Here is a 144,179-nt window from a genome sequence, read left to right as displayed (position 1 = left end):
GAACTATAGTCACTGCGATGTTGCCTGAGCCTCAAAACGCAACCTTAAACACAGAAACAGAGGAGGTGGAGATTACTGTTTTAACGTCCCGTCGACAACGATGTCATTAGAGACGGATCACAAGCTCGGATTAGGGAAGGATGGGGAAGGAAATCGGCCGTGCCCTTCCTAAGGAACCATCCCGGCATTTGCCTGAAGCGATTTAGGGAAATCATTGAAAACCTAAATCAGGATGGCCGGGCGCGGGATTGCACCATCGTCCTCCCGAATGCACACACAAACAGGTGTTACTTATGTGAAGAACGCCGTTCTTGGAGTCCAGAAATTAAATATACTTTCTAATTGTGTCATCTTGCAGCGGATTATATCGTACGAGTCTTCGATGTGGAAAACGAATGTTAAGTGAATTTAGCGAGGTAACGCCGACCTACACCCGGAAGTAAATGCACTATCAGAGTGTTGACAAATACTTGCTACGACGCTGCCATTTCTCGGCTCTCTGACGAGGCAGCTCTTCAGCGAAATGCTTGCCGTGATTCTCCGATACGGTTCTTCAGAGTGGAGACGCGCGCGCACGTTTGGTTTTTATGCGGCGTTCTCCCCTGGTGGTTTCTGACGTCGCCTTGTGGGCTATGTATACATATGAGACATTCAATTATCATTAATCCAGAATGATACAAGTTTCAGCTTCCGGCGTGGAAGAAGGCTGTTGACGCCGACATTATATCATTTCAACGTAGGGAAAGCAAAACGGATCATTCAATGCTTCTCATTCAACATAAAGCATGTGAGATAAATTTCCGTAACGTTCATAATCATCTAAAAATACAAACGAAGTAAAAATACACCGGAATCTTATTCGAATTGAATATAATATAAGATACCAAACGCTTTGCACCTCGATGTCGAATTTGTCCACTTGCAATCGTTTGCAGCATGCACATAGATTGTCACGATTACCACGAGAATGAAGAAATATGTTGGTAAGGATGGAAGCAAGAAGAGACGCAGTCAACAAATATTCTATTCCTCATGGCATTCATTTCATTTGACACGTAAGAAGAGGTAAAGCGGGAATTTACTTTCGTTAACACGAAAGATATGCCGCACATATTGATAACGAGGAAGTCTGCGTCTTCATACGTTTCCTCCTTCAAATCTGTATGCTCTATTATATACTAAGTAGCCCGATCATTGTTTCAGTAATGTGACCCTCTTGTTTGACCCCGTAACGATGAACAGATTCCAAATGCATGTCTCTGCGTGAAAGTAGCTGTTCGAACCCTTCCTGGGTTGTTTTTTGTGTTTTATTGCTTGGAATTCCTGAAGCAGACCACTGTGCCTTCCCCCCTCGTGGGTTAGGTCTCAAAACTAAACCGCTTTGTGTCCAATGGCATAATTTATTCATACAGCATCAGCATAAGACTCTTGCGAGTGAGAGAATGACAATAACAATCGTAACAAGAACAAGCAAATAATGAATGATGTTTATTCCAACGCAGAAAGAGAATGGCTTTAAATATAAAAATCTATATCTATATCCATATCTATTGATCTTTGAGTTGGCACAATGAAAATATATTCTTAGCATTTAGTTACTGAATTTAGTTCTGGATGTTTGCAGAGAAAAGGAAAAGTCGGTACTTCTCGCTAGTGTAATATAATGTGAACCAGCAACTACCCTTTCCTTAGAACACGACTCAAGCAGGTCCTCAAGTAGGCACTGCTGCACTCTGTTCCCTGACATTGCTCTGATGACGGTTAATGCAGATAGTTCCGATTATGAAATACAAAACGTATTGCAGGTTAGTTCCTAGGATAGTAACATTAAATTTGCGTTGTAGACGGCACATGAACGTGACGACTATCCATATTACTCATCAATATAAAAAGACAATATTTTGGGAATTTAACAGGATTACTCAAAATGAATTCTGAAATTGGGTGACTGACCGCACAGGTGCTAAACGTCGTCAAGAGTATACGATGTCCTAATCGCATTAGGAATATGAAGATCGTCTTCGACAGCTCGCAACTTTCACATTGCTATCCCCACCCTACTCCAGACAGCTCTCGGTGGAGTTGCACTACGTTGCCGATGTTATGGAAGGCCTTCAAACCGACAACAGACCACATATTGAAAAATACAAGCGAATTCTCTTGCAGCGTAAGCTCATTGTAACTAATCTAAAAATTATTGGAGAGGAACATTGTCCTATTCAAAAAAGTAAAATGTTACACACTGTTGACGTCAAACGGACATTATCTATGTCCTGTCTTGTGTCCTACTCATCTATAATATCAAGTGTACTATGAAAATGATTATATATAATGGATTATAAGGTAATGCATTGATACCAGATGGTGGGGGCCGGCCGATGTGGCCGTGCGGTTCTAGGCGCTTCAGTCTGGAACCGCGTGACCGCTACGGTCGCAGGTTCGAATCCTGTCTCGGGCATGGATGTGTGTGATGTCCTTAGGTTAGTTAGGTTTAAGTAGTTCTAAGTTCTAGGGGACTGATGACCTTAGAAGTTAAGTCCCATGGTGCTCAGAGCCATTTGAACTATTTACCACAAAATGACATTAAAAATTTAAGTTATTCACGAGCAGCTAGTTGAGAATATGTATGAACATTAAATGACACGACGAACTGTCATGTTCTGCATATGGATTCAAACCCAGCTCATGCAGACTAAGCAAAGATTTCGTGACTGACGGAAACTAACAGTCATTCCTGATTAGGCATACAGAGAGTGATATACCTCGATTTTAGACAGTATCAGTTAGCAAATATCAACTTTAAATTGCATAACGCAAACATTTTTAACAGACGCGAATTCCTACCCGGCATCTATTGTCCCTGTTAACGAACTACGAGAGATGTTAAATATTGCTTCTTCACAAGTAACTTACTTGAAATGCCGTGAGGTAAAGCTGTGTGTTGGACACGGATTCGAACCCGGAACCTAATCGGATTGCTATCGAAGCACAGTCAAATGTGACATATCGGAATTTCGCGGCAGTAACTAGATGTTATAACTGAAATGACGAGACGAAAAATTAATTTTTTCCTTCCCAGGACTCCAACCCGGCACCTATCGCTGTTATATTCTAGAGAAAACTAACGTTAAATATGGGTTTGTTGCACCAGCAGTGACATGTGAGCATGTTTGAACTGAAATAATATGACGAAGAGTTCAGCGCTCACTGGGAATAGAGCCCCACACATATCGTTGTTGACTACACACAAAGAGACGTCAGCTACCGAATTTTTCTCCACCAGCTGCTCAGAATAGCATCTTGAACTTACAATCATCTCGCAAATAGTTCTGTGTCGCACTGGGAGTTAAAAACGTCAGATATCGTTAGTGTGACAGCGAATGAAAATACATTAAAAATCAAAATTATTATCCACCAGCAGACAGGTGTTCTCATGCTAGAGCTTGATAATACATAATTAAATCTTTAGTGCCGGGCCAGGATTCGATCCCATTCACGCATAATATGTGAAGGTGTTGAGGAATCTGCAGTTTTGAACAAACAACAAATTGTAGCCGAGCTGTATTGCCACGAAGGGATCAAATTCCGCGTTAAGGGCGGTCTGAGTTGCATTCCCAGTTCAGAACCAATTTTATCGACATACAGAAGCTCAAATAAAAGATGGAATAAGTGTCCTGTGACCATACATAGCGTTTGTGTCGTCACTTGAAATAAATAACTAGTATAAGAAAGGTTACTGGTGGTAGAGTTTCTACATGTCGCCACTCCAGACTTTATTGTGGTTCAACCTACCGTCTACTTGGTAAAGAAGGAATATCATCTTTAATGTGAATTTTCTGACCACGCAGCCATTATATCTCCTTCACTTGGTGTAGCCAGGAGAGAATGGAATCTGTCTCTCCCTATCTAAAACCATTGACAGAAGTGGGAATCGAACCCAGACCATAGGTATAACAACCTACCATCCGTCCAACAGACCACGAAATCCTCTTCTCTGCGAGTCATTTTTCTATCGTAACGCAGTTGCGCCACACTGGATGAGAATTCTGACACACAAGCTCCCTGTAGTAATTTGCAGCATGTTCAGTAAATTCATTTACTTGGTTGACCGAATCACCATGAACTAGCTGCCTCGGCTACCCAGTGCATACATTCGACTATTTTGTAATCACAGAAATAAAATCACGTTACTGCCACCTACACACAACTGCCAACATTGTAGGATGCAGAAGTTTAAATAAGAAGTGTTCCTTTTCACTTGAGCTATTCTATTGCGCTATCTGTTACTAGAAAACGTCGTTCAGTCCAAAAGAAAAGCTGTAACTGTTTGTCTCTCAGAAATCAAGGCATGGCCATATGCATAATCTCACAGTGCTGTGGAATCCAAAAGTTCTGGAGGAATAGTTGCCGAGCTCTGGAGCTGTTGTAGTTCCGTGTCAGCTTGTAGCATAGATAAGATGTCGCGAGTTCGAATACATTCAGTGCTACATTTTTTAAAACGCAATTCTGCTCTCTGCTGAAGTTATCAATCTAATGGAACTTTGAACAAATTCCCTTCACTTCTCAACCCAAAGTAGTCGCATGTGGAAAAAGGACTAACTACTGTGACATTTTGTCCTATTCAGGTTTAATAGACAGCAGGCAGCAGATGCATCTCGAAGATGTGCAGGGAGAGCGCATCGTGCCATAATATGTCAGAAAAGTATTTTCTACATTAGCCGTCGTGTGGTAGTGATATTTTATTCTTCTTCAAACTTTGATTGACAGCTTTAACTCAGAACAAATTTTCTACATGCATGTAATCAATAAACTGCATGTGCATTGTCAGACTGTCATAGGTAACATCAGAGAATTCGCATATATCGTTGATGATTAATTTCTCTCTCATGTTTACTATTGTTTTAACAACACTAAAGGAAACCTTACGAAAATTGTGCACTGTATTATAAGAAATGAAATAAAACTAACGATGATAACCTTACGACGAAAGTATCTGTACACAAGCATGCCTCTATCGACACGAATTAGTAAAATACTACTCACTTAGATTTTGATAGGGTCTGTGTTTAATTGGTATGCTGTGTCATACTCAAGAGGTATGCAAATGTGGCATTTCATAAATATAGTTACGTATTCCTAGAAACCCAAAATTCGCTTGTCAGCAGCGGAAAGAGGCGATACCTGTTGTGCAGCATTGTAAGTTTTTCAACATTGCACTATGAGCTGAAAGCATTTTCTTGCGATTTCCGTATTGATGTTTGATCTGACTGCTTGTAGCTCTTTCACAGATTGGATAAAAACGTTTCAGTCAGTGAGACTGGAACTGCGAACCGTAACAGACGCTGTTTCACATGTCAGCACGTTACCACAGAGCTGGCGAGGGGGTATGGGTCTCAGTTTCCTATTACGACGGCAATAGTAACTAGAACTCGTAAACCGCTATTTAAAGGTCGAGATTAGTTGCGATTTCCACCTGCAACGACTTTCTTGGGCTGAAAACCGTAAATTTTCAATCTTTTGTTACCCTTCAAGCTATAATAACTCAGATTATTCAATGGAAATGACAGGTAAAATCAAGTGAACTTTGAGGCTTAATTCCGTGCACACCAGGAAGTAACTCGTCGATCACAGAGTTGCCAAACATACGTTGCCTTGTTGCCAAATCTCAGTTACAGTACCAGCAGGAAGAAGACGAACCGATGTGATCCTACAGCGGTCTGGGAAGTGACCATAGCTGGTGTCTCCAAGTCGCGGCTGCTACGGCCTGGAATACGTAATGCGTCTGATTCGCTTTCTGTAACTAGGTTTAGGGACTGGAGCGTAGTTACTAATAATACTCAGAACTGACTGCAAACTGAGCATCATAAATCAGTAACTCTCATTGTTGTTTTTATATTTCTTTCGTAAGTGCACTCAAAACTAAGAAAGTCATTCACAGGCGTTTTCCTGCCTCGCCGATAGTCGAGCAGAACATACAAATAAAAATAAAAAAGAATGTGTGTGTGTGTGTGTGTGTGTGTGTGTGTGTGTGTGTGTGTGTGTGTGAGAGAGAGAGAGAGAGAGAGAGAGAAATAAAAAGCAATGAGAGAGTGTGTAAAAAATTGTTGTAAAGAAATTGAATCATGGTATTTAAAGAAATCTTTCATTAAAATGACACGTTCCACATCATTACGAAATGTCGTATTCATGATCTATGGAACAAGAGTTAATCTAATGTAATGTAATCTAATCTAATCACATCATATTGATTATTAGCCATGAAGAGTCATGAACTACCGAAAGTTTTGCCAATACCAGTAACCAAATCTAAACTTGAAAATAAAAGACGACAATTTTTGTAATAAACCGTGACTCCTATCAAGACCCTTTCATCCCTGTTATCTAACCACGAAAGATGTCTGATATACCTCCATTCTGAAGTAACAAAGTGTGCATGCATTTAAAGATGAAGTGCATGATGTGAAGTTCTGTGACGGAGATACGAACCCAACACGTAATCCGATTGTTAACTAAGAAAAATCAAATGTTACGTATCGGTTTTTCTTACGAGCCGCTAGGTGTCTGAATCTAAAATAAGGATACAAACTTTTGTGCCTAAGCGACAATCGAACTGCACACCTACCGCGCATCCACGAATATAGCTTAAGTATCAGTTGCTTACTCATGAACAGTAAGATGTGTGCGTGTTTGACCAGAAATAACGACACCTGTTGCGATTGTTGGCAACACATGAACAGACATTGAAATTGCGCGTTAATTTTCACTAGCAGGTGGGTGTGCACTTGATAAAGCTAGAAATGAAATTATGAATATTTTTGTACTGGATCAGGTTTCAGACCCACATACTTACCTTTGGAAGAGAGCTAGAGAAGATTGCAGTCTTGGGAAAAGGAACGAAATGACTGAACTATACTGTTCCGAGAGATTCAGATCCTCGAAAGAGGAGATACGAATTCGAATCACAGTCCAGCACCAAATTTTTAAACGTCTCTAGTTCAATCAAGTACAAGTAAAATAAGAGCCCTGTCCCTTTAAATGGCTATCGGTTCATCAAATAAAATAAAATTTTCTAATGTAAGTAAGTTTACTGGCGACTGTATTTCTGTTTACCATGACTTCCGCTTTGTCATTTCCCAACGAAAACTGGCTCTGCTCAGTTGGTTATGAAGGAACGTGATGTTTAATGCGGATTCTGGATTATAACGTCTTTCTCTTGAGGTTACCAGAGGTAAAATAAATCTGTTTGTGCCTCTTAAAAGTAAATGCCTGAACCCACGCATTGCACCTGTGATAGCTCGTTCCACCAGACCATTGTGGCCACATTACCCAGCCCCAGGAGTGTGCTGTAACGGATGATGTGCTTAGCTTACAAAATTAGTCACGGTGGAAAAAATGCGAGTCTATTAAATGGTCAAGTAGAAGCAAGCTTCTGACGCAGAGATTATGCTATTCTCATGCCAGCAGGATATAAAGACTCTTCTAGGCATCATAGGCTGGATGTGAAGCCATTTCGATTTTTCACAAATTCAGCAAATTTCTTAGTTCGAGAAAATCCACTGTGAAGTGTGAAGTTGCCGGATAATTCGATTATTACTGTTATTATTAATATCATTTTATTCATACTGCTGCTGTAACACAAGTGCTTGAACATCATTTAGTATCTTTTGGTCACTATAGAAGTAGTTTCCCAAGAACAGGTTCTTTCCCTGTCTACGGAATCCTTTTCATGTTAATATCAAACACCAGCAATTACTCGTAGATTACATTAAAACTAAAGTAATTGACGAAGACGTTACTTGGTAACAAAAACGCACTGCCTTTCTTCATTTACTTTCGCCTAGAAGTGGCTATCGAGTACTGACAAACCAAAAGGCAAGAGATCTTACTGCCTTCCGATATACGTTGCTGTTAGTTCTTCCACATGATTTGGTCGACATGACCTGTTTCAAGTAGTGTATGACAGACAGTGTTTTAGAAAATCTATTGTTTCCCTTTGCAATAAACAGAAGTATTTTCATTCTAAGCTGTCCAAGTACAAAATTTTCGCAATATTAGTGCACATTTAATATTCGCTTCTATAATGTATAAAAGTATTTCACAGTCGCAAAACTCGCATCCGAAACGTTGACCTTACACTTAGTCGCTGACCATAAATTCTAGCTCAGAGTGACACCAGTTTAAATAACCTAATGTAGCGAAGACTGTTTGCCAGTGCTCTTTCTCACCGGAAAATACGCAATTGACTCATTTGGCTCCATAAGTACACTGTAACAGTAATTTCTGTGTGAAATTTGTCAATAAGCTTTCGCCTTCCAACCGGCAAAATACGGAAGAGTACAGCCGGTAAACAAATCACAAATCACGATTTAGTGCCGTTAAGACGATTTCTTTAAACATTGTCGAAGCTGAGGGAATTTATTTTCTGCTTAAATCGTCTTAAGCAGCAACGTTCACAGATATCTCAAATAGGAAAAAGCTGAATATCCAGGTACGAAGGTTGTAAAACAAACTTCCCACAGTTTGTGTCAGGTTGATCTTTTCGTCTGATAACACTGCTTAAGTATTTTGTCTAAGAGGTATCACAAGTAGTATCCCTGTAGCTGTGGGAATCATTGGTTGAAAACGAGTTTAACACCAATGGGTACAGTGCTGCTATATTTTCAAAATTATTATCAACTTAAGTCTGAGTTCGTCCACAAACTGAGGCGTATTTATAATATTGAAGCTAGACTGTGTATCCTTGTCTTTCTTGAGTGGTCACTGGAAGGCGTTTACACACACGTATACAATACTATGAATACTTCGAACGCTATGGTTAACGTTGCTCTCATAAACTACTTTTTTTTTAAATTCTTCTGGGTCTTAAGCGAGCAATATGTGTTGTAGATACAGTCTCAGACCAAAAAATTGACCGCCGAGTCGTTCACGTAAGGTGGACAATACAGTCATGCTCCTCTCAGAATTCTATGTCTGGCAATATGCTCGATCTAGCAACATGTAGACTGCGGCACTTCCCAGAGGAAGTCTTGACACCAGTCTTAGTACATTACTCTAGACTACGACCGTAGTCTTGAGGTTAAACGCGAGACCAGCTAATATGATATTGTAGATTCGCTTGAATTACACTCATAGCTACAGCACCGAGAGGAAAGGGGCGATAAAAATTCTGTCGATATGTGCTTTCGGTCGCCAGACGTCATATTAGCTGGTCTCGCGTTTTACCTCAAGACTACGGTCGTGTTCCATCAGCGGTACGAATAAAATGATATTAATAATAACAGTAATAATCGAATTATCCGGCAACTTCACACTTCACAGTGGATTTTCTCGAACTAAGAAATTTGCTGAATTTGTGAAAAATCGAAATGGCTTCACATCCAGCCTATGATGCCTAGAAGAGTCTTTACATCCTGCTGACATGAGAATAGCATAATCTCTGCGTCAGAAGCTTGCTTCTACTTGACCATTTAATAGACTCGCATTTTTTCCACCGTGACTAATTTTGTAAGCTAAGCACATCATCCGTTACAGCACACTCCTGGGGCTGGGTAATGTGGCCACAATGGTCTGGTGGAACGAGCTATCACAGGTGCAATGCGTGGGTTCAGGCATTTACTTTTAAGAGGCACAAACAGATTTATTTTACCTCTGGTAACCTCAAGAGAAAGACGTTATAATCCAGAATCCGCATTAAACATCACGTTCCTTCATAACCAACTGAGCAGAGCCAGTTTTCGTTGGGGAAATGACAAAGCGGAAGTCATGGTAAACAGAAATACAGTCGCCAGTAAACTTACTTACATTAGAAAATTTTATTTTATTTGATGAACCGATAGCCATTTAAAGGGACAGGGCTCTTATTTTACTTGTACTTGATTGAACTAGAGACGTTTAAAAATTTGGTGCTGGACTGTGATTCGAATTCGTATCTCCTCTTTCGAGGATCTGAATCTCTCGGAACAGTATAGTTCAGTCATTTCGTTCCTTTTCCCAAGACTGCAATCTTCTCTAGCTCTCTTCCAAAGGTAAGTATGTGGGTCTGAAACCTGATCCAGTACAAAAATATTCATAATTTCATTTCTAGCTTTATCAAGTGCACACCCACCTGCTAGTGAAAATTAACGCGCAATTTCAATGTCTGTTCATGTGTTGCCAACAATCGCAACAGGTGTCGTTATTTCTGGTCAAACACGCACACATCTTACTGTTCATGAGTAAGCAACTGATACTTAAGCTATATTCGTGGATGCGCGGTAGGTGTGCAGTTCGATTGTCGCTTAGGCACAAAAGTTTGTATCCTTATTTTAGATTCAGACACCTAGCGGCTCGTAAGAAAAACCGATACGTAACATTTGATTTTTCTTAGTTAACAATCGGATTACGTGTTGGGTTCGTATCTCCGTCACAGAACTTCACATCATGCACTTCATCTTTAAATGCATGCACACTTTGTTACTTCAGAATGGAGGTATATCAGACATCTTTCGTGGTTAGATAACAGGGATGAAAGGGTCTTGATAGGAGTCACGGTTTATTACAAAAATTGTCGTCTTTTATTTTCAAGTTTAGATTTGGTTACTGGTATTGGCAAAACTTTCGGTAGTTCATGACTCTTCATGGCTAATAATCAATATGATGTGATTAGATTAGATTACATTACATTAGATTAACTCTTGTTCCATAGATCATGAATACGACATTTCGTAATGATGTGGAACGTGTCATTTTAATGAAAGATTTCTTTAAATACCATGATTCAATTTCTTTACAACAATTTTTTACACACTCTCTCATTGCTTTTTATTTCTCTCTCTCTCTCTCTCTCTCTCTCTCTCTCTCACACACACACACACACACACACACACACACACACACACACATTCTTTTTTATTTTTATTTGTATGTTCTGCTCGACTATCGGCGAGGCAGGAAAACGCCTGTGAATGACTTTCTTAGTTTTGAGTGCACTTACGAAAGAAATATAAAAACAACAATGAGAGTTACTGATTTATGATGCTCAGTTTGCAGTCAGTTCTGAGTATTATTAGTAACTACGCTCCAGTCCCTAAACCTAGTTACAGAAAGCGAATCAGACGCATTACGTATTCCAGGCCGTAGCAGCCGCGACTTAGAGACACCAGCTATGGTCACTTCCCAGACCGCTGTAGGATCACATCGGTTCGTCTTCTTCCTGCTGGTACTGTAACTGAGATTTGGCAACAAGGCAACGTATGTTTGGCAACTCTGTGATCGACGAGTTACTTCCTGGTGTGCACGGAATTAAGCCTCAAAGTTCACTTGATTTTACCTGTCATTTCCATTGAATAATCTGAGTTATTATAGCTTGAAGGGTAACAAAAGATTGAAAATTTACGGTTTTCAGCCCAAGAAAGTCGTTGCAGGTGGAAATCGCAACTAATCTCGACCTTTAAATAGCGGTTTACGAGTTCTAGTTACTATTGCCGTCGTAATAGGAAACTGAGACCCATACCCCCTCGCCAGCTCTGTGGTAACGTGCTGACATGTGAAACAGCGTCTGTTACGGTTCGCAGTTCCAGTCTCACTGACTGAAACGTTTTTATCCAATCTGTGAAAGAGCTACAAGCAGTCAGATCAAACATCAATACGGAAATCGCAAGAAAATGCTTTCAGCTCATAGTGCAATGTTGAAAAACTTACAATGCTGCACAACAGGTATCGCCTCTTTCCGCTGCTGACAAGCGAATTTTGGGTTTCTAGGAATACGTAACTATATTTATGAAATGCCACATTTGCATACCTCTTGAGTATGACACAGCATACCAATTAAACACAGACCCTATCAAAATCTAAGTGAGTAGTATTTTACTAATTCGTGTCGATAGAGGCATGCTTGTGTACAGATACTTTCGTCGTAAGGTTATCATCGTTAGTTTTATTTCATTTCTTATAATACAGTGCACAATTTTCGTAAGGTTTCCTTTAGTGTTGTTAAAACAATAGTAAACATGAGAGAGAAATTAATCATCAACGATATATGCGAATTCTCTGATGTTACCTATGACAGTCTGACAATGCACATGCAGTTTATTGATTACATGCATGTAGAAAATTTGTTCTGAGTTAAAGCTGTCAATCAAAGTTTGAAGAAGAATAAAATATCACTACCACACGACGGCTAATGTAGAAAATACTTTTCTGACATATTATGGCACGATGCGCTCTCCCTGCACATCTTCGAGATGCATCTGCTGCCTGCTGTCTATTAAACCTGAATAGGACAAAATGTCACAGTAGTTAGTCCTTTTTCCACATGCGACTACTTTGGGTTGAGAAGTGAAGGGAATTTGTTCAAAGTTCCATTAGATTGATAACTTCAGCAGAGAGCAGAATTGCGTTTTAAAAAATGTAGCACTGAATGTATTCGAACTCGCGACATCTTATCTATGCTACAAGCTGACACGGAACTACAACAGCTCCAGAGCTCGGCAACTATTCCTCCAGAACTTTTGGATTCCACAGCACTGTGAGATTATGCATATGGCCAGGTCTTGACTTCTGAGAGACAAACAGTTACAGCTTTTCTTTTGGACTGAACGACGTTTTCTAGTAACAGATAGCGCAATAGAATAGCTCAAGTGAAAAGGAACACTTCTTATTTAAACTTCTGCATCCTACAATGTTGGCAGTTGTGTGTAGGTGGCAGTAACGTGATTTTATTTCTGTGATTACAAAATAGTCGAATGTATGCACTGGGTAGCCGAGGCAGCTAGTTCATGGTGATTCGGTCAACCAAGTAAATGAATTTACTGAACATGCTGCAAATTACTACAGGGAGCCTGTGTGTCAGAATTCTCATCCAGTGTGGCACAACTGCGTTACGATAGAAAAATGACTCGCAGAGAAGAGGATTTCGTGGTCTGTTGGACGGATGGTAGGTTGTTATACCTATGGTCTGGGTTCGATTCCCACTTCTGTCAATGATTTTAGATAGGGAGAGACAGATTCCATTCTCTCCTGGCTACACCAAGTGAAGGAGATATAATGGCTGCGTGGTCAGAAAATTCACATTAAAGATGATATTCCTTCTTTACCAAGTAGACGGTAGGTTGAACCACAATAAAGTCTGGAGTGGCGACATGTAGAAACTCTACCACCAGTAACCTTTCTTATACTAGTTATTTATTTCAAGTGACGACACAAACGCTATGTATGGTCACAGGACACTTATTCCATCTTTTATTTGAGCTTCTGTATGTCGATAAAATTGGTTCTGAACTGGGAATGCAACTCAGACCGCCCTTAACGCGGAATTTGATCCCTTCGTGGCAATACAGCTCGGCTACAATTTGTTGTTTGTTCAAAACTGCAGATTCCTCAACACCTTCACATATTATGCGTGAATGGGATCGAATCCTGGCCCGGCACTAAAGATTTAATTATGTATTATCAAGCTCTAGCATGAGAACACCTGTCTGCTGGTGGATAATAATTTTGATTTTTAATGTATTTTCATTCGCTGTCACACTAACGATATCTGACGTTTTTAACTCCCAGTGCGACACAGAACTATTTGCGAGATGATTGTAAGTTCAAGATGCTATTCTGAGCAGCTGGTGGAGAAAAATTCGGTAGCTGACGTCTCTTTGTGTGTAGTCAACAACGATATGTGTGGGGCTCTATTCCCAGTGAGCGCTGAACTCTTCGTCATATTATTTCAGTTCAAACATGCTCACATGTCACTGCTGGTGCAACAAACCCATATTTAACGTTAGTTTTCTCTAGAATATAACAGTGATAGGTGCCGGGTTGGAGTCCTGGGAAGGAAAAAATTAATTTTTCGTCTCGTCATTTCAGTTATAACATCTAGTTACTGCCGCGAAATTCCGATATGTCACATTTGACTGTGCTTCGATAGCAATCCGATTAGGTTCCGGGTTCGAATCCGTGTCCAACACACAGCTTTACCTCACGGCATTTCAAGTAAGTTACTTGTGAAGAAGCAATATTTAACATCTCTCGTAGTTCGTTAACAGGGACAATAGATGCCGGGTAGGAATTCGCGTCTGTTAAAAATGTTTGCGTTATGCAATTTAAAGTTGATATTTGCTAACTGATACTGTCTAAAATCGAGGTATATCACTCTCTGTATGCCTAATCAGGAATGACTGTTAGTTTCCGTCAGTCACGAAATCTTTGCTTAGTCTGCATGAGCTGGGTTTGAATCCATATGCAGAACATGACAGTTCGTCGTGTCATTTAATGTTCATACATATTCTCAACTAGCTGCTCGTGAATAACTTAAATTTTTAATGTCATTTTGTGGTAAATAGTTCAAATGGCTCTGAGCACCATGGGACTTAACTTCTAAGGTCATCAGTCCCCTAGAACTTAGAACTACTTAAACCTAACTAACCTAAGGACATCACACACATCCATGCCCGAGACAGGATTCGAACCTGCGACCGTAGCGGTCACGCGGTTCCAGACTGAAGCGCCTAGAACCGCACGGCCACATCGGCCGGCCCCCACCATCTGGTATCAATGCATTACCTTATAATCCATTATATATAATCATTTTCATAGTACACTTGATATTATAGATGAGTAGGACACAAGACAGGACATAGATAATGTCCGTTTGACGTCAACAGTGTGTAACATTTTACTTTTTTGAATAGGACAATGTTCCTCTCCAATAATTTTTAGATTAGTTACAATGAGCTTACGCTGCAAGAGAATTCGCTTGTATTTTTCAATATGTGGTCTGTTGTCGGTTTGAAGGCCTTCCATAACATCGGCAACGTAGTGCAACTCCACCGAGAGCTGTCTGGAGTAGGGTGGGGATAGCAATGTGAAAGTTGCGAGCTGTCGAAGACGATCTTCATATTCCTAATGCGATTAGGACATCGTATACTCTTGACGACGTTTAGCACCTGTGCGGTCAGTCACCCAATTTCAGAATTCATTTTGAGTAATCCTGTTAAATTCCCAAAATATTGTCTTTTTATATTGATGAGTAATATGGATAGTCGTCACGTTCATGTGCCGTCTACAACGCAAATTTAATGTTACTATCCTAGGAACTAACCTGCAATACGTTTTGTATTTCATAATCGGAACTATCTGCATTAACCGTCATCAGAGCAATGTCAGGGAACAGAGTGCAGCAGTGCCTACTTGAGGACCTGCTTGAGTCGTGTTCTAAGGAAAGGGTAGTTGCTGGTTCACATTATATTACACTAGCGAGAAGTACCGACTTTTCCTTTTCTCTGCAAACATCCAGAACTAAATTCAGTAACTAAATGCTAAGAATATATTTTCATTGTGCCAACTCAAAGATCAATAGATATGGATATAGATATAGATTTTTATATTTAAAGCCATTCTCTTTCTGCGTTGGAATAAACATCATTCATTATTTGCTTGTTCTTGTTACGATTGTTATTGTCATTCTCTCACTCGCAAGAGTCTTATGCTGATGCTGTATGAATAAATTATGCCATTGGACACAAAGCGGTTTAGTTTTGAGACCTAACCCACGAGGGGGGAAGGCACAGTGGTCTGCTTCAGGAATTCCAAGCAATAAAACACAAAAAACAACCCAGGAAGGGTTCGAACAGCTACTTTCACGCAGAGACATGCATTTGGAATCTGTTCATCGTTACGGGGTCAAACAAGAGGGTCACATTACTGAAACAATGATCGGGCTACTTAGTATATAATAGAGCATACAGATTTGAAGGAGGAAACGTATGAAGACGCAGACTTCCTCGTTATCAATATGTGCGGCATATCTTTCGTGTTAACGAAAGTAAATTCCCGCTTTACCTCTTCTTACGTGTCAAATGAAATGAATGCCATGAGGAATAGAATATTTGTTGACTGCGTCTCTTCTTGCTTCCATCCTTACCAACATATTTCTTCATTCTCGTGGTAATCGTGACAATCTATGTGCATGCTGCAAACGATTGCAAGTGGACAAATTCGACATCGAGGTGCAAAGCGTTTGGTATCTTATATTATATTCAATTCGAATAAGATTCCGGTGTATTTTTACTTCGTTTGTATTTTTAGATGATTATGAACGTTACGGAAATTTATCTCACATGCTTTATGTTGAATGAGAAGCATTGAATGATCCGTTTTGCTTTCCCTACGTTGAAATGATATAATGTCGGCGTCAACAGCCTTCTTCCACGCCGGAAGCTGAAACTTGTATCATTCTGGATTAATGATAATTGAATGTCTCATATGTATACATAGCCCACAAGGCGACGTCAGAAACCACCAGGGGAGAACGCCGCATAAAAACCAAACGTGCGCGCGCGTCTCCACTCTGAAGAACCGTATCGGAGAATCACGGCAAGCATTTCGCTGAAGAGCTGCCTCGTCAGAGAGCCGAGAAATGGCAGCGTCGTAGCAAGTATTTGTCAACACTCTGATAGTGCATTTACTTCCGGGTGTAGGTCGGCGTTACCTCGCTAAATTCACTTAACATTCGTTTTCCACATCGAAGACTCGTACGATATAATCCGCTGCAAGATGACACAATTAGAAAGTATATTTAATTTCTGGACTCCAAGAACGGCGTTCTTCACATAAGTAACACCTGTTTGTGTGTGCATTCGGGAGGACGATGGTGCAATCCCGCGCCCGGCCATCCTGATTTAGGTTTTCAATGATTTCCCTAAATCGCTTCAGGCAAATGCCGGGATGGTTCCTTAGGAAGGGCACGGCCGATTTCCTTCCCCATCCTTCCCTAATCCGAGCTTGTGATCCGTCTCTAATGACATCGTTGTCGACGGGACGTTAAAACAGTAATCTCCACCTCCTCTGTTTCTGTGTTTAAGGTTGCGTTTTGAGGCTCAGGCAACATCGCAGTGACTATAGTCCGCCTCTGGCCGCCAGTGTGTCGTTAGCTCAGAGGTTCCCTTGTGCGTTGCAGTGCTTGTACTATAAGTTCGAATCACGGTAGAAGCCGCTGACTAAAACATTTTATTTTCCATTTTAATTAATGGAGTTGCAAACTACTAGTAAACATTTCTTATGCGAAATCTGAAGAATGCCTTTAAACATCAATCTTCGTCCGATTTCGACTTAGTAAATTAAGTTAATATCATGGATTTCTGCTTTGCAAATTCCAAGGTGCTTCACTGTAAAATTGGTCCTGAAAAGATTCAAACCGACTGTCAACGATATAAATTTGAGCTTTGTTCGTCATATAGGTCTAACATGTCAGAAGGTTGTTTATGAAGTGCACATGTTCATTAATATAGTTCACATCTTCTAAATTTTTGCAATAGCATTTAACTGTAGACGTTTTCTAACACCGGCGTTAGCAATTCCTTTCCGTTCTCTGAAACCTTCAAAACGACAAATTTTTCTGGTTTAAATCTGATGACATTAACTATCACTTCCGATCAACAATAAATACTTCATGAACCCATACATGGAACTCCAAATGTGCAGTGTGCCTGCACTGCTACAGAGCATGCATTGCAAGGTATTCACACAGTTTATCGCATAGACTTACCATAAGGAATGAAACAAGAACTGTAATACATTTTACACCACAGACGCTCACTCTGGCTTGACGAAAACATCCAATCATTGACCAAAAGTTGCACAAATAATTAAGTTTGAAAGGAAAAGAAACGAGGTATGAAGCATTTATAAATTCATCGAATGTAGTGAGGTGGTTTAATTTCGTCCCAGTCTATAAAATTAATTTCGGGCCATACTCAGCTCTTGCCGATTACCCGCCTACTAATCAGGGCGTCTGTCTCCGTTGCTTTTGAGCGTGAATGGAAATTGTAGAAATTTTCTGTGGAGCAACATTTAATAATAAAGCGTTTTAAATCATCAAAAGCGATGAGCGGTAGCAGGCGCTTTCGATAAAGAACGGGGGAGTGCAGTGCCGCTGCTGTCGCCACGGCCGCTGCCAGTAGCCAGCAAATGGATCCCGTAGCTTTGCCGCATACGGCGTCCAGAGGAGGACAGTCTGCAGGAAATCTGCCGCAAAATCGTTACTAGATAAAATTTTGATATCGGTGTGTCACAAAGCGAAATAGATTGAATCTGCGCTACCATTACATTCACGTCTTCAGCATTCAGACAGAAGAGGCTATAAAAATATTTTATGCCAGCTGCTCTCGATCCACTGACATTATGAACAGAAACAACGCACGCTACCGCTAGACCACAGGCGTAATCAGCCTAGAGTCTCTCTATCTTGGGACAAGTTTTCCTCCAGGAAGTGCCGCAGTCTACAGTGTTGCCAGATTGTGCAGATAACCGGACTTAGAGAATTAGCGAGTTGGCCAGTTTCTTTGTCCCATGTCGCGATCGGCGCGGACTTAGCTTCTGAAGCGGCCGGCCGCCGGTCAAGTTTTATGTCAAAGAGTGTACGTACATATGTATGCTACTTAATTTACGTTTTTGTCACTGTACCTATAGGTCATAAACAGTTCTGGTGGTTGGTATTTCCTATTAAGTTGTAATGTTTTGAACTGTACTTACCGATTGCATGCACAATTCCCTAAATGTTACGCTGCTGTTGAATTTTGGTGTTGTTCTTCTTCTTATGAATGCCAATTTGCGGGTTATCCCCCCATTCCACAGCACTATGAACTGAACGCTTGTTTCAATGCAATGTTTTGGTTTCTGTTGCCGACTGTCAAATGTTTTTGCCACAGATCGAATGTTATTGCCAAACTTTCGAGTGTAATTATTGAAGTATCTTTGATCTGTTGATGTATGCGTTTTCATTTCCTTTATTAAGTGCAGTAGGGAGCCTGTGCTGATGTGTGTTTGTTCATTTATCACATGTTTGGTTTCTGCTATGGCTTTCTGGATGTGGAAGTTTTCTTGCATTTGTATAAAATGTTTGTTGTGGTTGCTTATTCTTATTATTTTTATTTCTTGTTCCATGTTTGTAGGATGATGGTTATGGTGTTTTAAATGTTCTGCAAATGTGGAATGGTTTGTTTCGTACTTCCAACATCTGATATGTTCTTTGTATCGTGTTTTAAAATTTCTGCATGTGATGCCTATATATACTGCATCACAACATCGACATTCAAGTTTATATATTCCTGATTGTTGGAATTTGTCCCTTTTGGTAGCTGGTTGGCTTAGTTGTGATTGGACGGTTTGCCCAGACTTATATGCCCTGTCTCTTTAGGATGTTTGCAACTCTGTGTGTTAGTTTATGTGTGTAGGTCATGGTGTACCATCTGGTTCTTTTCTGTGTGATCTTGTCATTACGTGTGATTGTTGACTGTGTTTGTAAGTTTTCAGCTTGTGAATTCTCTTGTATTCTGGAAATGTTGTGTTTGTTTCGTATTTGTGTTTTTATTTTTTGTACAGTGACCGAAATGTAAATTAAATAGCAAACATATGTACATATTCCAGGCCACTCATGATGCCTTGCAGAAAATAAAGGCGACCGCGTATGGCACTAAAATTGTGTTTTATTCAGTTGTTGTCGGACGGTCCATAAGGAAAAATTATCTATTTACCGTAACAAGGTACACTACTGGCCATTACAATTGCTACACCACGAAGATGACTTGCTACAGACGCGAAATTTAACCGACAGGAAGAAAATGCTGTGATATGCAAATGATTAGATTTTCAGAGCATTCACACAAGGTTGGCGCCGGTGGCGACACGTACAACGTGCTGACATAGGGAAAGTTTCCAACCGGTTTCTCATACACAAACAGCAGTTGACGGGCGTTGCCTGGTGAAACGTTGTTGTGATGCCTCGTGTAAGGAGGAGAAATGCGTACCATCACGTTTCCGACTTTGATAAAGGTCGAACTGTAGCCTATCGCGAGTGCGGTTTATCGTATCGCGACATTGCTGCTCGCGTTGGTCGAGATCCAATGACTGTTAGCAGAATATGGAATCGGTGGCTTCAGGACGGTAATACGGAACGCCGTGCTGTATCCCAATGGCCTCGTATCGGATGAATCCAGGTTGTGTTCACAGCATCATGATGGTCGCATCCGTGTTTGGCGACATCGTGGTGAACGCACATTGGAAGCGTGTATTCGTCATCGCCATAATGCCGTATCACACGACGTGATGGTATGGGGTGCCATTGGTTACACGTCTCGGTCACGTCTTGTTCGCAGTGACGGCACGTTACATTTCAGACGTGTTACTCCCCGTGGCTCTACCCTTCATTCGATCCCTGCGAAACCGTACATTTCGGCAGGATAATGCACGACCGCATGTTGCAGGTCCTGTACGGGCCTTTCTGGATACAGAAAATGTTCGACTACTGCCCCGGCCAGCACATTCTCCAGATCTCTCACCAACTGAAAACGTCTGGTCAATGGTGGCCGAGCGACTGGCTCGTCACAATTCGCGAGTCACTACTCTCAATGAACTGTGCTATGGTGTTGAAGCTGCATGGGCCGCTGTGCCTGTACACGCCATCCAAGCTCTGTTTGGCTCAATGTCCAGGCGTATCAAGGCCGTTATTACGGCCAGAGGTGGTTGTTCAGGGTACTGACTTCTCAGGTTCTATGCACCCAAATTGCGTGAAAACGTAATCACCTGTCAGTTCTAGTGTAATATATTTGTCCAATGAATCACCTGCATTTCTTCTTGGTGTAGCAGTTTTAATGGCCAGTAGTGTAGTACACCATGGCGTTAACTACGACGTCGACCAGTAGAGTTGAACCATGCGGGCATGCACCCCGTTCTAGTATGGAAGCGCAAGACCATCGGATTGAACGCGGATTATGTTGAAAAATAAGTTTTCGTAGCCAGAGGAGTTGGGAATAATATGGTCTACTGGAACCCAGAAGAAAGCAAGGCACTTTCATACAGACAATGTGCAGCGATACTTATTAAACGACCCTCGTACCCGTCAGAGTTGGCTTCTTATAGACGACATGTCCCAATCTTCACATATGCCTTGCTGCTCCTCTGCCCTGCAGTTGGCTACTGTGCCGGAAGGGGAGCAAGTGATTTAGAGTAATCTCTGCAGAGCCTGACAGGCATCTCCTGGTGGGACATTTTCGGGCTACCACTACCTATCCTCAGTGACGCGTGAGTCGCGATACCACATCAGCCCGGGTCCGCCGCGTCGTCTGCTGTCCACTGTGGAGCGGTCGTTTCGAGTGCTCCGGCCGGTCCCCGTAATTTGGGGAAATCCCCGCCGTCGACGCGGGCGCAGTGTTGTGTTTGGCGGGCTGCGAAGTCCCGCGCATTTAATATCTCGTTCCGCGGACCGCAGCCAAAATTAGCGGCGCACTCGCCGCGCCAGTAATTACGCCATGGCGGCCCCCGAGCCGTCGCGTCAGCAAATCCGCGCCACCGCGGGGGCGGCCGGCCGGGGCCTTTTGATTCGCGGCCGCTGCGCTCTGGAACTGTTAATGAGCGGGCCGACGCCGCGGCCCCGAATAATCGACCCGTCGCGCTGCCCGGCTGCGTCCGGCCGGAATAACGGGGCCGACTGAATAGCGGTCCACACACGTGGCCTGCACGCGTCACGGGCCGGACAGTCTTCCCAATCACCCGCGGCTCTCCCGTGCATAGCGTGCAGCGCTCCACTCTACGTCACGTCATCGAATACCTGTCGCCGTCTCGTTGTAGCGTATACACTGATGCGCCAAAAATCGTGGAATATCCGTATGAACGTGTACAGATGGCGGTAGTATCGTGTACACAAGGCATAAAAGTCTTCCGAAGTCAGAGTGATTTCAGGTGTGCCGCAGGGGAGGGTCGTAGGACTGTTGCCATTCACAATATACATAAATGACGTTGTGGATAACATTGGAAGTTCACTGAGGCTTTTTGCGGATGATGCTGTGGTACATCGAGAGGTTGTAACAATGGAAAATTGTACTGAAGTGCAGGACGATCTGCTGCGAATTGACGCATGGTGCAGGGAATGGCAGGTGAATCTCAATGTTGACAAGTGCAATGTGCTGCAAACACATAGAAAGAAAGATCCTTTATAATTTAGCTACAATATAGCAGGTCAGCAAATGGAAGCAGCTAATTCCATAAATTGTCTGGGAGTGGGCATTAGCAGCGATTGAAAATGGAATGACCATATAAAATTAATCGTCGATAAAGCAGATGCCAGACTGAGATTTACTGGAAGAATCCTAAGGAAATGCAGTCCGAAAACGGAGTGGGTTACAGTAAATTTTTGCCCACTGGTTGAATACTGCTCACCGGTGTGGGATCTGTACCAGATAGGGTTGACAGAAGAGAGAGAGAAGATCCAACGGAGAGCAGCGCGCTTCGTTACAGGATCATTTAGTAATCCCGAAAGCGTTACGGAGATGACAGATACATTCCAGTGGAAGACTCTGCAAGAGAGACGCTCAGTAGATCGGTACAGGCTTTTGTTAAAGTTTCGAGAACATACCTTCACCGAAGCGTCAAGCAGTATATTGCTCTCTCCTACGTATATCTCGCAAAGAGACTATGAGGATAAAAGCAGGGAGATTAGAGCCCACACAGAGGCATACCGACAATCCTTCTTTCCACGAACAATACGAGACTGGAATAGAAGGGAGAACCGATAGAGGTACTCTAGGTACCCTCCGCCAAACATCGTCAGATGGCTTGCGGAGTATGGATGTAGATGTAGAAGAGCAGTGCAATGGCGGAGCTGTTATCTGTAGTCAGGTGATCCACGTGAAAAGGTTTTCGACGTGATGATGGACGCACGATAGGAACAAAGGCACTTTGAACGCGGTATAGTACTTGAAGCTACACTCATTATCATACATTCAGGATAATTGCAGAATGTGGTGCTACACAAGGTGGCACTACACAAAACTAGCGCTAATAGCATAGGCCAGTGGTTCCCAACAGGTGGTCTGCGGACCCCCAGGGTTCCGCAAGCTATGCCAGAGGGGTCCGCAAGATGCTATTAGAATAAAAAATATATTAAATATATATTTCGTATGATAACAGATTTTTTGTTTTGGCCGCTTCCTGCATGAGCAGAGCTTCAGCGAACGCTAACTTCTGCGTCTAGCGTCTTCCTAGAGCCAACTGACACTAGCACACCCTAGCGCAAAACTAGAATTAGATAGAGGCAAAGAGTTCTCCTGTATGCCGTTAGACTGCGCGCGCTGCCTCTTTGCAGTTGCCAACTGACAGTCACTTTACACAGAAACTCGCATTTCAGACGACAATCGACCATTGTTAATTTATTGCCAGTGCTTTCACAGACCGTGTTGTTTACATATTCAGTGTTCTGTATTAAAAAGGTAGTGTTTGTAAAGCGTTGTTTTTCGCGGAAGCTACAGTTCGAGTAGTTAAAAACGGACCGTTTGTTAAAAAGTGGTTCTTTAAAACGAGAAAGGCCTACAGATGAAGAGGAAGGTAATGCATTTGATGTTCAAGCATGTAAGTCACTCAGTTTTAATTGTTTCCTGTCATTTTCAGTTCATATTCAATTTTTATTTTTTTAAGGACTTCGTTGTACAAAACGCCCGGATTTGAAGACAAAGATTTTGAGCAATAATCAAAACGTTAACAACAACAATGATGGCTAAACTGAAAAAGTTGTAAACTCAATATTTTTTCAATAATGAATATGTCAATTTTTTTCTAAGTACCAAAAATAGAAAACTTATAAAAAGACTCTTAATTTGGCCTTTTTATGTTCTTGATACTGTGATATGACAAGGTACCAATCATGCTCGATGAGGGGGTCCTCAAGAAAATTTTGTTGGGAACCCCTGGCATCGGCACACAGGGAACACACACGACATTGGTGACAAGTTGAGAAAACCGTCCCGAAACACATGTGCTACAAAACGCCACTGTTTCCTGCCCATGTACCCCGACATTAGCATGGGATATGATCACCATGCACACGTACACAGGTCACACAACGGGTTGGCATACTCTGGGTTAGGTGGTCGAGCAGTTGCTAGGGTCTAGCCTTCCATTCTTCCACCAGTCCCTTTCGGAGCTCCTGAAGTGTTGTAGGGGTTTGAAAACGTGCAGCGATACGTCGACCGAGAGCATCCCAGACGTGCTCGATGGGGTTTAGGTTTGGAGAACAGGCAGGCCACTCCATTCGCCTGATATCTTCTGACTCAAGATACTCCTCCACGATAGCAAATCGGTGGGGCCGTGCGTTATCATCCATCAGGAGGAAGGTGGGACCCACTGTTCCCCTGAAGAGGCGGACATACTGGTGCAAAATGACGTCCCGATACACCTGACCCGTTACAGTTCATCTCTAAAAGACATGAAGGGGTGCACGTGCTCCAATCATAATCACACCCCACACTATCGAACCACGACCTCCACACAGGTCCCTTTCGACGACATTAAGAAGTTTGTATCTGGTTCCTGGTTCACGCCAGATGAAACCCCGGCGAGAATCACTGTTCAGAGTATAAATGGACTCGTCTGTGAACATAAGCTGGGACCACTATTCCAATGACCGTGTACTGTGTTCTTGACACCAGGCTTTACGGGCCCTCCTGTGACCAGAGGTCAATGGAGTGCATCTTGCAGGTCTCTGAGCGAATAAACCGTGTCTGTTCAGTCGTCTGTAGACTGTGTGTCTGCGGACAACTGTTCCGGTGGCTGCGGTAAGGTCCAGAGCAAGGCTACCTGCAGTGCTCCGTGGCCGTCTGCGCGCACTAATGGTGAGATATCGGTCTTCTTGTGGTGTTTTACACTGTGGATGTCCCGTACTGTAGCGCCTGGACCCGTTTCCTGTCTGCTGGAATAGTTGCCATATTCTTGAGATCACACTATGTGACACAGGAAGGGCCCGATCTACGACCTGCCGTGTTTGACCAGCCTCCAGTCGTCCTAGTATTCTACCACTCATAACGTCATCAATATGTGTTCTCTGAGCCATTTTCAACACACAGCCACTATTAGCATGTCTGAAAACGTCTGCACACTTACTCGCTGCACCGTACTCTGACATGCACCAACACACCTCTGCGTATGTGGACTGCTGCCAGCGCCACCGTGCGACGACCGCAGGTCAAATGCACCACATGGTCATACCCTGAGGTGATTTAAAGCCTAAAACCGCCCACCAGAGCGTTGTTTCACCATGTATCAGCATTATCCTTAATTTATGAGCATGAGTGTATGTGCATGGGACATTCTATTTCGGAAATCGTTAGTTAGGGAATTCAATGTTCCGAGATACACAGTGTCAAGTGTGCAACATATTAAAGGCATTACATCTCACCACGGACAACGTAGTTGCCGACGGCCTTCACTTAACGACCAAGAGCAGCGGAGTTTGCATAGAGCTGCAGTGTGGGACGTTCGATGAAAGTATCCGTTAGGACAGGGCGGCAAAATTTCTCGTTAATGGGATATGGAAGCAGACGACAGACGCGAGTGATTTGGTTAACAGTACGACATCGTCTTTAGCACCTGTCTGCGTCGATTGGACACTAGACTACTGGAAAACCGTGGCTTGCTCAGATAAGTGTCGATTTGAGCTGGTAAGTGCTTGATCGCAGGGTTCGAGTGTGGCACAGATCCCACAAAGTCATGGAGCCAAGTTGTCAACAAGGCACTGTCCAGGATGTTGGTGGCTCCATAATGGTCTGGACTGTGATCTCTCATAGAACTGTGCCAGCGATTGACTCGAAACTATTATTTTCGGTTACTTGGAGACCATTTGTAGCAAACAAGAATGGAATTTTTATGCATGACAATGCGTCATGTCAGCACGCCACAATTGTATGCGATTGATTTGAAGAGCATTCTGGACAATTAGAGCGAATTATTTGGCGATCCAGATGGCCCGACATGATTCCCATCCAACAATGATGGACGGTACGTAATCGAGAGGTCGGTTTGTGCAAAGAATCCCGCACCGACAGCATTTTCGCAATTATGAACGGCTATAGAGGCAGCATGACACAATATTTCTGCAGGGGACTTCGAACGACTTGTTGACTCCACGCCACATAAATACGGTGCACTACACCAGGCAAAAGGATGTCAGATACGATGCCGGGAGGTATTCCTTGAGTTTTATCTCCCCATTATAGTTGAATTTATGTAAGGAAGTCACCCAGAGTTGTTTATGAAGTGGCTCACCCGGTTCGGTGCCGAGAAACTAAAATGGTACAAATGGCTCTGCGCACTATGGGAGTTCAAATCTGAGGTCATCAGTCCCCTAGAACTTAGAATTACTTAAACCTAACTAACCTAAGGACATCACACACATCCATGCCCGAGGCAGGATTCGAACCTGCGATCGTAGCGGTCGCGTGGTTCTAGACTATAGCGCCTAGAACCGCTCGGCCACCCAGGCCGGTGAGAAACTAAAGCACGAGTACACAATGAGAAACAAGTTAATTCAAACAAACTTCAGTCCTCCTACAGAACACATGAAGTACGACGGCTGTTATTTTTCAGCTTACGATCGATTGTGAAATTGAAACGACTGTGAAAATCCGGTGAAGCTTTGCGCAGATGTGTTGCGCAATTTCTGTACTACGCACGTCTACCACGTCACGTCGCACTTTTCTGTTCTGAACACACAGTGAGATATAAAGATGCCTAGAAGGTAGTGTCTCCCGCCCAGTGTGATGTCCTGATATGGAGTTTCGCTGATTTCTTTGGAGCCCACGTAGGGTGACACTCACGAGTTTCCTATTTCAAAACGATTGTCGGTGTTTCACTGTAGGGTCAATGAAGACCTTGCTGCAGCATTTCAGAACGGTACGATTGATCAGTCATACAGCTTGTACTTCGCTCCCTCTGATTTTCATCTCTGTTGACACGAAGACAGCATTACGGAACAGAAAACGAGCTGCATACACCAGTATAGGGAATTGGTGGAAACACAGGCAGCTGCCTTCTATAATGAGGATACTGGAAAATTGGTACCCCGCTACGAAAAAGTCTATGTCGGAGCAGCGACTATGTCGAGAAGTAGCTGCAAGTTGTGGCTAAATGTTGCAAGTAAATTTTTTTTTAATTTCACCATGGTTTTTATTTCACTACTACTTTGAAAGCAAAAATAAACCTATGTCTTTGAATTAACTGAGATGCATAAGTCCGATGGGCTGTCAACCACGGAAGACTGAATCACAGGTACTGGACTCAGAGTACTTGCTCACGAGGAACTGGTTGTATAAACACTGTTTCGGGCCAGAATAGTCCCAGAGGTCTGCACTGTACGGGCTAAGTCTGTGCATACCTCCATGACGCCTCCACGTAGCGTGCAGGATCCTAGGCAAGCAGTCAAACTGACGTCGAATGACGGGTTGTGGGACGATTCTAGGTGAGCTACTGACTGAGGAACTGCGGGAGTGATCGGCAAGAAACACACAGTGTGCGTCTGTGGAAAACCAGCTAGCCGTAGCCGCAGACTGGTCTTGTACTGTTGTGGTGCCAGGATACGGTGGGACCTATTTTCGAGCAGGTAATCCTGCCGAAGCCAGTAGGTCCGCACTGAGTGCGCCCCCTTGGAGCGATGCTGCTGCCGCCTGTTGGCGAAGTGTGCGCTCGGATCTGCTATTGCGGTATTCGCCTTTGTAGCCCCTGCGACTGTGGGACTAGGCCGCCCGTGGTGCAGCACTGTTATGCAGGAGGGCTATGAGCCCCTACACAGCAGTTTCATAGTGACCGTCAACAGACTGGGAAACGATGGGGTAACTGTTACAGGAACAAGTCTTAAGCCTTTTGTCGTGCTGATGACAGCGTACTCTTTACTGAAAAAACTCAAGGAAGAATGCAGGAACTTGTCTGTCATGGTTTCGTTATTCATGAAACCTCAACTAGATTGACTTTTCCAGATAAAATACTTTATAAAGTGCCTATGCCAGTTGAATTTCAGAAACATAAAGATGCCATGAAGCTTTACAACAAGCATGTGGCATCCTCAGACATAGAATGTTGTCACACGTTGCTTGGTGACAAAACTGTTACGAGCGGTACACACAGTTCATCAGAGAAAGAAGCAAAATGAACTTCTATTCAACCTTCCATAGCTATGACCTCAATTAGGGTACCCATTTTCTTTATTATCACACTCCTCATCATATTCACTGACCTATAAAGTGCTAATAGTTGTTTCTTTGGTTAGTTGTGCATTTATTTGATATCATATTCTAAAAAACAAACCAATTTGGAGGAAGATGGAGCACGTTGTGGTGTCACAGCCAGACACCACACTTGCTAGGTGGTAGCCTTTAAATCGGCCGCGGTCCGTTAGTATACGTCGGACCCGCGTGTCGCCCCTATCAGTGATTGCAGACCGAGCGCCGCCACACGGCAGGTCGCCCCAGTTGTACAGCCGACTTAGCGAGCAATGGTTCACTGACAAAATACGCTCTCATTTGCCGAGACGATAGTTAGCATAGCCTTCAGCTACGTTATTTGCTACGACCTAGCAAGGCGCCATTTATCCTTTGCTATGTATCTTATGAAGCATGTACCATCGGACCGATGTACACCAATTATGGATTAAAGTTAAGTATTCCAGCAGCAACGTACCTTATTGGCTATATTAATTACATTGTCCTGTTCCAGACCTCACGCCAGCCTGCGTGGGCTTAACGTGTGCCTTTCGGCATCCTCGCATAGTGACTTGGCTGTCTTGCCAAGTCACAACACGCGTCATATTTTTAAGATTCAATAAATATCACAATAAATCATAGTTTACTTATGTAATAAGATATTACGGTGTATTGGTAGAAAATGCAAGACGAATAAGAAAAATTTTCAAATTTGTGGACAGTTTTCTGTGTTACGCTCGAAATTAAGTAATCGTGACCTACCTGGTAGTTGCACCAATGCCTTCTAGTATGTAATGTACAGTCGTGAACTTATTTATCGCATCGCCAATTATTGCTTCATAATTTTGTCTTGTGCGGCTGTTTGTTTCACGGTATACCAGTTGTTGTTGTTGTGGTCTTCAGTCCTGAGACTGGTTTGATGCAGCTCTCCGTGCTACTCTATCCTGTGCAAGCTTCTTCATCTCCCAGTACATACTGTAACCTACATTCTTCTGTATCTGTTTAGTGTATTCATCTCTTGGTCTCCCTCTACGATTTTTACCCTCCACTCTGCTCTCCAATATTAAACTGGTGATCCCTTGCTGCCTTAGAACATGTCCTACCAACCGATCCCTTCTTCTAGTCAAGTTGTGCCACAAACTTCACTTCTCCCCAATCCTATTCAATACTTCCTCATTAGTTATGTGATCTACCCATCTAATCTTCAGCATTCTTCTGTAGCACCACATTTCGAAAGCTTCTATTCTCTTCTTGTCCAAACTGTTTATAGTCCATGTTTCACTTCCATACATGGCTACAGTCCATAGAAATACTTTCAGAAACGACTTCCTGACACTTAAATCTATACTCGATGTTAACAAATTTCTCTTGTTCAGAAACGCTTTCCTTGCCATTGCCAGTCTACATTTTATATCCTCTCTGCTTCGAACATCATCAGTTATTTTGCTCCCCAAGTAGCAAAACTCCTTTACTACTTTAAGGGTCTCACTTCCTAATCTAATACCCTCATCATACCAGTTAATTATTGCTAAATCATCGATTACTTACTCTTGCCTTTATTGTTCCACTTTGTGTCACATTGTTTCAAGCAATATCGAAATCTCTATTACCATCGTCGTCATTTGTAATGAAACAGTGTTCCTACAGTCATTTTGAGGCGACACATTGCAGTCAAAAGATGGGCAGTTCAGACAAAAAAGCTCCATTCTTACTTAAGCATAAGTTGGGCGCAGTGCAAGAGAGAGATCGTCTAAGATAGTTTTCAATCAATCTACATTACAAAGTTAATGAAAGGGAGAAGTTGAATGCTGACCGTGAGAAGGGAAGTAGTAGAAATATGGCGTCTACATCAAACAAGACAGGATATTGAAAAGGCCTTCTCTCATGAATCGACGCCGGTCGTCAGCTGAGCTAAAGCGAGACTGGAAAGCAATTTATGACCTCTCAGTTACTTGCAGAACTGTTAGGAACAGATTGCTGGATGCAGGGCACAGTGAATGCAAATATATTCATCAGCATCCACGAATGGAAGCCTATGACCACAAAAGGGGTCAGCTTTGAGATGTTTCCAGTTTCATTTTCCAAGACAATCCTACCCCTTGCCACACAGCTTTGGAGATAAATCCAGTGATCAAATGTTCCTATCAAGCACGAAGCAGATTATATTGCAACGCAACTGTTACGCATTTCTACATTTCTGGTAAAATCATTCCTTAGACGTAGTGGAGTTCAAACACTAGATTCGACTGGAAATAATCCCGATCTCAATCCCATTGAGAACTACTGGAAGATTATGGGAAATGGTGCCTCACAAAAGAAGCCACGGACTAGCCAGGAAGTGCTACAGACTCTTTTGCCTGTTTGTCAAATGAGCGACGAATACATTAAAAACTTAATTCACTCATTGCGTACATGATGCAAAGAGGCGATTAAGTCATAGGGAGGGCTGACTAAGATTTATACGGCAGCAATGCATTCAGAAGAGGTAGCTGTGTATGTACAAACACTTAAAACTATCAGAGTTATATCGTAAAATTAAAATTCAGCGAGTCTTCAGATATTAACACTCATATTAGGTTGGTGCATAAGTTGACAGCGTTTTTGTTTTGTATGTGTTATGCTAGAGCCAAAGTAGCCCCTGAGGGCCGGCAACCCATATTACACCACAGAGGACGAGGTTGTCTATGTCCAAAGCGTACCAAAAGCACCATGGTAAACAACGAGTGTTTACATACAAGATAATGGAGGTGCGAAAACTTGCATTTCATGGTCGAGCAACTGTTCATAAGCCACAAATGACGCCAGTAAAAGCCAAACGACGCCTCACCTAGTGTAAGGAACGTAAACGTTGGACGATTGAACAGTAGAAAAAGGTAGTGTGGAGTGATGAATTGCGGTACACAATGTGGCGATCAGACGACAGGGTGTGATGACGACGAATGTCCAGTGGACGTCATTTGCCAGCGTGTGTAGTGCCAACTGCAAAATTTGGATGAGGTGGTGGTGTTATGGTGTGGTCGTATTTTCATGGAGTGGGCTTGCACCCCTTGTTGTTTTCCGTGGCACTATCACAGCACAGGCCTAAATTGAAGTTTTAAGCACCTTCTTGCTTTCCACTGTTGAAAAGCAATTCGGGGACGGCCACTGCATCTTTCAACACCATCGAGCACCTGTTCATATTGCACGGCCTTTGGCGGAGTGGTTACATGACTATAACATCCCTGTAACGTACTGGCATGCGCAGAGTCTTGCCCTGAATCCTACAGAACACCTTTGGGACGTTTCGGAACGCCGACTTCGTGCCAGGCCTCACCGACCGACATCGACACCTCTCCTCAGTGCAGCACTCTGTGAAGAATGGGTTGCCTTCCAGCATTTGACTGAATGTCTGCCTGCGAGAATGGAAGCAGTCTTCATGGCTAAGGATGAGCCAAAACCATGTTGAGTTCCAGCGTTACTGATAGAGCGCGCCACGAACTTGTAAATCGATTCCAGCCAGGTGTCCGGATACTTTTGATCACATAGTGTATATTATTGATAACTAAAGTCTCTGCTACGTGTATCTATTGTGTTTAACCTACAGAAAAACGCTACGATCTTAGGCACCATCCCAATAATCCATGGCAGAAACCGACCTCGGGGAAGATCAGTTTGGATTCCGTAGAAATGTTGGAACACGTGAGGCAATACTGACCCTTCGACTTATCTTAGAAAATAGATTAACGAAAGGCAAACCTACGTTTCTAGCATTTTTGTAGACTTAGAGAAAGCTTTTGACAACGTTGACTGGAATACTCTCTTTCAAATTCTGAAGGTGGCAGGGGTAAAATACAGGGAGCGAAAGGCTATTTACAATTTGTACAGAAACCAGATGGCAGTTATAAGAGTCGAGGGGCATGAAAGGGAAGCAGAGGTTGGGAAGGGAGTGAGACAGGTTTGTAGCCTCTCCCCGATGTTATTTAATCTGTATATCGAGCAAGCACCAGAAGAAACAAAAGAAAAATTTGGTGTAGGAATTAAAATCCATGGAGAAGAAATAAAAACTTTGAGGTTCGCCGATGACATTGTATTTCTGTCAGAGACAGCAAAGGACTTGGAAGAGCAGTTGAACGGAATGGACAGTGTCTTGAAAGGAAGATATAAGATGAACATCAACAAAAGCAAAACGAGGATAATGGAATGTAGTCGAACTAAATCGGGTGATGCTGAGGGAATTAGATTAGGAAATGAGATGCTTAAAGTAGTAACGGAGTTTTGCTATTTGGGGAGCAAAATAACTGATGATGGAGGATATAAAATATAGACTGGCAATGGCAAGGAAAGCTTTTCTGAAGAAGAGAAATTTGTTAACACCGAGCATAGATTTAAGTGTCAGGAAACTGTTTCTGAAAGTATTTGTATGGAGTGTAGCCATGTATGGAAGTGAAACATGGACGATAAATAGTTTGGACAAGAATAGAATAGAAGCTTGCGAGATGTGGTGCTACAGAAGAATGCTGAAGATTAGATGGGTAGATCACATAACTAATGAGGAAGTATTGAATAGGATTGGGGAGAAGAGAAGTTTGTGGCACAACTTGACCAGACGAAGGGATCGGTTGGTAGGACATGTTCTGAGACATCAAGGGATCACCAATTTAGTATTGGAGGGCAGTGTGGAGGGTAAAAATCGTAGAGGGAGACCAAGAGATGAATACACTAAACAGATTCAGATGGATGCAGTAGGTTGCAGAAGGTACTGGGAGATGAAGAAGCTTGCACAGGATAGAATAGCATGGAGAGCTGCATCAAACCAGTCTCTGGACTGAAGACCCTAACAACAACAACAGTGTACATTATTGATAGCTAAAGTCTCTGCTACGTGTATCTATTGTGTTTAACTCACAGAAAAACGCTAGGATCTTAGGCAAAAAATGATAGAAATTGTTATTATGCTTACTTCCTAAAGAAACAGAGGGGAATCAAGCAAATTTAGCTAAGCTATTCAACAATACAAGAAAAGTACTGTATTATAGAAGGTGATGCAATAAATAATTCCACTACTGTAACCTTGATATCGCCACCACTCGAGGCGATGCCAACACACACCCTCTGAGACATTCCTGGCCGGAGCAGTTAGTGTGCAGGAGTTTGCAGACAAGTGGGACTGGTGTCGATAGCTTTCCTCTGGCAAATAGCGCCGCAACAATAGAGGTCCGATCGGGATTTCCCCGGCGCCCCCCCTCCATCGCGACGTAACGCGGCGGTGGCATTGGCGGCTCCATCGGAAGCCGGGGCTAATCGCGAGCTGTTATTGCCCTCGCACGCCTCCTAATTGCAGAGTCCCGATGCGATCCGCGGCGCAGTCGTGTGTGGCGACGGCCAATCAGGTCACAAGCGAAGCACCTGATGCCGCCCCTGCCACCCCCGCCTCCCCCACCGCCCCTCCGACCGCCTCCCTGACGCTGCTGCGTGGGCGCAAAACCGCAACACTGCTGAGTGGCAACCATCAAGTGCTGTCTGTCTGTGTAAGGACAGAAAACAACGCCGCATGTGTGAGACGCAAATTGGAGGGAGAGAACAGTAACTTCATTAGTTGCCCTTGTGGTCTTCATCCCAAAGACTCCTCTGCACGCCTGTCCATATTCGAATAACTGCAACTTACATCCATTTGAACCTGCATACTGTATCCGCTTCCAGTTCTCCTTCCACAGTTTTTACCCCCGACCCATCCTCCAACAACAAATTGTTGACCCTTTCATGTCTCGGAACAAATCCTATCAACCGCTCCGTTCTTTTAGTCAAGTTCCGACACAAATTTCTTTTCTCACCTATCCTGTTCAGTGCCTCTTCACGGCCTAACCAAATCTCCATCATTCTTGTGTAGCACCACATTTCAAAAGCTATTTTCTTTTTGCCTGAACTGTTTACCGTCCATGTTTCACTTCTACCCAAGGCCTTTTATATCTCATTACCCTTATTTTGCTTTCGTTGGTCTTCATCTTATACCCTCATTTCAACAACTGTCAGTTCCATTAAAATGCTCTTTCACAAAAATTAATGACACATAGAACACAGAACAAAATTATAAATGAAGAACAAAAAGGCAGTTGCAAAGGAGCACGAGGATGTAAAGAGCAACTGATAATAGATGAAGAGGTGACATATCAAACTAAAACTAAACAAAGGTCGCTACACTACGCATACATTGATTACCAAAAAGCGTTTGATAGTGTACCCCACTCATGATTACTACAAATATTGGAAATATACAAAGTAGATCCTAAATTGATACAATTCCTAAACATAGTAATTAAAAAATTGGAAAACCACACTTAATATACAAACAAATTCAAATAATATCATATCACAGCCAATACAGATTAAGCGTGGAATATACCAAGGAGACTCATTAAGTCCTTTCTGGTTCTGCCTTGCTCTGAACCCACTATCCAACATGCTGAACAAAACAAATTATGGATACAATATTACTGGAACATACCAACACAAAATCACACATTTGCTATACATGGATGATCTAAAACTACTGGAAGCAACAAATCAACAACTCAACCAATTACTAAAGATAACAGAAGTATTCAGCAATTATATAAATATGGCTTTTGGAACAGAAAAATGTAAGAAAAATAGCATAGTCAAGGGAAAACACACTAAACAAGAATATTACATACTGGATAACCACAGCGACTGCATAGAAGCGATGGAAAAAACAGATGCCTATAAATATCTAGGATACAGACAAAAAATAGGAATAGATAATACAAATATTAAAGAAGAACTAAAAGAAAAATATAGACAAAGACTAACAAAAATACTGAAAACAGAATTGACAGCAAGAAACAAGACAAAAGCTATAAATACTTATGCTATACAGATATTGACCTACTCATTTGGAGTAGTGAAATGGAGTAACACAGACCTAGAAACACTCAATACACTTACACGATCACAATGCCACAAATATAGAATACATCACACACATTCAGCAACAGAAAGATTCACATTAAGCAGAAAGGAAGGAGGAAGGGGATTCATTGACATAAAAAACCTATATTATGGACAGGTAGACAATTTAAGAAAATTCTTTCTGGAACGAGCAGAAACTAGCAAAATACACAAAGCAATCACTCATATAAATACATCGCCTACACCACTGAAATTTCATAACCACTTCTACAACCCTCTAGATCACATAACATCAACAGATACGAAGAAAGTAAATTGGAAAAAGAAAACACTACATGGCAAACACCCGTATCATCTAACACAGCCACACATCGATCAAGACGCATCCAACACATGGCTAAGAAAAGGCAATATATACAGTGAGACGAAAGGATTCATGATTGCAATACAGGATCAAACAATAAACACCAGATATTACAGCAAGCATATTATTAAAGATCCCAATACCACAACAGATAAATGATGCAGACTTTGCAAACAACAAATATAAACGGTAGATCACATCACAAGCGGATGTACAATACTAGCAAATACAGAATACCCCAGAAGACATGACAATGTAGCAAAAATAATACATCAACAACTTGCCATAAAACATAAACTAATAAAACAACACGTTCCCACATACAAGTATGCACCACAAAATGTACTGGAGAATGATGAATACAAATTATACTGGAACGGAACCATTATAACAGATAAAACAACACCACATAACAAACCTGACATCATACTCACCAATAAAAAGAAGAAATTAACACAACTAATCGATATATCCATACCCAATACAACAAATATACAGAAGAAAACAGGAGAAAAAATTGAAAAATACATCCAACTGGCTGAGGAAGTTAAGGACATGTGGCATCAGGATTAAGTTGACATTATACAAATTATACTATCAGCTACAGGAGTCATACCACACAATATCCACCAGTACATCAACGCAATACAGCTACATCCAAATGTATATATACAACTACAGAAATCTGTAATTATTGATGCATGTTCAGTTACCCGAAAGTTCCTAAATGCAGTGTAACGTATACCGTACATCAAAATATCCACAGGTGTACTGCCGGTCTACAGTGTCCAATGGGCACAATATTTCGGCGATCATACATGTCGCCATCATCAGGTGAACTGACGGACTGAGCTCCTGTGAACGTGCCGGTACAGAGATCCGTACGCTATGGCTGCTCAGGGGGAACTGGGTTCGGTCTCTTTTTTTTTATTGTGATTTCATTCCCCTGCCCCAAATGGGCAGGGGAGGGCTGTCAGCGACACAATCCGCCGCTCTTCAGCCGAGTGACACGACAACTAAAACAAGAATAAAATGATACATACATAAGGAGATAAAAAAGGGGAACATAAAACAGAGTAAGGGGAGAAAATGGAGGTAAAAATACACTGACATGTAGACGTTCATGGGTGGGTTCGGTCGCGGCTGCGGCCGATTTAAATGCCCTCCGCCCGCGGCTCATTCCCTCCGCCGTCCGCGCCCCGCGCCACGGTCGCGCGGTGGAACAGATTGCGACGGCGTCTGAGATAACGTCAGTGTGATGGCTCTGTCCGCCGTGGTCGTCACAACTATACTCCCTGAGGGGAGAAAATCTCCCACCCTAGCCGGTAATCGAACCCGGGCCCCCGTGCGCGGCTTTCCAACGCGCTGAGCGTTCAGCTATTGGGTCGGACATCTCCAGAGGTGCTCAAGACGCATGGTCTGCAAGATCACCTGGTAAGCATTAATGTGGATTTTGGCTCCGGAGAAATCTAAAAGAACGCGTTTACCAGGGACGCGTTCGGTCTCTACCTGACCTGAAGGACGGCATACAAAAACACTCTGCTCAGACCCACCTGAACTGCTGCGAGCAGCTGTTGCTCAAATGGCTCTAAGCACTATGGGACATCTCAGACGCCGTCGCAATCTGTTCCACCGCGCGACCGTGGCGCAGGGCGCGGACGGCTGAGGGAGTGCGCTGCGGGCGGAGGGTATTTAAATCGGCCGCCGCCGCGACCGAACCCAGTTCCCCCTGAGCAGCCATAGCGTACGGATCTCCGTACCGGCACATTCACAGGAGCTCAGTCCGTCAGTTCACTTGATGATGGCGACATGTATGATCGCCGAAATATTGTGCCCGTTGGACACTGTAGACCGGCAGTACACCCGTGGATATTTTGATTATCAAATACGCCGGGAGAAACTCAAGAATCACATATACCGTACAGTTAAAAGGAAGTCACGCTTGATCAAGGTCCGCGTCACTTTCCATTTTTAACCATAACGTCTGAGAAAGGAAAGATGATGATGATGATGATGATGATGATAATAATAATAATAATAATAATAATAATAATAATAATAATAATAATAATAATAATTTATGTCCTCTTCCATTTCTATAATATAAAGTGTTCAAAAATGGTTCAAATGGCTCGGGGCACATGGGACTTAACATCTTAGGTCATCAGTCGCCTAGAACTTAGAACTACTTAAACCTAACTAACCTAAGAACATCACACACATCCATGCCCGAGACAGGATTCGAATCTGCTACCGTAGCAGTCCCAGGGTTCCGGACTGCAGCGCCTAGAACCGCACGGCCACCGCGGGCGGCATAAAATGTTCAAGTGTGTGTGAATTCCTAAGGGACCAAACTGCTGAGGTCTTCGGTGCCTAGACATACACACTGCTTAAACTAACTTTTACTAAGACCAGCACACACACACCCATGCCCGAGAGGGGACTCGAACCTCCATGACATGCCGCCATTACACTAGGATCCTTGTTACTTGCAAACATGGGCTATCTTTCATCAGGAGTCTATACTCGACACCGTGTTGTCTCCAATCCAATCCGTGTTTGGAGTGGTGGGGCCTGAGGATGACGGTCATATGTCGCTGAAACTAGTCATGTGATAGAGTAAATACTTCCTCAAGATACTGCTGTGGCGACATTTTTTCTCATACAGTGTTCAGATAGTTTAAGTAGGTATGTTAAATGCTATGTATGAGGCGGAACTATAAGCCTCATCGAAGAAGGGTGACTTGGCTTAGTCACGCAATTTGACTGACCACGAGGTATGGCCATTAATGGCACGCATTGATCACGTATGCTGACGTGAGGATCAATGAACTATACTTGACGGGATGTATCTGGAACATCTTAGGTGATTAGAAATATAGTAGACAGGAATACAATTAAATACTTAGCTTTAATTCAGTGTCAGCGGTGAACGTCGATCTTGACTTTGGACTATAATATTTACAAGTTCAGCTGTGGACTGAACTGCGAACACTTCTTAACAATTCTGATTGCTTCACACTTATAGATGAGTTGTCAATGCATAAACTGTATGTGGCTCCTGGCTAGGTCGTAGCTACTGACATAGCTGAAGGCAATGCTAACTTGCGTCTCTGCAGTTGAGATCTCTGAAGCTATAACGAGTGAACCATTCCTATTAAAGTCGACCGTAGTAAGACTGGCCAGTGCGCTAGCTTGTCTCGTAAGACCAGCCGAGTGGCGGCGCTCGGTCTGCTAGCGTCGACAGTGGCGACTCGCGGGTCCGATGTGTACTGACGGACCGCGGCCGATTCGAAGCCTACAACCTAGCCAGTGTGGTGCCTTGCGGTGACACCACATTGGAAAAACTCCGACAGTACATACTGTACAGTTTATTTCCCAAAAATACAAATTCAGAAACCAGTTTTATTACACTGTGATGCACATGGCTTGAAAGCTACTTGCCGGCCGGTGCGGCCGAGCGGTTCTAGGCGCTTCAGTCTGGAACCGCGCGACCGCTACGGTCGCAGGTTCGTATCCGGCCTCGGGCATGGGTGTGTGTGAAGTCCTTAGGTTAGTTAGGTTTAAGTAGTTCTAAGTTCTAGATGACTGATGACCACAGAAGTGCTCAGAGAGAGGGAGAGAGAGAGAGAGAGAGAGTAGTGCTCAGAGCCATTGGAACCATTCGAAAGCTTCTTGAAAGCGCGTACTCTGCTCTTCAGCGTGGTACTTTCTTGCACCCCAAGAGTGAGTGGAAACGGGTGTTACACACGTGTCGTGGGTACGAGACTTGTGATGTGCATCCAGCCGCCTGGTACGACAGCTCTGGCGGCGGGGAGGGGGGCTGCTTTCGCGCTCGCTTCCCACAACGTCACGCTCCGCCCCCGCACGTCACTGGCGCGGAATTATGTACTAAAGCTAATTACCCCACTTAATGAAATGTTGCCGTTGGAAATTGCTCCCGGCACCGCCCAAGCGGGGCGCAGCGGTGCGCGGGGGTTGTCGGAACTGGGCCACCACGTGTCTGTCTGTCTGTGTCTGTCTGTCTGTGTCTGTGTGTGTGTGTGTGTGTGTGTGTATGTGTGTGTGTGTACGTCTACTAACTCTGTACACTATTTCTCTACCATCCACTTGCTTCGAATATGCCACTGACTGAACACGATAGGCAATTTTTGCCATGATGACCTTGCGTTGGTTTTTTTACATTAAAATTCTGATTGGTCTGACACTGCCCATCACGACTCTCTCTCTCTCTCTCTCTCTCTCTCTCTCTCTCTCTGTCTCCTGTGCCATCCCCTTCATCTCACAGTAGCACACGCACCCTGCATCCTCAAATGATCGTTACATTTACTCCAGTCTCTGTCTTCCCATGAAATTTTTACCCTCTACAGCTCCCAGAAGTACCAAGGAAATACTCCTAGATGTCTTAAGACATGTAATACCATTCTTTTCCCACTTCCAGTGATGTATTCCCTTCGTCTCCAATTCTGCGCAGAACCACCCCACATCTTATATTACCAGCGCTCATAATTTGCAGCTTCCTTTTGTGAAACACAATACCTGAACCATTTCGATTCTCTTCTTTTCCGATTTTCCCACAGTCCTCCACCCAGTGTTGGACTCCAAACGTATATTCCCAGAAATTTATTCCTCGAGCTGAGGCCTACATTTGATAAGTTCTCTTGAACAGAAATGCCTCCTTTTCCTTCGTCTGCCATATGTTATTTTGCACCCGACGTAACACAATTCCTTCACTTCGTCTACCTTACGGTCACCAATCCTGATGTTAACATTATAATTCGTTCCATCTCTCCTGCTCCTCATTTCTTTCGTGTTTCTTTGCTTTATCCTCATCTTACATTCTATGCTTATTAGAATGTTTGTTCACTTCAGCACCTACCGCGCTACCTCCTCACTTTCACAGCGGATAACACTGTAATCGGCGAATCATGTTATTCTTTCTCCAATTTAAACTCGCAGCAGGGGGTTTAGGGATTTTCACCTGCCTCGAAATGACTGGGTGTCTGTGTTGTCCTCATCCTTTCATCATCATTCATGCAAGTGGCAAGGTTGGACTGAGAAAAGGTTGGCAATTTGTACAGGTGCTGATAACCGCGCAGTTGAGCGCCCCACAATGCAACCATCACCATCATCATCATAATCATCATCATCATCAACACAGCAGAGGGGGGGGGTATAATTACAGTGCAGCTCCTCATGCAGATCTAGTGTCAGCTGTAATTATCCTATGGAAGCGAAACTTTGTAGATACGCTATAGCGTTTATGCGGAACCGATTTACGCCGAAAAAAAAATTTGTTCCAGTTTTGTCCGCCAGGTGCAAATCTGCTGCTGTGCACTATTTCTATGACGACATGAAATCAATGGTGCCATTTGAAAAGCCATAACGTGAGTGAACAGTGTGACTTTCGAGAAGAGAACCCTTGCACTCTTTGTGAAACCTTTTTGTGTGAATGGTAGCAATTACAGTGCTGCATTGAGATAGTATAGCTCGCTGAAAGGTCGTAGGGGTTAAATGGTTTAAAGAACGTAATAATGAAATGGAAAACACAGGTGAGCTTGATGTGGCTCCTGAAAGAAAAAGGTGTCCTACCCTCGTGGAAGGAGGTTGCTATTGCTGTAACTGACCACGTGCCCTGGACTGTGCTTCTGCTCCTGCCGTGTCACGAGAATTGTCCATCCCATCGTCAACGGTATGGAAATTTTGACGGTCTATTTTCCACTGGTACGCGACCAATATCCATGCAGTGCAGCAACTGAAACATCAGCAGCAGCAGCACCGTTCTCAATTCGTTCTTCCGTATCTGGCACAGATCGAAGTATATAAAATGTGGCCGGACAATACTCTATGCAGTGACGGGGCAAAATTTACGCAACATGGTGAAGTGCCACCGAGAGACATGGACTCGCATTCGGGAGGACGACGGTTCAATCCCCCGTCCGGCCATCCTGGTTTAGGTTTTCCGTGTTTTCCCTAAGTAGCTCCAGGCAAATGCCGGGATGGTTCCTTTGCAAGGGCACGGCCGACTTCCTTCTCCGTCTTTCCCTAATCCGATGAGACCGATGACCTCGCTGCCTGGTCTCCTCCCCCAAACAACCCAATAGAAAGAGATTTTCACTCTGCAGCGGAGTGTGCGCCGATACGAAACTCCCTGGCAGATTATAACTGTGTGACGGACCGAAACTCGAACTCAGGACCTTTGCCTTTCACGGTAGGGCACTAGCCCGTGAAAGGCAGAGGTCCCGCGTTCGAGTCTCGGTCCGGCATACAGTTTTAATCTGCCAGAAGTGCCGAATTTTTTGTACTCTTAAATAGCGTGTTGTGAACGAAGAGCCTCTGCTATCAAGGTATGTGACTGTGTGGCGTGGACTCACATGCGTCTTCATTCTCTAGTTCTTTTCTTTGAACACAATAAACCTAGAGGACCTGTTAGGCGTCCCGTGATGTCTGGGCGCTATGGAGAACACCTCGTACAGCAAGTGATTCCTGCTTTGGAACGGCGCAATTGCGTGGTAACCTGGTCTTCGTGCAGGATGAGACGACACCTCATGTCGCCGCCCACTGAAAAATATGCTTAATGCAACGTTACACGAACACGAAATGTTATCTCCAGAGGTAAATGGAAATGATCGTATAGCGTCAGTGGCCATGAGTTACCAGGCGGGTAGTTCGACCGCCAACTGCAAGTCTTACCGAGTCCGACGCCACATTGGGCGACTTGATCGTCGACAATGGGGATGAAATGATGATGAGGACAGCATAACACCTAGTCCCTGAGGGGAGAAAATCTCCCACCCCAGCCGGGAATCGAACCCGGGCCCCCGTGCGCGGCTTTCCAACGCGCTGACCGTTCAGCTATTGGGGCGGACATCTCCAGAGGTGTTCAAGACGCATGGTCTGCAAGATCACCTGGTAAGCATTAATGTGGATTTTGGCTCTGAAGAAATCTAAAAGAACGCGTTTACCAGGGACGCGTTCGGTCTCAACCTGACCTGAAGGACGGCATACAAAAACACTCTGCTCAGATCCACTTGAACTGCTGCGAGCAGCTGTTGCTCAAATGGCTCTAAGCACTATGGGACTCAACTTCTGAGGTCATAAGTCCCCTAGAACTTAGAACTACTTAAACCTAACTAACCTAGGGACAGGACACACATCCATGCCCGAGAAAGGATTCGAACTTGCGACAGTAGCGGTCGCGCGGTTCCAGACTGTAGCGCCTAGAACCAACCGCTCGGCCACCCCGGCAGGGAGCGAGCTGCTGTTGCTGACGTCCTTTTGCGGATGCAGCATGTCGTCAATGTCTCCAGTGGAAGCGGCGGTAAGTGATAAGAAGAACATTATGTCTTTCTCACTTGTTTTATCTTTTCTGCCTACAACCTGTTCCTAACCAGTTTTAAATCGAAAATTTTTGTGCCCTTTTCTTGCACTCACAGCACCAGATTCGTCCCTGGTGGTCAAAACTGGAAATAATTTTCTTCAGCTGAAATCGGCTCTGCATTAACTCATCAGTATATCTACGAAGTTCAGCTGCACTTCTATTATAACCAACTGGTATATCCTTCATTCCTTCTTCGATATTTAGGTTATTGTATCCTCTTTTCACGCAAAGCACTTTTCTCTTGATACTCGGTTCTTATTCCTTCCACTTGGGACTTGTACGTATTCTATGTTACCCGTCTACACCGACAGCGTGGAAATACGTTTCTGCGGATGCAGCGATTTGTGTTCCAGAATTCTTCTTCTTGGTCACTGAGTTCTGTGAAACTGTGTCCATTTTTCGCAAGTCTTGTCTCAATTACACTACTGGCCATTAAAATTTCTACACCATGAAGATGACGTGCTAAAGACGCGAAATTTAGCCGACAGGAAGAAGATGCTGTGAGATGCAAATAATTAGCTTTACAGAGCATTGACACAAGGTTGGCCCGATGGCGACACCTACAACGTGCTGACACGAGGAAAGTTTCCAACCGATTTCTCATACACAAACAGCAGTTGACCGGTGTTGCCTGGTGAAACATTCTTGTGATGCCTCGTGTAAGGAGGAGAAATGCGTACCATCACGTTTCCGACTTTGATAAAGGTCGTATTGTAGCCTATCGCGAATGCGGTTTATTGTATCGCGACATTGCTGCTCGCGTTGGTCCAGATCCAATGACTCTCAGCAGAATCGGTGGGTAATACGGAACGCCGTGCTGGATCCCAACGGCCTCGCGTCACTAGCAGTCGAGATGACAGGCATCTTATCCGCATGGCTGTAACGGATCGTGCAGCCACGTCTCGATTCCTGAGTCAACAGATGGGGACATTTGCAAGACAACAACCATCTCCACGAACAGTTCGACGACGTTTGCAGCAGCACGGACTATAAGCTCGGAGACCGTGGCTGCGGTTACCCTTGACGCTGCATCACAGACAGGAGCGCTTGTGATGGTGTACTCAACGACGAACCTAGGTGCACGGTTGGCAAAACGTAATTTTTTCGGATGAATCCAGGTTCTGTTTATAGCATCATGATGGTCGCATCCGTGTTTGGCGACATCGCGGTGAACGCACATTGGAAGCGTGTATTCGTCATCGCTATACTGGTGTATCACCCGGCGTGATGGTATAGGGTGCCATTGGTTACACGTCTCGGTGACCTCTTGTTCGCATTGACGGCACTTTGAACAGTGAACGTTACATTTCAGATGTGTTACGAGCCGTGGCTATACTCTTCATTCGATCTCTGCGAAACCTTACATTTCAGCAGGATAATGCACGACGCATGTTGCAGGTCCTGTACGGGCCTTTGTGGATACAGAAAATGTTCGACTGCTGTCCTTGCCAGCACATTCTCCAGATCTCTGACCAATTGAAAACGTCTGGTCAATGGTGGCCGAGCAACTGGGTCATCACAATACGCCAGTCACTACTCTTGATGAACTGTGGTATCGAGGATGCATGGGCAGCTGTACCTGTACACGCCATCCAAGCTCTGTTTGACACAATGCCCAGGTGTATCAAGGCCATTATTACGGCCAGAAGTGGTTGTTCTGGGTACTGATTTCTCACGATCTATGCTCCAAAATTGGTGAAAATGTAATCAGATGTCGGTTCTAGTGTAATATATTTGTCCAACGAATACTCGTTTATCATCTGCATTTCTTCTTGGTGTAGTAATTTCAATGGCCAGTAGTGTACTTTACTGTACTGTGCTGTTCCTTTCCCCTGTGTGAAGAAGTTGTCTTTTTTTCTGATCGGGTGAACATGCGATACACCCGCCTGACTACAAGAATGTGAAGCACCCAGGGGACATGGCCGGATGTAAATATAATTTCATACACGTACACACTCTGAGGTGAGAAATGTCATGAGATTCCATCTACTGCCGTTTCGGACCTCTTTTTGGACGACGGAGTGCAGCAACTCGACGTGGCATGGATTCAACAAGTCCGCTGCAGAAATACTCAGCCATGCTGCCTTTATGTCCGATCATAATTGCGAAAGTGTGGCCGGTTCCGTACCTCAGTCAGTAAAAACGGAACCCTTACAAGAATCACTTTGTTGCTTGCCTGCCTGCCTGTCTGTTCGCCCGATTGTTCGAAACCATTTTTCGCAGGTGCGGGTAGGCGCATCAAGTAGACATTTACATCCCATACTATGGTCTGTGGTCCCTTACGGCAGGTCTTGTCATGGGGGAAGCCTCGTCAGAGAGGTCCACCGCATGAGCGTCTAGGGAAGTGATTCCAGTGGTGGTTTCCCGTTGCCTTCCACTGATGATGATGAAATGGTAATGAGGAGAACACAACACCCAGTCCCTGAGCGGAGAAAATCTCCGACCCAGCCTGAAATCGAACCTGGGCCCCTTGGCGTGACAGACCGCCTCGCTAACCACTTAGCTATCGGGGCGGACTGTGATAACTTACCAGCACAATAAATGTTAGCATCTAAATCAGTACAATAAAGAGAAACGTCCATTTATGTCACATATTTTACTAGGCAGTCATTAAAATCTATATCGTACTTCCCCTAGACATTAAATCATTAAATTGGCGAGAAGAAACGTTTCACAGTGCAGGTAAAGGAAAAAATCGGAAAATTGCTAATTTGTGATTATACGAGGTGCATTCAAGTTCTAAGGCCTCCGATTTTTATTCTCTGGACTGGAAAGAGATAGAAACATGCGCATTGTTTTAAAATGAGGCCGCGTTCATTGTCAATACGTCCCAGAGATGGCAGCACCGTACGGCAGATGGAATTTTACCGCCAGCGGCGAGAATGAGAACTGTTTTAAATACTTAAAATGGCGACGTTTTCCTTACTTGAACAGCGTGCAATCATTCGTTTTCTGAATTTCCGTGGTGTGAAACCAATTGAAATTCATCGACAGTTGAAGGAGACATGTGGTGATGGAGTTATGGATGTGTCGAAAGTGTGTTCGTGGGTGCGACAGTTTAATGAAGGCAGAACATCGTGTGATAACAAACCGAAACAACCTCGGGCTCGCACAAGCCGGTCTGACGACATGATCGAGAAAGTGGAGAGAATTGTTTTGGGGGATCGCCGAATGACTGTTCAACAGATCGCCTCCATAGTTGGCATTTCTGTGGTTCTGTGCACACAATCCTGCATGACGACGTGAAAATTCGAAAAGTGTCATCGAGGTGGGTGCCACGAATGCTGACGGACGACCACACGGCTGCCCGTGTGGCATGTTGCCGAGCAATGTTGACGTGCAACGACAGCACGAATGGGACTTTCTTTTCGTCGGTTGTGACAATGGATGAGACGTGGATGCCATTTTTCAATCCAGAAACAAAGCGCCCGTCAGCTCAATGGAAGCACACAGATTCACCGCCACCAAACAAATTTCGGGTAACCGCCAGTGCTGAAAAAATGATGGTGTCCATGTTCTGAGACAGCGAGGGCGTAATCCTTACCCATTGCGTTCCAAAGGGCACTACGGTAACAGGTGCATCCTACGAAAATGTTTTGAAGAACAAATTCCTTCCTGCACTGCAACAAAAAGTCCGAAAACGGCTGCGCGTGTGCTGTTTCACCAAGACAACGCACCCGCACATCGAGCTAACGTTACGCAACAGTTTCTTCGTGATAACAACTTTGAAGTGATTCCTCATTCTCCCTACTCACCTGACCTGGCTCCTAGTGACTTTTGGCATTTTCCAACAATGAAAGACACTCTCCGTGGCCGCACATTCACCAGCCGTGCTGCTATTGCCTCAGCGATTTTCCAGTGGTCAAACCAGACTCCTAAAGAAGCCTTCGCCGCTGCCATGGCATCATGGCGTCAGCGTTGCGAAAAATGTGTACGTCTGCAGGGCGATTACGTCGAGAAGTAACGTCAGTTTCATCGATTTCGGGTGAGTAGTTAATTAGAAAAAAAATCGGAGGCCTTAGAACTTGAATGCACCTCGTTCAAATGGTTCAAATGGCTCTGAGCACTATGGGACTTAACTTCTAAGGTCATCAGTCCCGTAGAACTTAGAACTACTTAAACCTAACTAACCAAAGGACATCACACACATCCATGCCCGAGGCAGGATTCGAACCTGCGACCGTAGCAGTCGCGCGGCTCCGGACTGAGCGCCTAGAAGAATGCACCTCGTATCACACAAAAATATTTCTTCTAACCTTCTGTTGTCCGACTTCTAACTTGGAACTAAAACATTATACGAAGTCTTGGAATCCCTGCAACCGACATCTTCCCAGTATCAATGTCGAAAACAGCCAAAAATCGTCGAAATCCTCGATTCTCTGGATAGATGAACAGTCTGTATACATAACTGAGTTCCTACGAAACTCGCAGTACTCGAGTCCTATTCACAGCTGGCCAGTGTTTTGGCTACCAGGCAGTATGATTTCTCGGCCACGGCAGTGGGTTGTATTCTTGAGTATTGCTTATGCCAGAGGCAGTGTCTGGCATCAAGGGGAAGTAACTTCCTGTACAGTCCGCAGATGATGGCCTGATGTTAATGTAAATCTTTTTAATGAGATGTAGTCTGGACCTACAGTGCTGATATCAGGTGCGACCCATACTCCCTGGGTCACCAGCGCTTTCCAGCACCTGTTCGTTTCATTTATTAAAACAGCTGCCAGGAAGGAACTCTTTGCTCACGAGTGTTTCACAGAAAGCTGAAAACGACCAGTGGAAATGCCTAAACCCTGTCCACCTACATTTACATCTACATCAATATGGATACTCCGCAGATTACATTCATGTGCCTGGCGATGTGTTCTTCGAACCACCTTCACAATAATTCTCTGTTATTCCAGTCTCGCATAGCCCGCGGAATAAACGAACACCTAGGTCTTTCCGAGCGAGCTCTAAATTCTATTATTTTATTATGACGACCGTTTCTCCCCGTATACGTCGGCGTCAACAAAATGTTTCCGCATTCGGAGGAGAAAGTTGCCGATTGAAATTTCGTGAGAAGATTCCGCCGCAACGAAAAACGCCGTTTTTTTAATGATTTCCAGCCCAAATCCTGTATCATTTCTGTGACACTCTCTCCCATATTTCGAAATAATACAAAACGTGCTGCCTTTATTTGAACTTTTCCGATGTACTCCGTCAGTACTGCCTGGTAAGGATCCCACACCACACAGCACTATTCTAAAAGAGGACGGACAAGCGTAATGTACGCAGTCTCCTTAGTAGGTCTGCTACATTTCCTAAGTGTCCTGCCAATAAAACGCAGTCTTTGGTTAGCCTTCCCCACAACATTTTCTGTGTGTTCCTTCCAATTTAAGTTGTTCTTAATTGTAATTCTTAGGTATTTAGTTCAATTTATGCCTTTAGATTTGACTGATTTATCGTGTAACCCAAGTTCAAAAGATTCCTTCTAGCACTCCTGTGAATGACCTTACACTTTTCGTTATTTAGGGTAAATTGCCAAATTTCGCACCATACAGATATCTATTCTAAATCGTTTTGCAATTTATTTCGAACTTATGATGACTTTACTAGCCCATAAATGACAGCATCATCTGCAAACCACTTTAGACGGCTGTTATGATTGTCTCCTAAATCGTTTATATAGATAAGGAACAACAAAAGGGCGTATAACACTACCTTGCGGAACACCAGAAATCACTTCTAATTTACTCGACGCCTTTTGTCAATTACTACGAACTGTGACCCCGCTCACAGGAAATCACGAATCGAACCACTTAACTGGGACGACATTTCATAAGCAAGCAATTTCAATACAAGCCGCTTGTACGATAAAGTGTCAAAAGCTTTCTGAACACACGGAATCAATTTGAAATTCCTTGTCAACAGCACTCAACACTTCGTCTTGGTAACGAGACTTGAGACTGACGGGCTAGAAGAACAGAATGTAAAATTTATTTTAGTTCATCTGCTTGGAATTCAGGAAATCGGTAGAATTCGTCAGTAGCCCTTATTGACTGTAGGCTATAAATCATCGGCCCTGTGGGGACGGTGTTGGTCTTTCAAAATGTTCAACTTTCTGAAATGGGCCGTTAGTGATCCTTCGTGATCAACAGTGTTACTTTCCAGACGCGGAAATACCATAACAAAGCGCATTCCTGTCCATTGGTGTAGAATTCAGTGGGGCTCCTCTTGCGGATTTCAGTTCGAGCACTGCTGTTTAGCGAGTGTATTCGCGCCGGATAGGAATAGCTATGCTGTCACAGAGTGGAGGTCTTAGCCAGGCTGAAGGCGCAGTATGTGTTGTAAGTGGTGTACGTATCCCTGACCAGCGCACAGAGCTGGGAATCTTCCTGGGTTGGGTTGGGTTGTTTGGGGAAGGAGACCAGACAGCGAGGTCATCGGTCTCATCGGATTAGGGAAGGAAGTCGGCCGTGCCCTTTCAAAGGAACCATCCCGGCATTTGCCTGGAGCGATTTAGGGAAATCACGGAAAACCTAAATCAGGATGGCCAGACGCGGGATTGAACCGTCGTCCTCCCGAATGCGAGTCCAGTGTCTAACCACTGTGCCACCTCGCTCGGTATGGAATCTTCCTGACAGAGCTAAAACCTCGTAGGTATCCAGCTACTGTCTCCGAAATTCTGAGAAATGTAGCGCTTGACCACGGGTCGGCTCAACGCTGCAGAACCCGAGTTTAGACCAGTGCTGATACCGAGGAAATGCAGGCAATTAAACGCCGTCTGTGAGTAAACGTTTCCGATTAAGGGGGCCACTCCCTTACCGGCTTCGTTTGTGGAATTCACTTCCCCCTCGCAGTGTGATTGATCTGTAACTCATTGCTGGTTCAAAATTTGTGCAGACAATTAGGCTCCTCAGTCTAAGCGTTTCTGAGAAAATCAGTTACATATTTATTACATTGTGTTTATAACAATTTTTATAAAAATCTAAAAAACCGATCACTGTTTAACTAAGGTAATATTTCCTTTGGTACCACTGACTGCACAGCTTAGGAAAACAGTCAGACTGAAGACAACGTTCAGGAAGTATGTCACACGACTACTTTCCTCTTCTATGCTGATCTGTGCAAAATATACAAAATTAATTTCACTACGATAAATATACAGGGTGAGTCACCTAACATTACCGCTGGATATACACTCCTGGAAATTGAAATAAGAACACCGTGAATTCATTGTCCCAGGAAGGGGAAACTTCATTGACACATTCCTGGGGTCAGATACATCACATGATCACACTGACAGAACCACAGGCACATAGACACAGGCAACAGAGCATGCACAATGTCGGCACTAGTACAGTGTAAATCCACCTTTCGCAGCAATGCAGGCTGCTATTCTCCCATGGAGACGATCGTAGAGATGCTGGATGTAGTCCTGTGGAACGGCTTGCCATGCCATTTCCACCTGGCGCCTCAGTTGGACCAGCGTTCGTGTTGGACGTGCAGACCGCGTGAGACGACGCTTCATCCAGTCCCAAACATGCTCAATGGGGGACAGATCCGGAGATCTTGCTGGCCAGGGTAGTTGACTTACACCTTCTAGAGCACGTTGGGTGGCACGGGATACATGCGGACGTGCATTGTCCCGTTGGAACAGCAAGTTCCCTTGCCGGTCTAGGAATGGTAGAACGATGGGTTCGATGACGGTTTGGATGTACCGTGCACTATTCAGTGTCCCCTCGACGATCACTAGTGGCGTACGGCCACTGTAGGAGATCGCTCCCCACACCATGATGCCGGGTGTTGGCCCTGTGTGCCTCGGTCGTATGCAGTCCTGATTGTGGCGCTCACCTGCACGGCGCCAAACACGCATACGACCATCATTGGCACCAAGGCAGAAGCGACTCTCATCGCTGAAGACGACACGTCTCCATTCGTCCCTCCATTCACGCCTGTCGCGACACTACTGGAGGCGGGCTGCACGATGTTGGGGCGTGAGCGGAAGACGGCCTAACGGTGTGCGGGACCGTAGCCCAGCTTCATGGAGACGGTTGCGAATGGTCCTCGCCGATACCCCAGGAGCAACAGTGTCCCTAATTTGCTGGGAAGTAGCGGTGCGGTACCCTACGGCACTGCGTAGGATCCTACGGTCTTGGCGTGCATCCGTGCGTCGCTGCGGTCCGGTCCCAGGTCGACGGGCACGTGCACCTTCCGCCGACCACTGGCGACAACATCGATGTACTGTGGAGACCTCACGCCCCACGTGTTGAGCAATTCGGCGGTACGTCCACCCGGCCTCCCGCATGCCCACTATACGCCCTCGCTCAAAGTCCGTCAACTGCACATACGGTTCACGTCCACGCTGTCGCGGCATGCTACCAGTGTTAAAGACTGCGATGGAGCTCCGTATGCCACGGCAAACTGGCTGACACTGACGGCGGCGGTGCACAAATGCTGCGCAGCTAGCGCCATTCGACGGCCAACACCGCGGTTCCTGGTGTGTCCGCTGTGCCGTGCGTGTGATCATTGCTTGTACAGCCCTCTCGCAGTGTCCGGAGCAAGTATGGTGGGTCTGACACACCGGTGTCAATGTGTTTTTTTTTCCATTTCCAGGAGTGTATTTCGTAAGCCACATCAAATACTGGCGAATCGATTCCACAGACCGAACGTGAGGAGAGGGGCTAGTGTAATTGGTTAATACAAACCATACAAAAATGCACGGAAGTATGTTTTTTAACACAAACATACGTTTTTTTTAAATGGAACCCCGTTAGTTTTGTTAGCACATCTGAACATATAAACAAATACGTAATCATTGCCGTTTGTTGCATTGTAAAATGTTAATTACATCCGGAGATATTGTAACCTAAAGATGACGCTTGAGTACCACTCCTCCGCTGTTCGATCGTGTGTATCGGAGAGCACCGAATTACGTAGGGATCCAAAGGGAACGGTGATGGACCTTAGGTACAGAAGAGACTGGAACAGCACATTACGTCCACATGCTAACACCTTTTTATTGGTCTTTTCACTGACGCACATGTACATTACCATGAGGGGTGAGGTACTCGTACACACGTGGTTACCGTTTTCAATTACGGAGTGGAATAGAGTGTGTCCCGACATGTCAGGCCAATAGATGTTCAATGTGGTGGCCATCATTTGCTGCACACAATTGCAATCTCTGTCGTAATGAATGTCGTACACGCCGCAGTACATCTGGTGTAATGTCGCCGCAGGCTGCCACAATACGTTGTTTTATAACCTCTGGGGTTGTAGGCACATCACGGTACACATTCTCCTTTAACGTACCCCACAGAAAGAAGTCCAGAGGTGTAAGATCAGGAGAACGGGCTGGCCAATTTATGCATCCTCCACGTCCTATGAAACGCCCGTCGATCATCCTGTCAAGGGTCAGCCTAGTGTTAATTGCGGAATGTGCAGGTGCACCGTCATGCTGATACCACATATGTCGACGCGTTTCCAGTGGGACATTTTCGAGCAACGTTGACAGATCATTCTGTAGAAACGCGATGTATGTTGCAGCTGTTTGGGCACCTGCAATGAAGTGAGGACCAATGAGGTGGTCGCCAATGACTTCGCACCATACATTTACAGTCCACGGTCGCTGTCGCTCTACCTGTCTGAGCCAGCGAGGATTGTCCACGGACCAGTAATGCATGTTCCGTAGATTCACTGCCCCGTGGGTTGTGAAATCCGCTTCATAGGTAAACAGGTAGAACTGCAACGCATTCTCTGTTAATGCCCATTGACAGAATTGCACTCGATGATTAAAGTCATCACCATATAATTGCTGATGTAGCGACACATGAAACGGGTGAAAGCGGTGACGATGCAGTATGCGCATGACACTACTTTGGCTCAGTCCACCGGCTCTCGCAATGTCCCGTGTACTCATGTGTGGGTTCATGGCAACAGCAGCTAACACACCAACTGCACCCGCTTCTCCTGTGACGGACGTGTTACGGACCCGTTTGCGTGCTACGACCATACCTGTTGCATACAGTTGGCGGTAGATGTTTTGCAATGTGCGGCACGTTGGATGCTCTCTGTCCGGGTACCGTTCTGCATACATCCTGCAGGCTTCAGCTGCATTTCGTCGACACTCGCCATAGATGAGTATAATCTTCGCCTTTTCAGAATTCGAATACACCATGGTCACAGTTCCTTCAACACTACACTATCACAGACGTCTGGTAACACGGTGTACTACGGTTGGTCTGCGTGCGGAGACGAATGCAGAATAACAATAGCAGCAAGCGCTACATGTGGACACTGCGACAGCTAGACCAAACCACAACAGTGCATTAAAGCCACACTCATAAACACGGTCGTCATCGTAAATATGTCCCTGCAGATGCTGCTCGCCGACCGTGGCCCGTGTTTGTTACAACACGCAATTGAACGTCGGAGGTTTCAAACGTCAACTTTAGGTTACAATATCTCCGGATGTAATTAACATTTTACAATGCAACAAACGGCACTGATTACGTATTTGTTTATATGATCAGACGTGCTAACAAAACTAACGTGGTTCCATTTTAAAAACGTAGGTTTGTGTTAAAAAACATACTTCTGTGCATTTTTGTATGGTTTGTATTAATCAGTTACACTAGCCCCTCTCCTCACGTTCGGTCTGTGGAATCGGTTCGTCAGTATTTGATGTGGTTTACGAACTATATCCAGCGGAAACGTTAAGTGACTCACCCTGTGTATCTAACAACTGGGATCAGCAATAACGTGCGTCACCATCATATTTTAGAATTCTTTGAAAATAGTGTGCAAGGAAGGTACAGGTCATTTTTAACTATATGTACCAATTTTGGTCAATTTATATTCAGTAATTTAGGAGAAATGTGAACCTGAATGATAAAAATTCATGTTTCCGGTAAATTACAAAAGAAGGTTTATGAACTTAATTCTTACCACTGCGCAGTTTCAGGACATTTAAGATGCATATTCCTGTTGGTCACATCTTTCCTTATCCTCCATCCTCTTTCTCTTCATTCTTTGATTTAATCTGACCTCCTCTGGTAGCAACTTCTGCAGCTCTCTTCGCTTCGGTTAGTGACAGCCGACCAATAAAATTTACAAGCGAAACCATCTTCCTTCCAGAATGGAAATACGTATATCTAATTTTTTTCAGACCATGAATCCTAGAAATTGAACCCTCGTTGGAGGTTATTACTGCATCCATTACACCTGTCTTCAACACTGTCTGCCGTAGAATTACACTTTTCCCTGTTCGCTCCCTCATCCAGCTGCTGAAGTTCTCATTGGAATTCTGTGAGAGACCATGGAGATATCTCCTACGAAGATTTATATTTTTAAGATCCTTTTATTTACGCTTCCTAGCTTCCACAACAGCAAAGAATGCGAGTGATTGTATTGTATGACTGTACATCCAATTTCTGTAGGCGGCTATTGAACCAAATCAATGTGTGTTGTTGGATGTGCACCATTACCTTCGTACTAAATTTACGAATAAAGAGAAAATGAAAATGTACATCAACAACACACACCTTTACTCGACATGAAATGCTCTTCTCTACATAACAGGACTTTTTTCAAATTTTTGGTCATTTTTTCACGAGCAGGTCGCTTTAGTCTCGGGAACAGTACGTCGCGTGACTTGTCTCACGCGAAGCTTTATCAGAGGAAGTGGATTCCGTTTATAATGACCCAAGCTATTGATGCAGTTCAGAATAGAAAAATATGGGCTGGAAGAAGACCAGTAAATACAGGTTAATGTTCCAAAAACAACACTTACGATGTTGTTCCCCGACATTAAGTACCGTAAACCCGAGGAAGTAAAGAAAAAAGCACACAATGTTGGGAAATGATCTTGATGTAGAGCCGGTTTAGTACTGTCTTGCTATGGAAGCATTGTTCTTTCATTTACCTCCAACGACCTGTGAAGAGTGGGCGTACTATAGCCGGAGAGGATTAACATTAAACGACCTTTCAAAGAGGAAATTGTTAAGAAAAAGCGTGTTAGTATTTTTCTTAAACGTCACAGAACCAAATTGTCAGAAAGAGAGCGTACAGGAATAACTTACAGCGGGAATCTTCGCTTAGGAAAAAATGCAGAGAAAAATTCTTTTAACTTCTGGAAGATGTTATAATATATCTACTTTGGAACCAGACTAAGTTTTCTCCGATTTAATACGTTTTTCCAATTTTGTTTAGTGGTGTTTTGATAATGTTTGCTATTTTGATTATTTTTAGATTATGGCATCTATTCTTCAAACTCGCCAAGTGGAAGGTTTCTGCAAATATTTTTTTTCCTAGTAGCTTTTAATTACAATTTTTAAGAGAAAAATGTAAAAGGTACGAAACATAATTAAGCAGGAAATATTAGAAACTTTAAAAACATAATCTTGTAGTATTTTCTATTTTTTTAAAATAAGAGTGGGGTGTCGATTTTGGGCGCTGTCCTCTAATATTAAATCGTTCCACAGTTTTGAAGCCGTGTTTACTATGATCAGAAATAGGGCCTGGTGCTCTAGCTATAATAAGCTTACCTGGAAACTAGGAGGTCGCATGACTGAATCCCAGTCGATCGGTGTCGGCCTTAATATAGCCATTACCTCTCAACCAAGTGACGAGTCACCTGGAGCGACGCATGTTTGGGGTTTCATGTTAAACTGTGTGTCCCCTTTCCTCGGCTGGATCACTGGGGAGGGTCAGGGACACACAAGTCGTCGAACTGGCGTTCAATTGAAAGACTTGCACCAGACCATGAGCCATACGAAATTATTATTATTAGAAGCAGAAAGAATAAGGGTTCAGTACGGATGGTCGCTAAGTCAGTTGTAAAAAATTGCATTTGGTGCAATAAAACTAAATACACGAAAACACGAATTTATTACGAACATAGAAATACTTGTAGACCTGAGAGAACCTACAAAAGTTGCACGAAGTGGTTCCCATCCTGTTCTAAGCAAACATTACATCTTTTCAACGCTGATTGACAAATTGTCGCAAATTTTTCAAGGACTTTAGGTTTTCAAACTCTGATTGGATTTGTTCCTTCAAATGCTCAAGCTCACGATTCCTGACGAACCTCACTTTATAGTTGTCCCTAGACTGAAAAATCTGTGGGTGTGATATCTGGGGGGTCGTGGACGCCAAGCAACAGTGCCTCATCTACCAATCCATTCATCACAGTTTCATTTAGAAAGTCTCTCGTAACAGCTTCTTAATGCGGGGGTGCCCCATATTCTTCCTCATCAACTTTGCGTTACCCGACAAAAGATGTTGGAGCATGCCTACGTAATTTACAAATAAACAAAAAAAAATGGTTCAAATGGCTGTGAACGCTATGGGTCTTAACATCTGAGGTCATCAGTCCCTAAGAACAAAGAACTACTTAAACCTAACTAACCTAAGGGCATCACACACATCCATGCCCGAGGTAGTTTTCGAACCTGCGACCGTAGCGGTCGCACGGTTCCAGATTGAAGCGCCTAGAACCGCTCGGCCACAACGGCCGGCACGTAGTTTACAGAGCTCACAGAACCGTAAAACACAAGCCCCGATTTGGACACCCCTGAAAATACCTGACCATAGAATCACGCCAGGAGATTTTAACTGTGTCGCCATCATCAGACAGATATGTCTGTTCATTCTGCCAGTCACCTTAAAAGTCACTTCGTCGTTCCAGAGAATGCCTTTGTAAAATTTGTGGTCGCCTTGTCGGATAGTGAAGAGCGTGCAGAATTATACATACCTATCCGGACCATCTTCATTTAGACCTTGAAGTAAAGTATGGTCTCACTTTCAGCCGTTTATGTGTCCTTGCTATTCCGCGCCCAATGGCAGCTTTTGTTTGAGATTTAGTGAATGACTGCGCAAAACACTGATCAACGTCATTAAGATTCTCTCCTGTAGTAACAGACTTTGGCCCACCTGAACGAGGAAGCTCCAATACCGACCCAGAGTCTTGGAATATTAAATTTAATTTTCGATTATGTTGTCTAGATGGATGTTGGACGTTTGGTAAGTGTTCCTCAAACAAATAACTGTAATTATGGCAATTGAAACGTCCCCTTAGAAAAATTTATACATGACTGTGCTTAAACTGACACACAATATTTTTTTAGCGCAACGCAATCTGACTTTCAGAAATCCCTACAAAAGAATGGCCCTGACTAACATTAACCTATACCTTTCACAAATCACTTACCTCACAAAAATCTTCATTACTCGAACTACTGCAATACAGCGAGCGCCACTACTGCCAGCTAAATAAAAGATTCAAACTACGGAAGGCACTAACTACTGATAGGGATAGTTAGCAAATGAAAGATATTAATAGAGAACAAACAATGTATTTACCTTAATAGTCATAATATATATAGCAGTTCACGACAAATTACAAAACTCCGCCATCTCTCTCCCCACATCCACCACTGCTGGCGGCTCACCTCCAACTGCGCAACGCTACGCGCTGTTAACATCCAGCTGCCGCTGCGCAACACTGCAATGACAGACAACAATGCAAACTAGCACACAGAGCGCTACGTAACGTTGCCAATAAGAAAACATAAACAGCCTACTTACACAATGTTTTCGCCATGTCTACAAAACAAATACACGCTGTTCTGTAGTTAACTTTTTATTCGTTGTTTCTCATATTACAACAAAGATAACCTCAAACTGCTAGTGTCAACGGACTTATGGATGTGGCAGCATTTGGGCAATTAACTAGCGTTCGTAGCTGAAAAGGAGTGTAATTTCTCTGAGATTTTGAGGAAAATCGTACCTAAACCGAGATTCTGTTACAGGAGATGATTTCGAGATGATGATTTGTGTTATGTAGATGACTTTTCTTTGTTAAGAGCACTACGCTAACAGACAACTGTGGTTGACAGGAAAGGCATCCTGCCACAAACTTAAAAATAAATGTGCCGAATTATGAAAGCAGCAGCCCCGTAAGACGGTACAAATGCTAGGTGTGAGAGGGGCTGAAAAATATGTAAAAGAATGTACGTCCCTATTTCAGTACAGAGGGTTTTAAGAAGTACTTTACGACCAATTACCTGTTTCATCCACATTCTCCATCCATTCTCCACCGCCCTACAATTTTTATAAGAACGGGAATCATAGTCGCCTGCAGAACTGTTACAGCCAGTAGAATATCGTATAGTGCGAAAAATTTCAGCTTCCCCAGCTGATCGCGGACACTAATTACGGCACTCTGATACGCGTCGCCAGTGAGGCACGTGTCATTAAGTGGCGATATGCGCGCCGTCCAGGTGAGAAATGAAATGTTAACTCTGGCGCGTAAAATTGTGAACGTTTCCTACGGCAGCGGAAATTTCCCCGCAGCCGTTCCGCGTCTTTCCCCATCTTTCGGCCGGCCGCGCTGGTGTATCGCTCACTGGACCTTCTAATTAACAGTGGCTCCCTGCGGCGCCCAATTTCGACAAATTACCCACGCATTCGCGTAAATTAGCTATCCGTACCGCCGGCCGGCCATGATGGGTTTTTTAATTGCAATTATTGAACTAGATCGCCAATTAAAGCAAGAAGGGGCGGGAATGGGGAGGGAGGGAGGGTCAGACACGCACTCTGGCTTTAGGGTGGCGCGAGCGGTCATTGGAGACATGGGGGAGGTGTGGAAGGTAGGGAAAAAAAGTGCATGCGGCTAACGCCACTTTCCGCAACATCATCATTACGTGCACCACCTAACAACCGAGAGTCTCACTCCAGGTTTTTTTTTTTTTTTTTTAACAACGATCGATAGAGCGGAATGCACAAAGGGGACACGAATTAAAAAAAGAGGGTAAATAATAGCTGTATGTAAGGGGATATGTGTGTGAGAGCGAAAGAGAGATTGGAGAAAGAGGGGAGAGATGCAAAGTGAGAGGATGCAGGTAGCAAATTGAGAGAGAGAGTAGCGAGCATGGGAAGGAGAACTGGGAGAAAAAGAGGGAGAGTGGGTCATAAAGTTTTCGAGCGAGCTTTTGAGGCCAGGCGAAATTGAGGGGGACGGGGTGCGGTGCATTTGCAAGCGCCATGAATTCTGGGCATCGCGCTGGATAATGAAAGAAAAACACGAGACGGGAATGCCCCGTGCTCTGGTGCCCACTATATACAGTATAAACACGTATTTATTTCGTGTTTGCTTGGAATATAAAATAACACCCCCGCCATTCTCTCCCCCCTCTCCCCCCCACCTCCCCCCCCTCTTCCCGCCTGCCTCACAGTCTCCCCCCCGAAGCGGGAGTTCAACGACGAAATTGCCACAGTAAACTTTTTCGCGCGACCGATGTTCCAAAACAAAAAGAATATTGAGGGACTCGACAAAAACATTTTATGTTCAGCAATTTGAAGATCTCCTTAACAGTCTGTGAAAATTACGCCGCAAGAGAAAAATTTTCGTTCAGTTTAAAGATAATATGAATACTGTCACGGAAGAACGCTTGCGGCGCGCACATGCATGAAAGCAGTTCCACTTTGTATTTCTTTCATTAATGCGATGTATGGTTACTTTCAAGATTATAGTTTCAATTGCTGCGAAGTAGACATGTCGAATGCACATGTTACAGCGGATTATCTGGCTCTCAATAAACCATAATGCATTTCAAAACTTTTCTTTTAAATTTATTTGTTCGCATTCGACTTTGAGGCCATACAGTCAGATCTACATCTACATCTGCATGAATACTCAGCAAGCCACCTGACGGTGTGTGGCGGAGGGTACCTTGAGTACCTCTATCCGTTCTCCCTCCTATTCCAGTGTCGTATTGTTCGTGGAAAGAAAGATTGTCGGTATGCGTCTGTGTGGACTCTAATTTCTCTGAGTTTATCCTCATGGTTTCTTCGCGAGATATACGTAGGAGGGAGCAATATACTGCTTGACTCCTCGGTGAAGGTATGTTCTCGAAACTTCAACAAAAGCCCGTACCGAGCTACTGAGCGTCTCTCCTGCAGAGTCTTCCGCTGGAATTTATCTATCAACTCTGTAACGCTTTCGCGATTAATAAATGATCCTGTAACGAAGCGCGCTGCTCTCTGTTGGATCTTCTCTATCTCTTCTATCAACCCTACCCGGTGCGGATCCCACACTGCTGAGCAGTATTCAAGCAGTGGGCGAACAAGCGTACTGAACCTACTTCCTTTGTTTTCGGATTGCATTTCCTTAGGATTCTTCCAATGAATCTCAGTCTGGCATCTGCTTTACCGACGATCAACTTTATATGATCATTCCATTTTAATTCACTCTTAATGCGTACTCCCAGATAATTTATGGAATTAACTGCTTCCAGTTGCTGACCTGCTATATTGTAGCTAAATGATAAAACAGTTTATCATGTCAGTCACATGCTTTTTTTTCTCATTACGTGTCTTTCGATAGCTGACACCACCATCTTGACGTAGATAATTTTGTCGTTACGAGGTTATTCCAAAAATTAGGTCTCCTATTTTTTTATAAGCACATAGATCTCTTTATTTCTACAATGGTTTACATCAGTTTACAGCCTGAACATTTAGCTATTTTTCTACATAATCACCATTTCTGTCGATGCATTTTTGTAGACTTGCGGCAGTTTTTTGTATGCCCATGTCATACCAGCTCTCCGCCATGCTGTTTAGAAAATTATGAACCTCTTCTTTCACCTCGTCGTCGGAGCTGAATCACTTTCGGGCCAAATGTTCTTTTAACCAGTCGAGAAAGTTGTCCTGTTCGGCTGCAAGGCGCAAGAAAAATGCGCTGGAAGTATCAACTCGTTGCCGCATGAGGTCCTCAGTCAGCTTGCGTGGCACCCATCTTGCGCACACCCTCCGCTAGTTCAATGTTTCCATTAAAATTCTGTGAGCCGTGCTTCGGGAAACCTCAGGAACGAACGTGCAGAGATTATCCAGGGTGACCCGCCGATCTTCACGCATGCTTTGCTCAACCTTCAACACTGTCTCCTCAGAAATTGACTGTCTCCCGCTCCTTTGTTCGTCGTGAATTTCAGTCCGACTAGCTGCAAACTCTCTACACCACTTACGAACATTTTTGACAACTATGTACGACTCACCATACACTTCCGTCAATTGGCGATGGATTTCAATCGGCGCAGTGCCCTTTGCGTTCAAAAACCGAATAACTGCGCGCAAGTCGCACTTGGTCGGTAACATCCAACGGGAGCTCCATTCTCAACTGCTGCCAAGCCAAGACTGAGCGCCTCAGCGCGGCGTGCGCATGTTTACACACAGCGCGTGTGACCAACTGCCACACAAACAGAGCTCTGTACTTATAAAAAAAATAGGAGGCCTTACTTTTTGGATTACTCTCGTACGTTCCTTGTGTCAGCATAGAGCACAGAAGTCTTCACAGCAGCGTACCAAGTGCAAAGCCGGTTATGTCTACATCTACATCTACATTTATACTCCGCAAGCCACCCAACGGTGTGTGGCGGAGGGCACTTTACGTGCCACTGTCATTACCTCCCTTTCCTGTTCCAGTCGCGTATGGTTCGCGGGAAGAACGACTGTCTGAATGCCTCCGTGCGCGCTCTAATCTCTCTAATTTTACATTCGTGATCTCCTCGGGAGGTATAAGTAGGGGGAAGCAATATATTCGATACCTCATCCAGAAACGCACCCTCTCGAAACCTGGCGCGCAAGCTACACCGCGATGCAGAGCGCCTCTCTTGCAGAGTCTGCCACTTGAGTTTGTTAAACATCTCCGTAACGCTATCACGGTTACCAAATAACCCTGTGACGAAACGCGCCGCTCTTCTTTGGATCTTCTCTATCTCCTCTGTCAACCCGATCTGGTACGGATCCCACACTGATGCGCAATACTCAAGTATAGGTTGAACGAGTGTTTTGTAAGCCACTTCCTTTGTTGATGGACTACATTTTCTAAGGACTCTCCCAATGAATCTCAACCTGGTACCCGCCTTACGAACAATTAATTTTATATGATCATTCCACTTCAAATCGTTCCGCACGCATACTCCCAGATATTTTACAGAAGTAGCTGCTACCAGTGTTTGTTCTGCTATCATATAATCATACAATAAAGGATCCTTCTTTCTATGTATTCGCAATACATTACATTTGTCTATGTTAAGGGTCAGTTGCCACTCCCTGCACCAAGTGCCTATCCGCTGCAGATCTTCCTGCATTTCGCTACAATTTTCTAATGCTGCAACTTCTCTGTATACTACAGCATCATCCGCGAAAAGCCGCATGGAACTTCCGACACTATCTACTAGGTCATTTATATGTATTGTGAAAAGCAATGGTCCCATAACACTCCCCTGTGGCACGCCAGAGGTTACTTTAACGTCTGTAGACGTCTCTCCATTGATAACAACATGCTGTGTTCTGTTTGCTAAAAGCTCTTCAATCCATTCACACAGCTGGTCTGATATTCCGTAGGCTCTTACTTTGTTTATCAGGCGACAGTGCGGAACTGTATCGAAGGCCTTCCGGAAGTCAAGGAAAATAGCATCTAACTGGGAACCTGTATCTAATATTTTCTGGGTCTCATGAACAACGCCTTCCGGAAGTTTACTGGTGATAAAATTTTGTTTTTCAGAGAAGGAACTATTACAGTTTAAAAACATGAATTAGTAAAGGTAAAGTTTTACAAGGCAAATAGGATTGAAAACATGCGGCATGCAGCTATTTATTGAATGAGCTGGTCACTGTAAATCATGCTTACACTGTTACTTCACAGAAATATCTTAGACATGCCAGAGATATGCTATGTTTACTTTGAGTAAAGAATCATGGAGAGGTGCAATTGCTGTAGTCTGACTATTTAGTTTAATGTATGCTGCAATTCAGTTATAACACAGAGTGTCAAAGGAGGAACGGTCATTATTCAGGGATATGACATAACTACCACTTTAAGCAGAAACGTCTACTGAAGATAGGCACTAAAAAGCATACCTTAATAGCTACGTGAACTACTCCGTCTTTGATGCCGTGAAACAAATCTATTCTACTGCAAGGTCTTTGCTTTCTAATATTTTCGGAGGAGATAGTTTAGACAAAAAAAAAAGAAAAGGAAAAATTGTCTAGTAAATTCCGACACACAGCAATTCCGAATTTTCCTAAATTCTTTAAGAAGTGTTGATGTCATCCCAGTTGTAATGAAGGTATATGACACATGGCTGGCAGAATCGTGTCTGAATCATTCGCATTGTCTGATACAGTTCAATGTATATTTTTTTAAGTTAGGGCTGTCAAGCCAGATGGGACGTAGTACTCTTCTACTGAAAAAAAAAGAGCCATGGCTAAAGCGGTTCTTCGTGACATGGAGGCCGAAGAGCCACATGTTGTGCCGCGTTGCTTCTGTATGATGCGATTCTTTCTACAGAGATTTTCTACTGTCTTTGTCCGTTGTTCCTTATAGCTTGCCGGCCGATGTGGCCGAGCGGTTCTAGGCGCTACTGTCTGGAACCACGTGACCGCTACGGTCGCAGGTTCGAATCCTGCCTCGGGCATGGATGTGTGTGATGTCCTTAGGTTAGTTAGGTTTACGTAGTTCTAAGTTCTAGGGGACTGATGACCTCAGTAGTTAAGTCCCATAGTGCTCAGAACCATTTGAACCATTTGAACCTTACAGCTTAATGTTCTATCTACAACAACTCTAGGATACTTCGGAGATTCATCCTGAGTTAAGGCGATATTGATGACAGGGATTCTAAGTTTATTGCTCAGGTGCAAGGCAGTGTGGGCCAGTTGATAGAAATGGGACAAAAGACAAACAATAACGAGTATTCAGTGCCTTATAGATTTTCCTTGCGTCAGTACTGCAGACAGAATGAGACAGAGATAGGTAGACATACACACACACACACACACACACACACACACACATAGTGAGAGAGAGAGAGAGAGAGAGAGAGAGAGAGAGAGAGAGAGAGAGAGAGAGAGAGAGAGACATGGGGGGGGGGAGGAAAGGGGGGCATGGAGATGGGACACAGATTTCGATAATCGATCATATGGTCTCCGTTGTGCACAGCACAGTCATTATTCAGTGGCCTAAATAACCCGAGACAGAGGCGGGGTAACATTCAAATGTAGTCAATTTTATGGCATACATACATCACGCTATGCGGTAGGCAACGGCTAATAACGGCAGGGAACATCACAATTACGCTATGTGACGGTAGTTCCGCGTATTAATCCAGAAAATGCACTAACTCAGCTCGTTTCAAACATTCTTGGCGCATCGTCAGCAGTTCAAAATATGGCTCTCAGCACTATGGGACTGAACAGCGGAGGTCATCAGTCCCCTATAACTTAGAACTACTTAAACCTAACTAACCTAAGGACATCACACACATCCATGCCCGAGGCAGGATTCGAACCTGCGACCGTAGCGGTCGCGCGGTTCCAGACTGAAGCGCCTAGAACCGCTCGGCCACTCCGTCCGGCGTCAGCAGTTAGACATACTTTTTTTTTTCGGAAACATTTCGGTATTTAGTTGCCTTCAACCATTTATACATTTACGAGCCTGATCCTGGATCACATAGGTCTCGAAGAGAGAGTGCCACCTTGATTACCGCTAAACAAACAAACGCGTAAGAGGTGGCGGTATGAAGGAAAGGTCATAATGTAACCGATTCCTCTGAAAGACAGTTAAGTGATATCACACATGGAAAGGCAAACTGTAGATATCGTTCTTCTTTATTTTTTGTCGTATTGTAATATTTGCCTGTTATTTACTCTCGATCTAACGGTCTGCTGTGGCACTGTGCATACGGCGACGGCAGTTCTGTTTCCGGTTGGGTAGACAAGAACGTCCCATTCGCACTTTTAGAGGGGTGACCGTTTCCACGGCACCTGACACCTAGAGAACAGAAAACACGCGTGGGTGATCTGGACGTGTAAAATTAAATGTAGCTAACAATTTTTGTACCAACTTAAGATGTGAACTGACTGAAATCCTTATTTATTATGTGTATTTGTGTCTGAGGACACCCACTGGCCGGCCGCGGTGGTCTAGCGGTTCTAGGCGCCCAGTCCGGAACCACGCAACTGCTACGGTCGCAGGTTCGAATCCTGCCTCGGGCATGGATGTGTGTGATGTCCTTAGGTTAGTTAGGTTTAAGTAGTTCTAGGGGACTGATGACCACAGATGTTAAGTCCCATAGTGCTCAGAGCCATTTTTGAATACCCACTGGAGACTGCTCATACACGGAAGAGTAAACGCCCCAGTGATAATATCGACAGTGTAAAAGAGAAAGGAATTTTGTGTGTAAACGAAATAGATTCACGTTGATAACTATTCTTCGGTACAGGAGTGGCCACTATATCTAGTAGCAATCGATGCATATCGATTGTGGGGTTATGGCGTGTTCTGCACACCTGTATGCATCAGTATCTTCATAAATGTGCATATATGTTTCCTAAAGTCACTTACATAGCTGCGTAAATACGTGTTGTTGGCATTTCTTGTTTCCTGAGTCCAGTAAAGGTCCTTCTGGAAGCAGCTACCGTGTGTTCGCCTGGATACATGTCTCTTGTGTTAGCAGATGTCCATATTTACATGGAACGTCCAGATTTTCGGGATGCCATGACACGTCCCACATAAGGCTTATACGTGAAACAAAGTGTCCCTCCTTTTGGGCACTGCTGACAATTACAAATGTAATGCGTATTGAGGCCCATCAAATGAATGTTCAAATGGTTCAAATGGCTCTGAGCACTATGGGACAACTTCTGAGGTCATTAGTCCCCTAGAACTTAGAACTAATTAAACCTAACTAACCTAAGGACATCACACACATCCATGCCCGAGGCAGGATGCGAACCTGCGACCGTAGCGGTCGCGCGGGTCTAGACTGTAGCGCCTAGAAACGCTCGGCCACCCCGGCCGGCAAATGAATGTTCCAGGACACGAGTATTTCACTATCTGCTTTATGGTCAAATTTACTGGAAAGAGCCGTATACAGAGGCACTATGAGTAAGACGAGAACTCATCAACTGCTGAAAATTCTCCGTTTGATGATAAGGCACGAGGACAGAAAGACGTGTAAGTGACAAATATGGTGCGCTGCGTGAAGTCTCAGCAGTGAAATTTAATGGTACATAATAAAAACGGACATATATGCTGGAAAACACATTAGAACTGCTTCTGGAAGAGGTCCCTTTGAGATTAGGAAGAGATTGGTTAATCCAGTAAAGAATACATGTTAAAACGTCACAACCGACCGCTTCTACAATTCTGAGGAATTGACGAACACTCCGTTTCAGTTTTTTGATCTATCTTAGTTGGAACACTCAATTTTAACAGAAAACACATATCGCAAGATCTTAAGGAGGAGGAGGAGATTTTTGTTTAACGTCTCGTCGACAACGAGGTCATTAGAGACGGAGCGCAAGCTCGGGTGAGGGAAGGATGGGGAAGGAAATCGGCCGTGCCCTTTCAAAGAAACCACCCCGGCATTTGCCTGAAGCGATTTAGGGAAATCACGGAAAACCTAAATCAGGATGGCCGGAGACGGGATTGAACCGTCGTCCTCCCGAATGCGAGTCCAGTGTGCTAACCACTGCGCCACCTCGCTCGGTGCAAGATCTTAAGCTGACAGCAGGCACAGAGCAGTATATTTCAAAGTCTGCATTCACAGATCCGTTCGTCGACTGAGATGCATGCAATGAATCACAACGAAAAAAGCCAAAGAAAATCTGTTGATGTTGTCTACACAGCATCGTGATGCAGGAAAAGAGAGTTGATGCGCCAAAAGAGACAGGTCACATAAACGTAGCCAACTGGTTAGGACTATTCTACTAGGAGGCGGGCACTCTCAGTGTTCTACAGCCTACCTGGTGTAGCTGCAATAAACTGAGGCACACTATTCGAGAAGAATGTGCCCGCGGGGTAGCCGCGCGGTCTGAGCCGTCTTGCCACGGTCCAGGGCGTCTTGTCACGGTCCGCGCGGCTCCTCCGGTCAGAGGTTCGAGTCCTCCCTCGGGAATGGGTGTCGTCTTTAGCGGAAGTTAGTTTAAGTTAGATTAAGTAGGGCGTATGCTTAGAGACCGATGACCAAAGCAGTTTGGTCCCATAATTCCTTACCACAAATTTCCAAAAAATGAATTCGCCCAAGTGGGCGGAAGGGAAAGCAAACGAAAGAAAATATGAAAGAAATTGTAGGTAATCAAAATTACTCTAAATGAAGGAATAACAAGGAAACCAAGGTGCTACACATGCTTAATGAATACAACTAACCAGAGAGCCAGAGATAAGAACACTATAGCCACGATAACTCATGGAAGCTGCGATGACCAGCTGTGTAAGAATAGTTAGTAATCAATCATTCTGTGTGCAAGGGGCAAATGCCATCTGTAAATGACAGAATTCTCTCCGATTGAAGAGTGTCTCTTGAAAGTTTCCAACATACCGTAATCTATATTAGCCCAAGTGCCGTTATTTCTGTCGAGCACAAAAATTTGTTATTCAATTATTGGTTCGAAGACTGTACAGAAATTTTTCACAGCTTGTATTTCAACTACGGACATCATGTTTATAGGTTATACAGACTTTCAGTGTCAAAGTTTTGACCACTGTTGCTTGTTACATTTCCTCAGAGAAAAACAGTTTACTAAAAAAAATGGTTCAAATGGCTCTGAGCACTATGCGACTTAACTTCTGAGGTCATCAGTCGCCTAGAACTTAGAACTAATTAAACCTAACTAACCTAAGGACATCACACACATCCATGCCCGAAGCAGGATTCGAACCTGCGACCGTAGTGGTCACGCGGTTCCAGACTGAAGCGCCTTTAACCGCACGGCCACACTGGCCGCCTAAACAGTTTACCAAATTATAAATTATTGGACTCCCGATACGTTCCAAACCTTATGTTTTTAATTATAATATCACTGAGCACTTTTAAACTTATCTCAAATTGGTAAAACAATCGCTTGAAATAAATACAATGTGTGTTCAATAAGTAATGCAACATATTTGTTTTCTGAAAGCATGTTGGTTTTATTCAGGATTCCAATGGAATAATTCCCCAGTATTGTCGCTACAAAAACTATCTTTCAACATAAACTTCGTTCGATACGACGGCCATACTGGGAGGGCCTGTAAGCTCGCATTGTACCACCCTACTGTCCGCCTGCTTAGCTGGGTGACAACGTGCTTGCCTCCCGTACAAGCGGGCCCGGATTCGATTCCCAGCCGGGTTGGAGATATTCTCCACTCGTGGACTGGGTGTTGTGTTGTCTTCATCATCACAGGCGCGCGGTGGCGGCCAATGCGGCGTCGAATGAAATAAGACCTGCGGCCGAACTTTCCCTAATACGGACCTCCCAGCCAACAATGCCATACGCACATTTCCATTTTTACCACTGTACTGATCGCTGTCGGAGCCAACGTCTTGCTGCGTCAATAACCTCCCCTTCATCCACATCCCGCTTCCCGCGGAGTTCAAATGGTTCAAATGGCTCTGAGCATTATGGGACTTAACACCTGAGGTCATCAGTCCCCTAGACTTAGAACTACTTAAACCTAACTAACCTAAGGACATCACACACATCCATGACCGGGGCCTGCGACCGTTGCAACGGCGCGGTTCCAGACTGAAGTGCCTAGAGCTGCTCGTCCACAGCGGCCGGCTCCCAATGAATACATCCTTCATTGGGCCAAACAGATGGAAGAAGGAGCGAGATCAACAGTGTAGGGTGGGTGAGAAGTTTTGGGAGTTCCTCTCCGTTGCGCAGACTTCTGTGAGGCCTTGTGTTATCACGCAGAAGTTCGTTTGCTTGTTTGCATTTTTTTTTTGGACGAACACGCTGAAGTAATTTCTTTAATTTCCTGAGGGTTGCATACTACACTTCAGGGATGATTGTTGCACCATGAGCGGCTCTGAATTATTTCTTCGGAGGAGAGATGGTGTGGCGCCACTCCACGAACTGCAGTTTTGTTTTCGGTTGGAAGTGGTGAACCCATGTTTCATGGTCTGTGGCGATGCGCGACAAAAATTTGCCACGATCGGCCTCGTAACGCGCAAACAGTTCTGCACAGATGGTACTGCATTGCTCTTTATGGTCTTGTGTTAGGCGGTGAGGTAACCAACGGGCTCACAGCTCTGAGAATCCCAAATGGTGGACGAGTGTGTCAGGACTACCAACACAGACCTTGAAACGTCCCCTTTCAACAATTATACACGACTGTGCTTAACCTGACACACAATATTTTTAGCGCAACGCAATCTGACTTTCAGAAATCCCTACAAAAGAATAGCTCTGACTAACATTAACCTATACCTTTCACAAATCACTTACCTCACAAAAATCTTCATTACTCGAACTACTGCAATACAGCGAGCGCCACTACTGCCAGCTAAATAAAAGATTCAAACTACGGAAGGCACTAACTACTGATAGGCATAGTTAGCAAATGAAAGATTTTAATAGAGAACAAACAATGTATTTACCTTAATAGTGTTGAAAAACCATAATATACATGTTCATGACATCCAGTCTTACAAATTTCCAAACTCCGCCATCTCTCTCCCCACATCCACCACTGCTGGCGGCTCACCTCCAACTGCGCAACGCTACGCGCTGTTCACATCCAGCTGCCGCTGCCCAACACTACAATGGCAGACAACAATGCAAACTAGCCACAGACTGCACACAGCACAGCCAGTGATTTTCATACAGAGAGCGCTACGTGGCGGCGGCGTTACCAAAATAAGAACCTAAACAGCCTACTTACAACGTCTAATTAGAGTGGTCGCACGTTCCAACATTGCAGGAGTCACAGCTGTGTGCGGCCGCCTGCACCACTGTTGATTTGTAACTTGAAAGATAAGGATGTCCTACTTTAAAAAAAAATACAAATGTATCTATCATATACCGCTAGGAAACGTAATTTCAAAAAAAAAAGGGAAAATTTAAAAAACATATCAGTCATCGCTTAAATAATTCGTGGAGCTTATATGAATCATGTTTCTGTTCTTGTTACACGGGTCTTGCTTTTGATCATAATTCAGTACAAATTAACAATAATAATTATACACATTATTGTTGCTTATGCATATAAACTGTATTTGTGTCAGAAGTAATTATTTTGGTTACATCAAGAGCAGAAGTTACGTGAGCAGCAAATTTTTTTGTTATATAATGTAATTTATAGTTTTTACGTGTATAAATTACGCAGTCCGCCGCTCGTGGTCTCGCGGTAGCTTTCTCGCTTCCGGATCACGGGGTCCCGCCTTCGATTCCCGGCGGGGTCAGGGATTTTCACCTGCCCCGAGACGGGTGGTGTTGTTTCGTCTTCATCATCGTCGACATTCATCCCCCTTACGATCGGAGGAAGGCAACGGCAAACCACCTTCACTACGACCTTGCCTAGTACGGCGGTGCGGGCCTCCCGTATCATTCCCCTACACTCTGTCAAGAAGCGTGGGACTTCATTTCTATAAAATACACAATGGACGAACACTGAACGATGTGCGGTTGTAACTATGTGCAAAAACAAAGAAACAAAAAACAGTTCCTGTCTCACACATTCATTTATGTTTCTTTCGCTACCAATAAAGCCGGTGATCCCGCCATTTACTACGTCATTTATGTAGTGTACCAAAACTACCGAACTGTAGTTTTGGTAGAGTGCAAGTCTAAGCCCACCAGAAGCAGTATTAGTTTCAGTTGTTCTTAAAGCGCAGATAACAGGACACAGGATCGATCTTTACTACTGTCCCACGTCCAATTTTTGTATCGGTCATCTTGTTTGGTTCCACAAAATCAAATGAAGAACACGTTTGGCGACACAATGTCTGGCGGGCCGCTTGAATTTGCGTGCGCAATGTCCTATTTGGCTAACTTCAGTTCAAATTAGTTCGGGAACGAAGCAACATATCGATTTTTTTCTTAAATATCATTTCTCAGCACAACCTACCCTGAAACACACTTACAAACTTTCCAGATTATTTATGACAACTCTGTGCATCACAGGACAGAAAAGTTCGCAAATGCGAAATGTAAGTCTTCTACGAAAGAGTTTGACAGAGCACTGAAAGACCTGTGTCGAAACAAGGCCCCCGGAGTAGACAACATTCCATTAGAACTACTGACGATCTTGGGAGAGCCAGTCCTGACAAAACTCTACCATCTGGTGAGCAAGATGTATGAAACAGGCGAAATACCCTCAGACTTCAAGAAGAATATAATAATTCCCAATCCCAAAGAAAGCAGGTGTTGACAGATGTGAAAATTACCGAACAATCAGTTTAATAAGCCACAGCTGCAAAATACTAACACGAATTGTTTACAGACGAATGGAAAAACTAGTAGAAGCCGACCTCGGGGAAGATCAGTTTGGATTCCGTAGAAATACTGGAACACGTGAGGCAATACTGACCTTACGACTTATCTTAGAAGAAATATTAAGGAAAGGCAAACCTACGTTTCTAGCATTTGTAGACTTAGAGAAAGCTTTTGACAATGTTGACTGGAATACTCTCTTTCAAATTCTAAAGGTGGCAGGGGTAAAATACAGAGAGCGAAAGGCTATTTACAATTTGTACAGAAACCAGATGGCAGTTATAAGAGTCGAGGGACATGAAAGGGAAGCAGTGGTTGGGAAGGGAGTAAGACAGGGTTGTAGCCTCTCCCCGACGTTATTCAACCTGTATATTGAGCAACCAGTAAAGGAAACAAGAGAAAAATTCGGAGTAGGTATTAAAATCCATGGAGAAGAAATAAAAACTTTGAGATTCGCCGATGACACTGTAATTCTGTCAGAGACAGTAAAGGACTTGGAAGAGCAGTTGAATGGAATGGACAGTGTCTTGAAAGGAGGATATAAAATGAACAACAACAAAAGCAAAACGAGGATAATGGAATGTAGTCGAATTAAATCGGGTGATGCTGAAGGAATTCGATTAGGAAAAGAGACACTTAAAGTAGTAAAGGAGTTTTGATATTTGGGGAGAAAAATAACCGATGTAGGTCGAAGTAGAGAGGATATAAAATGTAGACTGCCAATGGCAAGGAAAGCCTTTCTGAAGAAGAGAAATTTGTTAACATCGAGTATAGATTTAAGTGTCAGGAAGTCATTTCTGAAAGTATTTGTATGGAGTGTAGCCATGTATGGAAGTGAAACATGGACGGTAAATAGTTTGGACAAGAAGAGAATGGAAGCTTTCGAAATGTGGTGCTACAGAAGAATGCTGAAGATTAGATGGGTAGATCACGTAACTAATGAGGAAGTATTGAATAGGATTGGGGAGAAGAGAAGTTTGTGGTACAACTTGACAAGAAGATGGGACCGGTTGGTAGGACATATTCTGAGGCATCAAGGGATCACCAATTTAGTATTGGAGGGCAGCGTGGAGGGTAAAAATCGTAGAGGGAGACCAAGAGATGAATACACTAAGCGGATTCAGAAGGATGTAGGTTGCAGTAGGTACTGGGAGGTGAAGAAGCTTGCACAGGATAGAGTAGAATGGAGAGCTGCATCAAACCAGTCTCAGGACTGAAGTCCACCACCACAACAACAACAACAACAACAACAACAACAACAAGTCTTCTAAGGGACAAGGTAGTTCTAACACATTTGTATGATTTATGATGATAGCTCCTCAGATCAGGAACTGGAACGAGGGCTTATATATTGCCCTTCATATAGTTGCGGCAGTGTACCAACAATGTTTACAAGATCTTTGTATACTTTTTCTTGTGCCTTCGTCCAGCATTTTGCGCAGTGTCGGCATGGTTATGGTCCGATATGGCATGGTTAATTTAAGGTATGACCGGATGCCGTACCTGTCGCCACCCTGATGGATGAGATGAAGATGATGAAGAGAAACACAATTACCCAGTCCCTGAGTGGAGATAATATCCGACACAGCCGGGAGTCGAAACCGGGCCGCTTTGCACGGCATTCCGTTTCTCTGACCATTCAGCTGTCGAGACGGACAATGTTTACAAGATATTATAGGAAAATAATCTGTATCATTAAACGTCTTTATCGTGCATGCTTCCACTTGCAGGCTACGTGTATGTCTTCCAGGTGGGATAAAAATTTGATTTTCAGCATTTCGTACAATTACTGACCGAATTTAAAATACTGTCGTAATGTGCACGTAGAAGTGCAGTCGTACCTTTAAGGTTTGATGTAATAAGACAGTTATTAAAGTTAGATACTATATATATGCTGTGAGGCAGTGCAACTCACAGCGCGGAAATTACCCAGACTACATTCATGCAGTACAGGGTTATTACAAATGATTGAAGCGATTTCACAGCTCTACAATAACTTTATTATCTGAGATATTTTCACAATGCTTTGCACACACATAAAAATCTCAAAAAGGTTTTTTAGGCATTCACAAATGTTCGATATGTGCCCCTTTAGTGATTCGGCAGACATCAAGCCGATAATCAAGTTCCTCCCACACTCGGCGCAGCATGTCCCCATCAATGAGTTCGAAAGCATCGTTGATGCGAGCTCGCAGTTCTGGCACGTTTCTTGGTAGAAGAGGTTTAAACACTGAATCTTTCACATAACCCCACAGAAAGAAATCGCATGGGGTTAAGTCGGGAGAGCGTGGAGGCCATGACATGAATTGCTGATCATGATCTCCACCACGACCGATCCATCGGTTTTCCAATCTCCTGTTTAAGAAATGCCGAACATCATGATGGAAGTGCGGTGGAGCACCATCCTGTTGAAAGATGAAGTTGGCGCTGTCGGTCTCCAGTTTTGGCATGAGCCAATTTTCCGCGGGCTACGCGTGAAACTTGCCCGCACGCGTTCAACCGTTTCTTCGCTCACTGCAGGCCGACCCGTTGCATTCCCCTTACAGAGGCATCCAGAAGCTTTAAACTGCGCATACCATCGCTGAATGGAGTTAGCAGTTGGTGGATCTTTGTTGAACTTCGTCCTGAAGTGTCGTTGCACTGTTATGACTGACTGATGTGAGTGCATTTCAAGCACGACATACGCTTTCTCGGCTCCTGTCGCCATTTTGTCTCACTGCGCTCTCGAACGCTCTGGCGGCAGAAACCTGAAGTGTGGCTTCAGCCAAACAAAACTTTATTAGTTTTTCTACGCATCTGTAGTGTGTCGTGACCATATGTCAATGAATGGAGCTACAGTGAATTTATGAAATCGCTTCAATCATTTGTAATAGGCCTGTATATGAGAATGAGAGCATTTAGTGACTTCCAATAGGCTTCATACATTTCAAACCTTTTCTAATCTTCTACATCAGCCTGTGGGTGAATAAACCGAAAGTAATAAAAATCATCGTATGTAGGGTATTGCGTCTTCAGCCATAAACGTTTTACGTGCTTAATATCAAATATTTAACGCATAACTCATAACCTGGCTAATGAGTGAAAATTTTCGAGAGCGTGCTGAAAAGTAATGCCTCCGAATTTTTTATTCTGTTATCAACATCGGTTGAGGTATTACATGTCATGCATATTACTTGGTCAAATTTCCCACTTCGCTGACGCAAATTGCAGTCGTCTGCCGCTAGAGGGCTCCGATCTGTTGTGTGTAACATGGCGGTGTGTAACGTAACAGGTCACAGCGTGAGAAATAGCGCGCCGTAATCGAGTTTCTCGCCGCAGGAAACGTCCGTCCACAGATGGACGGCCCTCTCGTTCAGCGTGGCAATGCAAAGTCCACACACGAGCGCTGTGAGATCTCCAACAACCAGACGTCTTGGACTGAGTGCCATCGATCATTCTCCATAGTGACGAAATTAGAATTATATTAATACCTTTTGCTGCTGACGGGCGTTGATATATATCAATGGGACAGGTGAAAATGTGTGCCCCCACCGGAACTCGAACCCGGGATCTCCTGATTACATGGCAGATGCTCTATCCATGTGGGTCTCGCGGGAGGTGTGCGCGAGATAGTCCTTGCAGTCGCACTATCCTCTGTGTCCTCGGTGGCTCAGATGGATAGAGCATCTCCCATGTAAGCAGGAGATCACGGGTTCGAGTTCCGGTCGGGGCACACATTTTCACCTGTCCCATTGATTTATATCAACGCCCGTCAGGAGCTGAAGGCATTCATATAATTCTAATTTCGTTCTAGACGGCTGCAGGTCATCAATGTTGTCTGTTCTTTCGGACATGTCGGAAAGAACAGACCTCATATCCACATAAGTATATTCTCCAATGAGTCTGGAGTTGGCCCCATCCGTTTCCCATCTGTTTCCAGAACCCAAAGAACACTTTCGACGACTTTACTTCGATAGTGACGAAGAGATGCAAGTAGAGGCGAGGCTGTGTCTGCTTCAACAAAGTCAAACATTCTATAGTGAAGGTGTAAACAAACTAATCTCTTCTTGGGAGAAACGTGTCGACCACCAGGGTGATTACGTTGAGAAATATATGTAGACACGAAAAAAAAAAAACAGGTGTAGAATGTTAACAAAGTTTGTTTTAATTATAAAGCTTATAGAGTTTTACCATAAGAAATATTGAGGAACTGCTTTATTGCAGGCCTTCGTACGTTTCTCCCATTTCTTTTTTCATTTTTTCCATTCCCCATCTTTCAAGTCATGTCAAGCCGATTTTTTATACAGCCGCTTCTCAAGTCCCAATGTTCTGCAAATTGGATGTGGAAACTCTATGACCCACCCATCTCCATTTCTTTTTATCACCACCGTAGTGACACCTCCAACTCCAGCGTTGTGCCCAGGTCAATTTGCTTCGTTCCTGTGTCATCTATTCTCAGATTTAATCTCCCGATTGCTGTTTCGGAATGGTTCCCTCATTTAAATTCCATGTATCGCTACAGTATGTAAAACTGCTACCCCACGATGATTGCAGTGTAGGTTAATCAGAAATTTTGCATAAACCAATAACGCTTAGTCACACTCTCTTTTTCTATGGATCTTAAAAACTTGGACTGAAGAACTCTAGCAAATAGAACAGAGCAAGTCAATCTCGATTGAGCGTAATCTTCGTACTGGCGCCCCGAAAGGGTGCGTTATAGAACTATTACTTCTCACAATATCTATAAATCATCTAGTGGATATAGTTGGAACCTCTACGAGACTTTTCGCCGATGATGCTATTGTATACAGACAACTCACAACGGTAGAAAATTGAAGCGAAATGTAAGTAGACCTACAAAGGAATGAAGCTCGGTGCGAGTTGTAGCAACATAGACAAATGTATTGTATTGTACCTATATAGGGAGAAAGACCCATAATCGTATGATTACACGATTGCAGAACAATCACTGGAAATAACTACTTCCAGACGCTTCAGTCTGGAACCGCGCGACCGCTACGGTCGCAGGTTCGAATCCTGCCTCGGGCATGGATGTGTGTGATGTCCTTACGTTAGTTAGGTTTAAGTAGTTCTAATTTCTAGGGGACTGATGACCTCAGATGTTAAGTCCCATACTGCTAAGAGCCATTTTTGAACCAACCACTTCCATAAAATACCTATGAGCATGTGTACGGAGTAATTTAAATGAATTACCACATAAAAATAAACCCAGGAAAGTTCGATACCAGACTGACGTCCGTTCAAGAGTTCTTGCAAGCCTATTCCCCATTACGGAGGTAGCTTATACAACCCTCGCTCGACAAATACTTACATATTCCAGAATGAGATTTTCACTCTGCAGCGGAGTGTGGCCTGATATGAAACTTCCTGGCAGATTAAAACTGTGTGCCCGACCGAGACTCGAACTCGGGACCTTTGCCTTTCGCGGGCAAGCACTTGCCCGTGAAAGGCAAAGGTCCCGAGTTCGAGTACTTACATATTGTTGTCCAGTCTGGACAGAACTGATACAACGAACAGAGGAGATCCAAAGAAAAGCAGTGCGTTTTCTTACAGCTCCATATAGAAAGCGCGAAAGTGTCGCGATGGTGCTCACCTAACTCTTAACGACAGACGCTGCAAGAGAGGTGCCGTGCATCACAGTGTTGTTCACTATTAATGTTCCGTGAGCGTACATTTCTAGAAGAATCGGCCGATATATTGCTGCCTATTATATTCATCTGTTGAAAAGGCCACGAAGGTGAAACCATAGATATACGTGTTGAAACGGTGTACGTCCTCCAAGCGCTATAATGGGGCATATGGAGCTGTAGGCCGCTGCCGCAATGACACGCATTTCAACAAGGCAGTGCCCCGTCAGCAGGAATTCCCGCCGAGAAGCTGCGTGTACACGCTTGAATTTGCATGCGCCGCTCGCTGGGTGTCCCGTGCGTCCACTGCTGTTACGTAATCAGCGTGCTGGCGGCCGAATCTACAGTACCCGGTTCGATGTCCGGCTGTGGAAGGACATTTCAACCGCCTTGATTAAGTGAAAAGGGCTTCACAGTCCCCGTTAGTTGTTGATAGGACTCGGGCAGGAATTAATAATGGGATGGTTCCTCCGTAACGTTGTACGAAGCGAGAGGGAGTAAAACCTTCATCAGTTACTTCGGTAAGGTGATGAGAATGGTGGGGGCTTATCAAAATAGGAATCATAAGGGGCAGTCAAACGAAAACGAGACCCATGGAATGAAGTAATTAATAGCAGTATCAGAAACTGAGACCGCCTTGATGCAAAACACCTTCTTATTCGTTTATTTCTTTATCATCTCAAACTAGTTTCGGCGGAAAATATCACCATCATCAGTGACTTTTTTTATCTGAAACATGCAGAAAATGGCATGGTTGTATAAACACAGTAATACATTATTACAATTTTACAAATCGTCTTTTGAAATATAGTTTTATATTGATACTTCCATCCGTACGGTTAAAGGCGCTTCAGTCTGGAACCGCGTGACCGCTAGGGTCGCAGGTTCGAATCCTGCCTCGGGCATGGATGTGTGTGATGTCCTTAGGTTAGTTTGGTTTAATTAGTTCTAAGTTCTAGGCGACTGATGACCTCAGAAGTTAAGTCGCATAGTGCTCAGAGCCATTTGAACCATTTTTGATACTTTCTTACTACCTTATTTATTGTATGTTACAACATGTTTTAAGCAATTATTGGCGTTGTTTGTGACATATTTTCAGTGCTCTTTTTTTTCTGTTGCCGTCTTTTTACTTAGCGAACATCAAGCCTGCTCAAGGCTTCTCCACAGGCCACATTTCAACAGGACAATGTCGGGCCACGTATTGCGAGGAATGTACAGGCCTCCTTCGAAGAGCGACGGATACCATTGCTTCCCTGGTCTGCACGTTCGCCAGACATATCGCCTATCGAACATGTCTGTGATATGGTTGGTCGGCACATGGAGCGTCAGGGTCCTCCAGTAACTGGTGTCAACGGATTTGTGGGCTCGGATACAAACCGCGTGGACGTAAATCCACCAGGAACGTAGTCAGTACCTTATTGATTCAATGCCACGGCGTATAGCAGCTCTAATTGCAGCGCATGGTGGCCACACGACATACTACGGCTCAAAGGCCACGTACAGATTTGAAAAGGCAATCCTTTGTTACTTCTCATGTACCTCACCTGTGGTATTAAATTAATTGAATTCATGCGCTTCATTCTTGGTGCTGCAATTTCCACAAACGGTAGTGTAACTTCATTTGACTGCCCCTTAAACACTCCTGGAAAAGGAAAAAAGATTACATTGACAGCGGTGTGTCAGACCCACCATACTTGCTCCGGACACTGCGAGAGGGCTGTACAAGCAATGATCACACGCACGGCACAGCGGACACACCAGGAACCGCGGTGTTGGCCGTCGAATGGCGCTAGCTGCGCAGCATTTGTGCACCGCCGCCGTCAGTGTCAGCCAGTTTGCCGTGGCATACGGAGCTCCATCGCAGTCTTTAACACTGGTAGCATGCCGCGACAGCGTGGACGTGAACCGTATGTGCAGTTGACGGACTTTGAGCGAGGGCGTATAGTGGGCATGCGGGAGGACGGGTGGACGTACCGCCGAATTGCTCAACACGTGGGGCGATAGGTCTCCACAGTACATCGATGTTGTCGCCAGTAGTCGGCGGAAGGCGCACGTGCCCGTCGACCTGGGACCGGACCGCAGCGACGCACGTATGCACGCCAAGACCGTAGGATCCTACGCAGTGCCGTAGGGGACCGCACCGCCACTTCCCAGCAAATTAGGGACACTGTTGCTCCTGGGGTATCGGCGAGGACCATTCGCAACCGTCTCCATGAAGCTGGGCTACGGTCCCGCACACCGTTAGGCCGTCTTCCGCTCACGCCCCAACATCGTGCAGCCCGCTTCCAGTGGTGTCGCGACAGGCGTGAATGGAGGGACGAATGGAGACGTGTCGTCTTCAGCGATGAGAGTCGCTTCTGCCTTGGTGCCAATGATGGTCGTATGCGTGTTTGGCGCCGTGCAGGTGAGCGCCACAATCAGGACTGCATACGACCGAGGCACACAGGGCCAACACCCGGCATCATGGTGTGGGGAGCGATCTCCTACACTGGCCGTACACCACTGGTGATCGTCGAGGGGACACTGAATAGTGCACGGTACATCCAAACCGTCATCGAACCCATCGTTCTACCATTCCTAGACCGGCAAGGGAACTTGCTGTTCCAACAGGACAATGCACGTCCGCATGTATCCCGTGCCACCCAACGTGCTCTAGAAGGTGTAAGTCAACTACCCTGGCCAGCAAGATCTCCGGATCTGTCCCCCATTGAGCATGTTTGGGACTGGATGAAGCGTCGTCTCACGCGGTCTGCGCGTCCAGCACGAACGCTGGTCCAACTGAGGCGCCAGGTGGAAATGGCATGGCAAGCTGTTCCACAGGACTACATCCAGCATCTCTACGATCGTCTCCATGGGAGAATAGCAGCCTGCATTGCTGCGAAAGGTGGATATACACTGTACTAGTGCCGACATTGTGCATGTTGCCTGTGTCTATGTGCCTGTGGTTCTGTCAGTGTGATCATGTGATGTATCTGACCCCAGGAATGTGTCAATAAAGTTTCCCCTTCCTGGGACAATGAATTCACGGTGTTCTTATTTCAATTTCCAGGAGTGTATTTGGATGAATGTGAGTGAAATTATTTCCCGAAACTTATGAATATGAATTGTGTATCCTCCCCACTATCTTCGCAGCTGTCTGAAAATTAACCCAACTTTACCTACCACTCGGTAAAAATCTACGTGTTACCAAAACTATGCCCCACAAGCTGTTATTCAATAAACAAATGGTTCAAATGGCTCTGAGCACTATGGGACTTAACATCTATGGTCATCAGTCCCCTAGAACGTAGACCCACTTAAACCTAACTAACCTAAGGACAGCACACAACACCCAGTCATCACGAGGCTGAGAAAATCCTTGACACCGCCGGGAATCGAACCCGGGAAGCCGGGCGTGGGAAGCGAGAACGCTACCGCAAGACCACGGGCTGCCGACTTATTCAATAAACTCGTACGCTAATCTTCGACTAAACAGAACCTAATTTTAACTGAACTGAACTGTAACTGATATGTCTGAATGCTACTTGTCTTTATACTAAATGTGTAAATGAAGAAAAACAATTATCTGACCCCCAATTAAAATTTCCGCCTACCTCGCGTCTTGACAACATTGTTGCCGATTTCTCGGAAGCAACTTGTCAGCGGCTAAGCTAGATTTCTGTTTCTAAATACATATCCAAACTGTTGCATGTGGTAATGCGTAATGATAACTACTCCCGTGAAATGATATTGTTATGTACGAGGCGGAACTATGGACCTCATGGGAAAAGGGTGACCCGGCTCAGTCACGCAATTTGACTCCTCGTCTGATCACGAGGTGTAGCCATTAATTGCACGGGTTGATCACGTAGGCTGACGTGAGGATCAATGAACTACACTAGATGGGATGTATCTGGAACATCTTAGGTGATCAGAAAGTAGTAGACAGGGATACAATAAAATACTTAGTTTTAATTCAGCATCAGCGGTGAACGTCGATCTTGACTTTGTACAATAATATTTACAAGTGCATTTACAAACTGAACTGAGAATACTTCTTTACAATTCTGATTGCTTCACACATAATAGATCAATTGTCAATGCATAAACTGTATGTGGCTCCTGGCTAGGTCGTAGCTACTGACTTAGATGAAGGCAATGCTAACTAGCGTCTCTGCAGTTGAGATCTCTGAAGCTACAACGAGTGAACCATTCCTATTAAAGTAGACTGTAGTAGAACTGACCAGTGCGCTAAGCTTGTCCCTTAAGACCAGCAGGAAAACACGTCTGATATATTCTATACGACACTGGAGACGACATGTGCGTCACATGACAGGAATATGTTGTCGACCCACCTAACTGGTACACTTGGCGAATGGGTAAAAAGTTTCTTCTACCTTGCCCGATTTAGGTTTTCTTGTGGATGTGATAATCACTCACAAAAAAGTGATCAAAACGTAAGAGTTTGTCACATAAACTGCAACAAATGAATGCAACAGTTTCACAGTCGCCCAGTTTTCCCTGTGCTCTGTCAAAACATATGTTTTGTTTTGATGTTTGTTTAGGTGTAGCGTCCCCATACTACGGCGTAGTTACGTCGCATCGGACGGACGGACGGACGGACGGACAGATAATAATTGTCTGAAAATAAAAAATTAAACTTTTCACTCGACGGAAGCCATGATCCAAGGACCTCTCGTTCCGCAGCTGCTCACGCTAGCCACAGGACCACGGCGCTCCTCAGCTCTCATTATCCTTGATGTTGCCTATCTTGCGCATGGACTACTCAGTTTCTATATTTTGCTCATTTTTTCCATAGTTCCACACAACTTCTTCCTGTTTTCTCGATTGATCTGTGTTCAGTTTTTCTAGGCCTATCCACTGTGCCAACTTATAACTAAATCTGAGGGGGGTGTGATGGGGAGGTTCCCTTGTAAGAATGTATCAGAATGCGCAGAGGCAAAGACCTTTCCACGACAAGACCAAATATTGTTCAACAGTAACGTAAATTTCTATTTCTGACACGTTTCCTAGCCTTAAAGGGGAATCAAAAAGGTAAATTAGCATTCCAAATTAATAACGGAGGAGAAATGCTCCTCAATGATACTGACAAGAGGGAGATTGAGTTAATAATTAAATCACTAAAGACCAAGAACTCTCATGGATATGACGGGGTATATAGCAGAATACTGAAGTATTGCTCTATGTGTGTTAGCCCATTTCTCAGCCATATCTGTAACTTTTCCTTTAGGAGTGGTCGGTTTCCTGACCGATTAAAGTACTCGGTAGTGAAGCCACTTTATAAAAAGGGAGACATTGATAATGTTGACAATTTTAGACCTATTTCTATGCCATCGGTGTTTGCTAAAGTTATCGAGAAGGTTGTATATACAAGGTTACTGGAGCATTTAAATTCACATAATTTGCTGTCAAATGTTCAGTTTGGTTTTAGAAGTGGTTTAACAACTGAAAATGCTATATTCTCTTTTCTCTGTGAGGTTTTGGACGGATTAAATAAAAGGTTGCGAACGCTAGGTGTTTTCTTTGATTTAACGAAGGCTTTTGACTGTGTTGACCACAAAATATTACTGCAGAAGTTGGACCATTATGGAGTAAGGGGAGTAGCTCACAATTGGTTCGCCTCTTACTTTAAGAACAGAAAGCAGAGGGTAATTCTCCGCAATATTGAGAGTGGTAGTGATGTTCAGTCCCAATGGGGCACTGTTAAGTGGGGTGTTTCCCAAGGGTCGGTGCTGGGGCCACTGCTGTTTCTTGTTTATATAAATGATATGCCTTCTAGTATTACAGGTGATTCAAAAATATTTCTGTTTGCTGATGACACCAGCTTGATAGTGAAGGATCTTGTGTCTAATATTGAAACAGTAACAAATAATGTAGTTCATGAAGTAAGTTCGTGGCTTGTGGAAAATAATTTGATGCTAAATCACAGTAAGACTCAGTTTTTACAGTTTCTAACTCACAATTCAACAAGAACCGATATTTTGATCAGACAGAATGGGCATATTATAAGCGAGACGGAACAGTTCAAATTCCTAGGCATTCGGATAGGTAGTAAGCTGTTGTGGAAAGCCCATGTCCAGGATCTTGTTCAGAAGCTAAATGCTGCTTTATTTACCATTAGAACACTACCTGAAATACGTGACACTTCAACACGAAAAGTAGTCTACTTCGCATATTTTCATACGCTTATGTCATATGGTATTATTTTTTTGAGGTAATTCTTCTGATTCAAAAAGGGTATTTTTGGCTCAAAAACGGGCTGTTCGAGCTATATGTGGTGTAAGTTCGAGAACCTCTTGTCGACCCCTATTCAAAAATCTGGGAATTCTGACATTGCCCTCACAGTATATATTTTCTTTAATGTCGTTTGTTGTTAGCAATATTAGCCTATTCCCAAGAGTTAGCAGCTTTCACTCAGTTAATACTAGGCAGAAATCAAATCTGCATGTAGAATGCACTTCCTTGACTCTTGTGCAGAAAGGAGTGCAGTATTCTGCTGCATCTATTTTCAATAAGCTACCACAAGAACTCAAAAATCTTAGCAGTAGCCCAAACTCTTCTAAGTCTAAACTGAAGAGTTTCCTCATGGCTCACTCCTTCTATTCTGTCGAGGAGCTCCTGGAAGAGCTAAAAAATTAAGCAAATTCCAGTGTTACATTGTTGATTGTCTTCATTTAAACTTACGACTTGTCACCTGAATATGTTTTTTTATATTTCATTTTATCTGTTTCTAATATCGTGTTATAATTTCATGTATTGACTCGTTCCATGACCATGGAGACTTCTCCTTAATTTGGTCCCACGTAACAATAAATAAATCAATAAATCAATCAAAAAAAAGTGCCATTAGAGAGCGGTCGCGCGCGCATTTGTCGCCCGCAATACGGACGGCGCAGCGCGATGAAACTGCAACGCTCCGTGCCAAGCTCTGCGTGCGGCGGCTAGTATAAACAAAAAAAAAAAAAAAAGAAACATGGACCACCATCAATAATTTAAACGAAGCGTGGCCTGCGTCCGACTGGTGTAGGTCGCACAACGACGTCACTGTTAGTGGACGGCGGGCCGAAACATTCTTGGCGTCACTCGCGTGAGAACTGCGGCAAGATGCAAATGAAATGATCGGTGCACCAAACCCAGGGACGTGGAGCGATATACGCGGTTTGAAATTAATGACTGAACACGAGAAGTGTTCGGTCATATACGTCCATTAAAAATGGGTCGTCGCGCCTCTTTTCTCGTCGTGATCGTCTGAAAAAACGTAAATCATAAAATATTAATAACAAAGTGACATGGAGGGTTGAAATTTGGAAATAAAAATCATATTAAAGTTCACTTTGGCTATATTATAAGCACTTTAGGTACATTTTTAACGTAAATTCATACAGAGAATCATGACAATGCGTCCGTACCTAATCAGAACGGGAACAGAACAGAACAAAAACCAGCGGACGCTAGACAAAAGAATTAAGACATAAAAATAACTAACGAAATCAAACGGAGGTTGTACGTCAGCAAATACATATAATAAGTACACACAGATGAAACTATAAGAAAGGATGTAATACGCAATCTCTGATTCCGTAATTGTCGGAAATAATTTTAAAAGCAAAATAAATACTACTAATTAAAAAGTAATACTACATCTCTCTCTCTCTCTGATGTGCACATCGATGGCATACAAAAACCAAATGACATGACCACCTTAGAATAATAACTCCTAACATTAGCGCTTTGTATCATTTCGTTTCCATTTTGCACATATAATTGGCTTATGTACACATCTATAGCCAGTTTGTTATTTTGCTTGATAAACCCTCTATGTTCTGTTTCACGGCAGTATCGGAAAGTTCTATTTATCTTTTCAAATGAAAAAAAAAAATAGTTACTTTTTCAAATTCTTTATGCTCCCATGGTGGCGCACTGCGGTATGTCAGGACTGTACGCGCATACCTGCAAGTCAACAAAAAATTATGTAACACTTTTTTTTCCAGCTGATAATAATTAAAAGTTTATTCTTATTTTTTTTTAATCCTATGGGACTCAACTGCTAAGATCATCAGTCCCTAAGCTTACACACTACTTAACCTAAATTATCCTAAGGCCAAACACACACACACACATACCCATGCCCGATGGAGGACTCGAACCTCCGCCGGAACCAGTTGCACAGTCCATGACTGCAGCGCCATAGACTGCTCGGCCAATCCCGAGCGGCAAAAGTTTGTTGCGCTCTCCTATACAGTTGGTGATGAATGTTAGTTTCCGATTAACACGTATAGTACATTGCAATATTTTCAAAGAATGTGAGACGGTAATGGAAAAAAGTCTGTAGTTGGTTACCTTTTGTTCGCGTAGCAGTCTTCTCTCCAGCGGCAGCCTGGGATGAATGAGTTTGCGAGCTAGTAAATCCGGCACGGAAAGCACTACTGCAGCAACAGGAAACATCGTAAGTCGCCCCCTATCGCCGTACCATCTCGCAGACACTAGACACACGCTAGTTCCCTCGCGCAAACTACAACAATAAAGACGCCTCGATGGCGTACGAGAAATAAGGAGGGGGGGGGGGGGCGGCTCTCTATCTCGCGCTGCAAAGACGGTGGGTAGGAAAGAGGCTCCGAACGGTCGCGTGCTGCGACGGCATTAGGCGCGGGAGCACGCGACCTGATGAAAGGTCGCCTTTGTCTAAGAGCTCCAGCGGAAAGAGATGGCAGTGCGCCCTTCTCCCACACCACGCTGCGGTTCCGTTGTTTTGTTTCACGTCCATTGCGTGAGGCGCCGGGGGTTGGGGGAGGGGGTGGGGGCGACAGCCGATGCTCCTTTGTCTGTTGCTGTACGAGAATGGCGCTTGGGGGGATGAAAGGGGGGTGGGAGAGGGGAGGAGATAGAAGGTTATGGCCTGTGACAACTTCATTGCTCGGCAGCAAAACTCCGCGAAAAGGCGAGGCGAAAATCCAGCCACATATCTGGCTACATCTTTCTCTACTCAGCCCCTTCTTCACTGCTTCTGCTTTTACTTTGGTTCTAACAGTTTCTTTCTCCTGGTACCGATTTTTATTTTGGGCGGAGGTAATCCACATTTACACATACATTCCACAACCTACTCTACAGTGCGTACCGAGTACCGGGCGTGAGTCGTGCTTCGGTAGCTCAGATGGTAGAGCACTTGCCCGCGAAAGGCAAAGGTCCCGAGTTCGAGTCTCGGTCGGGCACACAGTTTTAATCTGCCAGGATGTTTCATATCAGCGCACACTCCGCTGCAGAGTGAAAATCTCATTCTAAGTCGGTAAAACCAGAGTCCATATAGGATCACTTCGTTGTCTGAAATTTCAATGAATTACAAACATCACTGTGTACGGAACACAGATAGAAATCAACGTAGAGGATTGAAAATGTGTGCCCGACCGGGATTCGAATCCAGGATCTCCTGCTTATTAGGCAGGCGCTCTGTCCCCTAAGCAACCGATGACACAGCATTTAGCGCGGCTGCGCAGACTTGCCTCAAGCACGCGTCCCAACAGACCCACATTCTCAACTTACTCCACATCCTGCGAAAGTAGTGCCCGGTGGCCATTAATTTCAATGCTCGTGGCAAGGACTATTTTCGCTTGAGTTCAAGCGTACGTGTCCACCCGTCTGTCTGTCTTTCTGTCCGACTGTTAGAAACCATTTTTCTGAGGAAAGGGTCCACGTATGGAATTGAAATTTATACGACGCACTAGAGTCTACGACCGCTTGGCGATGTAAAAAGTGAAGCTTCTAAGTCAGTGCAATCTAGAGATACGGCCATGTTTTCACACTCGACAACTCACTCATCAAAACCTATAGGGTACTCCCGGTGACCTAGAATCATAAAATTTGGCAAGAGGCAATATTTCACAGTAAAAGTGAAGTCCGTACAACCTTTAATTTGTAATTACAGTACAGAAAAAAAATTTGTTTTTTCATTTGTTACCGGACTTGAAAAATTGAAACATTCACGTAAATTTTGAAATTTCCGTGTCTGACATATCTCCAGTATCAGTAGACAAAAATCGTCGGGATTCTCGATTGACGGGTGATGAACTGTCTAAAAACCCATATAAATAAGTGTGCGCGGAAACCAGAGAGCGGAATCCTACCCGCACCTTAATAATTTCTCTCTCTCTCTCTCTCTCTCTCTCTCTCTCTCTCTCACACACACACACACACACACACACACACTCTTTCTCTCTCTCTCTCCCTCCCTTTGCGTTTGGAGGTACTCCCATATGTACGTTATCATCGTGCAAAAATTATCAGTTTTGACTGCACACTGCAAAAGAGGACACGCTCGTATGAATACTAAATAAAGCAGTTAAATTTGATGTTGCACGATAAATGAAACAAATTTAAAGGTTGTCCATTCAACTACATGCCTACGTTTTCAATGAACACCAACTTAAACTGCACCCATGGCAAAAAAAATGTGATGGGTTAGGCGAACTAAATACTGTGGCTTGTTGGCAGAGCATTTAGAACGTGCTGCAAATCTATTAATGAGACTGCCTACAATCTGCTTGTCCGTTCACTTCTGCAACAGTGAAGCGTAATACGAGATACATAGAAGATTGGACTGACACAGAACGATGAAGTAGTTCAAGGGAGAGCGGCTGGTTTTGTATTACCGCGAATTAGCGGAGAGAGTGTCACAGATATTACAAAATCCCTCTCACTTTGTAATGTGACATACAGCCAACGAGCTGAGACACTTAATTTCGTAGATTATTGAGCATCCCAACTGCAGCCAGTGCTGCAGTTATATCGTAAGCTGCACCGTTTTCTTTTTGCACCGGTTGAGAGGTCCTTAAAATGACTGCGTCCCTAAAATGTAGTAAACATTGTGGTCATTCTTCGTCAACCAGCTGTTCACATATGGGCTGCACTGCTTGTATCTTGTTGTGTTCTTCAATCTGAAGATTTGTTTTATGCATCTGCCCATGCTGCTCTATCCAGTGAAAGTCTCTTCATCTCTGCATAACTAGAGCGTCCTACATCAACCTCAACTTGCTCAATGTAGTCAATCTTTGGTCTCCTCTACAATTCCCCCGCTCCCACACACCCTCCATAGTTCCTTCCATTACGAAACCAACAATTCTTTGATGCCTTTTGGATCAACTGATCCTTCCTTTGAGTTAAGTTGTGACATAAAATTCTTTCTTCCCGAATTCATTCAAAAAATGGCTCTGAACACTATGGGACTCAACTGCTGTGGTCATCAGTCCCCTAGAACTTAGAACTACTTTAACCTAACTAACCTAAGGACATCACACACACCCATGCCCGAGGCAGGATTCGAACCTGCGACGTAGCGGTCGCGCGGTTCCAGACTGTAGCGCCCAGAACCGTTCGCCACTCCGGCCGGCCCCGAATTCGTGTTAGTACTTTCTCATTCGTTATTCCGTCTACCCATCCACTTTTCACTTCCATACAAGGTTACGCTCCAGACGAAATGGAAAACGTCAAGCCATTCCCACAAGCTGCCACTTTTCATTTCCATTTATGTGTGAATTACATGGATTCCGATTAAAGTCATGTGTAGGGCCATCAACCTTCTCTGCTGCAGAATGAAATTCTCTTTCTGCTGCGGAGTGCGCGCTGATATGAAACTTTCTGGCAGATTAAAACTACGTGCCGGATCGAGACTCGAACGGGAGACCTTTGTCCGTCGCGTGCCAGTGTTCTACCAACTAAGCTACGCATAAACGACTCGCCCGAAATGTAGGACGAGAGGTACCGGGAGAAGTTAAGATGCGGGGGCGGCTCGTGAGTCTTGCTCGGGTAGCTCAATTGGTGGGGCACTTGCCGGCGAAAGGCAAAGATCCCGAGTTGGAGCGTCGGTCCGGCACACAGTTTTAATCGACCAGAAAGTTTCCTTTCGACTCTTTTTCTTATTGAAATGACGACGATGACGGCAGCGATAGTGTAGATCAAGTTATGCTTATTAATTAGATGCAAAAAAGATAGCCTGTGGTGACACTATGTCCCTTCCGGCGATACGTTTTCTACACAGGGCATTGTGTGTTAGCTGGCGAATTCGTGGAAGGCTGAGAGAAAACTTTTCTGTCGATCGACGTGAAAGTTCGACTTTGGTGTTCCGAAAAACATGAAACGTCCCCTTAGAACAATTATACACGACTGTGCTTAAACTGACACACAATATTTTTTTAGCGCAACGCAATCTGACTTTCAGAAATCCCTACAAAGGAATGGCCTTGACTAACATTAACCTGTACCTTTCACAAATTACTTACCTCACCAAAAATCTTCGTTACTCGAACTACTGCAATACAGCGAGCGCCACTACTGCCAGCTAAATAAAAGATTCAAACTACAGAAGGCACTAACTACTGATAGGCATAGTTAGCAAATGAAAGATTTTAATAGAGAACAAACAATGTATTTACCTTAATAGTCATCAAAAGTCATAATATATACAGCAGCTCATGACATCCATTTTTACAAATTTCAAAACTCCGCCATTTCTCTCCCCACATCCACCACTGCTGGCGGCTCACCTCCAACTGCGCAACGCTACGCGCTGTTAACAGACAACTGCCCAACACTACAATGGCAGACAACAATGCAAACTAGCCACAGACTGCACACAGCACAGCCAGTGATTTTCATACAGAGCGCTACGTAACGTAGCCAATAAGAAAACATAAACAGCCTACTTACAAACACAGTAAACAAGGTCATTGACTACTTTCGAATTTTTTTTTTGAGAGTTGACTGCGGATTCGTAGTTACAGACATGATGGACATCCACGCCTCATATTTCAGGAACTGTCGTATCGCTGCTTCGCGAAGAACGGAGCGAAGTGTCCCGTACTTTAGGAGTAGGCAAGAAATCACGTATCTGTTACAAACCACAGCGATTGAGAAGTAGCAGTTTTCACAGTAAAAGTTTTGCAGTACCTTGCTGTGATCTCAATCACAACTAGAAGCCAGAAGAAGAAATAGCTACTAAATTGCGCATTAAACCATGTCGAGCGACGTTTGTACTTCGTTATAAGAACCTTGTATCTCACGCATTGGATGTATAACCTAAATGTGGTCAAAGACGTGAAGCAAGAAGCTATTTTTTTTCTGAAAAAAATTGTACATTTGGTTTTATGTGCACAGCATTACTGATATGTTTGGCTAGGGTCTGACCTTGGGCCTCCCTTGAAATGTTCGTTTTGGTGGCAGAGTGATCGGTAGCAAATACCGAGTTGGGTGTTACGTTCGAAGATGGAAATTAGGTTAAGAGCAGCTGTCGTAAAAGATGCACCTATAGCGTAGTCTAATGTTTATGTTCGCGTTCTATTTAAATTCACACAACGCACTTTTCATCACAGAAACTATAACAGAAAGGTAAATTCAAAGAATGTGTATTAGATAATGGACAAGGCAAAGACGAGTATTTTGATGCATATCAACTGGTACACAGTACTTAAATTACGAAAAATGGGCTGCAGTGTCCACTATATAACATATGAACTTCTTTTTCAACTTTGCAATGCACAGGTAAACTTGTGTGAATATCTTCAAGTGTTCCACTTCAAGTATTCCCGATGTCAACCTTTAACTGGAAAATCTGTACTTTCCAATTTCTTCGCTTGCAAATGATCAACCAAGTCTTTATCTATAGCTACTTCACGGAAAATTTAAGGGTATGGTACAGCTTCAACAAGGGGAAAATGGAATTTTCAGTACTCAAACACAGTCTGTGTCACATTTAATATACTATTTACGGGACATCCGCAACTGTTGTTAAAAATTTTCACTACGCTATTGTTCCTCATCTTAGTACCTAATGTGTAACTCTGCAGATATGTAAATACAGGGTGAGTCACACTTAAACGTTTGTGAAGTGTGCAAGTATACAAATTCTGAATTCTTGGACTGTGATTTTAAGCGGAGACAGATGGTAACTAAAAATCGCAGCTACCGAATTAGGGATGGCAGTTATAGCTGAAAGAGCGAGTTTTCGGTTACCTTTTTTTCTCCACGCTAGTTTAACCTGAATTGTTAAAACCGCTCAAAATAACCGGCTTCTGAAATACGATTTTCAGTTTTTTTGTTCCTATTATTTCCTGTTATAAACGTAGAAATCGAACAACCACTGTAAAATTTTGACTCTCCTCGTTTCAAGATTCAAATGGTTCAAATGGGTCTGAGAAGTATGGGACTTGACTTCTGAGGTCATCAGTCCCCTAGAACTTAGAACTACTTAAACCTAACTAACCTAAGGACATCACACCCACCCATGCCCGAGGCAGGATTCGAACGTGCGACCGTAGCGGTCGCGCGGTTCCAGACTGTAGCGCCTAGAACCGCTCGGCCACACCGGCTGGCACAGACTACGGTTCGTCATATTCTGTAATTCCACGGATGTGCAGCGACGACGCCGAGAAACAGCCGTATAGATCAGGTGTGGGAATGGCTTGCACACTGCACATATTACATTCGTATCTTAAGCCACGACACAGACCTTAAGGGACGTCATTGTCTTACGCTTGGTACCCATTCTTATGCCATGTGTTTGTTGATCGTTTCTGATGGCATTGTTATTAAAACAGCGCTGATCCCTTTCCCCATATTCTTTCTTTCTTTCTTTCACGTGTGCCTTTGTCCCACAATGGGCGCAGGGTCAGCGTGGTTACAATGGATTTGGCAAGGTTAATTTTAAGGGGTGGCCAGATGCCCTTCCTACCACCACCCCATGCCCCCCAGGACGGAGTCAGCGTACCCCAGCTGTCTGCGTCTAATGTAAACCATGAAATAGTGCGGAAGTGTTACAAATGTCTGCGTATTGTGTAACTGAGGCGTGACGTGGGGACCAGCCCGTTATTCACCTAGCAGTATGTGGAAAACCGCCTAAAAACCACACCCAGGCTGGCCGACACACCGGCCCACGTCGGTAATCCGCCGGGCGGATTCGATCCGGGTCCGGCGCGCACACCCGAGTCTAGGAAGAAGCGCATTAGTGCTCTCGGCTAACCTGGTGGGTTTCCCCATATTCTGTAATAATATAAAATTTCAAAATAACGCAGAATTCATGTATAAAAACTGCTTCTTTTCTAAGAGAGGTTTTGAACTGTGATTTATTTTCAAAGAATATTCTTAAGAATTTATTTCATTTACTAGCGATTCATCAGGAACATTAACACATTTAATCACACTATGTAAGCATGGAAGTAGTTGCCAGGGAGTAACTGATGAAATCATAACCAAATTCCTTTTAACAAATATGAATTTTATTCACTTTAATACTGCCTAAAAGTATTTTTAAAAGGAACAGATTTAAAATTATAATCAGAAAGCACCCTCTAAATATCGAAGTTACAATTTACTCAGAGGCAGAAAGAAACAAGTTTTGACTGTATGAGCTTTCCAGGCAGAGAACCTTGCCGCTCCCTTTTGACACAGCCGTAGTTACGACCGCTCATAACATCCTCTACACTGGTGCAAATCTGCAACACACCAGATAACTTTAAACTAAGATTTTTAACAATTTACACAAGCAGACACACTATGCAACCCCCCGTAGGAGGGATGGAAGTGGTACAAAACAGTAACAATTAAAATATTAACCTTGCCACCGAAGGTGCAGCTTGATTTCAACTTCTAAGAAAAGTCTTACGGTGGAAGGGTGGCAATTTCATATACTAAAATGACCACTTAAATAAAAGCCCATAAAATGGCATGTTATATAAAATTCTACAACAATAGTCAAGATGCTTTACAGTACACAGATACCGCCTCTCAAGATCATAGGCAATAATATCAAAGTTTCCAAAGACAAAACATATTTCAGGTATTAGGCCGTTACACTCCAAGCAATAAATTCATTAACACACCAAATCCGACAAAGATGACAGAGGCAGCTACTAACGTACGATAGATTGATAGGGAGATTACCGAACAACCCGAACCGCAGGTTGCTCTAACCCGCCCCTACTCCACAAGGGAAAAATGGACCACCCAGTCTATAAAAAACCACCTTCACGTGGCTGGGCAAAGGGAGAAGAATGGTGGGACGACCCCAAAGCAAATCGGCTCGTGACCTCACCAAGAAAACAAGTAGAATTCAACAAGAGTAAATCAAACAACATATCACCAGTCACTTCTAATAAACTGCGATTTCTCGAGAAGGCCTGGCACAGCACCCCCAAATCGCTTTCTCGAACCGTCCGCTGCCAGCCGTTTCAACGGACGCAGGAAGGCGCGCCGATCTCCCGTCTCACGGCGTCGCAGCTCGCACCGGCCAGATGGATGTCGTGGGTTGACTCCTGTTGCTCTCGTGTCGACCGCGAAGCCACTACCCCTTCCTATACGGCGCTGCCCACTGGACTCACGTGGGGACCTCACATCCGTCGACGCTCAAGGCGGACAAGTCATCTCGTGTCTCAGTGCGCGACCGACCAACCGATCGATCCAACCGCCAATGACCGTTGCCCGAGCAACTCGAGCAGACTGGCGGCCTAACGCGCAGACTCAGATACAGGAACTAAGCCCCGACCGGGCGACCATTCGCTGAGCTCTCGTACTGGCGGAGTGTAAAGACCCTCATTTTGCCAGCTTTAAAGGTTGACCCGAACGACAGACATACTAGCACTCCGAACGACAGACAGACACTAACTGCCTAACAAATGCGGACGAGAGACAGACTAGCAAGCTGGGGACGAGAGACTGACCCAGACTGACCAGCTCATAGCGCCCCTTAAATGCACGTGAACTGGCAACCTTTCCCCTTTCCCACCAGAGGGAGACACTAAAGCTGCGATTGCCACAGCGGCGCCACCGCCAGAAACGGAGGGCGACTGCTTCACACTACGCGCTCTTCAAAACCAATTTTTACCACGCCTCAGGTTTATTTAAAACTAAATGTTTTGACACTTTTGCTGTGTCTAATCGATATTTTGCCCGGTTGTTAGAAAAGAGTAAAGAAACACCTGTTATAACCGAGACCACAGAATACCGAAAAATACCGATCATTTCATACTAAAATACTGGTGTCGTTTATAACCGGAAGGTTATTCCCGTCCCTGTACCGGAAAGTAGCACGCACAAAAATCGCGGGTGTAGGGAAACCACAGTGTAGCCCATCCTACTTTGTGTCTTCCCAGTAGCAACGGCGGCGCATCTGCCTGGCGGGTTCTGCGGGCGCTCCGTGACAACCGCCATCGGACCCCACCCCATCCACCCCCTTTACTGCGCCCACCACTCCCCCACCCTCCCACACACCTCTACTGCTAGGACGCGACCTAGGGGACGCCGTAAAGCATGCCCCGGGGAGACATTGGGGCTTTACGCCAGCCACTGCAATCTACACGGCGCACGGCGCACACCGCCGGCGCCACCGCCACGGCCAGCCTGCCCGACGTCTTCAGACGAGGCGCAGAGGCGCCGGTTTACGATCGGGCGGCGGGGCCGAAGACCTCTGGCAGCACAGCGGGGGCGCGACAGGTAGCGCCGGAGGCGGGTCCCTCAGATTGCAGACTCGCTCACCACCTACACTAGTGGAAATCAGTTCAAATGGTTCAAATGACTCTGAGCACTATGGAACTCAACTGCTGTGGTCATCAGTCCCCTAGAACATAGAACTATTTAAACCTAACTAACCTAAGGACATCACAAACACCCGTGCCCGAGGCAGGATTCCAACCTGCGATCGTAGCAGCATCGCGGCTCCGGACTGGAGCGCCTAGAACCGCACGGCCACCACGGCCGGCAGTGGAAATCAGTACGAAGGCTTCTGGATCTGTAAGGAAATTAACATAATTGGTTGGAACACTTGTGCACAGTGTATATGCAGTATTACAAGGTCCAAAAAAGGGAAAGCAGAAAGGTGGAGCGAGTATATAGAGGGTCTATACAAGGGCAATGTACTTGAGGACAATATTATGGAAATGGAAGAGGATGTAGATGAAGATGAAATGGGAGATACGATACTGCGTGAAGAGTTTGACACAGCACTGAGAGACCTGAGTCGAAACAAGGCCCCAGGAGTAGACAACATTCCATTAGAACTACTGACGGCCTTGGGAGAGCCAGTCCTGACAAAACTCTACCATCTGGTGAGCAAGATGTATGAGACAGGCGAAATACCCTCAGACTTCAAGAAGAATATAATAATTCCAATTCGAAAGAAAGCTGGTGTTGACAGATGTGAAAATTACCAAACTATCAGTTTAATAAGTCACGAATGCAAAATACTAACGCGTATTCTCTACAGACGAATGGAAAAACTGGTAGAAGCCGACCTCGGGGAAGATCAGTTTGGATTCCGTAGAAATATTGGAACACGTGAGGCAATACTGACCTTACGACTTATCTTAGAAGAAAGATTAAGGAAAGGCAAACCTACGTTCTAGCATTTATAGACTTAGAGAAAGCTTTTGACAATGTTGACTGGAATACTCTCTTTCAAATTCTGAAGGTGGCAGGGGTAAAATACAAGGAGCGAAAGGCTATTTACAATTTGTACAGAAACCATATGGCAGTTATAAGAGTCGAGGGGCACGAAAGGGAAGCAGCGGTTGGGAAGGGAATGAGACAGGGTTGTAGCCTATAGCCGATGTTACTCAATCTGTATATTGACCAAGAAGTGAAGGAAACAAAAGAAAAATTCGGAGTAGGTATTAAAATCCATGGAGAAGAAATAAAAACTTTGAGGTTCGCCGATGACATTGTAATTCTGTCAGAGACAGCAAAGGACTTGGAAGAGCAGTTGAACGGAATGGACAGTGTCTTGAAAGGAGGATATAAGATGAACATCAACAAAAGCAAAACGAGGATAATGGAATGTAGCCGAATTAAGTCGGGTGATGCTGAGGGAATTAGATTAGGAAATGAGACCCTTAAAGTAGTAAAGGAGTTTTGCTATTTGGGGAGCAAAGTAACTGATGATGGTCGAAGTAGAGGAGATATAAAATGTAGACTGGCAATGGCAAGGAAAGCTTTTCTGAAGAAGAGAAGTTTTTTAACATCGAGTATAGATTTAAGTGTCAGGAAGTCTTTCCTCGAAGTACTTGTATGGAGCGTAGCCATTCATGGAAGTGAAACATAGACGATAACCAAGTCCGCAGCTCGTGGTCGTGCGGTAGCGTTCTCGCTTCCCACGCCCGGGTTCCCGGGTTCGATTCCCGACGGGGTCAGGGATTTTCTCTGCCTCGTGATGACTGTGTGTTGTGTGATGTCCCTAGGTTAGTTAGGTTTAAGTAGTTCTAAGTTCTAGGGGACTGATGACCATAGATGTTAAGTCCCATAGTGCTCAGAGCCACTTGTTTCTTTTTTACTTCTTTAAAACAAATGTTACACAACAATTGAGCCAGGGGGTTACATTGTCAAAGCTTCTTCTCTTTTGTGTACTAAAGACGTTCGTCTATATAAAGTGATAGTTAACTTCATCAAGAGTACTGGTCACAATCTGTAGGTTTTAATGGTGTACCGTAAATTATAAATATGTCTTGCTGATGAAGATATTTCAGAATTGCTGTGAATTGTAAGCCAAGGCACTTTTAATTGTTTTCCAATTCAATTCAATTCAATTTTTAAAACATATACAAACCTGTAACAGTTAAGCTTTTTATTCTTGTAAATATGCATTTCTGTATTTGTTTATTCAATTATGTGTACATTGTCACTATGTGTTGCCGATGGCTAAATTGAGTACACTCTCAAAGGCACAAAAAAAAATTGGTATTTCTCTGATAACACTTTACCAACATGGACTCAGCTAGCACACCGACCTATAGCTGGGTGGTAAGCTTGTAAACAGCAGCCGTAGTATTACCCGAGATATGGACAGATGAAGGTCGTTTTAGTGACTTGTGTATATATGTACTTTCTGGGTCTATAGAACTCACTACTGAAGGGTACGTTTTTCTTAACACGTAATCTGCAGTCTGTTAAACTGCTAAAGGTTCTTGATATAACCAGCTTAGGTGTCTGATTCCTATGGTTTCTAATTGTTTTTAATGCTGATGATGGCTATACTGTAGCTGAGCTCTAGCTAGATCTGCAATAAAATTCGGATCGATATGGGGTTGTTTCCTACGCTTATGATACGGATGACATATGTCTAAACATATATGGGAAATAAGTTAAATGTATGTGAAGTACGTATGATTATGAAAGTATGTAACATAGAAGTTCGCTGTGTATATGTGTACCAACTTAAAAAGGGAAACACATGTGATGCCATTTTACGGCTTTCTCACTCTCTCTGTTGGTAATTTGTGGAGCCCATAGCTTCACTGACATCAGTCACACATCCTCTAGGCATCGACGTCGTTTTCTTTTCACCTCTTGCATCCAATCCTATATCATCCCAGGGCATCTGTTATCATCAGCTCGTTCTAAGTAGCCATAACATAGTAATCTCACGTTCTCAGTAGCTTCCATTACATTCTCTTTCACTTCCATCATTTTTCTCATTAGTTCAATTTTCACGTCGTCTAATACTGAAATACCAGCATTTCGTTTCCAGTAATACATTAGCATGCATAGCAGCTGACACTTCTCTTTCTCAGTTCCCAAACTTCACACTCATATTTATAAATGCATTCTAGTAATTTTGTTTTTATACGATCCTTTTCGATTTTTTGTGTTCTTATTACTTCAAAGGATTACGTTTAATTGTAAAGTAATACGTTTCCCTCGTAGAATGTTATTTTTAATATCTTACAACCTCTTTTCAGTCGCATGGGCAGTTACATTTAATTATTTATAATAAGAACTACATACAGCACTAAAATTCCGATATTCTAAATCATATCTTTCGTCGCTACCCTGTATCACTTTCTTAGTTTTCTTTCTCTTTATCCCTTAACACCACTTGTCACATTCTTCAAACAGCTTCCTTTGTATACTCATAGCTAGAATCGTCAGAATCTCGTGCAGATGTCACCTGGCCGTCGTGGACCAAGAGAGAGTATAGTTAATCACCTTTCACTGACAATCCTGTGGGGCTATATTCACTTGTCTATGTCTTTACATTAAGGCGCTTGCCGGTGAGCCTTAGCTCAGTGTACTTTTGTCATTACGGGTGATTCCTGCCGGCTGGGGCGCTGTCGAGTTGCGTCGATAATGCTGCCAGTAGCGATCAAACGGAGTCGGCAGTGGTATTAACGCCGGAAGATGAGTTCGTTTGAGTTAACATCTGGGGATAGAGTCGCAAGGAAATTAGGGTAGCATGTATTCAAACAATTATGTGGAGAGAGATGTTATTTCAGACATAAAGGGTAATTATAAGACGTGAACTGGAGAATCTTCCACGTTGAGCAGAATTACATTTCCAGAATGAGAAACATCACCGAGGCTGTGGCTAAGCCATGTCTCCGCAATATCCTTTCTTTCAGGAGTGCTAGTTCTGCAAGGTTCGCAGGAGAGCTTCAGTTGAGTTTGGAAGGTTTGAGACGAGGTACTGGCAGAAGTATAGCTGTGAGTACCGGGCGTGAGTCGTGCTTCGGTAGCTCAGATGGTAGAGCACTTGCCTGCGAAAGGCAAAGGTCCCGAGTTCGAGTCTCGGCCGGGCACACAGTTTTAATCTGCCAGGAAGTTTCAGAATTACATTTACTGGTCCAGATATCAGCTTCGGTGATTCATGTGAATACCTATTGTTAGTGTGGACACGTGACGCAGAATAACTTACGATAACGAAGGGAAGTCCAGAAATTTACCATTTGCATGTTTCGCGTACGAACTAGGTGGGGTGGGAGGGGGGGGGGCACCATCACATACTATTTTCTTCCTACAACAGTATCGGCTGCGAGAAACTGGTTCGTTCGCAACTCTAGACTCTGAAGAGGACGCCGTTCTTTACGTAGAGGAGAATCCGACGGCGATGACTCGGAACAGTGCCAACACCTCATCTTCCTGTAGAGCACACAGGCCTGAACTCATTGTCTCCGCTATGTGCGTACTGTGAAGCGAGTGTTTTGAAAGTAGTCCAATCTTAAAACCTATTTTATCTCCAAGCGGTACTTTTTCGGACGCCGGTTTCCTATCAAAACTTTATCCACTATGATCTAAATCAACTATACAAACGATAGAAGTAATTTTGAAGCACCGAGGGCTATTTTTTCCTGAAGGCCCGATCGGTTTCGAAACGTTTCATTTGCAACATCTGGCTGTACCTTCCGTCTACTTCTCTACGTAATTACCGCTCCGATTTAGACATTTGTTGCATTGTGGTACAAACTCGCCAGTACCATCATCATAGAAGTCAGCCGCGTGTGCTTTTCGCCGATTCTCTGCGCTGACGCCGGCCGGAGTGGCCGAGCGGTTAAAGGCGCTACAGTCTGGAACCGCACGACCGCTACGGTCGCAGGTTCGAATCCTGCCTCGGGCATGGATGTGTGTGATGTCCTTAGGTTAGTTAGTTTTAAGTAGTTCTAAGTTCTAGGGGACTGATGACCACAGCAGTTGAGTCCCATAGTGCTCAGAGCCCCCCCCCTCCCCCCCCCCCCTCTGCGCTGATCTGCAGCTCGTCATCTCTGCCTAAATACTGTCCTCATAGCCAGCAATTCATTTGAGCAAAGAGATTAATAGCAGAGAGAGCCAAGTCCGGGCTGTATGATGGGTTATGAAACACTTTCCACTGGAAAGGTAGCAGCGTCTTTGTTATAGCAGCAGTGTGCAGCCGTGCACAGAGCATTGTTATGGAGAAGGACAACACCTGATGGCAACATTCCTCTTTCGTTATTCTGAATCCCCCTTTTGTCGAATCGCTGAATAAGATTACCGGTTGACACCCAATTCTTCCCCTGACAGCTTACATCACGGACGTCTGTACGTCCTGCTTCAAACTTCCTGCACCATTACCGCAGTTTGCTGTCGCTCATGACGGTTACGTTACGTGGAATGCATGAAATCATGCGGAACCTTCAACATGAAGAAAACGACTCTACTGTTTTAGACGTCACTGCGTGCCCAATGTGCACTCAGTACTTGAAAATGATTCATGAAGTGGTCAACCGGGATACTACAGACACTGTGCAACACAAATACGTAAAGTTTCATCGGATTTTAGCTCTCGTTTTAACTTCGCGGCCTATCTGACCTTCGCGAAAACAGTATCGCCCTCGTAATTACGCTTATACCGGAGCAGAATGAGCAAACTTTCTCTTCTATGCAATTAATAGCTGCTGATATCTCTATTATATCAGTATGAATGTGGAGGAATTACTTAAATATCATCTGTTAGGATTACATCAATGACCATTGTCTTTCATTGCCGAGATTCGTTGTCATCGCTGATTAATATTTTACATGTAATGTATTTCGCAGTTGCCAATATGGAGAAACATCAGCTCAGTAATGGAATGATGACAATGAAAATTTGTGCCAGACGAGGATTCATCGCCCGTTTTCCTTCTTATCGGGGGAGGTCGTCTTACGATTAGGCTATCCGAGAACACTTAATCATCATCTTTAACAACACAGGCACTCCAATATCGTATTTACCCGCCGACACCAGCAAGCAACTTTGAACTAAGTCGTCTGCCCTGGAAAGGAATGAAGATAATGGCTGTACAAGTGCAGGTTGCGTAATATGGTTGACTACATATGGAAGTTTGGGTCTGCCCATGTAGAGTGTTCAGATAGCCTTATGGCAAGGCGACAGCTCACGATAATCAAGATATCCGGGTTTGAGTCCTGGTCTGGCAAAAATTTCGCAACTCCGAATTCATATCATGTATTTCATAACGGCTGCAGTCCCTGAAGTGTCTGTTGCTTCAGACATGTATGCGTGTCCGGAAAAACTTCGCATCGTATTTCTGAATAATACAGGCACTGCAATATTCACAGGCACGTTGTAGGCGGTAAGCACACGGTTCCATACATTCTGGGTGTGATCTGTTCCTAAATTGACATCGTTCCCAAGATCTGACTGCCCTCTACTTAAGCGAACTATTGTGTTCCGAGAAAAGGACGGGGAGCTTATATTCCATATCTCTTCCAATTTTCCTGTTCCATCACCAACAGTGCATCCACGATAAGAGGTGTTCGAGTGATGTGCGCAGTGTTATAATGGGAGCAGACCTAGCTCACGGCTGCTAACTGTGCGCTGGTATTCCGTAGCTACGTACACACACACACACACACACACACACACACACACACACACACACACACACAAACACACAGAGAGAGAGAGAGAGAGAGAGAGAGAGAGACGACTTGACACGATGAGCCCCTGGCGCTTCTGTCCGCGCCAGCTGCAGGTTCCCAGCAGAGCCGTGGGTCACAGGAGTGGACAGAGCGTGGCGTGGGCTGCCGGGTAATTAACAACACACGCGGCTCACCGCGCAGTGCGGTGGTCCCCCTGCCTGTGTAGGCCGCCCGCCTTACCGAAGCGTCACCGCGGAAGCATAGCTCACAGGGGTTTGAACATCGTATTTCCTCTGTCATCAGCTCACAAGCTAAAGCTTCGGAGGTTACAGTTTACTGACCACGTCAAATACTGGACACTACAACCTTACAGGTGCTACTCATTCGCAAGCAAATCAATGACGGACTGGACAAAACTTTTCTCTCGTTTGTCTAATGTGCTCAGGGAGTTCTTTTATTTTCTACTAGGGCGTCACCAAGTAAACTATATCTCTAGCGATATTTATAAAAAAGAAATGTTAGCATCGACTTGGTAGGTGCTGGACACCAACCATTATTCTAGATGGAAATTTTGGTCCCCGTTTTCCAGAAAAGCCACCACTCACTGACAACAAAGTAAACGCCGCTTGCTACTGTGCAGTTTCCTCTGGCAACAGGAAAAGAAAAGAAAGCAGGTGATGGTACAAAGATTTCAATGCAGGACTTTCTATACCGCAATGTGTTCCAAACAACCATCTGTAAGCAGTAGCAGTAGCGAACGTAACTGGTGCCCGGGGCACGATTCTTTACAGGGGCCCTCCCCCCCCCCCCCCCACCCCCCAAACAAGAAACACACACAGAAATACGATATATAGGATTTACTCTAATAATAATCTATTTTCCGGAAAACTTCGTTTGTCTTGGGCACCATTCGGCGTTCCGCCGCAAGTAGCGCCTAGGGCATGTTACGCCCCCGTGCCCCCTCCCCACCCCTCGCTACGCCAGTCTTCGAGTTACTTACGTATAAATTACGTAGAATCATTTTTGTAATAAAATATGACATACGTATGCATTTTTGAAGTTTTTGTTTTTCTTTGTGCGTGAACTCTTTGTGATCGAAAGTAAAACTTTCTCCAGGAGTGAGCTTCTTCATGTTCCTGGCAACGCTTAAACACCAGTAATGATGGAAATACACAAACATATTTCCTAATCTGTTAGGGATGAGGTTTAAAATGATGCTACACTACTGGCCACTAAAACTGCTAAACCAAGAATAAATGCAGATGATAAACGGGTATTCATTGAACAAATATATTATACTAGAACTGACATGTGATTACTTTTTCACGCAATTTGGGTGCATAGATCCTGAGAAATCAGTACCAAGGACAACCACCTCTGGCCGTAATAACGGCCTTGATACGCCTGGGCATTCAGTCAAACAGAGTTTGGATGGCGTACAGGTACAGCTGCCCATGCAGCTTCAACACGATATCACAGTTCATCAAGAGTAGTGACTGGCATATTGTGACGAGCCAGTTGCTCGGCCACCATTGACCAGACGTTTGCAATTGGTGAGAAATCTGGAGAATGTGCTGGCCAGGGCAGCGGTCGAACATTTTCTGTACCCACAAAGGCCCGTACAGGACATGCAACATGCGGTCGTGCATTATCCTGCTGAAATGTATGGTTTCGCAGGGATGGAATGTAGGGTAGAGCCACGTGTCGTGCCACATCTGAAATATAACGTCCACTGTTCAAAGTGCCGTCAATGTGAACACGAGGTGACCGAGACGTGTAACCAATGGCACCCCATACCATCACGCCGGGTGATACGCCAGTATGGCGATGACGAATACACGCTCCCATTTGCGTTCACTGCCATGTCGCCAAACACGGACGCGACCATTATGATGCTGTGAACAGAATCTGGATTCATTCGAAAAAAATGACGTTTTGCCATTCGTGCACCCAGGTTCGTCGTTGAGTACACCATCGCAGGTGTTCCTGTCTGTGATGCAGTGTCAAGGGTAAGCGCAGCCATGGTTTCCGAGCTGATAGTCCATACTGCTGCAAACGTCGTCGAACTGTTCGTGCAGATAGTTGTTGTCTTGCCACCGACCCCATCTGTTGACTCAGGGATCGAGACGTGGCTGCCATGCCGATAAGATGCCTGTCATCTCGACTGCTAGTGATACGATGCTGTTGGGATCCAGCACGGCGTTCCGTATTACCCTCGTGAACCCACCGATTCCATATTCTGCTAACAGTCGTCGGATCTCGACCAACGCGAGCAGCAATGTCGCGATACGATAAACCGCAATCGCGATAGGCTACAATCCGACCTTTATCAAAGTCGGAAACGTGATGGTACGCATTTCTCCTCCTTGCTCGAGGCATTACAACAACGTTTCACCAGGCAACGCCGGTCAACTGCTGTTTGTGTATCAGAAACCGATTGGGAACTTCCCTCGTGTCAGCACGTTGTAGGTGTCGCCACCGGCACCAACCCTGTGTGAAAGCTCTGAAAAGCTAATCATTTGCATATCACAGCATCTTCTTTCTGTCGGTTAAATGTCGTGTCTGTAGCACGTCATCTTCGTGGTGTTGCAATTTTAATGGCCAGTAGTGCACAAAGGCGGCCGGTCCGGCCCCGCTAGGGGCCTCCCGGCTAATGACGCCAAACGCTCATTTCCATGTCATTGCTAAGAACCAAACTACCATCGAACTTGGACCATATATAGAAAGAACTACCTCATTATGCGAGATGCTTTTAATAGTTTCCACAACGGAACTGTGTCTTGAAACCTGGCAGAAAACCCCTGAGCCTTCCGTATTCCTTCACCACAGGCGACGAAGTAAATATTCCAGAAATCCAATCAATAACAACTGCCAACGTGAGTAACTTAGAAGTAGTTATCCTCGGAGTGGTGAAGCAACTTAAATCACTCAATAAAAGCAGGTATCCCAGTCTAGACTGTATATCAATTATGTTCCTTTCAGAGTATGCTGATGCAATAGCCCCATACTTTACAATCATATAAAACCGCTCGCTCGACGAAAAATCTATACCCAAAGACAGGAAAATTGCACAGATCACACCAATATTCAATAAGGGACTGGGAGTAATCCACTAAAGCACAGGCCCATATCATTAACGTCGATATGCAGCAGCAATTTTGAAGTAACATTGTGTTCGAACACTATGAGTTACTTCGAAGAAAACGGTCTACCGACACACAGTCAGGACGGATTTAGAAAACATCGTTCTTGTGAAACGCAGCTAGCTCTTTACACATAGGAAGTGTTGACTCTTATTGGCAAGAGATTTCAAAATGGTTCTGTATTTATATTGAAAGGTCTCTGTTGGATTCCTTTCATGTTAATTTCTTAAATCTGTTGTCATTTACGGCATAAATTCCTCTTCTAAATTTACTGTGGCGTTTCTGACTATCTGGGAGGAGACTGAGTAGTGGAACATGTTACTTTTACACATAAACAAGAACGATCTGTCACACTACTACACTTTAAAACACAGTTTATATGTAATTCATGTCACACAGTCTCATACGGAACCTACATCAGCTTTCTTTTATATACTGTATATGATAAGATACTGTCAACCCCCTTCCTTTCTGTGAGAGAGGATGAATGAGCAAATGTATTTCTAGGTGCATGCCTCAGGGTAGCAGACAAGCTTGTCTGCTAGAGAACAGTAGGACCAACGTCGGAACAGATAGCTACGCTTTCTAAAAGCAAAGAGGTTTCTATCCTTAGTATGGTCCTGTCCGTCGCTTGTCATGTTGGTATAGGAAGCTGCCCCTCTGGCCACTTCCGTTTGTATTTGTGAGCCACCCTCAGAAAGGGACCAGGTCAGTCTGTCCGTGGCGAGCGTTTGAAGTGGTAAGATCTCCAGCTAAGCGCGTGTCTGCTAAGTCCGTAGGACAATGGATTTCTTAAGTTCAGCCTAACTGAAAAGTTAATCACCTTTATTTCAGGTTTAGCTCTAAAATATCTAACGTTATCTTAAATTGCAGCGCAGTGTAATTCTCGTGTGAAGTTCAGAATATATTCCGGTAGTTGCTTTGTCACTACTTTGTGAGTAAAGTGGAACCACGTGTTGATCAGTAACTCTAACTAAGTTCATCAATCTTAAATGCGAATGTGCGTGAGATTATAACGTCTCGTCTTGACAATATTTTTCAATATAGCAACTTTTATTTATGTTCAACCCACGTGGGGTGTACTTTGTGAGACCAGTACCACATGCTTATACAATTGTTTGACCCATCAGGTTAATAGTAAGACGATAGTAACCAGTTCGAGGTTTTTCTTTTGTAAATTGCTTTTCGATCTAATTTATTTTAATTATCAAAATTATTGTGGAGTTACACTCTTTGTGTAAACCAAATTGACCACGTGAAGCATGTGGTGTAATCATCAAAGTAGCCCTCAGCTATTCTTTTCGGGAAGATTTCACAGAGAGTTAGTATGAATTTAGTATACCAGTGTGTGGTAATTACATGACGGACAGGATTGTGCTACGAACGTAACTTCTTTGGGTGAAAATTGAATCGGTTGGATGTGCTTAATTTCCTCTTGCATATGTCTGAACGTTCTTCGTGTGTTGTTTTATGAATGCAGTGTTGTATGCAGTCTCCCAATCTTGGCTCCATATTTGATGTGTTCCGTAAGATTACAATCTCACATTTTTACAATCCTAAATAAGGCACCAGTTTATTTATGAATCAAATTTAATATGCTGAGATTTCAATGATCAATGTTAAAATAAGTTTCCAATTATAAACTGATTTATTTCTTTTTATTTAAATTCTCTCTTTTATATATATATACGAGTATATCACCGGTTGTCGTATGACTATTAAAAGATTATAATCAATGTTAGTCTGGTTGGGAATTTGGTAAGCTAGACTGGATACCTGGTGAAACAGTTGCGCAGTAATGCAAGGTTAACTTCCCCAGACAGCTCACAGCTTTTAAACCGCTTTTATTGTCAATCAGCACCGCTTTCATAGCAAATTAAAGTAATAACGTTATAATATATTTTAAGAAGGCTTTTGACACTGTACCATACAAGCGGGTGTTGTGAAATTGCGTGCTTATGGAATATCGTCTCACTTATATGACTCCACTCGTGATTTTCTAACAACAAGGTCACAGCTCATAGTAACGGACAGACTGAAAGTCATCAAGTAAAACAAAAGCGATATCTGGCGTTCCCCAAGGTAGTGTTATAAGCCCTTTGTTGTTCCTTAGCTATATAATGGATTTAGGAGACAGTCTGAGCAGCCGTATTAGGTTGTTTGCATATGATGGTGTCGTTTATCGTCTACTTAAGTCATCACAATATCAAAACAAATTGCAAAACCATTTAGAAAAGATATTTGTATGGTGTGAAAATTAGCAATTGAGTCTAAATAATGAACAGTCTGACATCGCCCATATGGGTGGTAAGAGGAATCCATTAAACTTCAGTTATGCGATAAATGAGTCAAATCTGTAAGCCTTAATTTTAACTAAATACCTAGGAATTACAATTGCGAACAACATGAATTGGAAGGAACACATGGAAAATGTTGTGGGGGAAGGTAAATTAAAGACTGCGTTTTACTGGCAGAATACTTAGGAAACTTGACAGATCTACTAAAGAGACTGCCTACACTACGATTGTCCGTCCTCTTTCGGAGTACTGCTGCGCGGTGTGGGTCCTTAGCAGATGGGATTAACGGAGTGCATCAAGAAAGTTCAAAGAAGAGTAGCACGTTTTATATTGTCGCGAAATAGGGGATAGACTGTCACGACTGGGGTAGACATCATTAAAAGAAAGGTGATTTTCGTTGTAATGGAATCTTCTCACGAAATTTTAATCACCAACTTTCTCCTCCGAATGCGAAAATATTTCGTGGATGCCGAACCGACATGTGGGGAAACGGTCATTATAATAAAATAAGAGAAATTAGGTCTCGCGTGGAAAGATATAGGTGTTCGCTTTTTGGGCTCGGTGTTCAAGATTGTAATAGTAGAGAATCATTGTAAAGGTGGTCCGATGAATGCTCTGCCAATCACTTAAGTGTGATTTCCAGAGTATCCATGTACTTGTAGATGTAGATGTGTATAGTCCAGGAGGTAGCTGAAAAAAGTACCAATGAGTCGAACAGAAATGATACTTTCATTCAAAGACATTATTCACGATGGTTTCCTGGACATTAGAAAAGGCGCGACATGGTTCTTAATAGGGCGAGTGATGACTACGGGCGGCCAAGGTTAGTAGCGAGTTTTTGTGATAGCGAGTTCCTACACTAGCGCATTGACAATTGCCAGATGGTCATTGATACATGTGCATGGGGCCTTAATTAAATATATTTGAAAATAATTTTTATTTTTCGTTCGTAGCTGTATGTCCGATTACGCTGTGTCTCGTAAACGGTTGGCCCTGACTAGTTTTAGTACGCAATCTGACTGTATAGAACAACAACAAAGAATGAAATGAAAATTTTCTGTTAACACAATTAATTAATTAATTAAGTCCCCAGCAACTATAAAACCTACAAAACCAAGGCACAATTATAACTGTTCTGTGTGTGGAAGTATGACTCAACGTACACATCTGGCACGGTTCTTCTTCAATAAGACACGAAATTTCAAATACCATTTATACTGACGTGATAAAAAAAGTTAGAAATACTATAATTGCGCAAGAAACCCATAATTATACTCTAATACAAGAACATACGCCAGATGCTTTGTTGACTGAACCTGTAATGAAGCATTATTCAGGACATTGAAATAATGAGAAAAAAAGAAAAGTAGTTTGTTACCTTAATTTATATTGATGAAAAGCACTCTAGACATTACAATCTCTCCACACCGACTCGCTACTACCACATCTCAACTCTCCAATATCACATCTCAGCAAGCACTGCCTACTAGCACATCTCAACAAACACTCTCTGCTACGAGTTCTTAACAAGCACTGACTACTACGAGACCTCGACAGGCACTGTGGAGGCGGCTGAATAATACTCTTTGGCGCATTCTCTGGCGCAGTGGCTCAGTGTAGCCACCTTTCACATGTTGTGATCGAACCGTCGCGATTTTACGTGAATTCAGTTTGTGTTTTTAAATTACGGCGAATGGCGTGTAATCGTTTCAATTTTGTTATTTGACAGTTACCATAAATCTGATATTTTGTGACCAATCTGCCTTATAGTTGTTTGTTTAAAGTGTTAATATTGTTTAAGTGCACCATGTGTGGTCAAAATATTTGAACTGAATTTCGAAAGCTATTGTTTCACGCCATCGGCCGCTGCGGGCGAAATCCCACGCTGTAGCTGCCATCTGATGAGCCTTCTTGCGTGACATTGGCTGTAGAGCGTCGTTCAGCAGATAAGATGGGACTTTAGTACGAGGGCTGTTAGGAAAGTAAGGCCCGATCGGTCGCGAAATAAAAACCACAGTTAAAATTAAAAAAATGTTTTATTCGCAACTGTTAGCCACACCTTTCAGCTACCTCTAGGCGCCGATGCGATCTAGACATTTGTCCTGGCGTTGTACAAACTTTCCAGGACCCTCGTCACAGAGAGCAGCCGCCTGTCCTTCCCGTTAAATATCTATGCTGGCCTGCCTTTCGTTGTTCGTGCCAAAATGTTGTCTTCATAGCCAGCGGTTCATGTGATTAGAGATGAACAACGGAGGGAGCCAATTAAGGGCTGTATTGTGAGTGAACAAACACTTCCCATCGAATACGCTGCAGGAGTGTTTTCGTTACCCCTGCAGAATGCGACTGAAAATTGTCTTGAAGAAAGAAATGCATGACATCTATGTTAGGTGGGCTGCATAGCTTCAGGCGAAATCTCTCACGAGATTCACATACGTAGAATATTTTCGTAGAGTGCAAGACAGAGGTATAGCGTCAGCTGTACTGCATTTCACAACTTCGCGTAAGTCTGCCGCAAAAACACGTAACTCTGTCGCAAGAACACCTAAGGGGCGAGTACGACAGATGAATCAGAAGTATAAGTAGAACGAATGCATTCATTACAAACGAGCATGACGTCAGGACGTCGCTCGTGCTTCCTTTAAATGCGCCAGCTTCGATAGCAACAAGGCACTCGCAGTTAGACTTGCTGTTAGATGTGTACTGGGTCGCTGCGTAGCGCTCAGCTCGGTGATCGACATGTTAATCTTTATTAAGGAGATGTTGCTGTAAGGGCGGCCCATCCAGCAGCAGACGCGAGGGGACAGTACTAGCTCTGTTCCTCTCTGCTGCCGCTGTCAATCATCCACCCAGGATTAGCAGACATCGCGGCAGACTCGCTCGCCGCCAATGCTGACCACACCAGTGACCCGTCGTCGAGATCGTGCGGGGCCTAGGCCCTGTGCATCCGCCGTCACAACCGGGTGAGCCGACGACGCTGGGGCACTGCAGCCCGTTCCGCCCGTCCACCGCAGACAAGCCACCAGGAGGAGCAGGGAATAAGACGGGGTGGGATAGAGTACACTCCGCACTACGAGAACGCTTCTGGTGCCGACAGCGCCGGGGACTCCAACCCGGAGCCCCCACGCGCAGCAGCTTGCTGTCCGCAGCCGAGCCGCCGCCAGCCACGTGCGGCCGAAGTAAGGACATTCCTCCGCTACGTCACAGCATGCGGCGCTGCGCTAGCAAGACGTGCGGCCCGGATCTGGTGTCATCGCTACGAGTCAGCGAGGACTCGGGGAAGGTCGTAGATATCACCAAGCCACATTGTACCGGGCAGGAATAAAGCTGTTATGAATTAATAATGTTTCTTTGGCGTTTCTGACGCTTCTACAGCCATTTCCTGGCATCCTGACAACTTGAGAGGTCATCGCTCGGCCATCCAGTCCACCGTAGGCGACCGGGACCACCGGGGCGCCTACAATACTGGACGGGAGACACTGTTCTTGTAGGCATTCCTATGCGGTCACTTTGCGCTCTGAACTGAAAAGAGCGATGCAGAAGCATTCGACAGGCACATTAAAGACACTGGTCAACACATCTGTGCGAAGTTCCATCAGAATTTCATAGTGGTTTCCATATCGCACCTAATCAGATCTTACTTTCTGAATACGCCTCGTACATGCAGCTCCGGCGTTCCCAGGAAGCGTCCACTTGCCTAGTAAAGAAATCGAAGAGGTCATTTATATACTTAGAAAGTGGAAGATGAACATTAGCATTGAGAGGCACCCACATGCCTTGCTCATACTGTGGCATCAAGCAGTCAGGCCTGCAAGATGAGTGGTCTGCCATGCGAGTGGGCTCATTCTTATTAATCGAGTAACATGAGCTCTAGTACTCACAATTAAGTTACAAGTTATTCTCCTGTTTGAATATTACGCAACGGAAACGCACATCTGACTATTAGTATTTACACAACACTGACCGTTCACTACGCACTGGCAATACCACATTTTCTATCTTATTTAATGGCTTTTATCAACACTTGGCCATCGCACTGAATATGAATGGCGCAACACATTATAAATTCTGGATATCATGACAACATACAATTCGAAGGAAAAGTCCACCAATCTTTCTTTTCACTATCTTATTTATTCCGATAAATTCTATAACCTAAATACACAAATTTTATAACCTACAACAATAACACATGAGAAATTCCGCGCAGAGGGCATGGCTTTACATTGGTGAATCACTATCTTATGGTCTCGTAATTATTTAACGCTACAGTGCACTTTCTGGATAGGATGGTGGATCTTTTGCTATATCTCACACTTCGACTCTCACAACCATCATCACGAAACTTTCCTCCAGACCGAGCGGTACAAAAGGAACATGCATAGCCCACTACCTCTGAAACTACCTCGCTACTCTCCCATGCAAACCACACATACTTAAATTACATGACATACACCACACTGCAACATGGAATACAACACAAGGAATAGTCACAACATTATCACTTTCAGCTTTCCCACTTCAATTAGTATTTATCCCAGTTTCACACGACACTGCCCCACTTCTTAATTTTTCTTTCCTACTATGAACTCTGGAGGATATATGCACGTCTTCCTGTGCAATGCACGCCAAGTGGCGTTGCTGGATAGACGGCTGACTCACCTTGCTTCTCTCTCAGAGTATTATAGTTTGAATCAAGCGTCACACGGAAACATAATGCGCAAAGTAATATTAAGAACATATTCATCACACACGCGAGTCCTCAACTGATACCATGGACGAGTACTTCTCTTTATCCTTTGTCTCATACACAGATTGGGACTCACACAGTACTCACCACGTGGAAGTACTCGTCTCTAATTTTAAGTCCTGCACACGCCATTTCTTAAATATTTCTAACTTATGGTACACACACTATGTCTTAAATATTTCAACTTATTGTACACACGCTAGTAATTCAGCTTAACTTAAGCACTCGGAAGTATTTCAACTTATTGCTACACGTGGTTTCATTGTGACCTTCCGAAGATTACTACGATCCCCTTAATATTACCTGCCTGACATTTAATTCTCCCCACAAAAGTTCCTGAAATAGAGAAATTATTATTTCAAACTACTCTTAAATATTCCACATGCATACCATGTCTCCACTCTTTCGTCATTACGGAGCACAACTAAAACAGGTCTTAACAGCACAAGATCCAGCGGCAGAGTGCTGAAACATGGCTGTTCTCGAGGTCCTCTCGCACCTCTGTCGAGGTGGGGGAAGACCATGCTACCATAATGGTCAGCCACATTTCAGGCGCTCAAAGCTCCGGTAAATTTCATCTGTTTGGTTCTACCAAAGGTGACCAAAGGGTCATCTCAAAGATGATCATATATTCACATTCATTATCTGCGGTTAGCAGGCGACCATACATTCATTCATTTCACAGGTCTCACCAAACTGGATGTAGGGATTTATTTTGTGGGGGTGCACATGTGATCAATTAAATAAATAAATTGCCATTCTTTCCTACACTGGTATCCGGCTTCGGTGTATTAAGTGAAATTGAGTTATTACTACAAAAAATATGTTGTTATGACAAGAATAACGAAGAATGTTGTGCCTATTTTCAATGTCGGGCGGTACTGTACCCTTTCAGCACGCAGCGCGTGTATTTGTCGGTATTCGTACACTGAGTGGTGTCGAAGGCTCAGGTAAACAAAATCACAGCACTGCCACATTCGTGTGGCGGATGCTCTGTGTTGTAAGTGGCCTTGCTGTGAAATGAGCTGTGGATATAGCTTACAGTCGGTAGCGACGAGCTGATACAGAACGCTACGTAATGAGCGGATTGTGTGTCCAATGATGAGATTTGCGTTTCACTGAGTCGCAATGCTATCGCACAACTGCCATAGCTGTTTCAGTATTCGCATACATTGGCGACAGAATAGGTCACGGCGGTCCAGGTGCGAGGCTCCAGTTAACAAGTGCGACAAGATCTCCTCACGTGGTGGGCTGAAGAACTGATTGCTTGTGCGCCCCGTTGGTCTAGGAATCATGATTTGGGTGCAGGAGGTCCCGGGTTCAAATCCCGGGTAGGTCCTACTTTTCCTTCTGGCAACTACCGCGTTCTGTGACGAACTTGTGAATCTCTAACTGAAAGTATGCTACGCAGGAAAGTGAACTGTACAGGTAGGTCCAGCCAGAGAGTGGCGAAAGCGTGATCTGCAACGTGATCCACGTGGCTGGATCTAGCTGTCTCTGTTTATTTCTGGGTATGTATATATCAACAATGGCACCTACGAACTTTCTCTAAGTTGCATGAAAGCTAGTATATCGCACGCACATTTACGAGTATCAAATGCAGTACTGAAAATGGTGAGAGATTTATACTTTTGGCAGTAACTGCTTGATTGCCTTCTCGCAGTTGAACTCCTTGCGTTTGAGTATTAAGTCTAGTAGCACACATTTATACTGTTACAGATTGTATATTTAAATAACAAAGAGCTGTGCATAATCACTTTAAAGATCTTTCCGTAGCGTTGGCGTTATGATTGAATTGTAAACTTTATGGAATGTAGAGCTGTGCATAATCACTTTAAAGATCTTTCCGTAGCGTTGGCGTTATGATTGAATTGTAAACTTTATGGAATGTACATTTAGACGCTATAAGGGAATATCAGAACAGTGACATGTGCTATATTGTGTAGCGAGTCTGGGATTTTCGCGACGCGCCTGCCCTTGCTTCCGCTGTTCCTTTGATCTGGTATCTGTCTTAGCTTGTATGCCTATCTACTAGTGAGCTTGTTGCTCTAGGAGTATCTCACAGCTTTACCGGACTACTGGATAGTCCTTTTATTTCACTGATATGAATAAGTGGTTGCGTAATGCAAACATTGGTGCTAAATCTCCTGAATTTCTTGTCCCACCTACTTTACCTGAAACTCCTAATTTACAAAGTGAGTAACTGATAATGACCATAATGCTACCTCTACCTCAACATCGTGTCCTTCTAATGAGAAATCGAAAACAAACAAATTTTGTGATTCCTGGTTAAGCTTCACTGAGTGAACTGGCTGGTTACAGAAGAGCAACAAATGAAGGAGCAGACATTATCTGGCGTAGTGCAAGGTATGCGACAGCGTTTTAAGAGCGCATAAATCTGAAATTTTGAGGCACACAAACATATACTTTTAAAATACCTCCCATGCTAAACAGCAATGCCGATGATATAAAAAGAGCAGCAGTTGCCGCTGTCAGTAATTTACCATTCAGCGCCTTGGATAGACTACACTGATTTCTCTTTGTAAGAATTCCTTTTCTGATTCAACAGTAGGTCAGAAAATTGCTTTTAAGTGTATGAAATCTTTTAAGTATTGGTAATAATGTGTTACGGAGGTCATTTTCAGAGTCCTTGTATGATAAACTGAGACATTGACGTACGTTTTTCACTGATATGGATGAAACTAGTGATCTGACTGTTTCTAAGCAATGTGCATTAAAGCCAAATTAAAACTCGTTTCTCTGATGTCTTTGAAGTTTAATCAGGCATTGCTGACACCTGATGCAAGGCAATAATAGAGTCTTTAAATCAAAGAGCGTTGATCTTTATAATCTTGGTTTTAGCTTGGACACGGCAAATGATAAAGTTGGAGAGCATCATTCAGTATTTTCGATCGTCTAAAGAGACTTCCCACATGTAACATGTACGAGGGGTACCTAAAAAACTGAATTATCTTTAAAATCTTCATATTTTCACATTTTTTGCGAAACAACTTTATTCCCTTCAAAATACTCTTCATTACATGTAGTACATTTGTCCCACCGGCGCTTCCACTGTTCGAAACATTTTTTGTAGTCGTCTTTGGAAACGGCTGACAGCTCCTCCGTCATTTTTTCCTTTCTTCTTCAATCTTGCCAGATCGGTGTCTTTTCGCGCGTGGAAGTAAGAAAACAGTCGCACGGAGCCAGGTCAGGTAGGTGAGGCAATAGAACGATGCCATTTCTAGCCAAACCCTATCTATCAAAGATGGCTGTGTGTCCAGATGTGTCGTCGGTATGGAAGAACCGATCGTCTGTCTGCCACAAATGTTCCGTTGAGATTCGCTGATCCGAGCTCCAAGATAGCCCATTAATCCCTGACAGTTGATCAGTTGTCTGTCGACAGTCTGTGAGCAAAAGCTCTCGAATTTTTTCAGTATTTTCGTCCATTCGGACAGCTGATGGACGTCCAGAACGAGATGTGTCATCAATTGACATGTCACCATTTTTAAATCGAGAAAAACCTCTCGTACATTTGAGTTTTTCCGCAGCGTCATCTTGGAAAGCTGTTTCCAACACGCAGGTTGCTCTCTTAAATTTGCATAAAAAACGAAATAAGAACAAAACAGCACTAACAAAAATAATTGTTGTAGATTAACAGAACAAGCCAGGTCGACAACATAGACAGTGGCCTGGGAATGAGTTGCGCTATACACGCCTAGAGGCAGAAATGCATACTACACAAACTCCGGCTACGGCAATGTCATTCCGTAGCTTTTTTTTTTTTCTTTTTTTTTTGGGACGGGGGGAGGGGGTGCCACCTCGTGTTAAATGCTCACGTCATATGATTCTGTTTATGCTTCACAAACGTGCCTAAAACTTCCAAGAAGCGTAGCGGATTTTCTGAGAAACGTAGGATCTCATTTCAGTATAAGGTTTGGCAAGAGAGACACATTTAAACAAGTTCAGGTGTTTTTCGTATTGAAATAATCAATATTCTGCTTTCTTGTGCATCCCAGCGGTTGTCTGTCAAATCATTGTGGATAGAGTAGTGGAACAGTATAGAGCACTTATCGCCCACCTGATAAATGCCATGGAAGAGCCATCTTCAACTATAGAACATATGCTTTCAACTATGGATACAGCATTTACTTTCGCATATTTGGAATTCGTGTATGTTTTATGCATACTTACAGATTTTTACACCTTTTTTCAAAGCGAAGTTCCTCTCATATAAAAACAGAAGTCAGAAGTAGAAAAAATGCTAAGAGATCTGTGTTCCAACTATATTAATTTTAATGTTATTAAAATACTCCAATTTTGCTGCTAGACCATACAAATTCAAGGAACTTCGTTGGATTATATAAGATATACTTGGGTATGGCTGCATGGCAGACATATGATGTAGTCAAAGCAAACAGTGAAGTACAGTGACCATACACAAAGTTTTTTCTGAGAACATGCTTGAATTTTTATGTAGAGCTTGTATCACAGATCAAAAGACGATGTGACTTCTCAGATCCCATTTTTTAAATAATTTCCATACTGGAACCTAACTTAGCCCAGACCTACACTGTTAAATCCTTGCTCGCTGTCGCAAAGAGGTTTCGTGTTATTCAAAAACATTGAGCTGTCAGTATGTTTTTTTCAATTCAGAATCCAGCTGCTACGTAGAAGCATGAGGGACTTGGATCAAATGTATCTAAACATGCCGTATACACTGGAAGAGTCCGCAGCTCGTCGTCGTGCGGTAGCGTTCTCGCTTCCCACGCCCGGGTTCCCGGATTCGATTCCCGGCGGGGTCAGGGATTTTCTCTGCCTCGTGATGGCTGGGTGTTGTGTGATGTCCTTAGGTTAGTTAGGTTTAAGTAGTTCTAAGTTCTAGGGGACTAATGACCACAGCAGTTAAGTCCCATAGTGCTCAGAGCCATTTTTTGAACACTGGAAGTATGTTTTTAATTTCCTGTGGTCAAAATTCGACCAACTGCGTCAGTGGCCCCTAACTGTGATGGCAAATGTCATGTACCTTAAAGCGTCTGAAATTTTAGGCGCAGAGCTGATCCATGGAAAATGCTTCATTGTAGATAGATGTATTATCGAAACAATTCTTTGACTTCGCTTGAATTGTTCGACCATTTGAAGGTAGTCTTTGATACACTGCGCTGAAAGTACCAAAGTTTTGTGTAAATGGCGGCAAATTAACTTTTCCCTTATGACAACACAATTTGAATGCCGTTGTATCGCTTAAGTCACTTCAGACGCGAAATGATCTGCATTACAAAATCTCCACTGTAAAATCATCAAACCGAAATCGCAGTTCTCAAAATTCTTTGGAATTATGTTCAGTGCACATTTAAATGTATGTTTCAGAACGACAATAGAACTATCGTTATCATCATCTACATTATTCCTATCACTTTCTCTATGCAAAAACTGTGTCTCTGTAGCTCTTCATCTTTCAGTCCGACCTGTTAATAGTCTTGTTAGAGACATGGGCTAAAACAAATATAGTTTCTGCGCAGTAACGGAAGTCGGAAGTTGTATTTATTCAAAATAAAGAAAATTGGGGACTTACATCAAATTTCCTAGTAAGTTCAGTCAATGGCGACACAGTTACTCTTATAGAAAAGCAAACGAAATACCGACGCCTGTATACAACATTATTTACAGACTTCGTTACAAGGACATATTGATTTTCACTGCTGGCAACATCTTCGACCTAGGAGTTGTTGCGTTGTAGCTGCTCGGTACGCATGTTTTACTGCAAATGGACCATGTAAACATGAAATCCCATAAATGCGATTTCACGAGATGTCAAGTTCGATCGTCATTTCTACCACAGCACCTGATCGGAGCGCAAGGCAGAGGTTGGTAGCTCTTCAATTTTCCATGTTCAGGTACCGGAGATTTTAATGCGTGATAGAGAATGTAACATCCGTGTTGTGAATGTGAAAGCTTCTACTTTCTTTTCCCATTCTTAACGGCTACATACACATTTTTTCTCTTTGTGCACATGTATGGCGAAGTACCTTTCGAATAATATGGGGATCATTGGCCTCCTTTTACAGTTACTATTAAAAATCGGTACTTCGGTTGGGAAGGGAGTGAGACAGGGTTGTAGCCTATCCCCGATGTTATTCGATCTGTATATTGAACAAGCAGTAAAGGAAAGAAAAGAAAAATTCGGAGTAGGAATTAAAATCCATGCAGAAGAAATAAAAACTTTGAGGTTCACCTATGACATTGTAATTCTGTCAGAGACAACAAAGGACTTGGAAGAGCAGTTGAACGGAATGGACAGTGTCTTCAAAGGACGGTATAAGATGAACATCAACAAAAGCAAAACGATGATAATGGAATGTAGTCGAATTAAATCGGGTGATGCGGCGGGAATTAGATTAGGAAATGAGACACTTTAAGTTGTAAAGGAGTTTTGCTATTTGGGAAGCAAAATAACTGATGATGGTCGAAGTAGAGAGGATATAAAATGTAGACTGGCAATGGCAAGGAAAGCGTTTCTGAAGAAGAAAAATTTGTTAACAACGAGTATAGATTTAAGTGTCAGGAAGTCGTTTCTGAAAGTATTTATATGGAGTGTAGCCAGGTATGGAAGAGAAACGTGAACGATAAATAGTTTAGACGAGAAGAGAATAGAAGCTTTCCAAATGTGGTGCTACAGAAGACTGCCGAAGCTTAGATGGGTAGACCACGTAACTAATGCGGAGGTACTGAATAGAATTGGATAGAAGAGAAATTTGTGGCGCAAGTTGACTAGAAGAAGGGATCGGTTGGTAGGACATGTTCTGAGGCATCAAGGGATCACCAATTTAGTATTGGAGGGCAGCGTGGAGGGTAAAAATCGTAGAGGGAGACCAAGACATGAATACACTAAGCAGATTCAGAAGGATGTAGATTGCAGTAGGTACTGGGAGATGAAGAATCTTGCACAGGATAGAGTAGCATGGAGAGCTGCATCAAACCAGTCTCAGGACTGAAGACCACAACAACAACAACAACAACAACAACAACAACAACTTCAATTTATGTGTTCACGTATTAATATTATGAGTAAAACATTGCACACATAGAAAGTAACACATTCACATTTTACAAGTTTTGAGGGATATCTCTGTTCGCATCTTCCACACACAGTATTAATATTAATCGATCGATGTTAGCATCGAAAGCGATTTAAAAAAAGTTGAGTATGTGGATTGTATAGTTGTTCAGTTACAATGTGTTATGTGTCCCCAACACATGTGCGATGCGACAGAATTAGGGGAAACGAGTAGGCCAGTCCATTCGCCGAACATTCTCTCGTTCCAAGAAATCCTCCATACGCTTCTCCATAGTCATGTATAGAATGAAATCACAGCTGACTGCACGCCTGAGAAGACGCATAGGACAGGAGTAGGCTATAGTGTCACAGTAACATTGAGCAGCGAGTGTACTGTACTCAGATATTTGGAGGTCAGGTACGCCCATGCTTTCCCTCATCATAACACATGAAGAACCAAACCAATCATCTTCGACATTTCTGCGAGTACTCACGTATGGCGGTAGGTAGGAAAACCTATTGCGTCCAGAAACACTGTCTAACCTGATGGTTTTGGTTGTCCTGGTGTTCCGGTGTGGGGACACACAAAGTTGCGTAGGCGTACTGGCGTCCAGTTATTTGAACAGAGTACACTCACCGTTCAATGTTACTGTGAGCGCGTCGCAGAGCACGCATTGTCGGTTGTGGTGACCACAGAACCTATACCCGCCGTTTTTGATAGCCAGGGAACCATGGTGTATCGCGGTAATATCAGGGCAATTACTGTGCTTGAAAATGCGTCATTTCTGTTGGTCTCATTGCATATTTCTTTAAGTTATCTTCTGTACTATTCTGTAGCAGTTCTTTCTAGAACTGTTATCCAAAATTAAATCAACAAACGAAAATTTTGCAACGATACTCTTATTTTACCACAAAACAGTTGAAGCAGGTAATAGTAAAGTAGAAACAGTGAAACGAATACAGAATGTAATCAACTGCATCATGCAAAACGATAGATAAAAGTGTTCTCCGTTTTTTGAAACTTAACGGATTTGCACACACATTCTGAGAATTGGTTAATGTGCTCAGTGTGGGGTATGACTACCTCTGGCAACAGTACAAGCATGACAACGACGGGACATGCAGTGAATGATATCATTAGTCTCATGTTTAAGCAATAACTCTCATTCTTCCTGAAGAGCTGCACGCAAGTCTTGCAGAGTGGTTGGTGGATACTGACGAGATGCAACCCGTCTCCTAGTGCATCCCAGACACACTCCATGGCATTCAAGTCGGGATAACGAGCAGGCCACGTCATGCGTGCAATACGAGGTGCATTCAAGTTCTAAGGCCTCCGATTTTTTTTCTCCAGACTGGAAAGAGATAGAAACATGCGCATTGTTTTAAAATGAGGCCGCGTTCATTGTCAATACGTCCCAGAGTCGGCAGCACCGTACGGCAGATGGAATTTTACCGCCAGCGACGAGAATGAGAACTGTTGTAAATGCTTAAAATGGCGATGTTTTCCTTACTTGAACAGCGTGCAGTCATTCGTTTTCTGCATTTGCGTGGTGTGAAACCAATTGAAATTCATCGACAGTTGAAGGAGACGTGTGGTGATGGAGTTATGGAAGTGTCGAAAGTGCGTTCGTGGGTGCGACAGTTTAATGAAGGCAGAACATCGTGTGACAACAAACCGAAACAACCTCGGGCTCGCACAAGCCGGTCTGACGACACGATCGAGAAAGTGGAGAGAATTGTTTTGGGGGATCGCCGAATGACTGTTGAACAGATCGCCTCCAGAGTTGGCATTTCTGTGGGTTCTGTGCACACAATCCTGCATGACGACCTGAAAATGCGAAAAGTGTCATCCAGGTGGGTGCCACGAATGCTGACGGACGACCACATGGCTGCCCGTGTGGCATGTTGCCGAGCAATGTTGACGCGCAACGACACCTCGAATGAGACTTTCTTTTCGTCGGTTGTGACAATGGATGAGACGTGGATGCCATTTTTCAGTCCAGAAACAAAGCGCCAGTCACCTCAATGGAAGCACACAGATTCACCGCCACCAAAAAAAATTTCGGGTATCCGCCAGTGCTGAAAAAATGATGGTGTCCATGTTCTGGGACAGCGAGGACGTAATCCTTACCCATTGGGTTCCAAAGGGCACTGCGGTAACAGGTGCATCCTACGAAAATGTTTTGAAGAACAAATTCCTTCCTGCACTGCAACAAAAACGTCCGGGAAGGGCTGCGCGTGTGCTGTTTCACCAAGACAACGCACCCGCACATCGAGCTAACGTTACGCAGCAGTTTCTTCGTGATAACAACTTTGAAGTGATTCCTCATGCTCCCTACTCACCTGACCTGGCTCCTAGTGACTTTTGGCTTTTTCCAACAATGAAAGACACTCTCCGTGGCCGCACATTCAGCAGCCGTGCTGCTATTGCCTCAGCGATTTTCCAGTGGTCAAAACAGTTTCCTAAAGAAGCCTTCGCCGCTGCCATGGAATCGTGGCGTCAGCGTTGTGAAAAATGTGTACGTCTGCAGGGCGATTACGTCGAGAAGTAACGCCAGTTTCATCGATTTCGGGTGAGTAGTTAACTAGAAAAAAATCGGAGGCCTTAGAACTTGAATGCACCTCGTATCTTCCGTTTTCAAAAAATATCAACTACTCGTGGTCTGAGAGATCGAGCATTATCGTCCATCAGTACAAATTCTGCGCCCACAGTACCTCGCAACAAGCACGCTTGAGGTCCCAATACCCTATCACGGTACCTGACCAGTTAAACCTTGCCTATTCTCCCGTACAATTTCATGAAGAGGTGCTCGTGTGATCAACATAACCCCCGCACACACGGTTAGGGATCCTCCAAAACGTTCAGGTTAGACAGTGTTTCTGGACGCAATAGGTTTTCCTACCTACCGCCATACGTGAGTACTCGCAGAAATGTCGAAGATGATTAGTTTGATTCTTCATGTGTTATGATGAAGGAAGGCATGGGCGTACCTGACCTCCAAATATCTGAATACAGTACACTCGCTGCTCTATGTTACTGTGACACTATAGCCTACTCCTGTCCTATGCGTCTTCTCAGGCGTGCAGTCGGCTGTGATTTCATTCTATACATGACTATGGAGAAGCGTATGGAGGATTTCTTGGAACGAGAGAGTGTTCGGCGAATGGACTGGCCTACTCGTTTCCCCTAATTGTGTCGCATCGCACACGTGTGGGATCTGTTGGGGACACATAACACATTGTAACTGAACAACTATACAATCCACAGACTCAACTTTTTTTAAATCGCTTTCGATGCTAACATCGATCGATTAATATTAATACTGTGTGTGGAAGATGCGAACAGAGAGATCCCTCAAAACTTGTAAAATGTGAATGTGTTACTTTCTATGTGTGCATTGTTTTACTCATAATATTAATACGTGAACACATAAATTGAAGTCGTTGTTGGTTGGTTCAAATGGCTCTGAGCACTATGGGACTCAACTGCTGTGGTCGTAAGTCCCCTAGAACTTACAACGACTTAAACCTAACTAACCTAAGGACAGCACACAACACCCAGCCATCACGAGGCAGAGAAAATTCCTGACCCCGCCGGGAATCGAACCAGGGAACCCGGGCGTGGGAAGCGAGAACGCTACCCCACGACCACGAGATGCGGGCGAAGTCGTTGTTGTTGTTGTTGTTGTTGTTGTTGTGGTCTTCAGTCCTGAGACTGGTTTGATGCAGCTCTCCATGATACTCTATCCTGTGCAATATGTGTCCTGAAACTGTATTTCGTGTGTCCTCCATATGTGAATCCATCGAGAATCACTCTCCACGCCAAACCGGGACTCATCTGTGAAAAGAATACTGGCGCACTGTTCGACCGTCCACGTGCCATATTGATAACGCCATCCTAGATGTGTGCAAAACTTTTTGAACGCCCTTTACGTATACAGTGTGTCCTTTTTATCTTGACCACCCTAAATAACTGTTTGTCCAGGTGCAAATTACAAGATGTTTCAAGCAAATGTTCTTTAGTCGTCAGAGGGGCATCAATCAGCATGATTGCCTTCGTTGTAGCTTTGTTTTTTACGAAGATATGAACAGCAGTAAGACTTTTTTTAATGCCACCCTGCACTTTTTATTCGGTGATTCATTTCATCTCATAAACACCTATTCAAAAATGTATCACAGTGTAGCATTCACTGAAACACAACGTTATTAATTACATAACACAACACTGACCTTGAGTCCAGGATAGCAAACTCATCCACTCGCTGGAGTTGTCACAAAACAAATGAAAACCAAGTAAAAACATAACACAAAATTGACTTTAACTCTCCTGTACCATTGTCCAGGAGTAGAACATTCAAAGGTGCTCAAAGTGGTGACCCTGGACACCAGTACACTGGTGGACTCGTTGACTGAAAGAATTATTTGCTGCTTCCAGTGTTGCCTGCTGAAGAGAATTACAAGCAAGCACGATACGTTCCTGCATGTCTTTGTTCCTCCTCGACCAATCCATGTGGCAAGATGCCTTCGGTTCAGTACACGACGTGCATGCAAGGCACTATGTGCTGGAAATCCATCGTGTTGATACCACATAAGCATTCTGGTTCTTAACGTCACTTCATCCAGAAGAGGAGGAAGAAATCGTCTGAGGTGGTTGGCATACGCTGTGCCCTTTAGACTACCATTGATGAAATAAGGGCCAATAATTATAGTACAAAGCACGCCACACCAGAAATTAACCCTCCATTGACGCTGATGTTCAACCTGTCTAAGCCATCGTGGGTTGCCGCTGGACCAAAATAATGCATGTTCCTTGTATTTACCTGTCCTCTGTTTGAGAAGGGACGTTCATCGGTAAATAGAACAGTGGAGAAGTTCGAGTTGGCGAGGATTTGCTGCTGTGCCCACTGACAGAACTGTACACGATTGTGGAAATCATTCCGATGCAATTCTTGATGTAGGTGTGCATGGTAAGGATGGAACTGGTGACGTGTAAGAATAAGATGTACACTAGTTTTAGGAATGCCAATCTCGAGTTCAAGCTGTCGTGTGCTCGCATGTGGATTCATAGCAACGGAAGTGAGATCAGTGACTTGGGCAGCTTCGTCTGGGCGAGTGCTACGACGATTGCGTTGTCATGGGTTGAAACTTCCCGTTTCCTAAAGCGTCGTATCAAGACAAGAAAACATCCGTCAGGAAGGTGGGTTCCTGTCAGGATATCGCTCTCTGTACAGTTCCGCTGCCTGCGTAGCATTTCGCCTACCTTCAACAACAACAACAATAAAAGAAACGTTATGTCGATGCAGTTTGTAGGAAGTACAGGCATTACTGTATGCCTACTCTACACAACAGTATTTAAAAGGAGTAAAGTACTGTACTAAATGTAACCTACCTAAGAAAACAGTATTGCAATTACTGTTCTGCTAACGTACATTCCACATAGATGAGTAGCATTTCTACCTTCTCCTCATTGGTGTACATTCCGCTCACACAACTCTTCAACTGACGATGGTCGACGGGATAACGGGTATGTTTACATTCATCCTCAGCTAGCGTCAGCTCGTAGATGTGTTCCATTACCCAGAGCTGCAAGCGTCAATGTGAGTGTTATGTAATTAATAACGTTGTGTTTCAGTGAATGGTACACAGTGATACAGTTTTTAATAGGTCTTTAGGAGAGGAAATGAGTTACCGAATAAAAAATACAAAGGGCCGTTTAAAAAAGTCATACGCTGTTCATATCTTGGTAAAAAAACAAAGCTATAACGAAGGCAATAATGCTGATTGATGTCCCCCTGAAGGCTAAAGAACATTTGCTGGATACATTTTGTAATTTGCATCTGGACGAACGTTTATTTATGGTCGTCAAGATAAATCGGACATCCTGTACATAGTGTTTCAAGAGATTTAAGGAAACTTCGGTAGTATAGAACGAAAGGATTGCCCCATAATTTCAGTGCAGAAGAAACCATGGCAGGCGAAAAGTGGACTGAATGTGTCCATTTATGATGTACCGCGGAATTTGAGTGAAATGATGAAAACTGCAATCAAACGTTCTAGGTCCAGACAAGTGGCCCATCTTGTGACGAGCAGCCCACGTAAAGAAAGAAGAAACCAGGATATATCTAGAACTACAGCTCCACTTGTGAGAAGGAACTGTTTTGGAGACTGTGGGGCTGGCAGCTTTACAGAAACCCATTCGGAAACTGTAGGAATGGTGAACGAAGTACAGCATCGTACAGCTGAGGACGGAATTGTTTAAATAATTTTGTAGCTTACTGGGTAGGATATGATAATTAAAATGACAAAAGTGGTACAATTTCGGCAACTGCCCACTACGGACGTTAAAACTAAGGCTGGCATTCGACGAGCGAAACGAAATAGGCGCTAGAAAGTACGGACGAGTATTCGAATGTGGAAAGTGGCAGCTGAATGCCCTGGGGTAAGCTAAGAAAATACCAAGTGTGTTGATGACGACTTCACGAAGACCTAGTGTACGTACCACGCGGACGTTGAAGGCCCACCTGTCCTAAAGTCCACGCACTGACCTTTAACACAATCGCGCTCAACAATCTCGGCCATCCCACCCTGTTTATACAGACAAACAACTCGGAGAAAGCGTTTAAACTCCTGAAAGATTGCGCAGTTTACTCTAGCAACAAGTTTGTCCAGCACTTGAGAGGCCCTCTTTATATGCAGAAGCACAACTCCCAGATATCCGCGATTAAAAGCAAACTCCTGTTTTCTTGCCCTTGCTGGGCCAAGACACACACACACACACACACACACACACACACACACACACACACACACACACACTTTGCTGTGACGTATTTAAGGGGACTGCGAGGTACGAGGTGCAACAATGAGGTAATGAGACTGATGTGAAAAAAGTTTGCTTATCGTTTTAGTCAAGTTTAGTGTTGTCTCCTTCAAAGTAGTTCCCTTCTGATTGCACACACTTTTCCAGCGCTTCTCCATTGATGGTAACATTTCTGGAACTCATCTTCTGTAATATCCTCCAAGACCTTCGTCACAGTTTTTTGGATACCTTGTGTTGTTTGAAAATGGTGTCCCTTGACCGCCGTTTTGACTCTTGGAAATAGAAAAAAGTCGCACAGAGCTATATCTGGTGAAAAAGGTGGCTGTGATAGTACTGAAATTTATTCTGAGGATAAAAATTGCTGTACTGACAAAGCAGTATGGGATGGTGCATTATATAGCCGGCCGAAGTGGCCGTGCGGTTCTAGGCGCAGCAGTCTGGAACCACGAGACCGCTACGGTCGCAGGTTCGAATCCTGCCTCGGGCATGGATGTGTGTGCTGTCCTTAGGCTAGTTAGGTTTAAGTAGTTCTAAGTTCTAGGGGACTAATGACCTCAGAAGTTGAGTCCCATAGTGCTCAGAGCCATTTTTTTGATGGCGCATTATCGTGATGCAGAATCCAATTATCAAAAAAGATGGCACGGACGCGAAGAACCCTTTCATGAAGTATTTCTAAAATTTCTTTGTAGTAATGTTGGTTAACTGTTTGTCCAGGAGGCACCCACTCTTTATTAACAATTCCCTTGGAATCAAAGAAGCACACAAGCATGCATTTCACGTCCGCTGCGGTCTTCATCCTCAACATTCGTTCTGCCTTCACTAAACATTTTATGCCAACGAAAAACTTGAGCTCTTGACATAACCTCCTCTCCAAAAGCATTCTGAAGCTTACCGTAAGTTGTCGTCGCGTTTTCACTCAATTTAACGCAAAAAGAAACGGCATACCGTTGCGCAATATTATGCGGTTCAAATTTTCCGTGACGAGAGACACAAACACGTGTTAACTCATTACAGCACAACTCACGACTGAGCAGTTGCATCGATGTGCCGCTTGGACTAGAAGCAGCTTATAGACCAAGATCAAAGATATTGTGCCTACGCAAGACTGTAGGGTGACCAAATCTTGCAAAGAAAATCAGTCTCATTACTTTACTGTCGCACCTCGTATTTTAGGTATATCTATATAATAAGCCTGTATACCACGCCGTCTTCAGAAACGAATGAAATAGCTGTGTGAAAGAAAGGAATTGTGACCATAATGTTCTTACACCTGCAACAAAACTACGAATAAAAAGTGTAAAAATGGGAATCAATTGTTTCAGAGTAACATATAGTGTACAGCAGATCGAATATAACACTAGGGGGAGAGTTCCCTAAATCGTATCACTTCTGAGATTCTTTTATCACGGCGTAAACAGTAAGTTACGAACTTACTTACACAATGCTGTCCTCAGCTGTACGATGTTGTTGCTGGTATCACATTTCAATAATGGAAATACTGAGTAAACTGAACACGCTACTCTTTATTTCTTAAACATCTGCAGCTGGTACAAATTAGGAACCTGGCATAAATTGTACCACCCTTGTAAACTATATCCCTGTGCTGAAGCGTAGGATGTACTCTTAGTACAAAGAAATGTCCCGTATTTCATTTATTAAGTCATTATTTGCAGGTATTACAACGTAACCTGCGCACTTTCCATGAAACCACGTTCCGCATTTAATGCATTTGTTCGACTGATATAATTTTCTCGGGCTTCCAGCCACGTCCAATGGTTTAAAATCCACGAGCTTTCGGTCTGGTTCTCCTCAGCCATTGTCAAGTGAGAATGGTCGAGGAGAGCCCGGCCGAAAGCTCGTGGATTTTTAGCGACTGGACGCGGCTGGAAGTCCGAGAAAATTTTATCAGCACATATCGCCGCGAAACTGTGCCTTCGTGTATTGCGTTTGATCGTTTTTTTCCATTCAGTCTTCCCCACACAGTTCGATATACCATTCATTTACCTTACGAATGATTTTCTATGATGGCTTCCTCGTACGAGACATTTTATTTTCACAGGTGAAGCTGTAGTTCTACATTCCTTCTCCTTTGCTTTGGTGGAGGAGGAGGAGGAGATTACTGTTTAACGTCCCGTCGACAACGAGGTCATTAGAGACGGAGCACAAGCTCGGATTAGGGAAGGATGGGGAAGGAAGTCGGCCGTGCCCTTTCAGAGGAACCATCCCGGCATTTGCCTGGAGCGATTTAGGGAAATCACGGAAAACCTAAATCAGGATGGCCGCACGCGGGATTGAACCGTCGTCCTCCCGATTGCGAGTCCAGTGTCTTTGCTTTGGTGAACATCACTTCTCACCACACTTGCTCCATGGCTAGACGTTCAAGTGCAGACTGAAAATTTCGTGATTTCCGTTGGATACGTTGATAGTTCTTGGATGGACCCCTTTCGTCCAGTTTTTGCTTGCCATCGTTTCTTTGGCGTTGAAATTGTGGGGCAAACCATTTCTTTCTGGAATTTCGAAGGAAAGTTTCCCACACCCGCCACCCATGAACGAAACCTCATCTCTTGAAATGTGAGAATATTCTCTTCCAGCTCACTTTCATCTTAAAACATTTTTTCTATGACGGAAAATTTTTATATCCCCTTTGGCATTTTCAATGCGTATGCACAATCAACGTCCAAACTTCCACTAGAATCAGAAGTCTACGAGTAGGGGGTTAATGGGAGAAGGCCTTTGCGGTTCGCCAAGCGGCAAGTTGGGAATTGGAGCCTAACGCAAAACGCGTCCGGATGGTCTAGTCGATAAAGGCAACCGTTGTAAAGAATCGGAGCATCTTGATTCGAGTCCTGGAGTGGCACACATGTTCAACTCTCTGCGCTGCATTGCCGCAATGCCCTATCAAGCTGGAAGTCATTATTTCCTTCCTATCTCATTCCCATTCAGTTTCCTTTCCCGCCAATTATTCATGTTTTATATCCCCATTTTCATTTTTATGTTTATCTTCAGAATGCCTCTTAATTATGTCTTAGGCAGATTTTATATGCGTGCACATTCAATTCTTCATGACCCCGCGCTCATTTAGATATACTGTTAGAGCTAAATGCAATTCACCTTTGCTCAACTTTCCATAAAGCCTTCCTCTTGCCATGCTAGAATGAAAAAATAATTACTTACTTAATAACTTGTTGTTGTTGTTGTTGTTGTCTTCAGTCCAGAGACTGGTTTGATGCAGCTCTCCATACTACTCTATCCTGTGCGAGCTGCTTCATCTCCCAGTGCCTACGGCAACCTACATCCTTCTGAATCTGTTTAGTGTATTCATCTCTTGGTCTCCCTCTGCGATTTTTACCCTCCACGCTTCCCTCCAATACTAAATTGGTGATCCCTTGATGATTCAGAACATGTCCTACCAACCGACCCCTTCTCCTAGTCAGGTAGTGCCACAAATTTCACTTCTCCACAATTCTAGTCAGTACCTCCTCATGAGATGTGTGATCTTCCCATCTAATCTTCAGCATTCTTCTGTAGCACCACATTTCGAAAACTTCTATTCTCTTCTAGTCCAAACTGTTTGTGGTCCACGTTTCACTTCCATACATGGCTACACTCCATACAAATACTTTCAGAAACGACTTCCTGACACTTAAAATCAATACTCGATGTTAATAAATTTTTCTTCTTCAGAAACGCTTTGTTTGCCATTGCAAGTCTACATTTTATATCCCCTCTACTTCCACCATAATCAGTTATTTTGCTCCCCAAATAGCAGAACTCCTTTACTAATTTAAGTGTCCCTGATTTAAATCGATTACATTCCATTACCCTCGTTTTACTTTTGTTGATGTTCATCTTATATCCTCCTTTCAAGACACTGTCCATTCCATTCAACTGCTCTTCCAAGTACTTTGCTGTCTCTGACATAGTTAAGCGGTGATGGAATACAAAGAAAACGTTAGAAAATTCGGAATATCCTTTTTTAACATTACGTAGCACTAAAAATACTAAACCCATACTTAATGCTCACTACACGAGGAAGTTTATTAAACTCTGCCGGTGCAATACCGGAAATCTATAGCAGTATGTTATGGGCAACGTGAAGAGTTTGACAGAGCACTGAAAGACCTGAGTCGAAACAAGGCCCCCGGAGTAGACAACATTCCATTACAACTACTGACGGCCTTCGGAGAGCCAGTCCTGACAAAACTCAACCATCTGGTGAGCAAGATGTATGAAACAGGTGAAATACCCTCCGACTTCAAGAAGAATATAATAATTCCAATCCCAAAGAAAGCAGGTGTTGACAGATGTGAAAATTACCGAACAATCAGTTTAATAAGCCACAGCTGCAAAATACCAACACGAATTCTTTACAGACGAATGGAAAAACTAGTAGAAGCCGACCTCGGGGAAGATCAGTTTGGATTCCGTAGAAATACTGGAACACGTGAGGCAATACTGACCTTACGACTTATTTTAGAAGCTAGATTAAGAAAAGGCAAATCTACTTTCTAGCATTTGTAGACTTAGAGAAAGCTTTTGACAATGTTGACTGGAATACTCTCTTTCAAATTCTAAAGGTGACAGGGGTAAAATACAGGGAGCGAAAGGCTATTTATAATTTGTACAGAAACCAGATGGCAGTTACATGAGTCGAGGGACATGAAAGGGAAGCAGCTGTTGGGAATGGAGTAAGACAGGGTTGTAGCCTCTCTCCGATGTTATTCAATCTGTATATTGAGCAAGCAGTAAAGGAAACAAAAGAAAAATTCGGAGTAAAATCCATCGAGAAGAAATAAAAACTTTGAGGTTCGCCGATGACATTGTAATTCTGTCAGAGACAGCAAAGGACATGGAAGAGCAGTTGAATGGAATGGACAGTGTCTTGAAAGGAGGATATAAGATGAACATCAACAAAAGCAAAACGAGGATAATTGAATGTAGTCAAATTAAGTCGGGTGATGCTGAGGGTATTAGATTAGGAAATGAGACACTTAAAGTAGTAAAGGAGTTTTGCTATTTAGGGAGTGAAATAACCGATGATGGTCGAAGTAGAGAGGATATAAAATGCAGACTGGCAATGGCAAGGAAAGCGTTTCTCAATAAGAGGAATTTGTTAACATCGAGTATAGATTTAAGTGTCAGGAAGTCGTTTCTGAAAGTATTTGTATGGAGTGTAGCCATGTATGGAAGTGAAACATGGACGATAACTAGTTTGGACAAGAAGAGAATAGAAGCTTTCGAAATGTGGTGCTACAGAAGAATGCTGAAGATAAGGTGGGTAGATCACGTAACTAATGAGGAGGTATTGAATAGGATTGGGGAGAAGAGAAGTTTGTGGCACAACTTGACTAGAAGAAGGGATCGGTTGGTAGGACATGTTTTGAGGCATCAAGGGATCACAAATTTAGCATTGGAGGGCAGTGTGGAGGGTAAAAATCGTAGAGGGAGACGAAGAGATGAATACACTAAGCAGATTCAGAAGGATGTAGGTTGCAGTAGGTACTGGGAGATGAAGAAGCTTGCACAATATAGGGTAGCATGGAGAGCTGCATCAAACCGGTCTCAGGACTGAAGACCACAACAACAACAAACAACATGGGCAACGTTACCATTCTCTCTCTGTCAGTTTCCCACAAACGGATCACAAGGAGTACAAACTCATACATACTATTGGAGATCACTGTATAAATTTATACAGTGATCTCCAACAGTACAAACATGTAAATGAATGTATAAACACCTTAAGATGGGAGCAAGCCCGAAACCGGCCGAGTGGCGAATAAACAGACTTTTATTGTGACTGGTAGCGGATATTTTTCTACAACCCCATAAAGGAACAGTCACGGAGTTCGACAGCATCCACTATGGATAAAATTCACCAGAGAATTTTGCGTGGAATACGTTGTTGTGACATTTGGCCAGGCAAATTAGGAGTGGGCTTGTACGTACGTGTGTGTGCACTGTACGTATATGGTCACAAGAAGATTTTGCAATTAACGAAGAATACTCTGTGACCGAAATTTATTCAAGCCCCTCACTAATTAAGAAGAGCGTGTTCCCAATAATGGATCTCGTAATAAGCACTACCTCACACAGCAAGCGTAGCATCGCAGAGTTAAGAATAAACCAGTATTTTGTTGGTGTGTAATAGGCATGGCAGCATCTAACAAGGGAACCTCCCCATCGCACCCCCTTCAGATTTAGTTATAAGTTGGCACAGTGGATAGGCCTTCAAAAACTGAACACAGATCAATCGAGAAAACAAGAAGGAGTTGTGTGGAACTATGAGAAAAATAAGCAAAATATACAAACTGAGTAGTCCATGCGCAAGATAGGCAACATCAAAGATAATGTGAGCTCAGGAGCGCCGTGGTCCCGTGGTTAGCGTGAGCAGCTGCGGAACGAGAGGTCCTTGGTTCAAGTCTTTCTTCGAGCGTAAAATTTTATTTTTTATTTTCAGACAATTATCAAAGTTCAGGCACTTCGCTCTCCAAAATTCCAGGACATGTTCAGATTTGCTTGGACATATGCAGGATTTGACGGTGTACACACGGAATAATTTGAAAACGTCAGAAACATATGTTTTGACAGAGCACAGGAAAAAGTGTGCAACTGTGAAACTGTTGGATTCATTTGTTGCAGTTTATGTGACAAACTCTTATGCTTTCATCACTTTTTTGGGAGTAATTCTCATATCTACAAGAAAACCTAAATCGGGCAATGTAAAAGAATCTTTTTACCCATTCGCCAAGTGTACAAGTTAGGTGGGTCGACAACATATTTCTGTCATGTCACGCACATGCCCTCACCAGTGTCGTATAGAATATATCAGACGCGTTTTCCTGTGGAGGAATCGGTTGACCTATGACCTTGCGATCAAATGTTTTCGGTTCCCATTGGAGAGGCACGTCCTTTCGTCTACTAATCGCACGGTTTTGCGGTGCGGTCGTAAAACACAGACTCTAAACTTATTACAGTGAACAGAGCCGTCAATGAACGAATGGACAGATCATAACTTTGTGAAAATAAAGAAAAACGTTTCACTTGAGGGGAGACTTGAACCAAGGAGCTCTCGTTCCGCAGCTGCTCACGCTAACCACGGGTCCACGGCGCTCCTGAGCTCACATTATCCTTGATGTTGCCTATCTTGCGCATGGACCACTCAGTTTGTATATTTTGCTTATTTTTCGTAGTTACACACAACTTCTTCCTGTTTTCTCGATTAATCTGTGTTCCGTTTTTCAAGGCCTATCCACTGTGCCAACTTATAACTAAATCTGTAGTGTGTTTAGAGAAAGAACAAATGTGTTGAGAGAAATTTCATTGACCCGAGTCGCTAACCACCAGCTAAATGTAGTTAAATTTACAACTGATTTTGAATCAAGATAGCGTTATCGTGAGTTACGTAAAGTAGCGCAGTTTCCATAAAGTTTTGTTAGCCGTTACTTATTTTTGGTGAACATTTAGGTAACTAATATAATTGCATCCCAAATTAACGTTTTTTGTGATATGTTACACCTGTATTTTACATATAGATAAGCCTGTGTGCATTTGGTTCACATGCTGCGTTGTCTTTCTCGCACGATATTTACCTGATTTCAGAGTCATTACAGTCATGAGGCAAAATTAATTTGTGCACGATTTTGGAGGTGGCGGATGTTTTATTGTGCAATCCAAATTCATTCAAACCGTGATCTCGCAATCAAAATTAGGCCTAACTACACACATAAAAAAAAGGGTTTGCATCACCTCGGATCCGAGAGTTCCGGAACCTGTAAAGAAATCTTGAATAGAGATCAACATAAACATCGTTTCCGCCCTTTTTATTGCTCATGAAAACCACACATTGCATGTTGTACCACCGTATAGCGAGATCTTCAGAGGTGGTGGTCCAGATTGCTGTACACACCGATAACTCTGATACCCAGCAGCACGTCCTCTTGCATTGATTCATGCCTGTATTCGTCGTGGCATGCTATCCATCAAGGTACTGTTGGTCCAGATTATCCCACTCCTCAACGGCGATTCGGCGCCGATCCCTCAAATTGGATGGTGGGTCACGTCGTCCATAAAGAGCCCTTTTCAATCCATCCCAGGCATGTTCGATATGTGTCATGGCTGGAGAAAGTGCTGGCCACTCTAGTCGAGCGATGGTGTTATCTTGAAGGAAGTCATTCACGAGATGTGTACGATGGGGGCGCGAATTGTCGTCCTTGAAGACGAATGCCTCGCCAACATGCTGTCAATATGCGTGCGCTATCGGTCGGATTCAAGTATTGTACAGCCGTTGCGGCGCCTTCCGTGACCACCAGCGGCATACGTCTGCCCCACATAACGCCACCCCAAAACAGCAGGGAACATCCACATTGCTTCACTTGCTGGACAATGTGTCCAAGGCTTTCAGCTTGACCAGGTTGCCTCCAAACACCTCTCAGATGATTGTTTGGTTGAAGGAATAAGCGACACTCATCGCAGAAGAGAACGTGATGCCAATCCTTAGGGCTCCATTCGGTATGTTACTTGCCCCATCTCTACTGCGCTGCATGGTGTCGTAGTTGCAAAGATGAACCTCGCCATGGACGTCGGGAGTAAAATTGCGCATCATGCAGCCTATTGCGCACAGTTTGAGTCGTAACACGACGGTTCTAGGCGCTACAGTCTGGAACCGAGCGACCGCTACGGTCGCAGTTTCGAATCCTGCCTCGGGCATGGATGTGTGTGATGTCCTTAGGTTAGTTAGGTTTATTTAGTTCTAAGTTCTAGGCGACTGATGACCTCAGAAGTTAAGTCGCATAGTGCTCAGAGCCATTTGAACCATTTTTTGCTGTCAGGTTTCCTCCGAGCCATAATCCGTAGGTAGCGGTCATCCACTGCAGTAGTAACCCTTGGGCGGCCTGAGCGAGGCATGTCATCGACAGTTGCTGTCTCTCTGTATCTTCTCCATGTCCGAACAACATCGCTTTGGTTCACTCCGGGGTACCTGGACATTTCCCTTGTTGAGAGCCCTTCCTGGCACAAAGTAACAATGCGGGCGCGATCGAACCGCGGTATTGACCGTCTGGGTATGGTTGAACTACAGACAACACGAGCCGTGTACGTCCTTTCTCGTTGAATGAATAGAACTGTTCGGCTGCCGGACCCCTCCGTCTAATAGGCGCTGCTCTTGCATGGTTGTTTATATCTTTGGCCGTGTTTAGTTACATGTATGAACAGTCAAAGGGACTGTGTCTGTGATGCAGTATCTACAGTCAACGTCTATCGTCAGGATTTCTGGGAACTGGGTTGATGTAAAGCTTTTTTTGATGTGTGTATATTGAAACTTCAGTTTTAGTGCCATTTTTTACATTTCGGCTGTCGTCGTACGCAGTAACTAACACTCGTGCGACAGCGTACACGTTGTTGCCATATACGTCGTTTTATCGGCAAGCATTGGTTTTCTGATTCGATACTTCGTTTCCAGTAACGGCGAAACATTAGATACACGTGTCACAGTAAAACCTTACATACGCGATAGAGTATAGGGGCGTTAGATATTTTACAGAATTTTGTTTATTATAATGCAAATTTCGTGACAGATTAAAAACACGTGCCGGACCGGGACTTGAACCCTGGACCTCTGCCTTTGGCGAGCAAGTGCACTACCTATTAAGCTATCCAATCACGACTCACGACCCGTCCCCACAGCTTCACTTCCAAATGGTTGTTACACGTTTGAGCTTCAGGCCACACATATGGCGTCGCTACCGGTTCTGAATTGTTACCAAGACACCATCGGATGATTTGATGATTTTACGTTCTTAGCGCCCGTATGGTCCTTCTCAGTTGAAAAATAACAGTCTGGTAATGAACTGGTAATAAGTCCGAAAGTCGTAATGATACCATTTGTGTGACGTGAGGGTGAAAAATATAATTAAAGACGCATGCAGTATCGTAATTCATCGCGCTTAAAAAAAATTAAATGGAAAGCTGTTCTTCTGTCAACAGTGAAATGCATTACTACGGCTTACTTAATTTTAATTTTATTCATTTTGCTTTGAAGTACCACTGCTTTTAGCATGAACCGCCGATGGTAAAGACGATGGTGCTTGAGAACAAAATGAATAAACTTGCGGCTTCAGGGGGAAACCATTTGAGCTCAACCCGTTAACTAATCAGTTCACATGTTTCTACGTGGAGCACATCTTGCATATACAAGTGTACGAAGAGTATTCAAGTGTATCAAAGCATTTTACTGATACGGCAATTTCAGGGACAGAGGACATTTCTGTCTCTTAAAATTCCATTTTTATGACAGCATAGGTGGTATAATGCGAAGCAGTTAATGAAATTAATTGTTACCAGATGATGATCGGTTAATCGGAAGTTGTAGTTGGTAGAGGTTGATTCGATGAGTAGTTTTTGGTGGTCGCCGCCGTCTTCCTTGACTTCCGGACGGCGTTCGATTCAGTTACACATTACCACCTAATGAACACAGCACGAGCGTTTATGTACATACAGGGTGTCCCAGCTATCTTGTCCACCCAAAATATCTCTGGAACAATAACAGCTATTGGAAAACGACTTTCACCGGTATCAATGTAGGGCTGGGGCCCATGAATGTACATATTTGGAAACATTCTAAAACGAAAGCATATGTGTTTTTTAACACAAACTTATGTTTTTTTTAATGGACCTCCTATATTTTTTCTTCAGCAATCCATAGCATGACAAAGCACATACACAATGGCGTTGATTGCATCGCAATATTCCCATTACATCCCGAAATATTGAGACGCGAAGTTGACACTTGAAACTCCCGACATGCGCTGCTAGTGTACGTCCTGAGGCTCAGGTGTGAACCCCATGCTGCCCGTAATCGCGATGTGATTGACATGCGTAATCACACTTCCATACTTATCAAGAGGTCCGAAACGAATAATAAGGTCTGCTGAATGCTGAATGCTGAGGGAATTGCCTTAGGAAACCGACACCTGAAGTGGTATAGATGAGTTCCGCTATTTGGACAGCAAAATACCTGATGATAAGGAAAGTAGAGTGGTTATAAAATGTAGAGTGGCAATGGCAATAAGATCGTTTGGTAAGACGAGAAATTTGTTAACATCGAATAGAGATTTAAGGGTTAGAAGTCTTTTCTCGAGGTATTTGACTGAAGTTTAGCCTTGTACGGATATGAAACATCGATGATGAGTAGTTTAGACACTAATAGAACAGAAGATTTTGAAATGTGGTGCTACGGAAGAATGTTGAAGATAGATGGGTAGATCGCGTAACTGCTAAAGAGGTACTGAACTGGTGAGACAAGAAATTTGTGGGCCACAACTTGACTAAAAGAAGGAATCGGTTGTTAGGACACATTCTCAACCCTCACAGGATGACCAGTATTTCGGGGAAGTGTGTGGTGTAAAAATCATAGGAGGAGACAGAGCTCAATACGGTAAGCAGATTCAGAAGGATGTAGGTTGCAATAGTTACTCAGAGACGAAGAGGCTTGCACAGTATAGAGTAGCTTGAGAGTTGCATCAAACCAGTGTTCAGACTGAAGATCAGAACAGCAAGAAGATGAAATGGGCAGCGATTCGAGATCACCTGCAGTAACTTGGGATGTGGCAGTCCCCCCTGCGGCTCCCTACAGCATGGCTTGTGAAAGTATGGATTTGTATGTAGAATCTGACTTTCTTCAGATAAGTAACCTGCCATGTTATGATCGAGCACCAACCCTGTACTACTACCGTCTGCCGGTGGTAGCCGCTGCCTCCAGCTTCACAGACTGCCCCAGTTGTGTCCGTAGGCGGCAGGGGGGGGGGGGGGGGGGGCGGCAACAGCCGCGCCGCCTCCGCACTTAGCGCGACTGGTCCCGGCACGTTATAAAAGCCTGGCCCAGCCCAGCCCAGCGCAGTGGACGCCTCCTTTATTGACTTTGCAGCGCCGGCGTCGCGCGGGAAATTACTAATCGGATTTCGCGACAGCGCGCTCCCACCCCGGCAACCCAACGCGCCACCCCTTCCTGTTTGCTGCGTCTCCATAAGCGAACCGTCACTTCCACTACTTGCTCCCATACTCGCAGCCTTTCAGGACACCTAACATCATCGTCTCTCTCTCTCTCTCTCTCTCTCTCTCCTTCTCCCCCCCCCTCTCTCTCCCCTCTTTTCCCATCCCTCTCTCCTCCATCCCTCCCTCTTCCTATTCCTGTATCCTATAAGGCACTCAGTTCCTCGTTTATAGGGTTCTGCACGTCACTCGGTAAAAACGCAACTCTTGTAGGAAAACTGTGTTGTCCGTCTGTCTGTCCGACTGTTCAAAACACTTTTTCTCACTAATGGACAGACGGGTTAAGTGGAGATTTACGTCACGTTCTGAGGTCTGCAGTCCGTTGGCGGTATAAAATGTTGCACTGCGATGTATGCCACATATTGTCATACTCGCAAACTCAGTCATCAAAACCTAACAGGGTACTGATACGTCCCCTTAGAAAAACTAATGAATTACTGTGCTGGTAAACCTCTTACGTTATTTGATTTTCAAACAGCTCAGCAGAACTGAAAGTACTCAGACATGTCGCTCTTTACCTATTCTGATCAACACTAAACTGACACACACTATTTTTAGCGCAAAGCGGTCTGACTTTGAAAAATCCCTACAAAAGAATGGCCCTGAGTAACAATAACCTATACTTTTCATGTGTGGAGGGAGTGGGAGAGGGAGAATGTGTGTTTCTGGAATCCTGTGAGGTAAACGAACTCCAGTGGCGTAGGTAGGGTTTTGGACGCTATGCAGGCCGAAACACTGAAGTGGGTCAGCGCTGAGATTGGTAGACGGCACAGGGGAGACGGGGGAGACAGGCGGGGGGGAGAGAGGGAGAGTGTGAGAGAGAGACACAGAGAGAGAGAGAGAGAGAGAGAGAGAGAGAGAGAGGTGCATAGGTAAACGGACTCTGCCTGCCCCGCGCACGCACACACACACACACACACACACACACGCTCGGTGCAACGCCCCGCCCCAGTGGCTGGGAATCCGATTTGCAATTCGCAAGCGGCCGCTCCTCGCCTCGGTCAGTCGCTCCTGAGGTCTGCCGGGTGCCGCTTGGCGAAACTACACACCGCACGCTCGCTGCCGGGGATTACGCCGCACGTCCGTGGGCCGGTTAGCGCGCTGAACGAAACCAGGCGGCGTTTAGCTGAGGCGATAGTGTGGCAAAGCCTTCCACTGCTGCGTTCTCTTAAATGTCCTCCGTAACCACTGCCCAGTTACATCCTAATACCGACGGAGGTGTTAAACATGGTCCCGGTAGCAAAAGGAGCTTCACTGCATGTACAAACGCTGCTAAAGCCTGTTAGATGAAAAGAACGCAACGAATCCAAAATTGGCGCAAGGGGAGCCGTGCGGGAAGCGCTCAACGAATTCGAAACTAAAATTCTGTCGACAGATACGACAGAAAATCCTCGGTTTTGGTCTAACGTTAAAATCAGTAACTGGATCAAAGCCGTCTGTCCACACACTCCCTGGCCATAAGGGTAACGATGCGGTTGATGACACAGAGAAATACTGAACTCTTTCATTTTGCAAGTTCCCCTTGGAATCACAATCGCACAGTGACAGATGTCGAAATGAGTGACCCGGGGATACAAAGACAGCTTTAATCGCTCAACACGGGGAACGCCGCTGGACGTGACGGGATACCAACAATGTTTCCAGAATGAGATTTTCACTCTGCAGCGGAGTGTGCGCTGATATGAAACTTCCTGGCAGATTAAAACTGTGTACCCGACCGAGACTCGAACTCGGGACCTTTGCCTTTCGCGGGCAAGTGCTCTACCATCTGAGCTACCGAAGCACAACTCACGCCCAATCCTCACAGCTTTACTTCTATCAGTATCTCGTCCCCTACCTTCCAAACTTTACAGAAGCTCTCCTGCGAACCTTGCAGAACTAGCACTCCTGAAAGAAAGGATATAGCGGAGACATGGCTTAGCCACAGCCTGGGGGATGTTTCCAGAATGAGATTTTCACTCTGCAGCGGAGTGTGCTCTGATATGAAACTTCATGGCAGATTAAGGTAGGAGACGAGATACTGGCAGAAGTAAAGCTGTGAGACCGGGCGTGAGTCGTGCTTCGGTATCTCAGATGGTAGAGCACTTGCCCGCGAAAGGCAAAGGTCCCGAGTTCGAGTCTCGGTCGGGCACACAGTTTTAATCTGCCAGGAAGTTTCATACCAAAAATGGTTCAAATGGCTCTGAGCACTATGGGACTTAACATCTATGGTCATCAGTCCCCTAGAACCTAGAACTACTTAAACCTAACTAACATAAGGACATCACGCAACACCCAGTCATCACGAGGCAGAGAAAATCCCTGACGCCGCCCGGAATCGATCCCGGCAACCCGGGCGTGGGAAGCGAGAACGCTACCGCACGACCACGAGCTGCACGGGATACCAGTACGGTTCTACACCGAGATGGTGTAAGACGTGTATATTTCTATTGTCTATTGTCAAACCATAATTTATGAAATATGTTTATATTTTATTAATAGGATTAAGTAGGAATAATTAATATTTCTCATGTTGGAAATAATTGTGGTAGCAGGGAATGTCTGCACCAAAGTATTGTTGGCAAGAGAGACCGCACATTGATATAATTTTAAAAAGGGCGGGAGAGACCGCGTATGGATACATTTTAAGAAAAGAGCGGGAAAGACCGCGCATTGATACATTTTGGAATGGTAGCAGGGATTGTCTGCACCAGAAAGCACTGTTGACAGGAGAGACCGCACTTTAGCGTTCGTAGGCAGTCAGTAGTAAGCGAGATGTGAAGCGAGTCGGTAGCAGGTCTGAAGCGAGAGGTTGAGAGGAGCGGTGTGCCTGCCAGCCACCAGCTATGATTTACAGGAGACTATAGACGGATGTACAGAGACATCAGCTAACTGTTATCATAAGAGGAACTAATATTATTGAATTATTTTCTTTGTGAAACTCAAGACTACTGAAGATATGTTTGCGTAATGCTAGTTGTAAGATTATTGTAAAAAGTAAGTCCCATTTGAACGCCTGTAAAATAATTTCATATAGCAGTAAATATTTGAAGAAACGTTTTCAGAATATATTTAATTTTTGCCAGCAATGTTGCATTACTGATTATAATCCATCCCAAAACCATCAACGTAAAACTTTGCAAAAATTTTATTGTTGTCAAGAAAAAGAGTAACTATGAATTACGTAAATTCAGTCAAATCAATAAAAAAATAACGTTAGCTTTGCTATTAAAGAATAACGTCAGCTTTGGTAATAAATACAGCCACTTATTATGACAGCCCACCAGCAGTTAATAGAGTATAGTAAACCAGAGTATAAGTATATTCATGTCGCAGTTCGATGTAGCAGTCAGATGGCGATCCAGTAACAGTAAAAAAAGGTAAGGAACAGTTCTGGGTTATTGCAGATAACGACTGAAGGCCATGACGATGACACATTCTATGTTTCGTCGAAATAATCAGAAAATCACTTCTAATAAGCAGCAATTAAATTTGTATGCGAAGATTGAGAAAGAGAATAAATTTCAAAGGGAAGATTTCATTTGTTATTATTAAACAAGAGATATAAATCCTAAGGAAAGGTTTCATAGCTTATTGTAGAAGGAAATGTTATCATTAACAAAAGAGATATAGAGGAGACGGGAAGGTTTCAGTGGGAAAGAACTTGCTCCTCTTCTACCAGCAATGTACCGTACGTCGCTGGAGGAACGAAGAATTCATAATGATTGGAAAGTAGTTCAGGTCGTCCCTGTTTCGAAGAAGAGTCGTCGACGGACACAGAGCTGTACGACTGACGTCAGTATGTTATTCAATTTACAGAGACAGGCAGTATGAGGTCTGTTGAAAAAATGTCGGAACATTCGTAATTTCGCGCCAATGGTGTGTTGGAGCGAAATGCGGTTTGCATCCCTGGTCACGCCTGTGTTTAACTGCCGGAAGTTTCATTGTTATATGTCTGTTAGTTATTAGTTAGTGCTGCATTGTGTAGATCATTGTGTCACACTGTTCGCGAATTTAGATATGAGAGAGGAGCTTTAAATTTTTGCGCGAAACTCAAGAAAACCTTCACAGAGACACACCAAATGATGCAGGGAACCTACGGTGATGAGTGCTTACGCCGTACTGGGTGTTAAGAATAGTTCGACGTCTGCCGAAGACGCTCATGTCAGGAACATGAACGAAATTGTGGTGCCAATCAAAGACTGACTGTCCGAGAGATTGCAGAAAAATGTAACGTTTCAGTTGGATCGTGTCATGAAATCCTAATACAGCATCTTGTAAATCGTCTGAAATGTTGCTTTTTGAATAATTAACACAACATGCCCCAATCGTTTAGTTAAGGCTAAAATACATTAAGAATACGTTTTCTCGGTGTAAATAAATCTGTAAAGTAAGGAGAAAACGACACGATTTAATGTAAGGAATGTATCTTTTTGCTGTTCCACTAAAGAATGTTCTAGACAAATGTTTGTTTATCGAAACTTTAAAGCAAGTTGAAGGCAGTCGCCGTAATTTGGTTTTGGATTATATTAAAGCAGAAGCTGTGCGCTCTTTTTCTCCCTCTCTCCCTCTTTCGCTTGTTTTCGATGGCTGTTTGACAAAATGTAAGAGCTGTTCTCGTATCTATAAATTTTGATTACATGGAAATGAAGTCCCATGCTTCTTTACAGAGCGTAGGTGAACGATGCGGGAGACCCGCACCGCTTTACTAGACAAGGTCCTAGTGGAGGTGGTTTGCCATTGCCTTCCTCCGACCGTAATGGGGATGAATGATGATGATGAAGACGACACAACAACACCCAGTCATCTCGAGGCAGGAAAAATCCCTGACCCCGCCGGGAATCGAACCCGGGACCCCGTGATCGGGAAGCGAGAACGCTACAGCTAGACCACGAGGGCGGATTTTGTTTACATAGTTGTGCTAATTTAATTACAACAGCCGTGTTGGAATAAAGAATCTACTTTCCTTTTACATTAATTACACGTACCACATTATTACGCTGCTTACGTGAGGAGAACGTGATGCCAATGCTGAGCGGTCCATTCGTGTGCCCATCTGTGCCGCGCTGCACTGAGTCATGGTTGCAAAGATGGACTTAATGTCATGGACGTCCGGAGTGTAGTTGCGCATCGTGCAGCCTACTGCGCACAGTTTGAGTCGTAACACGACGTCCTGTGGCTGCACGAAAAGCATTATTCAACACAGTGGCGTCGCTGTCAGGGTTCCTCCGAGCCATAATCCGTAGGTAGCCGTCATCCACTGCAGTAGTAGCCCTTCGGCGGCCTGAGCGAGGCATGTCATCGACAGTTCCCGTCTCTCTGTATCTCCTCCAAGTTCGAACAGCATCGCTTTGGTTCACTCCGAGACACCTGGACACTTCCCTTGTTGAGAGCCCTTCCTGGGACAAAGTAACACTGCGGACCCGATCGAACCGCGGTATTGACCGTCTAGGCATGGTTGAACGAAAGACAATACGAGCCGTGTACCTCCTTCCTGGTGGAATAACTGGAACTGATCCGCTGTCGGACCCCTCTGTCTAAGAGGTGCTGCTCTTGCGTGGTTGTTTACATCTTTGGCGGGTTTAGTGACATCTCTGAACAGTGAAAGGGACTGTGGCTGGCTCTGAGCACTATGGGACTCAAGATCTATGGTCATCAGTCCCGTAGAACTTAGAACTACTTAAACCTAACTAACCTAAGGACATCACACACATCCATGCCCGAGGCAGGATTCGAACCTGCGACCGTAGCAGTCGCGCGGCTCCGGACTGAGCGCCTAGAACCGCTAGACCAAAAAAGGGACTGTGTCTGTGATACAGTATCCATAGTCAACGTCTATCTTCTCGAGTTCTGGTAACCGGGGTTATGCAAAACTTTTTTTTATGTAAAAAAGAGGAGTAATGTTCTTTGGACATTTATTTCGAATCCAAGACAGTAGATTAACTAATAAGATTTTCAAATATTTGTGGAGTATGAAGCACACAACGGGCCTTGCCAGCGAAGTAAAAAAAGGATTTAGAAAGAAACAATATAAAAATAAAAGATATAAACCTTTCGGGAAAAAGTATTTAAAATGGAAGGATTCCAAGGTGGTGTAGCTAAAATGGCTGATTCACATTGATCTGGAGACAGCGAGAAAAAACATAGTGAACAGATGAAAGCATACTGGAAGAAACGATAAGAACAAAGAATTGAAGTTGGAAAATGGTCCTTAGATGGCCTATTCACAGTAAAAACATCTACGTACAGTATGGTAACACCGTGCTCTGACCCTGATGGTTGAATCGGGACCTACCGCCGTGTCATCCTCTCTCAGTGGACTGTTTGCATTTGGTATGGAGGGGCGTGGGCTCAACAAATCGGTCTTCTGGTCGTTGTCGGAACCTCAGATCTAGGGACCACTACTTCTCAGTCAAGTAGGTCCTCAGTTGACATCACGGGACTGAGTGTGTACTCCGTAATGGTTACCCGACTAAGGAAAAAGTCCCTGGCACCGTTCTCTATATAGCGCCAGAGGGGCTCACCAATGAGCTACTAACATGGACTCTCACAAATCAGGAACTTAGAGAGATTGTTTGTCGTTATTTAACTCAGCTGCTTGGGGCAAAAGGATTCACTACATGGAGTGTGGGTATGCACAAGTTACCTTGACAAGCCATCAGCTTGCCACGCTCCGAGCCGGTACCTGACGCGTCTATTAACGCACAAAGGAGGCCACGTGAGGGATTCTTTAGAGCCGTACTCCATTAAGCGATCCCCGTATTTCTAAGGGCGCCGGTTCCGCAGTTCCGAAAAGCCGCCCTCAATAGCGTCACGGGCGCGGCATTCACGGAAATGAGGAATATAATCGCGAAAACACACGCGACTCGGTCCCCTGAGCGACGGGGGGGCGTGTGTACCAACACAAAAGCGCCGGCGCGTTGCTTGCGCGGTGGAGTATGGCGGCCCGCTTTCAAGAAACCCGGTAACAAGCAGGCCCGGTAAGGGGTTGCGAGGGAGGGAAGGAGGGAGAGAGTGGGAGAGAGGGGGGGGGAAGTGGCGGGGGACACCGAAAACTCTGCTCTGTGGTGACAGTCGGGAGGGGGCGCGGGTCGCTGAAAGCCCGACTGAAAGAGCTGCTGGGCCTAGCCAAGGGGGGGGGGGGGGGGAAAGGGGGTTGCGCGCCCCTCACTTTGAGCGGTGCAGCTAAATTGGTTTTCGGTCTAGCGCCAGTGCAGGGCTGCCACACGTCGGTACCAACGGGGGTGATGGCGGCGTTTGGGGGTGGGGATAGTGAGAAGTAGTGAAGGGGAGGAGAGAGTGGGGGAGAGGGGGAGAGGCGCTGCATTCTTCGTCACGCTAAAAGGCTGGAAATCGCAGAGCGGCTGTGGGTAAATACAAGGGGCTCGTAATTGTGGCCCGGAACGGTGGAAGGAACCGGGTAATGGTGGAGACAGAGGGAGTACTCTAGTGCGGTAAGAAGGGG

Source organism: Schistocerca cancellata, chromosome 12, assembly GCF_023864275.1.
Source record: "Schistocerca cancellata isolate TAMUIC-IGC-003103 chromosome 12, iqSchCanc2.1, whole genome shotgun sequence".
Taxonomy (NCBI): Eukaryota; Metazoa; Arthropoda; class Insecta; order Orthoptera; family Acrididae; genus Schistocerca; species Schistocerca cancellata.
This window is presented reverse-complemented; position numbering follows the sequence as displayed.